Source organism: Macrobrachium nipponense, chromosome 3, assembly GCF_015104395.2.
Source record: "Macrobrachium nipponense isolate FS-2020 chromosome 3, ASM1510439v2, whole genome shotgun sequence".
NCBI lineage: Eukaryota > Metazoa > Arthropoda > Malacostraca > Decapoda > Palaemonidae > Macrobrachium > Macrobrachium nipponense.
In genome coordinates this window covers 131,075,873-131,186,985 of record NC_087202.1, presented here as the reverse complement: position 1 = coordinate 131,186,985, position 111,113 = coordinate 131,075,873, and the positions used below count along the sequence as shown (strand labels likewise).

The window sequence follows — 111,113 nt, the reverse complement described above, 5'->3', positions numbered from 1 at the left end:
TTTCATACATACTTACCTGGCAGATATATACTTAGCTAAGACTCCGTCGTCCCCAACAGAAATTCAAATTTCGCCCCACTCGCTACGGGTAGGTCAGGTGATCTACCGGCCTGCCCTGGGTGGCAGGACTAGGAACCATTCCCGTTTTCTATCATTTTCTCTCTTCCACCTGTCTCCTGCGGGGAGGCTGGGTGGGCCATTAATCGTATATATCTGCCAGGTAAGTATGTATGAAACTTTATTGTATCATAACTATCATTTTCATACAATCAACTTACCTGTCACATATATACTTAGCTGATTGGCACCCTTTGGTGGAGGGTCAGAGACAGCTAATATGGAATAGACAGGTAAACAACATATGCTGTAGGTATAAAAGAAAAACCTTGGTTCCTACCTGATAGGTGGTAGACTTCGTGGCTGTTGCCCGGGAGTCTGCATCACCTCAAGAAACTTTACCGAGATATGTGATCTATGGCCAAGAGTTCTTGTGGGTCTGCCGATGGGGTATGATCCGCTTACTCGGCAGAGCCTGAAAGGACTTTGTCAATGGGTACTGAACCACTTCTATGACAATACCCCTTATGAAGGAGCACACAACCAATCCCGACCACCTGATCCTAACCACCATGTTAGTAGAAAAGATTGTTCTGAGTTATCCCCAAACTCATCACAACCACCATAACTCGAAAACACAATACCCCCACACACAAATTAAAAAATTTTTTTTTACCATACTCTTCCAAAAAGATATCACAAGAGTTCCTTACTGAACAACAGTGACTGGCCGCCAGTGCAGCATCGAGCCCTCTTTGTCAGCAGAAAATCTAGAACATATCTAGTAGAAGGTTTGCACAAAGTTAAGGATTGGTGTTAGCTCCCGTATCCAGGATCGTATCCGCAGACACGAATGGACCCAGAGAAAAACATTTCTCGTAGGTCACGCGAACGTCTTTCAGGTAGTGAGATGCAAATACCGAGTTGCACCTCCAATATGTCGCTTCAAGAATTTTCTTTATCGACATTCTTTTGAAAAGCGAGAGACGTCGCCACTGCTCTTACCTCATGAGCTTTCACTCTTTAAAAGTCGAAAAGAGTCGTCAGGACAGATCTTGTGAGCATCTGTAATGACTTTTCTTACAAAGAAAGCTAGCGCATTCTTTGACATAGGTCTTGTGGGGTCTTTAATCGAGCACCAAAGACCTTGTCTAGAGCCTCCCATTTGTTTCTTCCTCTGTAAGTAGAATTTTAGCGCTCTTACAGGGCAAAGAGACCTTTCTGCTTCTCTACCAACGAGACTCGATAAGCCTTTAACCTCGAAACTCTTGGGCCAGGGATTCGAGGGGTTTTCGTTTTTGGCTAGAAATAGTGTTCTAAACGAGCAGATGGCCGAGTCTCTGTTGAATCCGACTTCATCTTCTGGGGCATGAAGCTCACTAATTCTTTTGGCTGTAGCTAGTGATAAGAGAAACAAGCATTTCCTTGTTAAATCTCGAAACGAAGCTAAATGAGGAGGCTCGAATCTCTCAGATGAAAGGAACTTGAGGACCACATCCAGGTTCCAGCTAGGAGGAGCTGGTTCTCTAGACTTTGTAGTCTCAAAAGATCTTAAAAGATCGTGTAGATCTTTATTATCCGCAAGCTCTAGGCCTCTATTTCTGAAGACTGCCGACAGCATGCTTCTGTATCCTTTTATTGTAGATACAGACAAGTGAGAGTTCTCTCTCAGGAACAAAAGGAAATCAGCGATTTCGGTCACAGAGGTACTGGAGGACAACTTCTTCGACTTACACCACCTTCTAAAAATCTCCCACTTAGACTGATAGACTCGTCTAGTGGAAGCTCTGCGGGCTCTAGCGATCGCACTTGCAGCCTTGCGAGAAAAACCTCTCACTCTGACAAGTCTTTCAATAGTCAAAAGGCAGTCAGAGCGAGAGCGGGGAGGTTTTGATGATACCTCTCGAAGTGTGGCTGTCTGAGAAGATCCATCCTTCTTGGAAGGGATCTGGGGAAGTCTACTGTCCACTCCACCACCTCTGTGAACCAATCCTGTGCTGGCCAAAAGGGGGCTATCAATGTCATTCTTGTTCCATTCGACGCTACGAAATTTTTCAGTACTTATCCCAGAATCTTGAAAGGGGGAAAAGCGTATACGTCTACATGAGACCAATCTAGCAGGAAGGCGTCGACGACGAGAGCTCTTGGGTCTTCTACCACTGAGCAAAAGACTTCCAGTCTTAGATAGGAATGTGGCGAACAGGTCCACATGAGGAGTGCCCCAAAGAGACCAGAGACTCTTGACACACTTCTGAGTGTAGGGTCCACTCTGTGTGAAGGACCTGGCTTCTCCTGCTCAGCCTGTCTGCCCTGACGTTCCTTGTTCCCTGAACAAATCTCGTTAGGAGGGAGATGTTCCTTTGGGAGGTCCAAAGTAGCAGATCTCTTGCTATTTCGTAAAGGAAAAAGGAGTGTGTCCCTCCTTGTTTCCGAATGTAGGAAAGAGCGGTAGTGTTGTCCACGTTCACTTGGACTACACTATTCGTCACAAACGGTTCGAAGAACTTTTAGAGCCAAGTGTACTGCTAAAAGTTCTTTGCAATTTGTGTGCCAGGACACCTGAGCTGCCTTCCAGGTGCCTGACACTTCTCTCGCTCCTAGCATTGCTCCCCAACCCTTCTCCGATGCGTCGGAATACAACACTCGGCTTGGGTTCGGAACCTCCAGAGAGATTCCCTTGTTCTCTTTCAAGAAGAAGGGTGAATCGGGACGTGAAAATAAGCGTCCTGGAGATCCAGAGAAACCAGCCAATCTCCTTGTCGCAAAGCCGCAAGGACTGAGACCGAAGTCTCCATAGAGAACTTCTCCTTCTGAACAAACTTGTTCAGAGCGCTGACGTCTAATACTGGTCTCCAGCCCCCCCAAGGCTTTTGCAACCAGAAAAAGACGATTATAAAACCCCGGGGAGTTTTGATCCATTACTAATTCTATCCCTCTTTTGTCCCACATTTGATCCACCATCAGACAGAGTATCCCTCAGTACAGGGTCCCTGAATCTGGCTGACAGTTCCCGCGGAATAGTCATTAGGGGAGGACTGTCCTGGAAGGGGATAAGATATCCCTTCCTGATTACAGACATCGAAGAGGCGTCCGTGTTGATGAGTGTCCAGGCCTCTGCAAATCCGAGTAGCCTGGCACCTACTGGTGTTTGGAGGATCGCTGTCTCATTTCCCTTTCTTAAAGGGACGGAAAGCAGGTCTACCTCTCCTCTCAGGGCCTCTCCTTTTTGAGGGAGGGCCTCCTCGAAAGGGCTGAAGCGACGTACTTGGTCCTTTCTTCTCAACCACTACCGGCAGTCTCTTCTTCCTTGAAGACTGAAGGAGAAGATCTTGCGTCGCCTTCTCAGTTAGTGAGCGAGAAATGTCCTTCACTAACTGAGAAGGAAACAAAAAGTCCGACATGGGAGCGTAAACCAGGGCTGCTCTCTCTGAGTGGGAAACAGCCTTGGTTAGGGCCTTGTCAATGCATGACAAGATACAAAGCAGGACTTCAGGGTCTAGACCTTCCGAGTCATGGGCTTTCTTGGACATCACCCCAAGGGACCAGTCCAGGAAATTAAAGACTTCTAATATATGGAAGAGTCCCTTGAGGAGATGATCTATCTCGGAAATACCCCAAGTCACACAAGCTGAGTTCAATCCATGTCTACGTGATGCATCAACTAGTCGAAAAATCAGCTTCAGCCGAGGCTGGGAGAGAAAGGCCCATGTTCTCCCCAGTTCGGTACCATATACCTCTTTTGCCAGAAAGTCTCGCCAGGGGCATACAGAAGGTAGTTCTGACAAGTTCCTTCTTCGTATTCATCCAGTTGTTAAGAGACTGGAGAGCCCTCTTCATAGAGATGGTAGGTCTCATCTTCAGAACCGACGAAGACTTAGGCACATTCGAACTCGAAAACAGCGATCGAGGAGAAGGAGCAGCAGCAGGAGTCAATGAATCCCCATACTCTTGCAAAAGAAGGGCTGTCAGAACTTTATAGTTCGAGAAACCCTCTCTACCACAAGCCTCGTCTTCCGAATCGTCGTCCATACCGGGAGAAGAATCCGCCTTATATTCAGGAGGATCTTCCCAAACCTCTCTCTCTGTGGGAGACAAACTCCTACTAGGAGGACTAAGCGAATGAACAGTCTCTCTTTTAAGTCGAGTTGGCGCCTCTCGCCTGGCTGGCTCCTCGCGCTTGGCTGGCGCCTCGCGCCTGGCTGACTCTTCGCGCCTGGCTGGCGTCTCGCGCCTGGCTGGATCCTTGGCTGGCGCCTCGCGCCTGTAAGACGCCTCCCGCCTGGAAGGCTCTTCATGCCTGGTTGGTTTCTCACGCCTGGCTGGCTCCTCATGCCTGGTAGGCTGTTCGTGCCTAGAAGGTTGTTCGCACCTGTAAGACTTTAGTCTGTCTGGTGCCTCGCGCCTGGCCAACGCTTCGTGCCTGGAAGAAGAGGCCTCACGTCTGGCTGGAGTCTCGCGCCTGACAGGAGAAAGGAGACGAGACTTCTTAATAGGGAGCCTAGCATCCTTTCTGTGAGGAGGATCTCTAGAAAGTACTCTGACTAAAGAGGCTAACTGCTCTTGCATAGCTAACAGGATCCTCTTCGAAGCTACTCCAGCGTCCTCTTCAATGGGAGAAGAAGGAGACCTCGAAGGTGTACGATCCTCTATATCAGAACGTGGAGACGTTGAGACCATCTTTGCCTTCTTGATAGATGAGGGGGCTTCATCAGAGAAGCGTTCCGGGCTCAAGTCAAAAGCGGGTTCTTTCCAATGCCTTTTCAGTGGCCTAGACAGGTCCGAGTCCTTCCACCCTCGTTTAGGTGAAGGAGAACCGGACGAAGAGAAACACTCTCGCAGGACGCTCCTCTTGAAGCGGTCCTGAGCAATCTGTTGCGAGACAGAGCCTGCTGAAGGGACGCCTGACCGGTGGGGATTCTCCACGACCTCCGTAAGGCTTTCGACTTTCCTTCTCCTCTGGGTATGTGAGCTTGGAAGAGGTCTAGGCCTGGGAGCATCGCAGAGACGGTCAGACGCCCCCTCCAGAACACTGGGAGCACTCACTTCACTCTGCATGTCACTATCACTTCCCTTACCTTGCATGGCCGCCATTTTGGTCCTTTCGACTTTCCTTCTCCTCTGGGTATGTGAGCTTGGAAGAGGTCTAGGCCTGGGAACATCGCAGAGACGGTCAGACGCCCCCTCCAGAACACTGGGAGCACTCACTTCACTCTGCATGTCACTATCACTTCCCTTACCTTGCATGGCCGCCATTTTGGTCCTCATCTTATGAAGAGTAGCCTTCAGATCGGCGATTTCAGAAGCCGAATCTGAATGCAAAGCCTGTGAGGGTTCAGATACAGAGGGAGAATCAAATACATTATTTAAAGGAGAGTTAGACTCAGGAAAAGGCTCAATAGGCCTTGTACTCACACCCTTTTGTGCAGCCCGTCTAAATCTATCCCTCTCTAACTTCTTCAAGTAAGAAGTTAGTCTTCCATTCATTAGCATTCAACCTTTCACACTCATGAGAGGTGTTAGCCAAAGAACATTCAAACCCTCTACACTTACGACATACAGTGTGAGGATCAACCGAAGCCTTCGGTATCCTCACCTTGCAGCCTACAATCACACACACTCTCACACTAACACTTGAATCAGACAATCTAGTAGAAAAATCAAAAGCAAGTCCAAATCCAGTCCACAGTAGCGAATGCCAAAACAACGATCCAGGTACGTCACCAAAAAGTCCAATAAAGATGATCAATTGCCTTGAAAAGCGAATTCCAGTCAGGAGGTAGTAACAACAATGTGATACACCGGCGACAGAGAAAATATGATAGAAAACGGGAATGGTTCCTAGTCCTACCACCCAGGGCAGGCCGGTAGATCACCTGACCTACCTGTAGCGAGTGGCGCGAAATTTGAATTTCTGTCGGGGACGACGGAGTCTTAGCTAAGTATATATCTGACAGGTAAGTTGATATTATGAAAATCCAATATAAATTTGAAACAATCCTAATCATATGCCTATATTATCATAAAGGGGATTATAATGGTCCAGGAAAATTTACAAACAGTGTGAACCTCTCTGCACCTAGCATATACATTATATATATAATATATATATATATATATATATATATATATATATATATATATATATATATATATACACACACATATAATATATATATTATTCACACACACACACACACACACACACATATATATATATAATATATATATATATATATATATATATATATATATATATATATATATATATATATTCACACACACACACACACACACACACACACACACACACACACACACACACACACACACACACACATATATATATATATATATATATATATATATATATATATATATATATACATATACATATACACACACACACACACATATATACATATATATATATATACACACACACATATATAGATATATACACACACAGTAGTGACTCAGGATACGAGATTAATCTGTTCCGAAGCGGCTTTCGTAACCTGATTTTTTCATATCTGGAACCATGTTTTACATGTAAATTGCCTAATTCGTTCCAAGCCCTACAAAAACACGACAGTAAATTTTATAATAAGCTAAATTGACCAATAAACAATGAAATACAACAATTTGGACCATTCAATACCTAACAAACTATACTATACCTGTAAATAAAGTATTAGCGAACATGGTACAAGAAATACTGTACGTACAAATGTAGTAAAATATGGAACCTTACCTTTCAAGTGAGGCGATCTCCAAAAGTGGTGACAGAGAAGGAGGACAAATGGCAGAAAACATAACACTTAACTTTACGAACCACATTAAAAAATGGCAGAAAACATCAACACTAAACTTTACAAAACACATCAACAAATGGCAGAAAACATTAACATTTAAATTTACAAAAAACTTGAAATAAATTTTTTTTTTTTTTTTACTTTTTTAAACTAAGACTTTTTACAAAATTTCAATTTCTTCACCACTTTCAACTTTCTATATTTTTGTATCACTTGGATCTTCCCGTTTGCTTACTACTACTAAAGGCATCTTTAAAAAAATAACTATCCAAGGAAGATTGCTTCTGCCTGCTTTTCACAATGCTCCTGAAACGGCTCAGGCAAACGTCATCGAGCTGAGCAAGCATACGACCTGTATAAGCCTTTTCAGGGTGTCTCTTTCTTACAAATGATTGCACTTTATGAAAAACAGCTAGAGCATCCTTAATTTCTGCTGTTGTCATAGGGTCCTCCTCCTCCTCGCCGCTGCTAGAGAACTCTTCTTGAACGACGTTATGTTGCATGGCCTCCAACTCCTTCAGGTCATCCATCATAAGCTCCTCTTGGCGCTCATCGAGGTCATTGATGTCATCCTCGTTGACAACCAACCCCATGGACTTGCCGAGTCCAACGATCTCGTCAAGATAATGGTTGCGAAACAGTTTCAGGATCATCAACTGTTTCTGAATCTGCATCAGCTTCACCCACATTGAATCCCTCAAAGTCTCTGGCGGATGATAAAGCATCATGCCAGTGTTTCCTCCACGAAGAATTCAAGGTTCGCCTCGAAACCTCCTGCTAAGCTTGATCAATAAGTCGGATGCATATCACAACATTGAAAAGCTCCTTCCAAATTCACACAAGGTGAGGTTTGTGGTATCGGTGATGTCGAAACATCTCTTGGAAAGATGTTTTGTATAAAGCTTCTTGAAGTTCGATATCACTTGCTGGTCCAAGGGCTGGAGGAGAGGGGTGGTGTTAGGCGGAAGATAAAGAACCTTGATGAAAGAATACTCCGCTAGGATGTCTTCCTCAAGGCCAGGAGGGTGAGCAGGGGGCATTGTCCAACAACAGCAGACATTTCAGAAGGAGGCACTTCTCTTCCAAGAATTTCTTCACTGTCGGGCCAAAACAGATTTACCCACTCGGTGAACAACAGTCTTGTTACCCAGGTTTTCGCATTAGCCCTCCACATCACTGGAAGGTTCTCCTTTAGCACTTTGTGGGCCTTGAAGGCTCGAGGAGTCTCCGAATGATACACAAGTAGGGGCTTAACTTTACAATCCCCACTGGCGTTGGAACATAGTGCGAGCGTAAGCCTGTCTTTCATAGGCTTATGACCAAAAAAAGCCAGTCTCGTCACAGTTGAAGACTTGCTGAGAACTGTAGCCTTCCTTGATCGTCATCTCGTTGAACGTCTTAATAAAGGCTTCGGCCGCTTTCGTGTCCGAGCTGGCAGCCTCCCCATGCCGCACCACCAAATGGATGCCAGTCCACTTACGGAATTTATCAAACCACCCACGAGAAGCCTTGAAGTCTGGGGTTGCTGTTGATGTCCCTTCTCCTCCGTCATCTTCGGCCCGGGTAATCAGATCACCAAAAATAGTGCTGGCCTTCTGGCAGATTGCCGTCTCGGTTATCATATCCCAGCGATTTCTTTGTCTTTTATCATACAAGAAGCAGCCTCTCCATCTGATCATGCAGGTGGCTCCTCTTGTTGGACAAAACAGTAACGCCCTTGGAAGGTGTAGCTGCTTTGATGGCTCCTTCTGCTTAAGGATGGTGCCTATCGTCGACGGATTTCAGCCGTATTCCTTAGCGATCTCACTCAACCGCATGCCAGCTTCATACTTTTTAATGATCTCCATCTTTTCTCCAAAGAAAGCATCCTCTTCTTTCCGTGAACTTCAGCAACATTCTTAGGACCCATGGCTATAATAAGTTAACTAAGTTCACACACAACACGATAAAAGTATACATACCCGTAGAAGGCGAAATCACTATCACCAATTTACGTTAACTAACGAAATAAGTATATGTGTACGAACTAATTCCGTGTGCATACGATAACGCTGGTGCAACGAAGTGGCTGAACGACGCCTTTACTTAGAGGCATGATGGGATAGATGCCGACCAATAGGAGAGCAGGATCTTACGGCGGTGAAACAATGGGAGTGGGAGGATGGTGGCGAGTCTACAGAGTTAGAGGCGCGCGAGTTTCAAATTTTTCTTGCCGGTCTGGGCGAATCTTCGACTTTACAGTACACCCTTTCATAACATGAATTATTTTCGTATGCAGAAGCAAAAAATTTTTGTCTTTGCTTTCGTAACTTGGATTTTTCATAAGTAGGGACTTTCATATGTCGAGGTTCCACTGTATATATGAGCCTTGATAAAAGGATTTATTTCTGTAAGATTAGAAATAATTTATTAGTAATTTACTAATCGGCATCTTTCTGAAGTACGGGGAGGAAATGTTTTCGACTTCATCTCGTCATTGAACGCAGCTACCTTATAGCATGCGGACTGATTTTTAAAAAACTTTTTAGAAATATTGACTACGGTGAAAATACTGTTCGTCAGAGACAGAAAATTATATATCGGATCTGAGGGAAGAGAACCAATTACTTCTTAATAAAATTTAAGGAGATAGCGCGACTTGGCAACAGTGTTACAAACACTTGAGTGGAAACGAAGCCAGTTAGGTAGGGAGAGGACACTTTCACCTGGGAAACTTGCGGGTGAAATGCGGTAGTCTCACCAGAAGCAAGCTGAGTTTTTGGTGTAGATTTGAATATCATTTTCAGGGCCATATTGTGGATTGATTGGTGGGGAAAAGCTTTTCTTTAATTTACAGGTGTCAAGTAGAGAAAACACACTATGGAATGGATAAATTTTGGGGACACTATATCGAGTTATTACAAAGACATGCACGGTTTTAGGCCGGGCTTCTCTATACCAAGTATGAGAGACTGATGGCTTCTCCCAGAAGCCCCAAGACCGGAAAGGGTTAAGAGTTTGGTTTGGTGGAATTAGGTGGGGTTGTCTTCAGCTGCCTCTTCCAAGTTGTGTTATCTTCTTTATTAATTTAGTATGATTTTAATTCATCTTCTTCCTCTATGTCATTATTCATTTCTATTTCCGGTGAAGAGGTAAATCAATTGCCCACCGTGAGAAATGTCACTGATGTCTGAAATTTCCTTAGAAGTTATTTTCTTCTTGTATTTTTTGTGGTGGTATTTCTTTATTTCTGGTATCATTCATTTCAATTCTGGTATTTTTAAAAATTTTGAAGTACAGTTGCAACCGCTTTTCCCGGACTCCAAATTCGCAGATTTCTCTACGAACCTTATAGACCCATTATTCGTAGGAACCTGGCATATTTGCGGAATTTTTCTATGAACATATCCACAAATTACTGTATTTTCATAAAATTTCCTGATTAAATACTTTTTGTGATAAAACTACTAAAAAAAGCATGTATAAGCATTTCCAGTGAGATTTTCTTGAGTTTGGAGGAGAGAGAGAGAGAGAGAGAGAGAGAGAGAGAGAGAGAGAGAGAGAGAGAGAGAGAGAGAGAGAGAAAGCAGCAGCAGCAGTTTTAAGGTTTTTTAGAGGGGTTCTAAGTATTCATGGAATCTAGCTATTTGCAGGGGGTTCTGGTAGGCATCCCGCACGAACACGGGGTCCACGGTACAGGCAGACCTCAATTTCTTAGTTGGGTCATTCAATCCTGTCACTTTTGTTCTAACTTTGCTTCTCTGATCGACATTCCAGTTTGTTATGGTAGTCATTCAAGATTCAGAGCCTTTGAGCCTTTGTCCCAGTGTTTCTCTGGAATAACTTTTTTCTGTGCATCTGACTAAGATATTACTTAGCCATAGTATACTTTACATCCATCCCTAATTTTCAGCAACATTCTCTATTACTTACATTAGAAGAAAGTATATTCATAAGAGTAAAATAAAGCAGCCGAAGCCAGTGGCGGAACTCTAATGTATGGGTTCAAAGTTAAATGGGACAAACATATGACGTCATGAATCCTCCCACAAGGTGAAGACGACAAACAGCTGTCTCTGAAATTCTGAATGAATATTTGTACCTTCTCAAGGCTTCTAGAATGGCAGCTATGATAAGTCATTCTCCCCGTGGTTGCAGAACAGCTTTTGTGATTTGACCTGCACAAATGTTTAGAATGGCAAAACCTATGTAAGCTTGAACAGCTAAATGAATAATAGGGCCCTTTTTTGGGTAAGGAGTACACCCGGGCATCCAAGGCTACCAAGTTTTCGTCATTTGTTGATTTCCATAAGGGGCAGAAAGATAAATTATATATGCTCTATAAAGCAATAGTTGTTGATTGATTGATTGTATCTATTAAATCTGGTCTCACATGATCTGGGTAATTGATGTTGATTTCTTAGTAAAATATAACTACTTGCAGAACAGCATTAAAACTTCCTAGAGAGAGAGAGAGAGAGAGAGAGAGAGAGAGAGAGAGAGAGAGAGAGAGAGAGAGAGAGAGAGAGAGAGAGAGAGAGAGTCATGGGTTATGATACATCACTGAATGACCTTTGCTGTCCCAGTGCTTGGGGCTTGATGTCTAAATTCTATAATCTAATCTAATCATATGGAATTTTCTATTTATTAAAATGATCATCACTCTCATATTAGGAAAAATATGCAACTTTTGTAATACAGAATACAATAAAAAATTAGGTAAGGATGTAAGATACCCTGTGATAAAGTGTCACCTTTGTCAGGTACGATGATAAAATTTTATTCCAGAAAAACACCGGGACATCGACTGTGAATCTCAGTCAACAATTCATGCATTTTGGTTGGCCATAGTCCCAGTGTGTTTTTATGGCCCTTCGACCTGCAAAAGGCATACCTGGGAAAATTTTTGCATCTAATGACTGCATGGCCATTATTGCAGCAGTTCTTGCACTGCATGGCTTTAGGAACATAAGGTCTTGGTTTTGTTTTTGTTTTTGTTTGTATGGTGTTTTTACGTTGCATGGAACCAGTGGTTATTCAGCAACAGGACCAACGGCTTTACGTGACTTCCGAACCACGTCGAGAGTGAATTTCTATCACCAGAAATACACATCTCTCACTCATAAGGTCTTGGTTCCCTATTTAATCATAGTATTTTAATTTTCAAGGGCAAGGTTTGGCTTACTGAACTTTGTTTGTTTTTTTATTTTTTTTGCGTTTCTTTCCTGCTTGAGACCTCATATATTTCAGTCCTTGTTGTTGTACCTTTTCTTTCATGAGCCTAATAAAATTAATTTGTCTGTAATTTCATCATCTAGATTTGGCACTATTACTGCGCATTGTACACTGTTCATGGTACCATGCCTTTTAAAATCTATATTTTATCTATATTTTTCATATTCTGATTCTTTTTATTTTATTTTTTTTTTTTCAACCAACCATCCGCCCCCCCCCCCAACCACACTCATCTCTTGTGTTAGCATCATTTCAATGAGATGGTCATCAATTCAAAAAGTAATTTTCTAATTATGATTAAAATGTCTTTGAGAGACTGCTTGCCGATTCAAAAACCCTGACCAGTTTGACTCTCCAAAGGGAGAATCAAAGTGAGTCCAGGTTGGGTCATGAAGATACCAACTTCTTTTGGGCTTATGGATATGGTATTAAAAGTTTTAAAACCACCTTCATTTAAACTAATTGAGTTATTCTCTGAAAAGTTCACTGCCATGCCATAAGTTGTAGGAAGGTGGTTTGTTACACTAAACAACAATTATAAATTTTATCCAAGATGAGATTGGACCCAGCACCAAGAGCAAAGTTTGACAAAAAGTTTTGCCTTGCTTGATCACAACAGGTACTCCATCTAAGTTATAAAAGCAGCCTTTTCCATGTTTCAGTGTTATAAAAGCAATCTTTTCCAGGTTTCAGTGTTATAAAAGCAGACTTTTCCAGGTTTCAGTGTTATAAAAGCAGTATTTTCCAGGTTTTAGTGCCATGCAAATGTTGTCAATGATAAGAAAGAGAGAAACAGGAAAACTTAATAGAAGGAAGAGTTAAAAGGACAGAGGATTCCAAACATCTGGTTGAACCCACTGCAGAAATGGAACACACACCTAGGGCATTCTGCAGTGGGCCCCTAAGCTTCCCAAATATTGACAAGGGGTTGGAATCGGGGGGGGGGGGGGTGTGTGTGTGTGTGTGTGTGTGTGTGTGTGTGTGTGTGTGTGTGTGTGTGTGTGTGTGTGTGTGTGTGTGTGTGTGTGTGTCAGGAAACTGGTTGTTCACACAAATTTTCAATCAAATTTAAGAACTACAAATTTGTGGATTATATATTTTACACCACCACATAACCAAAACACCATAAACTGATTTTCCTATTTATTTACATAATACCTTAAAAAAAATCGATTTTTTGTACTCTACCAAGAACAAAAAATGTAAAATTATAAAATAATTTTTGGTTCAAATCTTACCTTTAATTTGAGAATCATCAGGAGCAATCCCTGGATAAGTGTCCCTCTTTTCCACACTGTAAAACAAACAAAAAAGTATTACTAAGAAAGTCAAATGACAATGTGAATTAAGTTCCATTCCGCAACCTATGACACAGAAGATATTGGTAAAATGCATCAGCCAATTATTAAAAGACTGTAAACAAAACCAGAATGCCAAATGGCACATCACTGCTCTGCTCATATATTTTGTAATATGTTAATGCATGCAAATGTTTAGATACAGTAACTAAAAGTTATATCTAATTGTCGTTATTCTTAACCCTTACTGGATGGGTAAATATATCGATATGCAGCTCCTCACACTGAGTAAACTTTGAGGTCGGCCAATTTGAGAAAAAACACATCAATGGAAAGAGGAAGATAAAATTTTTTCCTACTTTCCACGAGAAGTTGACTGACCATTTACAACCCCTTGTGGGGCCTCTTTTAAAAGACAATTGTAAATTTTACATAGTTATATATGTTTTTCCTAATAATTTTATTGTATATTGTAAAATTATAATTACTGCTCACACAACACCAAAACAAATAAAATCAGTAACAAATTCATAGCATATTTGTTAACCCTCTTACGCCGATTGGACGTATTAAACGTCGAGTCAAAATGTCTCCCGTATGCCGATTGGACGTATCATACGTCGGCTCAAAAAAGTTTTTTTTTTTAAAATTCGCGGAAAAAATACTTATAGGCTACCAGCCGAAAACTTTTGTATCACGCGCCTTGGGGGATGCTGATGGAGTTCACGGATCAAGGCGTTGTTTTGTTTACAATCGCTACGCAGGCGCGCAAGCGCGAATTTCTTTCTTATCGCACTAAAAGGTATCAGTGACACATCTCTGAAATTATTTCGTCACTTTGACATAATTTTTGCACCATTTTAAATTATCCTTTACATGAAGTATTATATATGAAAATGTGCACAATTTCATGTAAAATACAACAAAAAAATACTCATGATTGTAGCTTTTATCAATTTTGAAATATTTTCATATAAATAACGATAAGTGCAAAAATTTCAACCTTCGGTCAACTTTGACTCTACAGAAATGGTCGAGAAACGCAATTGTAAGCTAAAATTCTTATATTATAGTAATATTCAATCATTTGCCTTTATTTTGCAACAAATTGGACGTCTCTAGCACAATATTTCGATTTATGGTGAATTTATGAAAAAACTTTTTCCTTACGTTCGTGCGATAACTCTTCCGATAAATTTTTTCGTGCGATTGTCCTCATGTTTGCACCCTTTTAAATTTTGCCGTTACATAAAGTTTTATATATGGAAATGTGCGCAATTTCATGCAAAATACAACAAAAACAACCCATGGTTGTAGCTTTTATCAGTTTTGAAATATTTTCATATAAATAACGTTAAGTGCAAAAATTTCAACTTTCGGTCAACTTTGACTCTACCGAAATGGTCAAAAAACGCAATTCTAAGCTAAAACTCTTATATTCTAGTAATATTCAATCATTTACCTTCATTTTGCAACGACTTGGAAGTCTCTAGCACAATATTTCGATTTATGGTGAATTTATGAAAAAAAAAACATTACGTTCGCGCGGTAACTCTTCCGAAAAAATCAGAATTTTTTTGTGCGATTGTCGAAATGTTTGCACCATTTAAAATTAGCTGTTACATAAAGTTTTATATATGAAAATGTGCGCAATATCATGTAGAATACAACTGAAAATGATTGAAGGTTGTGTAGCTTTTCTCTTTTTCGAAATATTTGCATATAAATCACAATAAATAGAAAAAAAACCACGTTCGGTCAAATTTGACTCTACCGAAATAGTTGAAAAACGCAATTGTAAGCTAAAACTCTTACGGCCTAGTAATATTCCGTCATTTTTCTTCATTTTGAAACAAATTTGAAGTCTCTAAAACAATATTGAGATTTATCGTGAATTTTTGAAAAATATATTTACCTTCACTCCGCGCGCCGATTCGCGGCCGCAAGTCTCCGAAATACGTACATCGCATTATCCTAATATTTGCTCCTTTTCATATTAGCCTTTTTATAGAGTTTCATATATCAAAATGTGCGCAATTTCATGAAAAATACAATAAAAAATAATTAAAGGTTGTAGCTTTTTCCATCTTTGAAATATGTGCATATAAAAAAATATATATGTTAAAATTTCAACATTCGGTCAAATTTAACTCGTCCGAAATGGGGTCGAAATCTACAATTCTAATCTAAAAACTCTTACAGTATCGTAATATTAAATCATTTGTCTTAATTTTGAAACAAATTGGAAGTCTCTAGAACATTATTTAGAATTACGGTGAACTTTTGAAAATAACATTTTTTTACGTCCGTGCGTTACGAATTCGTACATCATTTTGTGATAATATTTTTCCGGTGTTGCTTTTATTGTTTTACTATGTATTATATATCAAAAGGATTGAAATTTAGTGTACAATACAACGAAAAAAAAAGTAACTCGTTAGCTTTGACCGTTTTTTGCACAGCGTGATTTGAGTACAATTATCTATGAATTTTTTTTTTTTCGTTACCATATATCGCATTATTTACATATGATAATGATATTATTTTTCATTTCTGATGATTGCATACTAAACTTCAAGCAATGAAAAAAAAATGAGCCAAAAATGAACTCTTAATCTTCAAAACTAAGCGCGCTGTGAATTTTTGAAAAAATTATTTTTTCCGGTTCCGCGCTCACTCCAAACCGGCGCCGGCATACAGGAGAGGTTTTGATTTTTAGGGCTTCGGCGTAAGAGGGTTAAAAAATAATTACGTAAATTGACCAAGAATGAAGATTCAGTATCTTTTTTTTTCTTTCTTTCTTTTTAACACCTTTTTCCTAATTTCTTTGCACTTTTCTCTACAATGTTATATTCACAACCGAAATACTATCGTAAAAGACAATAACAAAAAACAATAGCAACCCTTTAGTACATTTATGAGCAAATTTACAAAAAGACATCATGTGAGACAGATGTAATACATTCCCCCCCTTGAAGTCAGAAGGAGAACTGAAGTCCTGAGCCACCGAGTCTTTTTGATTTTAGCCACTGTAAAAGTTGCCATTGGTGAATTTATGGGTTATAAAAAAGTTATTTTCATGATAAAATAAATTTTTGAACATACTCACCTGGTAGTTATATATATATATAGCTTACGTCCCTGATATCACAGCAGAATTTCAACTTGCTGCAATCGCTGATTGGGTAGTCAGGTGCACCACCTGTGCGCCCTCTACCCAGGTACGTTAGAACCGTTCCAACTATTCCTCAGATCTTCCATGCCCATAGTCTCTAGAGGGGAGGAGGGTGGGAACTAAATTATATATAACTACCAAGTCAGTATGTTCAAAAATTTATTTTATCATGAAAATAACATTTTTAAACATCTAACTCGCCTGGTAGTTATATATATAGCTGATTGACACTTTGGTGGAGGGTCAGAGACAGCTATCATCGTTGGAATTGACATAAGTGTTAATTAAAAACCAACTTACGGGGTCGTACCTGTTAAGGAAGCTGACTTCAATGATATCCTGCCTCATTATGTCTGCTTTCCTTATGAGATCCAGCGATCCACCCAGGGGGCTGAAGACCTCTTGGAGACTGTCAACCGGTCAAACCTCTATGTGATTAGACTCCCTACAATACCCTTGTTCTGGGTGCTACCAAGGAACAAGTTGACCACCTGACTAAGGATCAATGATTGTGGAAGACTGCGTCCAGTCTCCACAAACAACCATAAAAATTCAATAGTTCCAAGGTAAGAAAAAGAGTATTGGTTTATGGGATTTCAGGGGGTAGTCCCTTCTCCCACTACTGAATGAGCTGCTACGAACTGTCCCAGCGTGTAGCAGTCTTCATACAGAGTTTGCACTTGCTTCAGGTAGTGCGACGCAAACTCTGATTTGCTTCTCCAGAAGGTTGCGCCCAGGATATTTTGAAGGGATCTATTCTGTTTAAAGGCTACAGAGGTTGCTACGGCCCTAACCTCGAGTATCTTGACTTTCAGTAGCCTGAGATCCACTTCATTACATTCCGAATGTGCTTCCCTTATTACATCCTTATAAAAAAGGATAGCGCATTCTATGACATTTGCAGAGAGGGCTTTTTGACTGAACACCAAAGCGCCTCTGAATTGCCACGTAAATGTTTCGTTCTTTCCAAGTAATGCCTCAAGAGCTCTTACCGGACACAGAACTCTCTCTACTTCCTCACCTGTGATATCCAACAGGTTTGGAATCTCGAACGCTTTGGGCCAGGGCTGAGAAGAGCGTTCGTTCTTAGCTAGAAATCCCCGCTGTAGAGAGCAGATAAGACTTGCCCTGTCTGAAACCTACAGCTTTGCTGAAGGCATGAATTTCACCGACACTTTTCGCTGTAGCTAGACTATCTAAGGAAAAGTTTTCATGGTGAGGTCCTTAAATGATGTCTCCTGTAAAGGCTCGAACCTATCACTCATGAGAAACTTCAGGACTACGTCCAGATTCCAAGTTGGCGAGGGCTGTAGTCTCTCCTTAGTAGTCCCGAAGGATCTGAGAAGGTCTTGGAGATCTTTATTGTCAGACAAGTCCAAGTTCCTGCGTCTGCAGACCGCTGCCTACATGCTTCTGTATCCCTTAATGGTCGAGGTCGAAAAGTTACAACTCCTCTTAACCCTTAAACGCCGAAGCGGTAAACAAAAAAATGTCTCCCGTGTGCCGGAGGTGTTTCAGAGTGAGCGCGGAAGCGGAAAAAATATTTTTTTCAAAATATCACAGCGCGCTTAGTTTTCAAGATTAAGAGTTCATTTTTGGCTCCTTTTTTTGTCATTGCCTGAAGTTTAGTATGCAACCATCAGAAATGAAAAAAATTATCATCATAATATATAAATAAGCGATATATGATAGCGCAAAAACAAAATTTCATATATAATTGTATTCAAATCGCGCTGTGCGCAAAACGGTTAAAGGTAACAAGTTACTTTCTTTTTCGTTGTAATGTACACTAAATTGCGATCATTTTGGTATATAACATATTGTAAAACGATAAAAGCAACACAGAGAAAATATTATCACAAAATAATGCATGAATTCGTAACGCGCATACGTAAACAAATATTTTTTTCAAAAATTCACCATAAATGTAAATATTGTCCTAGAGACTTCCAATTTCTTTCAGAATGAAGACAAATGATTGAATATTACTATACTATAAGAATATTAGCTTACAAATGCCGTTTTCGACCATATCTGATGAGTTACAGTTGACCGAATGTAGAATTTTTTTATATTTTTTTATATGCAATTATTTCGGAAATAAGAAAAGCTACAACTTTCAAATATTTTTTGTTTTATTCTACATGAAATTGCACACATTTTCATATATAAAACTATGAAATGCCTAATATGAAACTGAGCAAATATTCCGAGAATGGGACGTACACATTTCGGAGATTTGTGGCGGAGAATCTGTGCGCGGAGGGAAGGAAAGTTTTTTTTTTTAAATTCACCATAAATTTAAATATTGTGCTTGAGACTTCGAATTTGTTTCAAGATGAAGATAAATGACGGAATATTACTAGACTGTAAGAGTTTTAGCTTACAATTGCGTTTTTCGACCATTTCGGTAGAGTCAAAGTTGACCGAACGTGGTTTTTTTTCTATTTATTGTGATTTATATGCAAATATTTCAAAAGTGAGAAAAGCTACAACCTTCAATTATTTTTAGTTGTATTCTACATGAAATTGTGCACATTTTCATATATAAAACTTTATGTAACGGCTAATTTAAAATGCTGCAAACATTACCACAATCGCACGTATGATTTTTTCGGAAGAGTTACCGCGCGGACGTAAAGAAAAGGTTATTTTTTTCATAAATTCACCATAAATTGAAATATTGTGCTAGAGACTTCCAATTTGTTGCAAAATGAAGGTAAATGCTTGAATATTACTAGAATATAAGAGTTTTAGCTTACAATTGCGTTTTTCGACCATTTCGGTAGAGTCAAAGTTGACCAAAAGTTGAAAATTTGTCACTTATCATTTTTTTATATGAAAATATTTCAAAATTATAAAAGCTACAACCATGGGTTGTTTTTAGTTGTATTGTGCATGAAAATTGCGCACATTTTCATATATAAAACTTTATGTAAAAGCTAATTTAAAATGGTGCAAACATTACCACAATCGCATGTATGATTTTTTTCGGAGAGTTTACTGCGCGGACGCAAGGAAAAAGTTTTTTCATAAATTCACCATAAATCGAAATATTGTGCTAGAGACTTCCAATTAGTTGCAAAATTAAGGTAAATGATTGAATATTACTAAAATATAAGAGTTTTAGCTTGCAATTGCGTTTTTCGATCATTTCGGTAGAGTCAAAGTTGACTGAAGGTTGAAATTTTGCCACTTATCATTATTTATATGAAAATATCTCAAAACTGATAAAAGCTACAATCATGAGTATTTTTTTGTGTTTTACATAAAAATGCGCACATTTTCATATATAAAACTTTATGTAACGGCTAATTTAAAATGGTAAAAAAATTATGTCAAAGTGACGAAATAATTTCAGAGATGTGTCACAGATACTTTTTAGTGGGGCAAGAAAGAAATTCGCGCTTGCGCTCCTGTGTAACGATTGTAAACAAAACAACACCTTGATCCGTGAACTCCCAGCATCCCCCAAGGCGCGTGATTTAAGAGTTTTCGGCTGGTAGGCCTAAAAGTATTTTTCCGCGAATTTTTAAAAAGACTTTTGTATGTCGACGTAAAATACGTCCAGTCGGCGTTTAAGGGTTAAGGTACAGAAGGAAGTCAGCTATATGGGTTACAGAGGTACTGGAAGAGGAAAACAGAGTTGTCCTTGCACCATCCTCTAAATGTCTCCCACTTGCATTGGTGGATGACCTCCTTGCTCTTGTGATCGCTCTAGCTGCCTCCTTCAAAAAAACCTCTAGCTCTTGAGAGTTTTTCGATAGTCTGAAGGCAGTTACTTGAAGAGCTTGGAGGTTTTGGTGATACCTTTCCAAGTGGGGTGGAGTAGATCTACTCTCAAAGGGAGACTTCTGGGGGTCCACCATCCATTCCAGTACCTCTGTGAACCATTCTCTTGTCGTCCATACTGGTCTATCCGTCTCCAGCTAAGTGTCTCGCATTCTCCTATCCCATTGCAACGAAGTTTCTTCTTCTCGGTAGTGAATAGGACAGCGACACTCCATGGTGGGTGTCAATGGTATGGGTACTGGGAAAATCTATTAGGACGAAGTAATGATAGATCTGGAACAACCAAACTAAGTCCACAAGCGTAGATCGTAACTGACTCGAGCGCTCTGATGTTCAGTAGTGAGGCCAGTTGTCCAAGCATCTGGGCAAGTCACGTGACCTTCGCCTTTTAAAGGGTTATGCCGATAGACCATACAAATTGTGTATTTGCTTGTCACCGATGTCGAACGCCGGGGTGATGATTCTCTTAATGCATGTGCCCAACAGGCGAAAGTCAATTGCCTTCTAGAGACCGAGGCCCCTGATGGCAAGACATTCTCATAGTAGTTGAATCTCAGCTATGGAGAAACAACAATATGTTCCGTAACCTACGTCTTCACAGCCGAATCAAGAGAAGGATTCTCAAGATTCTGAACCTGTGCTTACAAAGGACTGAAAACGCTAACCGCTATCTCATTGCTGGCCGGTGAGGAGTCGTAGTTGCAATAAAAGCGGGGCGTTTTTCAGTAATGAAAAACACAGGGAGTACTGCTTCTCGTGGGCTGATCATTTGTAAGTAGAGCTGGCAGGTCGGGGAGCAGGCGATGTCTTCCGTATACATCTGTTAATTTGGGGTGAACAATGAATAATTGCACATCTACAAATATGAGATATTTTGAAGACAAACTCAGATGTCTGAAGAAATCATTCTGCATTATCTCAATGTGATGCAGCGGGAGACTAGTACAGACTTCCGTTACCTTGCGGTAAACAGAAAGATGAAAGAGTCCAAGATATATCTCTGTTGAAAATTCTCGCAATGTCCAAGGCGATGCAGTAGATGTCATTCATGTATGCGAGAATCCCCGTTAATCAGAGACCTAAGTCCGTGATTGTTGGACAGAGATACGGTTCGGTAGTCAATCATTGTAGGGGAGAGAGACATAAACCGACCGTGCATCTCGGAGAGCCAGCTGGTACTGGGCTGTCATGTGCAGTCCACTACACACACAGCTCTTGCTCACTTGTCATCCTGAGTTGCCAGGTAATCCATTCCACGAAGGAACGCGTTCGGCTAGAATCATCGAGCGTTAAAAAAAAATATGCTCGAGCAATTATATTTAAAAGAAACGGATTTCAGTAAATACAAAAACCTGAGGTGGTGTTGTCGTGACAATACCATAAGTATCTTAAAATCGAAACTGGTAACTCCTGGGAAGTTGCAGACAGTCCCGAGTTGCAGTTCAATTAGGAAACTAGTCGTCTCGGTGACAATCCGTAGAATTAACTACGGTATGCGCCTACACCCCGGACAATTCAACTGCTTAACAGAATCATGTCGCGAGGGTAATATACTTATTATGTTTGTAGGTTTCTGTACAACGACTTCCATCCTAAATTCTTTTCCCTTCAAGGAATGAGAATAAGGATTGGAAATCAATACCCTTCGTTCTCTAGTCAAGAGAGTGAAGGAAAAGTCTTCCCCGAAGTTGGAAAGTCTGGCTCCTACCGCTGTCTGAAGAGGATTGCTGTCAGACTTTGTTTCGCCCTTGTCTGAAGCCTTTTTTTCGAATTTCTTGCCACCGGTATTGTGTTCCCTCTATCGAGGGATCTTCCTCGAAAGGGGCGAGAAACTCGAGGCAGAGGAGTAGTTTCCTCGAGTTTCTGTGCTCCAAAACTTGTTGGTAGGACTTTCCTTGCTGCCTTTGTCATTAGATCCTGCGTAGCCTTTTGGGCTAAGGCAGAGGAGACTTCCTTCACTAAATCTTTTGGGAAAAGATGTGTGGAAAGGGGAGCAAACAGCAGTTCTGCTTTTTGAATGAGTGTGACCCCATTCGAAAGGAAAGAACACATTTGGGCCCTTTTCTTCAGGATTCCCACAGAGAAAAGAGCCGCTAGCTCGTTCGACCCGTCTCGAAGAGCTTTGTCAATGCAAGACATCAGGTGAACAAGCTCTTCCGTATCAGCAGACTTGAAGGTTTCTATTTTCCTCCTCAAAGCTCCCAGAGTCCAGTCTAAGAAATTAAATACCTCGAAGGCTCTAAAAATCCCTTTGAGGAGGTGGTCCATTTCAGAAGTAGACCAAAAAACCTTCGTCTTTCCCATGGCCATTCGACGAGAAGCGTCCACAAGACTTGAGAGGTCCCCTTGGGAAGAAGCGGGAACTCCCAGACCGAGAGCTTCTCAAGTATCATACCAGATGCTTGATCTGGACGCTAATCTGGCCGGAGGAAATGAGAAAGCTGTCTTTCCTTGGTCTCTCTTAGTGTCCATCCATTCCTTCATAATTTTCAACGCTCTCTTCGAAGAGCGTGATAACACCATCTTTGTAAAGTCTGACTTCTTAGTTGCCTTCCCTAGAGTGAACTCTGAAGGTGGGGAACGAGGGGCAGCTGGAACAAAGTTTTCCGGAAAAATTTCCGTGAAAACCTTCATAAGCCTTTTCAAGTCTGACAAAGGCTGTAGATCTTTTTTATTCTCTTCGTCGGAAAAGTCTTCCATCGGATCAAAAGGAGAAGGGGGGAGGTCATCATTCCCTACTTCCGATCGACCCATAACCGAAGTAGCGATGTCATGCTTCGTCGGTGCTTCCTAAGAATGTTCTTGACGCCTGGAGTCCTGGCGTCAAGAATCCTGACGCTCAGCTTCCTGGTGTCGAACTTCTTGACGTTTGGCGTCCTGATGTTCAAACACTTGACGCCCGGCGTCTTGGCGTCCACGTTCTTGACGCCTGGCGTCCTGCTTCTTGACTCCTGGTGCCCTGTCGTCGAGAATCTTGACGATTGGCGTTCTGGCTTCCAATTTCTTGACGCCTGGCGTCTTGGCATCCAGCCTCTCATTGCTCGGCGTCCTGAATTTTGACGCCTAGCGTCCAGAATGTTGACGTCTGTCGTCTAGGTGTTGAGAACCTTGACATATACTGTCTTTGCTTGTAGCAGGCTGATAAGACTGCATTAATGAGGAGAGTTTCTGCTGCAAATCTTGCAATAAAGAAATCTGCGGAGCTTCTTGCTGCTGGGGACAGACTGGGGAAGCCGCAACATCAACATCTCTCTCTTCATCCTGTTCGGTTTGAGACGAACGTCCTGAAGATGAAGGCCAATCTGAAGGAGGAGCTGGAGCATGCACTGAAGGCCTCCCATCGTCCAATATTTCCTTACCTCCTACCAAAGACGACGGCCGCCTGTGCGACATCTTGCATCTTAGCTTGGTAGGAGAGCAAGCATTGGAGCCGAAAGAGAAGCGCTCCGGAGTTGGGGCCTGCACCGAAGGCCTCCCATCGTCCGATATTTCCTTACCTCCTACCAAAGATGACGGCCGCCTGTGCGACATCTTGCATCTTAGCTTGGTAGGAGAGCAAACATCGGAGCTGGAAGGGAAGCGCTCCAGGCTGCTCCAATGACTACATCCTGGCAGATCTTGACGCTTGGCGTCCTGCTCTACTGGCTATTGTCTTTTTAGGGGTCTTGATTTCGAAGTCAGATGCCAGCCCCGTCTGGGGACTGCGTCGTCAGACGACTAAGAAAACACTTTAACCTCGCCTTTCCAATGGCAAGGGTGAGCGTCCTGGGGATCGTCAACAGGTACGCTCGAGGGGACGACCGCTCGGGAGCTAAAACCTCTCGCCTCCCTTCACCTGTCGACTTTCCTTCTCAAAGGGGTTGGTGAGCTTGGAAGAGGTCTAAGCCTAGGAGCACGACAGATCCGAGCGGCCACACCCTCCACTGCACTTGCACTTTTCGTATCACTTGACACTTTTAAGATCTCTCACATTAGACCACAATCTATCCCTATCTTCTGCAAGGGATTCTACCCGTTGACCAAGGGCTTGAATGGCCGTCATGATGTCCTGTAATGTTGGACTCTTACTACTGCAGAAGGTGGATCAATAGGTTCATTGAGGGATAGAGAACTGTCTATTCCTTGACTATCTTTGGAGGACCAAGACATAGTACTCTTCGCTCTCCTTATCCTATCCTTCTCTAATTTCCACACATAGCGGTAATACTCAATCCATTCAGTCTCAGGCAAGTCCACACATTCACCACACCTATCACCCAACTCACAAATCTTACCTCTACATTTATTGCAATAGAATGAGGGTCTATCGAGGCTTTAGCAAGCAGAGTCTTACAACCTCTCTCACACATTCTCACACTCGATGCAGAGTCAGTCATGTTGGGAATTTTCAAAAGAGTCAGTCATGTTGGGAATTTTCAAAAGAGATCAAAACAAGCAAGGGTCAAACCAACAAAATCCAAACAAAAGTCAAGAAAAATCCAAATCAAGAATCCAAATCAAGCAAAAGCCAAAGCCAAAGTTTACTTCACCAAATAACAGCAAAAAACCCGGGCTAAGCGAGCGAAGTTCCAACGACGTCAACAATGTGGCGGCAGGGAAGATCTGAGGAATAGTTGGAACGGTTCTACGTACCTGGGTAGAGGGCGCACAGGTGGTGCACCTGACTACCCAATCGGCGATTGCCACGAGTTTTGAAATTCTGCCGTGACGTCAGGGACGTAAGCTATATATATAACTACCAGGTGAGTTAGATGTTTGAAATTACAGTGGTACCTCATTTGTCGAATGTTTATGTCATTTCTTATGTCAAACTTTCCATTTGTCGAACAAATGCTTGTACTTCAAACTGACAGATTATCTATTCTACACTTGTATTTGACGGCCTACTGGGCCTTACAAGTCAAAATTTATTTGTTTTTAATTACAAAATATCATTTAATGATAACCATATTCGACAAAATAAATAAAATGATTAAGCATTTAATATACCAATTTAGCTTTCAATAACAACATTCAGCATAAAATATGTATAAAATCATATGTAACCGTGATGATGTCACGCCCAGCTGGCTTGAGACTGAACGAGGAGTGTTGATATGTTGAGAAGAGAAGGAGAGGAGAGTTAACATATTACTGTATGTATGTAAAAGCAATAACAATTCACATAAAAAAGGAATTTCCCATAAAATTTAACAAAATGATAAAATATGAAAATCAAATGCAATACAGGCCAGGAAAAAAAAATCTTAATTGCGCCAGTGTTCAGTGCACCGAGTGAGAGTCTAGTTGAACAATATTAACAAAATAGTACATGAAAGAAAGTTTATCACAATAAAATTAAGCATAAATGATTAACAAACTAATTCGTCATTGCAGTGATACACAGCTAACTTAAGGGAGAGGGAGGGAGCGTTTATACTTTAAAGGAAAAATGAATGAATGATTTTAAGTTATCGTGTGTCGTGGTATTGTTGGGGAGATAAGAGACAGTAAATTCTTTACTATGATATGTACCAATAGAGGAAGAAGATCTTTACTATGATATGTACCAATAGAAGAAGAAGAAGAAGAAGAAGAAGCAGCAGCAGCTTGCTCAAGTTGGTGTTTGGTGCGCAGAGAGAGAGAGAGAGAGAGAGAGAGAGAGAGAGAGAGAGAGAGAGAGAGAGAGAGAACAACCCTGCTTCCCACTGACTAATCAGCTGGACTAGGATGATTATTTGCTCATTTCTTTCGCTTACACTCGATCTGCCCAAATCACTTTTTTTTTTTTTTTTTTTTTTTTTGTTACTGTAAAATACCATTCTAGTGACAATTGCTTTTCATATTTTAATACTGCAAAAGTAACTCAGCTCTGTAATAAACAAACTAGCTCCGCTTTCAGCTTCTGCATGCATAAGATTGTTTGATGAAACGGTTTCCTTGTGCAAAGTTATTTTATCTCTTTCCTTTTCTTGCTTCTTAACATAAGCAGTTATATTAGATGAAGTGGAAAAGTCCAAACCAGTTACTGCCAAAAGTTTTGCAGGTGTTCCATCAAGATCCAGCCTTCAAAAGCATGAAGCCCACCCCCCTGGTAGGCACTGGCTGGCGATAGGGATATTAGGGCAAAGTCCCCTCCCCCCCTTGGTAGGACACAGCTGATGATTTATAGGATAGGTAGATAATGTTACGTTTGTGTCGTGGGACGAAACCGAAGCCAAAGCTGAAGTAAAGTCCCAACAGTCGGGTCCTATTAATTATAGGAGCTAGAATCAGAACTACCAACCATACCCAACTTCTCCGTAAAATCCAGGTACATTCATGGTTGATTATGTTTAATGTTATGGAGATTTTCACTTTATATTCTATTGATACTTGCATGGTTTTATGGATCTTCGCTAAAATAATTGGTAATACGCTATGATATTAAATATTTGTTTCCACTTTGCTCGAAATATACATACGTAATGTTGGTAATCCTGTGTTGAATAAAAACTTCAAATTGTTTAGTTTCTGTAGTTTTAAGTAATTACTATACTTTGAAATAATTACTATTACCGTAATTTTTCCTTACGAATGTCATAAATATCATAATTTTTTATTTGTGCATCATATGTTAGCTTTATTTTGCTTGATAGAGCTTTCAATATAGGAAAAAATAAGTTTTTCAGGTATGTGTTGTAGTTGCCAGTTAGTGAATTTCAAAAAATTCTCTGAAATTTGTAGCTTCACCTTTGGAACTTACTGTACAAGAGCAATGTTTTCAGTGATTCAATACCAACACAAATGTTGTCAGCAAAATAGGAAGAGAGGAAGGGGGAAATTTACAGGAGGAGGAGTACATAATACAGGTATGGGTCCCAATCCCAATGTTCTGTAGAATCCACAGCAGACCTGAAGCTCAATCCTCCACCAGTGATACCAGTCATAGCTGATTTCCAAATGTTCACTCCCCTACCTACCCTGGCTACTCCAAAGATCTGATATCAGCATGGTTAAGGGACCCCTCAACCACTGAATTTTGAGGACTTATTGAAATTTAGTCAATGTTTTCAACTGTTTTTATGTTTAAAAATATCCTGAAGCAATATTGCCAAATACAATTTTTTAAGGGGGCCGACCGGAACCCCTATATATGGTGGTATAGGGCGAATAATGCAAAGTCATGAAAAAATTCATGGAGCTTCATATGGCAATTGAGAATACGTATACAAAATATTTCGTCAAAATTCCTCTTACTTTCGTAGTTACAGGGTAATTAGTAAACATAACTCAATAAGCTTAAAACATTCATCCGTACAAGAAAATGCAATATTTCTTCTGTTATCGTAAATTTTGATAATTATTGGCAAAGAAATTGTGAGAAATGGCATCTGTAGAGATTCCGTGGCTTGCATAAGCGAGTATCTGGTTGAATCATGAATCAGTTGGACCATAGACTTCAAGTAGATTACACGTTCGAGTTTCACCTCGTGACATTCGCTTGCTTTTACGTATGTTTCGGCAAGAAATTCATCATGCCAACGAGGAAAAGACAAGGAAAACATCTCGCTAACATACAGACGAAGAAAAATCGCTCAAGTATTATTACAGAATATCATAATATACGCGTAGTTAGTGAAGAGAGAGGGAGGGTTGCTCAGTAAGCCCCTTCTTGCCTGAGCACACGTCACACTGTGCCAAGGCTACGATCTTTGAGCAAAGAGATCTTCATTTATGATAAATAACATAGTTTTGGTTTTTTAATACCCAAAATGGAATATGAAATTCATAATAATCATGATTTATCAAATTGTCTTTGTAAAAAGAGAGTACACCTTCGAGTCTCACCTCTGACATTCTCTTGCATTTACGTTTGTTTATCTTTGTTTCGGCAAGAATGTCATCATGCCAAAGAGGGAAATACAAGGAAAACATCTCGCTAACATACAAAAGAAGAAAATTCGCTGTAATAAGCAGAGTTAGTGAAGGTGCGAGAGGGGGTTAAGTAGGAAGGAGTGCCCCATCTTGCCTCAAGCAGTGCCCCAGGCTACGATATATGAGCAAAGGGATCATCATTTATGATTAAATTATGATAAATAAAATAGTATTGGTTTATTAATACACAAAAAAGAAATATACATTTATAATAATCATTATTTATTAACATTGTCTTTATAGAAATACGAAGGAAAACTTTGAACGCCCGTATCTCAAAACTATACTTATTGACCTTCAAAATCTATCTCCTCACTTAGTTTTAAAGCTATAACATTGGAATTTGGTATATAACTCAGAAAGACATTATAGAACAATCAAATAGAGCCCTTTTTTCCAATTTTTGTTTCGTCTTTTTTTTTTTTTTTTTTTTTTTGTAAATTTTCTTCTCGTGATTTATAGGGTTTATTTTTTTACCATATTGAAAAATTCATATCTAGCAAAAAAAATGACTTAGAAAAAAAACTCTCCATTTGATTGGAGGTCTACATCAGGTCTATATATGGTAGTAATCCCAGGTCTTAATATTAAATATCAAATGAGTAAATAGAATTTGAAAAATGGTTATTTTCGGGATAAATTGCCCTGGCGTCACAAAACCGAAGGCCAGAGGCGAAAATCATATGCGGTTTGGAGATGTTCCAAGTCACCTTAAGTGATATTTATGTCAAAGTCCTGTCGTTAAAAAATGGCATTAGCCGGCCGGCCCCCTTAAGACTGGTTTATTAACAGATTTGTTTGTTGTATGACACTGAACCACCAATTGAAAAAACAGGGGGGGGCACTTGTAAAAAAGTCTGTATGAATAAATCAGGATAGAAACAAGTAAGTTATGCATACTATACTGTTTTATGCGTAAATGTTATTGCTAAAAAAATAATGTTTGGATTGGTCTATGGACAATTTTGTTCATCAACTGTCTGGCACTGTAAAAGACAAACTGTTAAAAAAGGGTCTATCAATTTGAGTTGTACACTGTTTTGGACTGTTTTGTGTGTGCTTATGTTGATGCCTTTGCAATGCATAACATTCACTTAGTAATTGTATGTAATGTTGTAGTGTATAATATGATCAGATTCCATATTAAAGTTAAATTAAGAATTAATATATTTCAAAAATATATGTTCAGAATTTGCAAGTAGAGAGAGAGAGAGAGAGAGAGAGAGAGAGAGAGATCGAGAACGAGAGAGAGATGAGAGAGAGAGAGAGACCGGAGAGATGAGGGAGAGAGAGAGAGAGAGAGAGAGAGAGAGAAATATATTTCTTTGTGAAAGCGGATGCATCAGTCAGCACTTAACCCTTTCATGTCCAACTGACGTAATAGTACGTAAAAATACTCTATCCCCTATCTATCCAACTGACGTAGCGGTGCGTAAAATTTACCAAAATTTTTCGTACGTGGTAGGGGCATTTTTTTTTATTTTCGGACAAGTAGCGATTTCCATAGGCTAGATCATACCTTGGACCGTGTATCTCGGGTATCAATACGCCAGCAAAGTAGTTTCTGTACTGCGCATGCTCAAATCCCTGGCGTAGTAAAATTCTCACAATGAAATCAGCTGATCGCACCTACACTTCCCTCTCAGTGACCCCAAAGCCATTTTTCTTAACTCTCCCTTCATTCTTCAACTTTTCCCCTACATTTTTTGTATATTTACAAAGTAATTTCTATGAAAAATAACCGAGATAGGGCTCTTCAAAAAATTGTTATTCTAGCAATAAATGTTGACAACAGTAAAAATTTTTTTCGTTTCGATCAATTTATAACATCAAAATGAAACTGTTGCCGTGTCCAAAGCCATTTTTCTTGACCTTCCCTTTATTCTTCAACGTTTCCTCTACATTTTCGTATATTTACAAAGGAATTTCAATGAAAAATAACCGAGATAGGGCTCTTCAAACAAAACAAAACAAAAATTCTAGCAATAATTCTCACTCTGAGCCAGGCAGAGCATTATGTTTCTTATCCTCTTTTCTATCAATTTTTTCACAGGCTGGACTTATTCGTTTTCCATTAATTTATATGTCGATATTTAGGGAGTTTTATTGGCTTTCTCATAAAAAATAATTCATTCACCTGACTTTCATAGATTTGGGTTAGGAACGAAAATATAAAAAAAAAGTAAGTTTTTTTTTTTAGTTTTTTTTTAAATAACTCCCATTTTTTCGTATTTAGAGGGCTGGGACTCTTATTCCGACTATTCCACCATAAAATACTAACATTTAGAAAAAAAGGACAGCATTGTTGGCATAAAATTTATATTTTTGCTGAATTTTCAAAATAATAATTTTTTCGCACTGTCGAGCGCTCCCAGACACCTCAGATATCTGGGGACACCGTGCTCAAAACTAAGCGGATATGAAAGAGTTAAAGCTGAGTGATGCAATAACCATCGACATGCATGGAAAGATTCACAATATACAAACTGACAATAAAGGTAATAAAACCACTTTCACCCAATATACTATTGGCATATTGCGAACAAAATGTAAACATCAAGTTATACTGCAGCATTCATAGCAACATTTATTGTTCAGTAACCTTTCAGAAATTTTAAAAGTTGTTTAATTTCGGTAGTAATATCATAGATTTTTGTAATACAGGCGGCCCGCGGTTAACGGCGCAATCACTCAACGGCGAATCAGTTTTATGGCGGTCGTCAAAAATATTAATTACAAAAATAAGGCATTTTTAAAGGTATCTTTACGGCACAATTTTCAGTTAACAGCGCCGCTGGCGCCGTTGTCTAACGAGTTCATACATTTGAAGACGTGCCGTTCAGACCATAAAGGTTATGCAAATTATATTAACAAATTTTATGGAGAGTTATTACGTAGGTATTAGGGTAAAATATATGCCTCTGACGCTGTTCTATGCCGAAAATATCGAGTTACATAAGTGCAAATTTAGCTATAGATGTGTCGATTTATAAATGTTCATGCTTTTGTTTAAAATGTGTATGAAAATGTATTACGTGAAAGGTATTTTTATTTCTGTACAGAAATATGATACAAAGGCAGCTTTTGAAACTGCCCTTCACATTATCAAATACCATGTTTTTTCATGTTCTTTCTTGTGAGCCGCCGCCTGCCGCTCTTCCGAAAATATAGATTAAAAAAAAAAAAGTGCAAATTAGCGATCGATGTGTCGAATTTATAAATGTTTATGCTTTTATGTTTAAATGTGTATGAAAATGTATTACAAATAGGGTATTTTTATTTCTGTGCAGAAATATGATAAAAAGGCAGCTTTTGAAACTGCCCTTCAAGTTATCGACTACGATGTTTTTTCAAGTTCGTTCTTGTATGCCGCCGTCTGCCGCTCTTCCGAAAATATAGAGTTAAAAAGAGTCCAAATTTAGCGATCGATGTGTCGATTTTTCAAATGTTTATGCTTTTATGTTTAAAATGTGTATAAAAATATATTACGTAAAGGTATTTTCATTTTTGTACTGAAATAAGATACAAATTAAGGCAGCCTTTGTAACTGCACTCCACGTTGTCAGGGGATGGTTTTTCATGTTCGTTCTTGTCCGCCAGTACCGAAAAATGCATTGTGTTATTTTATTAATTATACATCTTTTCCATAAATCCTTTAAAAAGTTATACATTATTTCACTGTATCCAAGAATATTGTATGTATTCTCATATTATTGTATTTTAAAATACTACGGCAAATTTAAGCCAGTATTCCGCGGAGCGGCCAATGTTGTGGTTTGAAATCAGCTGATGAATACGCGTTTGTTTCACCATAACGCAATTCTGAGCGAATGCTCTTGCTTGTAGTTAGCATAAACGAATATATATATATATACTTGACTTATATGATAAAGTTATTTTTCCTTATACAGCGTGTTTTTAGGTGGAAATATTTATTGAATATGTCTCGTTGTGAATGTGAACTACTATTTTTTTCGTTAACAGATTGCGTAAAAAATTACGTGATTCCGTTCGCAATAATCCTTTATATCATCGTAATACAAACTTTACGTTATTTATCTTATATCGGCATGAAACCAACAGTAAAATGTGTTCTTTCAAGCACAGTAGTTTTGATTAAAATGATTTTATCCCAATTTTAACTACAGTTGTGTTTGATGGCAGACATTTACTGCAGTTTTATCCTTGTTGCCGATATACGATAATAGTCATTAGCAGCTTGAGCAGTTTTCTCAGCTTCAGTTATAACTAGGTTTAAATTTAACAGTATATTTCCCGATTGATCTTTAATCTATATTGATCTCTGATCTATAGCAAATAAAGTTATTACATTAAGATATCTCAGTTCTATTCTATACATAACGCCATTTATAACAAATACGGTAATGTTGTACTGTAGTACGATGATTGAAATACAAGCCAAACAGATGTTATCCAGTTCGGTTGTACTTAGAAAAAAAAGAAGCAGTTTCTCGTTCGGCTGTTCATGGCTGTACATGTTCACGCAACGAGTATAACGTTAAAACCATACTTTCATCATTCTCTTTTGCTGTTACTGAACTTATGTAACTAGAAGATGGATAAAGTTAGGCCACTGTAATTTGATCTCTCATAAAATTGGACTATCGTAAGACTAATGATGGTAACCTGAACACTACAGCTACCTGTACATTGTATAAACTTTATATCTTTACATACTCTAGACACCCACATGTACTGTACAGTAAATTCTATTGTACTATACTGCATAAATATAATTTTACTTATTGCGCCGTTGTGGGATTACGGCGCCTTTGACCGGGCTAGAGTTTCGAAAGAAGGTGTGCGGCGGCCGTAGGCTTTGAAATCGCTCAGCGTCGAAAATCGCTTGGCGTCGGTGGCCAGGAACGGAACCCCTGCCGCCAACCGAGGGCCGCCTGTAGTGTTCTTTGCAACTGGGACGAAGCGTAAACATAATAAAACTATTTTTTACCTCAAAAAGATAAAAGTACACTGCAAGTTTACAGTATGCATCGATTATTTTACTTTACTTTGATGTGATCACATTAACCCTTTAACGCCGAAGAAGCGGTATAATAAAAATCGTCTCCCGTATGCCGAGGGGGTCTCGGAGTGAGCGCCGAAGCAGAAAAAAAATATTTTTCAAAAAATCACAGCGCGCTTAGTTTTCAAGATTAAGAGTTCAATTTTGGCTCTTTTTTTTTTTTTTTTTTTTTTTTTTTTTTTTTTTTTTTTTTTTTGTTTTTTTTTTTTTTTTTTTTTTTTTTTTTTTTTTTTTTTTTTTTTTTTTTGTTTTTTTTTTTTTTTTTTTTTTTTTTTTTTTTGCCTGAAGTTTAGTATGCAATCATCAGAAATGAAAAAAAAAATCATCATATATAAATAATGCGATATATGATTGCGCAAAAACAAAATTTTGCATATATGTAATTGTATTCAAATCGCGCTGTGAGCTAAACGGTTAAAGCTAACGAGTTAATTTTTTTGGTTGTATTGTACACTAAATTGCGATCATTTTGGTATATAACACATTGTAAAACAATCAAAGCAACACAGAGAAAATATCACAAAATGCTGCATGATTTTGTAACGCGCAGACGTAAAATTTTTTTTCAAAAATTCACCATAAATCTAAATATTGTTCTAGAGACTTCCAATTTGTTTCAAAATGAAGATAAATGATTGAATATTACTATACTGTAAGAGTTTAAGCTTACAATTGCAGTATTCAACCATTTCGGAAGAGTTAAAGTTGACCAAATGTCAAATTTTATATATTTATTTTAATATGCAAATATTTCAAAAATGAGAAAGGCTAACGTTCAATTTTATTTTTTTTTTTTTGTATTCTACATGAAATTACGCACATTTTCATATATAAAACTCTATGAAATGCCTAATATGAAACGGAGCAAATATTACGAGAATGAGACGTACGCATTTCGGAGATTTGCAGCGGAGAATCAGCGCGCGGAGGGAAGGAATTTTTTTTTTTTTGTTTAATTAACCATAAATCTAAATATTGTGCTAGAGACTTCCAATTTGTTTCAAAATGAAGATAAATGACTGAATATTACTAGACCGTAAGAGTTTTAGCTTACAATTGCGTTTTTCAACCATTTCGGTAGAGTCAAAGTTGACCGAAAGTGGTTTTGTTTCTATTTATCGTGATTTATATGCAAATATTTCGAAAATGAGAAAAGCTACAACCTTCAATTATTTTTTGTTGTATTCTACATGAAGTTGCACACATTTTCATATATAAAACTTTATGTAACGGCTAATTATCTCCAAATAGTATCACGGAGAATTAACTAAATCGCGAATTTGTTCAGAGCAAAATTCACTAATTACTGTATTTTCATGACTAGATACATTATCATGATAAATAATTTGCCAATTTTCAAATACAGGGAGCCCTCATTTAACAACAAGGGTTCCGTTCCTGGCTGCCGACGCCGAGCGATCTTTGATGGTTTGCAATTTCAAAGTCTACAGCTGCCGGACACCTTTTGGAGCCCTAAACAGGTTAACAGCGGCCTAGACCAGTCAACAGCTCCAAAATCCCACAATGGCACAATAAGTAAAATTATATTTATGCAGTATAGTACTATAGAATTTAATGTACAGTACATAATAGTATTTAAATACTGTAAAGTGAAAAAAGCCTATCTTTAATCCTTTGGGTGTCTTGTGAGGTATAATCCTTGTACAGTGTTACCTTGACCTAGGAGTTTAATTCGTTCCATGGCTGAGCTCGTAGCTAAATTCGCTCGAACATCAAATCAATTTTCCCCATTGAAAATACTTAAAAGTGCCCTTAATTGGTTCCAACCCTCAAAATGCCACCCCATATTTTGATGTTCCATGTTCTTAAATAAGGGAAATAAATTTCTAAACAAATATTGTATAAAAACATAATAGAAAGAGTATGTAAAGATATAATAAGGTTTGATACAGAGTACAGGTACCTATGGTGTTCAAGTTACGATAATTCGTCCTAATATAATCCAATTTTACGAGAACGAATTACAATATCCTAACTTAACCCTTAATCGCCGAGCTGGTATTTTCGAAAGTGTCCCCCCTATGCCAGCGGTGTTCGCGAGTGAGCGCCGAAGCAGAAAAAGTTTATTTTTCAAATAATCACAGCACGCTTAATTTTCAAGATTTTTTTTTTTTTTTTTTTTTTTTTTTTTGTCATTGCCTGAAGTTTAGTATGCAACCATCAGAAATGAAAAAAAATATATATAAATATTGGAATATATGACAGCGTGAAAAAAATCTCATATATAATTATATACAAATCGCGCTGTGAGCAAAACGGTTAAAGCTAACGAGTTAATTACTTTTTTGTTGTATTGTACACTAAATTGCAATGATTTTGGTATATAACAAATTGTAAAACAATCAAAGCAACAGAGAAAATACTATAACAAATTGTAAAACAATATGATGCATGTATTCGAAACGCGCTGACGTAAAACAAAAAATAGTTTTCAAAAATTCACCATAAATCAAAATATTGTCCTAGACACTTACCGTTTGTTGCAAAATGAAGGTAATTGATTGAATATTACTAGGTCATAAGTGTTGTTGCTAACAATTGCAGTTTTCGACCATTTCGGTCGAGTTGCAGTTGACCAAAGGTCCATTTTTTTTTTTATCGTTATTTATATGAAAATATTTCAAAGCTGATAAAAGCTACAACCATGGGTTGTTTTTGTTGTATTCTAAATGAAATTGCACACATTTTCATATATAAAACTTTATGTAACTGCTCATATAAAAAGGTGCAAACATTACGACAATCGGTTGAAAAAATTTCAGATTTTCTTGGCAAGAGTTACTGCGCGGACATAAGGAAAAAGTTTTTTTTTCATAAATTCACCATAAATTGAAATATTGTGCTAGACTTCCAATTTGTTGAAAAATAAAGTTAAATGATTGAATATTAATGTAAGAATTTTAGCTTACAATTGCGGTTTTCAACCATTTCGGTCGAGTTAAAGTTGACCAAAGGTTGAAATTTTGGCACTTATCGTTATTTATATGAAAATATTTAAAAACTAATAAAAGCTACAACCACGGGTTGTTTTTTGTTGTATTCTACATGAAACTCTGCACATTTTTACATATAAAACTTTATGTAACGGCTAATATAAAACGGTGCAAACATTATGACAATCGGACAAAAAATTTCTGATTTTTTTCGGAAGAGTTACCACACGGATGAAAGGACAATGTTTTTTTTCAAAAATTCACCATAAATCGAAATATTGTGCTAGAGACTTCCAATGTGTTGCAATATAAAGGTAAATTATTGAATACTACTAGAATGTAAGAGTTTTCGCTTACAATTGCATTTTCCGACCATTTCGGTCAAGTCAAAGTTGACCAAAGGTTGATATTCTGGCACTTATCTTTATTTATATGAAAATATTTCAAAAACGATAAAAGCTACAACCATGGGTTGTTTAGTTATATTCTACATGAAATTACGCACATTTCCATATATAAAACTTTATGTAACGGCTAATATAAAACGGGGCAAACATTACGACAATCGAACGAAAAAATGTTTGATTTTTCCAGAAGAGTTACCGTACGGATGTAAGGAGTTTTTTTTTTCTAAAATTCACCATAAATTGAAATATTGTGCTAGAGACTTCCAATTTGTTGTAAAATGAAGATAAATGATTGAATATTACTAGAATATAAGAGGTTTAGCTTACAATTGCGTTTTTCGACCATTTCCGTCGAGTCAAAGTTGACTGAAGGTTGAAATTTTGGCACAGTTATTTATATGAAAATATTTCAAAACTGATAAAAGCTACAACCATGGGTTGTTTTTTGTTGTATTTTACATGAAATTGCACACATTTTCATATATAAAACTATGTAACAGCTAATGGTGTAAAAATTATGTCAGTGACAAAATAATTTCAGAGATGTGTCGCCAATGCTTTTTAGTGCGAGAAAGAAAGAAATTTGCTCTTGTGCGCCTGGGTAACGATTGTAAACAAAACAACAGTTGATCCATGAACTCCCAGCATCCATCAAGGTGCATGATACAAAAGTTTTCACCAAGTAGGCCTATAACTATTTTTCAGCAAATTTTTAAACAAAGATTTTTGTCGACGTTTCATACGTCAATTCGGCACCCAACAGACAATTTTCGTCATGTTTAATACGTCCAATCGGCGTTTAAGGGTTAATCCCATCTTGTTAAACAGGTTTAAAAACAGCAAAAGAGAATGAAAATACTATGGTTTTAATGTTATGCTTGTTGCGTAAACGTGTACAGCTATGAAAAACTGAACGAAACAACTTTTTTTCCTTAGCACAACCGAATTGGATAACAACATCCGTTTGGCTTGTATTTCAACCATCGTACCATAGTAAAAAATTGCCAGAGTTGTTATAAATGACATTAAGTAGAATAGGACTGAGTTATCTTAAAGGGGCCGGCCGGAACCCCTATATATGGTGGTGTAGGGCAAAAAATGATCATGAAAAAATTCGTGGAGCTTCATATGGCAATTGAGAATACATATACGAAATATTTCGTCAAAATTCCTCTTACTTTCGTAGTTACAGGGTAATTAGTTAACGTAACTCAATAAGCCTAAAACATTGATCGGTACAAGAAAATGCAATATTTCTTCTATTATCGTAAATTTTGATAATTATTGTCAAAGAAATTGGGAGAAATGGCATCTATAGACATTCCCCGAGTCGAGAAGGAGACTTCAGGCTCAGTACCAAGTCCAGTCCTGATTTAGTGCGATCACAGACTTCAAGTAGTCTACACGTTCCATTTCACCTCTGACATTCGCCTGCGTTTACGTATGTTTATGTATGTTTCGGCAAGAATTCCATCATGCCAATGAGGAAAAGACAAGGAAAACATCTCGCTAACATACAGACGAAGAAAAATCGCTCAAGTATATATTATTAAAGAATATCATAATATATGCGTAGTTAGTGAAGAGACAGGGGTGGGTTGCGAAGTAAGGGTTGCTTAGTAACGCCCCCGTCTTGCTTGACAGCACACGTCACACTGTGCCCAAGGCTACAATATTTGAGCAAAGAGATCTTCATTTATGATAAATAACAAAGTTTTGGTTTTTTAATACCCAAAATGGAATATGAAATTCATAATAATCATGATTTATTAAATTGTCTTTGTAAAAAAAGAGTACGCCTTCGAGTTTCACCTCTTGGCATTCTCTTGCATTTAGGCATTCTCTTGCATTTACGTTTATCTTTGTTCCGGGCAAGAATTTCATCATGCCAAAGAGGAAAATACAAAGAAAACATCTCGATAACATACAAAAGAAGAAAATTCGCTGTAATAAGCCGAGTTAGTGAAGGGGAGAGAGAGAATTGCGTAGGAAGGAGTGCCCTATCTTGCCTCAAGCAGTGCCCAAGGCTGCGATATATGAGCAAAGGGATCATCATTTATGATTAAATTATGATAAATAAAATAGTTTTGGTTTATTAATACACAAAAAAGAAATATACATTCATAATAATCATTATTTATTAACATTGTCTTTATAGAAATACGAAGGAAAACTTTGAACGCCCGTATCTCAAAACTATACTTATTGACCTTCAAAATCTATCTTCTCACTTAGTTTTAAAGCTATAACATTGGAATTTGGTATATAACTCAGAAAGACATTACAGAACAATCAAATAGAGCCCTTTTTCCAATTTTTGTTTCGTATTTTCTTTATAAATTTTTTTCTCCTGATTTATAGGGTTTATTTTTTTACCATATTGAAAAATTCATATCTAGCAAAAAAATGACTTTTAGAAAAAAAACTCTCCATTCGATTGGAGGTCTACATCAGGTCTATATATGGTAGTAATCCCAGGTCTTAATATTAAATATCAAGGGAGGAGATAGAATTTGAAAAATGGTATTATTTTTTCGGGATAAACTTGCCCTGGCGTCACAAAACCGAAGGTCAGAGGCGAAAATCATATGCGGTTTGGAGATGTCCCAAGTCACCTTATTAAGTGGTATGAATATCAAAGTCCTGTCCTTAAAAAAGGGCATTAGCCGGCCGGCCCCCTAATGTAATAAGTTTATTCGCTATAGATCAAAGATCAATGGGGAAATATACTGTTAAAATTAAACCTAGTTGCAGCTGAAGCTGAAAAAACTGTTCAAGCTGCTAATGACCATTACTGTGCATCAGCAACAAGGATAAAACTCCCGGAAATGTATGCCATCCAACACAACCGTAGATAAAATCATTTTAATCAAAACTACTATGCTTGAAAGAACACATTTTACTGTGGGTTTCACACCGATAAAAGATAAATAATGTAAAGTTCGTATTACGACGATATAAAAAAAAAATTGTGAACGGAATCATGTAATTGTTTTACTTAATAAACATGCCACCAACGTAATCTGTTATTGAAAAAAAAAAAAAATTGTTCACAATCACAACAAAGACTTATTCAATTCATATTTCCACCTAAAAATTGTTGTATAAGGAAAAATGACCTTGTCTCATTCAAGTCAAGTATCTAGATATTCGTTTATGCTAACTAGAAGCAAAACAAAATTTGCTCAGAATTGAGTTAAATATGGTGAAACATACTCGTATTTGCCATCAGCCGATTTCCAAATCAAAACATTGACCGCTATGTCAGTAGTATTTTATAATACAATAATATGAGAATACATACAATATTATTGGATACAGTGAAGTAATGCATAACTTTTTAATACAATATTATTGGATACAGTGAAGTAATGTATACCTTTTTAAAAGATTTATGGAAAAGATGCATTTTACTTCTTCCTTATCTTAATTTTTGTCACTACGCCATCTTCATAGTAGCGGCATCTCGCGCTCGTACGGTCGTACCTCAATTTTTTGCTTGTGTAACAAAGCAAAAAATACCAGAGTTGCAGTTATATTTTGTACTATTTCTATCCCATGGGAAAAACAACAAATTGCAGTGTTGCAAAGATGAATGTATATGCAAGTTTTGCCTTTTAAATTAATTCATGCAAAAATTTTGAATATACGTTGTCATAAAAATGAGATTATATAAATTAAAATTTCATTATTCGGGTGCGACTTAACAAGCTTTTCTCTTCATCATGTGAGGGGCTGTGACAAAGACTTCAAATGGACATGCATACTGCCAGTTTCATATTTATGTAAAATAAAAAATATCCTGCAATAAATTTTTCATATGCAGTTTAAACATAAAAGCATGAAAACTATGTATAACAAAGCTTTAGTTTCATTAACAAAATGAGTTATATTTTGCTCCCAAATAAATAAAATATAACCACGTGAAGTCCTTGTAAATGCACTTTTCGGAACAGCGGCAGACAAGAACAAACATGAAAAAAACATCCTCTGATAACGTAGAGGGCAGTTACAAAAGTTGCCTTTTTATCATAATTATGTAAAAAAAAATAAAAATACCCTATACATAATATATTTTCATACACATGTTAAACATAAAAGCATGAAACATTTATAAATCAACACATTGATCACTAAATTTGCACTTTTTTAACTTTTTGGAACAGCGTCATGGGCATATAGTTTACCCTCAGACCTATGTAATAACTAAAAAAAAATTTGTAATATCATTTGCATAACCTTTACTATGGATAATGAATGGTATTTCTACAAATGTATATATACTCTTAAGACATAATGGTGCTTGCGGCGCTGTTAACCGAAAATAGTGACATAAAAATATATTAAGACCTTATTTTCAAATCAATATTTTTGACGACCGCCATAAAACTGATTTGACACTAGGTGATTGCACTGCTAACTGCGGGTCGCCTGCACTAACATGAATAGGAAAATATAGATAAAATTCCAAATTCAAATCTGATAAAATCACAACAATGTTCTCTCTCTCTCTCTAAATGAAATAATACAGCAACATTTCAAAACCTTATTTCACTATAGCATAAACTATAATACTGATCTATTATTATCGTAATAAAAAATCAGATTGTCCCCGACATTTGCTGTAGGTATTTGTGTTGCTATATTTCTATTCTTTCCCTGATTTACTGAACTGCTTCAATATGAATTTTTTATAATAAAACTAATATTGTAATACTTACCCTGAATTAGCCCTGTTCCCTGACCAACCCGAAGCATATCCCCCCCACATACTTACCCAACATTTGGGTAAATTTTTAACTGCTGGTGTTACCAACATTGCAGGTATAAAAAAAGAAATCTACAGAGTCACCTGCACAAACCTTGGCAACACTGTCACCAGGACTGGCTGACAGCACGCTCCCCTTCCAATCATTACAGGCAGTCCCCGGGTTACGACAGGTTCAGGTTATGACGTTAAGGCGCTTCTTAATTGTAATCATCAGACATTATTTCCAGGGTTACAACACCTACAATGCTGTTCTGACAGATGAAATATGACACCAAAAATGCAAAATAATTAATATTTGAAGGTTTTTTTTATGAAAAGTGCAATAAGAATGCAGTTTACATAGTTTTCAATGCACCCAAAGCATTAAAAGTAAGGTTTTCTTAGGAATTTTTTATGATGTTCCGCTTACGACGATTTTCGGCTTACGACGCGTCTCAAGAACGGAACCCCCGTCATAAACCGGAGACTGCCTGTATAATCACTACTCATTGAAGAGGGGAGGAGGGTGGGAATCATTCATGTAAGCATTACAATATTAGTTTTATTATAAAAACTTCACATTGCAATACACCACCTGAACACCTGAATTAGCCTCATTAACATTTTATTGGAGGTGGGATCAGTCTATATCATCCCGACCCTTGCACTGTGTGTTTGCAGGCAACTTTTTTTCCCCTGTTATGTAAAAACCGCTTGTGTGCTCACCTAATCAATTCGTTTCATCAGTGAGGAGTCATCGGCGAGAGTACCTCAACGTCAGTCATGTCCGTTGAGTACTGTCTTTGTTTAGTAGACCTCCCATGTGGTAATCAAATACCTCGCAGGTATGAAGGGGCATGGAGCCTCCCATGTGGTAATCAAATACCTCGCATGTATGGAGGGGCATGAAGCCTGCCATGTGATAATCAAATAGTACCTCGCATGTATGGAGGGGCATGAAGCCTCCCATGTGATAATCAAATAGTACCTCGCATGTATGGAGGGGCATGAAGCCTCCCATGTGGCTAAGTAGCCTCTCATGTATGGAGGAAAAGTTGCACAAGTCCACTGGTTGCTGCCGCCAAATAATGTCCGGAGCCATTCACACTGTATCACCTACTGCCTGCCTATCTAAAAATGTAACCAAGTTCAGGAAAAACCTTTATAATAATAATAATAATAATAATAATAATAATAATAATAATAATAATAATAATAATAATAATAATAATAATAATAATAAAGAAACCGTACCCGATTTAAATTAATTCCCAAAACCCCATTTACTTACTACCCTTTACACACTATTACCGTAAGACTGCATTAGCCACTACGAATGGACCTAACGAAAAACCCTCTCCCAACTGAAACTGCACATCTTTCAGATAAAATGACATTAATACTGATACCGATTTCCAAGTAGCTGCTTATAGGGTTGCTGATACTGAATAATTCTTGAGAAAAGCTGACAAAGTAGCAATCCCTCTAATACTATGCGCTCTTGGGTTAGGCGCCGTACTGTTAGCGCTGTATGAAGAGTCCAGACTCGCTTGTGAAATTACCTTCCTTAAGAAAAAGCTAATCGCGTTTCTGGATATAGCTTTGGACGGGTTCCTAGGAGATACAAACAGTGACCGGGGATGTGGTAGCAGTTTTGCCATTCGGGCCAAATACAGTAGAGCCTCGCTTCTCGACGATAATTCATTCCAGAAGGAGCGTCGAAATTAGATTATTTCGAGAACTGAATCAAGTTTTCCCATATGAAATAACTGAAAATGGATTAATCCGTTCTTGACCATCAGTTATTACCCTAACCTTGCCTTTTTATACAATACATTACATGTAAATTACAACTAAATATGTTAAAAGTTAAATAAATATCATGTTAAACGTATATTTATAATTTTAAATGTATAATATACAGTATAAAAGAAAACTAGCCTGCGTCCAACCGATTGTTGACCAAGCGCCATAGGCTACCTAGGTAAATAGTAAGTAGAACGTAGTGTAGTGGGTAGGCATAAAACGTGTTACTTACATAATAAAAACATTGAAAAGCAAGTCTAATTATTACAGTAAATTAATAAACTATTAAAATTAAACCCAATTTATATTTATCAAAAACTTGCAAAAATTTGCCTACAGTAAGTCGGCATTTAAGGATGTAAACAAACCATAGCGCAGCCCTGGTGGTTTATATCGGGACTATGGTAGTAAACAAACCATATCTCCCTATAAGCCTAGAAACATTTACATTCGATATTAATTTATGGTAAATCTTTTACGGAGTTGACTGCAATACTGTATACAAAATCGCTTGAAAATTATCTTTCAGTAAATGTTATGATACTAACGATTTTGTTTCATAAATGTCCTTGTAAAAAAGGTGCGTCTTTAACGGCAAATTGTCCAATATCAGGGCTGGTTTAAAGCTTATTGGACTTCGACAATTATTATGGTACTGCATGGTACATCAGTAGTACCTCGAGATACGAAATTAAGCCGTTCCGAGGCGGCCTTCGTATTATTTGTTTTTCGTATCTTGGAACACATTTTACATGTAAAATGGCTAATCTGTTCCAAGCCCTCCAAAAACACCCCAGTAAATTATATTTCCAGGCCTAAAACACATGTTCTAGGGTTACAACGCCGATCCGACGGAAGAAATATGACTCCAAAAAGGCAAAATACTGTACATACTTGAGTAATATTCAACTGCATGTAATGTTCAACCCCATTTTTACTGCATATATTAGGACTTTAGCATATGTCCCTTAGCAATAAGCCTAGCCTATGTTAGGTTGCTACTATAGCCTAGTCTATGATTCTGACATCTAAACCTAAGAGCTAAAAGCTTAGAATATGCCAATAAAATGTATAAATAATCAGTATGTACTCATTTCAAATAAATATTAATTAATCATTAACTATAATACACAAACAAAAAACAAACCTTCCAATCGATTGTTTACATTCAGCTCTTACCCGTCTTACGAGTATCAAACGAGCGCCAAGCAATCATTTTTCCTATTCTTTATTCTATCTTTACCTAATGGAGATATCGAGTTACTGACAGCTATAATGAAACATACGTATACGTAACGTAATAATAAGAAAGAAGAAGAATTCTAAAAAATACGTATTTGTTGGCAGTCTGATTTATTTTATATTTTATGATATCTAATTCACAATATTCTTATTAAATGTATTGCATGTACTCATTTCAAATAATTATTAAGTAACCATTAACTATAACAAACAAACAAAAAAAAAAAAAAAGCTTCCAAACATCTGTTTACATCCAGCACTTACGAGTATCGAACGATCGACAAGCAATCACTTTACACAGTAAGCCATAAATTTTCATTCTCTCTCTTCAACTACTGAAACTACCAAACAGTACAATAACCATTCATTTCTATTCTTTATTCTATCTTTACCTAATGTTTTTTTTTTATTAAATGTATTGCATGAATAAGTTTTTCAATTTACAGCATCCTTTTACCAATAGAATACTTAAAGCACAAGGGGTAGATGCTGACCAATAGGAGAGCAGGACCTTAAGGGATGACTAGCATCAGGAACCAATGGGAGAGCGGGAGGATGGTGGCGAGTTTACTCAGTTGGCGGCGCGGGAGTTTTAAAATTGTTCTCGGTGGTCCGGGCGAATCTCGGGACTTTACAGCAACAACCTTTTGTATCTTGAAAACTTTTCGTATGTAGAGCAGTAAAATTTTTCGCATTGGCTTTCGTATCTCGAGTTTTTCGTAACTAGAGCCTTTAGTATCTCGAGGTACTACTGTATATACGCACGTATAAGTAAAAGAATCTTCTTAATGTCTTTAATTACTATACCATTACGTACCAGCATCTCGAGTTTAATGTCAAGCTAACCTCTTTTTTTTTTTTTTACACAAGGACGCTTATAAACGAAGCATACAGATTGCGTTCGTTACCGCACACGCGTTGCATATGTAAACTATGTCACTACCAGACCTCATACGTAAACATTGACGTCTTTTTACAGTAGACATAACAGAATCGTCTTAATTTCTATAATTATTCTATACCATAGCGGCTTCTCTGATTAAGCTAAGGCTAACCTCCTCTTTACCAGCAAGCTTAACAATGATTAAGATTGCGTTCGCTACCGAACGGCACACGTTACATATGTGACAGTGGTTTCACTACCAAATCTCACACGTAAACAATGACGTATTTTTACAGTAGACAAAAAAGAATCTACTTAATTTCTATAATTAATGTATACCGTAGCCGATTCTGAGTTAACCTAAGGCTAACCTCTTCTTTACCGGCACGCTTAAAAAGCTTAGATTGCGTTGCTACCGAACCGAACATGTTACGTATGTAACTGGTTTCACTACCAAATCTTACACGTAAACATTGACGTATTACAGTACGACATAAAAGATTCTTCTTAATTTCTTAATTACTACGCACTTAATATGGCATAGTGGCTTCTGATATAAGCTATGACTAATTTTCTTCTTTACCTGCAAGCTTAACAAAGCTTAAAGATTGCATTCGCTACCGAACCGCACATGTAACCTACGTACGTAACATTGCCTTCACTCCAAACCTAACACTTAAATACGTATTGCATTTGCTATTGAAACGCGCGCCTCAAGTGTGAGCATGGTTTTAGAATATGTCTACGCTTGAAAAAAAATCAAGCAAGGGTGCTTGATGAAATCTTTTTTTCGCTCATCACTTTCATGCAGAGGAGAGGATAGACGAAACTTAAGGTTTATTTTGGAGTTGGAAATGATGGAAACATTTTGAAGAAGGAAAACGCGACATGCCATGTAAACATTTTTCCATTATTTCAGAGATTAACAATAGCAAAAAGTTTTAATACATAGCCAGTAGTAATGTTGGGACCCATGATGAATCAAAAGGTAACTGCGTAGAGAGTTGATACCACCGAAAAAGCAAACGAAATGCGCGCAAGGTGTACAAGACACGACACGTTTGAATGTTTTTAAACATTAGTTGCGGACTTTAAACAATGCTGAGTGGCGTCACCAGTGTTACCAAACTTTTTGCCAAATTATGCTAGTCGGTCCAAGCAAGAATTTATGCCAAATATGGTGCAATTTTGTGCCAGAATTATGCTATTAATCTATCATTATCTCATTTCTCTAATAAATTTGAGCTAAAACAACGATGTAATGGAAATTTAAATCATTTATATATTAGGTGAAATGATACAAAGTGACGAACAGACAATATTATAACTAATAATTTGATGAACTTTACATGTTAGGAAACTCGTAATAAAACACCATTTTTCTTTAATAGATCACATACGCAATCACTAGTACACTATTTGATATGCAATCACTATTATACTATTTGACAAATGTGTGAAGATCACACATACAAATGTGAAGAAAAACAACAAATTTTACTTATTACTTATTACTGCATCATTATCATGCCACTCAAAACCATTTTCTTTAACAGGTCACATAAACAATTAATAAAATACTTGAAAATGTGTGAAAATTACTTCAAATATACATTTGTTATTTACTAATATTTACTGCAAAAATTAAAACTAAAAAAAAAAGGTAAAACAAACAAACCAAAGATCTCTACTCAAGAAGAAAAACATACGTACTTATTACTTGATCATTATCATGCCACTGAAACACCATTTTTCTTTAACAGATCACATACACAATGAATAAATACTTGAAAATTGTGTGAAAATCACTTCAGACTAATTAAAATTTTGATAACTACTGAAAAAAATAACTTAAAAAAGGAAAAAAAGTAATTCTTTACTCATGAAGAAAAAACATTAACACTTTACTGATCGTTTGTCATGCCACTGTGGGTATTTATTTATATTCACAAAATTTAACATTCATTAGTTCGGTTCAAACTTAGCAATTAACTCATTTGTTAGTGCTGCTTTTGAGGCAATTTCACTTGAAGATACATTCACTATAGCTGTGTATGAAATTGAGGAATTTTCTGCATTTTATTTAAAATTTTAGTGAAAATACATTCTAAAATTGTACTAGAACCTTAAGTGTGAAAGAAATTATGCTAAGCTCCAATTCTTGGGTCAAATTATGCTAAAAAAACATGAAATTATGCTACATTTGGTAGCACTGGATGATGCCAACTAGCGGCGGCTGGCGGAAACAGTTTTGTTTACAAACATCATATGGTCGGGGGTCGGAAACTGGTTTTTTGGTTGAAAACAGATACAAAAGTTTATTGGAAATTTAGTGGCAAAATCCGATTATGTAAAGTTCTAATACGGTCGTGAACCGGGTCTGTACTGTATGTCTTCAAAGCACAAACCAGGCACAGAAGCATTTCCAATTCTTCACCCCCAACGAACTCCTCTAGCGAGGAGACTTTGAAAGTTTTCGGTAGTGGGCTTTCTGACTCCGATTTCGCCATGAACTCCAGCAGGTAGGCAAGGTAAATCTACTTACCTGCTGAAGAGGCACGTAAATCTCCTTCCCTGCTGAAGATTTTTCTACTTACGGCTTGAATTTCTCCTACCCTTCTAGCTGTGTCCAGCGAAACGAGAAATAGAACCTTCTTAGTTAACACTCATAATGAGAGGTCTCCTAAAGGTTCAAAACCGGAGAGCTTAGAAACTGTAGAGCTGCCGCTAAATCCCATGAAGGGGGCCAAAGCGGAATTATCGGACGCTCAATCCTAAATGATCTAAGGAGATCATGTAACACCCTGTGCATCGACAGCTCCGGCAGGTGAAACCTAATGTACTGCTCAACATAGATTGGTATCCCGTAATCGTGGAGTATGCCAACTTTTTTTATTTTCTGAGAAACAGGAAGAAATCTGCAATCTTGGCAATGGTGGGGCGAGAGATACTGTGACCTTCTTTCAGACACCAATTGCGGTACATTGCCCATCTGGCCTGGTATAGGGTCCTGGTATAACACCTTAACCCTGAATAGGTGCGACAAGTCACGCACGACCCGAGGAGTGTTTAAAAAAACATGTTTTATTCCCATAGATCATCGTCTATCTCGAATCTGGGTGCGATTGACCCGCAAGAGGCCAGCAGAACACACACTACAATCGTGTCAAAACCTATGTTTGCCTTGCCTTTGTCCTTCCCCCTTTTCCGTGTAAATATTTTTGAACGTGTGGGATACAAAGGCAAAGTTATCAAGTAGTGATTTCCTGTCTAACACTATTGACACTGGTAGTTTTGTGTTGTTGGAAACTGTAGGTAGATGGCGTGTGTACATTATGCATACCATTGGTTGTGGCTGAGATGCCTTATATTGCCATTTAGTCCAACTTCCTTCAAATGCCAATTTTTCAGCTTCCTTTTATTTATTTATTTTTTTTGCATTTCTCATCAACAATGGTCAGCAGGCAGTATTCTCAGGGCATGGATGTCATCAACTTATTTCTAATGGAATTAGAAGGTGGTGGTGATGATAATTTAGAGGTTGCTGACACCTATATGGCAAAAAGCTTGAGTTTTTGTGTAACGAAGGATTGGGGGCAAAGTAGACATACTGGAGAGTAAATTACATCTTAGTGCAGATATTTTTACATAATTCCGTTCTAGGATAATATGATTTATTCTATAAAAAAAAAAAAAAAATTAACCACTCCCTATTTCATTTAGGTACCAAAAACAATGTGAAATTTTGACAATTTTTTTTTTGGCCAAAAAAACACCTTTTTTTTTCTCTTTTCTGATTTTGACCTTTATGGGTCTGACACCTTTTCTGGCAGTCACATATAGTAAATAGTAGTTTTAGGAAGGATTCCCTCTATTTTTTTTTTTTGTATATAGCATATTTTGTATTTTTTGTATATATTTTCATATATTATTGTTTTTGAGAGAGAGAGAGAGAGAGAGAGAGAGAGAGAGAGAGAGAGAAGAGAGAGAGAGAGAGAGAGAGAGAGAGAGAGCGAGAGAGAGAGAGAGAGAGGAGAGGAGAGAGAGAGAGAGAGAGAGAGAGAGAGAGAGAGAGAGAGAGAGAAATTTTTGATATAACAGTAAATTACATCTTAGTGCTGATCTTTTTACATAATTCCGTTCTAGGATAATACGAGTTTATTCTATAAAAAAAATTTAGCCACTTCCTATTTCATTTAGGTACCGAAAATGTGAAATTTTGGACTTTTTTTTGGCCAAAGAAACTTAAACCTTTTTTTCTTTTCAGATTTTGATCTCTAGGGACCTACACCTTTTCTGGCAGTCACATATTGTAAATATAGTTTTAGGAAGGATTCCCTCAATTTTTGTGTATATAGTGTTTTTTTTATTTTTGTAAATATTTTCGTAAATTATTTTTTTAACATATTTGAAATAAATATTAAATTTGTAGAGGGGTATGATTATCTTCTCAGTAGTGTTCAGCAATGGTGAAATTGATTTTAGAAATTAAAATGTACAGCATAGCTAGTTTTTTAATTTCCACATTTTTCTAGGCGCTCGGGTTGAGTTTGACCCCATGCACCTTTAAAGGGGTACCAAAATAGCGAAGCTTATCCAGGGTTAAGCAAAATGAAAGCCGTCTACCCACTGCCTTAGAGAGGCCTGTACTTCGTGCTGCTTGCTTGACAGTCTCCACGCAGCTAGCTTCAGCACTCCAAGAGGTTTTGGCGAAAGAGATGGAAGTGTGGCTGTCTGAGCAAATCCATCCTTTCTGGAAGGATTAATGGAGGCTCCGTCAACATTTCTAAGAGGTCCAGGAACCAGGGTCTCTCCGGCCAACAGGGAGCTATGAGAGCGTCTCCATGCTTAAGCTGTTCCTCAGCTTTAACAAAACCTGCTGAATCATGCCGAAAGGTGGGATTGCATACACCTGTAGGTTGTCCCACTAAAGTAGCATCGCGTCCGTTCCGCAGGACATGGGGTCCGCCACCGGTGAGAAGTATACCGGTACACAGAAGTTCACCCTTGTGGCGAACAAGTCTATTGTGGCAGGCCATTTCTTTAATAAGAGGAGAAATTCCTTTTGAACTAGTGTTCACTCTCCCCCGAGAACCTCCTGCGACCTGCTCAAAGCATCCGCCAAGACATTGAGCCCTCCTGCTACGAACTGGGGAAGGAGGGAGACCCCATCTCTCTAGCACCAACAGAGAACCCTCTGAGCCACTAGATTCAGAATCGAAGACTTTGTTCCTCCTTTCTTCAGGTACACCAATGCTGTGGTATTGCCCAAAAACAATGCTACTGTCTTTCCCTCTATCAATTCTGAAAACTGATCTAAGACCTCCTCTACCACTTAGTTCACGGAAGTTTATACTCTCCTACTGATCCGAATCCCTCCAAAGGCCCTTGGCCTGAGATTCCTCTAAGGTTGCACCCCACCCTTGATCGGAAACATCTGTGTACAGATGTACGTCCGATATCAGTGGTATAGACTTACTCCAGTTGTCAGATGTTGCTCTTCTGACCACCACCAAAGACCCTCTAGGCAGGGATCGTCACAGACCACCACTACGCTCTCTTCCCGAAAGTCCCAGCAATTCCCGAGACATGCCTGCAGAGAGCGCATCCAGAGACGAGACCGCGGCACCAGTAAGGAGAGGGATGACATTCTCTCCAGAAGACTGCCATTCGCTTCTGGTTGCGCCCTTTCCAACAAAAACCTTTCCAGGTGACTCGTGATTGCCTGCGCTCGCTCGAGTCGGGAAAGCCTTCAAAGGAACCGTCTAAATCCTCATACCAAGGTATGTTTTCTCCTGAGAGGGGTTCATGGAACTCTTCTTTATGTTTATTTGTATACCTAAGTTCTGGCAAAGATGTAGCAAAAACTCCCACGCTCTTTTCTTACTGCTTCTTTCAGCGACGACGCTTGAATGAGCCAATTGTCGAGGTACTGCCTCATCTGGAAACCTTGACTGTGCATAATTGCAGATAATGGAGACATTACCCTTAAAAACACCTGAGGTGGTGTGGTCAGTTCGAAGCAAAGGACTTTGAACTGTTAAGTTCCCGACAGACCTGAGAACCCAAGGAACCTCTGAGAATCCTGATGAATCGGAATCTAGAGGTAGATGTCCCTGAGGTCCACCGAAATCATCCAGTCGTCTCTTCAGACTGATCTCGGCACCTACCGAGTAGTTTCCAAGTGGAACTTGGCAGGAACCACCAAACGATTTAGACCCAACAGATCTCCAAGACCCTTCCGACTTGGCTGTGACAAAAATACTGCTGTAGAAACCCCAGGAGGGGGGAGTTAGTTCTGTCGCTCATTTTTCTAACAAGGACTGAATCTCCGCCGCCAGAGCTATTGCCCTGATGGAAGAGGGGGAATAACTGGGAAGGTGTAAAGGGGAATTGGACAGAGGAGGAACCGAAAGAAAAGGTATCTTGTAACCCTTCCCCAAAACCTCCACCACCCAACTCTCTGCACCCCTCTCTCCAGGTGTCTGAAGTGGGACAGACAACCCCCTACTGGCATTGACAAGGGTATTGTCTCCTATTTTCGAAAAACCTTCCTTGCTGTCGAAGGTTTACAAGAGCCTGAAGATGACACTTTCCATGCGAGAGTGTGAGCTGGAGCGCTTCCCCAGATTAGACATACAGGGTCCCTTAGGGGACCTAGCTCCTTGAGCAGCCATTCCGACCTTAGCCTGCTGTGGCTCCACCGTTGAAGCCAGACATGAAATTGACCATATTAGCCATGTCCTCCTCCTCAAATAGACTATCGCAGAGAGCAAGAGGTGCTCTCAATAGAACCCGTTTGTGGATATACCTTGGAAGAGTGGTGGAAGGTGGCTCAAGAAAAGATCCCTTCTCTTCTTACCTATGAAGGTAATGCAATCTGCCGATACGTTGGCCTGATGCGCTAACTCCATGGACACTGATATCACTAGATTGTCAAACATAACCGGATCGGACGGAATGAAACCATCCCTCTTCAGGAAACCCAAAAGTCCTGATAACATTCACATGGTGAGGGATATAGCATTCCGGTTGGTTATGGAATGTATCCTTCAACAACATTGTTTCGCGTAATGATATGCCCACCTGTCTAGAAACTGATGGGACCCTGGACAAAAGAGCCGTGACCGACTTGTTTAGTGGAACTCTAATACCTGCTGAAGGGTTACCAGCTACTCCGTAGAGATTCTTCCAGCCGGGAAGTAAGGAAATATCCTCTGACTGAACCTACCACCGCAGCTAACTTACTGTCTGCATCTTTCAGTGCTTGCTCTACCTGACCGAACCACGGTAACTTACAAGACGTCTGTGGAACCAACGGCTTCTTAGAGTAAAGTTCCTCGAACATTGCTTGATTGGGCTGGACCTGTTCCTCTGTAACCCTCGACTGAGGGTACAAGGAATGGATAAATTCCACCATCTGCTTATACTCGCTCTCTCCCGCAGGCGGAACCAATAACTCTGAAGGAGAATCTTCTTCATCCAACGTGGCCTCCCTTCCTAAGTCTACCGACTGAGAGGAAGAAGGAAATTCGACAGTGTCTACCAAAAGTACCCAACCCCAAAGAAGTGGAAGCTACTAAATTCGTACTATTCTGCAAATTGAGAAACAAATCCACAGTTATGTAAATGTACATATATTCAAGTTTAAAACAGAAAAGAGATAGCTTTCGGGAATCTGTACGGTTCCCCTTATCAATTCTGCAAATTACCTGGGGGTGGGGGGGGGGGGGGGGGGTGGGGGGGGGGGCCTTACCCTCCGGGTTTGTGGGCATCCAGTACCCCAGGCACCCGTTAAGGCTAATTCTGGAACTGGCAGGAGAGCTGAAAAAGAACATTTAGTTTCGACATTCCTATTACTATCTATTTCTTCATTAAGCTTAGACATGAAATTGGCAAAAAGGTTCGTCATGCTAGACGACAACCTATACTCTAGCTTTCTAAATAGAACACTTTCTAAATATTTTTCCCCTGCCATTTTAGGCTCAACTACCTAATTTGTTTTTAGATGCTAAAGCTTTCCTGTGTTTCAGATATACCTAAATCTGGTAAGACTACCACTCCCTACTTTCGTCACACCTTTAAGGTTGCACTGAATGCAAAGACTGTCCATGTCTGAGGGTATACATCCTTTTCCTGCAATTGGCGCAAGATCAATGTGCTCCTTGTCTCCACTGCAGGATTGTTCCTATGGGGGTGTAGACGTGGCAGGCTTCTGAATAAACCAAAGGCGTAATCCGAAAGTAATCCAGGTTATCAAAAGAAAAAACTATAAAAACTGTGGAGGTCGAGCAACACCAAAAAGTTCGGTTGCAGACGGATGTTTCCATGCTGTCGAGCGAACTAAGAACAATTGGAAGGGGAGCGCGCTAGTGACAGCATGAAGAACGATTGGAAGGGAAGCGCTCTGTCGGCCAGTCCTGGTGACAGTGTTGCCAAGGTTTGCGCAGGTAACTTGGTAGATTTCTTCTTTTACCTGCAATGTTGGTAACGCTGCCAGTTAAAAATTTACCCAAATGTTGGGTAAGCATGTAAGGATATTGTTCGGGCTGGTCAGAGACCAGGGCTAATTCAGGTGTGCAGGTGGTGTATTACAATACAAGTTTTAATAGTTGACTCAATGATTATCATCACACATACTATTATAGCAGTATAGAAGAGAATATTTTATCACTATTGATGCCTCATCTCTTACACCGTAAAAATATTTAAAATATAAATTTCATATGTAACGAACATAATTTTTTTTATTATTCTCTCTAAAATAATTCCAATAATAAATTCCTTTCTTTTAGCAAGTAAATTGTTTTCCTAAATAATTCTTTTGTAATAAACATCCATCAGATGATTTGCAACTAAAAGCACAAAATTAGACTTTTATTGCTGTATTTTGCTGTTTATACATTAATATTACACTACTGTAATTATTACAGTAAATAATTTTTTATCATAGATGTATTCATCGATAAAATAGTTTTGTGCAGCAGCTACATCATGAAAATAATTAAATTTGGCTGTGTGAAGTAACTGTGTGAAGTAACTGTATTTTGATTAGTATGTATAATGACCAGATACTTGGGTGTTTCGTTACTGTGTAAACAAACATATTGAAACATTATTGCTAAAAAAATGGTTGATTATTTCATGGACAATTTTGTTCATAGCTTGTACAGCCCTATGAAGGACAAATGGTAAAAAAACGCATGTAATAAGTTAAAAATATTTATTAAAAAATATGTAATAAGTTAAAAATATTTATTAAAAAATAATTGTCAGCACTAAAATATCCCATCCTCTCTATGGGAGGTTTCAGAGAAAACTGGTTGTAAAGATATGATTACTTGCTCTAGATGACCATATTCTCTTAGGATTATTGAAATTCAAAAAGATTTTATTTTGCTGTTTTCACAAAACTTATTTTTCTCAAAACTAAATGCTTATTTCTCTAAGACTGAACCAAATTCAGTTAACTTTTACAGTGTAGTATAACTATCTTTATTTTGTCATTAGGAAAATTGCTTTTCTCTGCAACTTTCAATTTTGCACATTAATTCTGAAAAGTATCATGATTGCTTTAAATGTAAAATAAAATAAATGAACTTCAGGTCAAATTTCCAGTTACCCAAGAGAGAATTTTCATTATTAGTTGCAGTGTAATTGGTAAAAATTTGGAAAGAGAGCATTACACAAAATAAATCAACCGCACACTAATCAAACTGTCAGGCAAACTGGACCGCAAGATCCCAGCAAAAGTGTGCATTCTTGTATGATATAGACTGAAAAGAAAGTAAAAAAAAAAAAGTTGGACAACCAAGTGGGAAAAAGCAGCTAATAAAATCTTGAGGTTGAAGTAATAATGAGAAAGAAGAGTAAAAATGTGTAGATGCTGAAACAGGGAGAAAGGAAATTCCACAAGTTTGACAGCCCTCTTCCCCATCACACACCTCCAATGATGAGCAACAAGTTCTGTGTAATCATGAGACTTCATCATGGCATTTTCTTTTAACAAGGGGAAAACACCTTGTGTATTCAAAATGCATATTAAAAAAAGCCACAGACAGTCCCATATTTCCATCCTCAAGGTATTATTGTCAAATTACATTAATTTTCCATCAAAACTCGCTTATGGTCCCCATTCCGATCACGCCAATGTCCAATCCATAAGATTCTTCATTATTCATGATGTTAATTAAAATTACAGGCGGTCCCCGGGTTACGACGGTTCCGGCTTACGACGTTCCGAGGTTACGACGCTTTTTCTTAAATATTCAATGGAAAAATCCGTCCTGGGTTACGACGCTTGTTCCGAGTTACGACGCTGACGCTTCCGACGCTCCGAGTTAAACGACGCTTTTAAAAAACGCATACTATGATAAAAATCCTTTATAGTTTAGCACAGTATATTAATAAAAATAAGTTTCTGGTTAGATTACAACAAAAATTTTGAGATTATGATGATTTTCGACACTTTTTATGTTGTATTTTTCTATGTTTTTTAGTGACGCCTCATATGCGGAACTAGTTTCCGAGCGAATGAATACATACTAGTTTACATATAACAGTCCAAAAGCGCAAATAATGAAAAAATCATTGCTTGTTTCCAGTAATAATAACAAAACGAAGTTTCTGGTTAGATTACAACGCAAATTCCAAGTATCCAAAGAGAGACATTATCCAGTAATTTGATCAGAGAGAGAAGAGAAGAGAGAGAGAGAGAGAGAGAGAGAGAGCGAGAGAGAGCGAGAGAGATAGAGAGAGAAGAGAGAGAGAGAGAGAGGGAGAGAGGCGTCTTCCGACGCTCCGAGTTAAGGACAGAGAAGTGTTCGTTTTTCGTTAAACGGCCTCTGACTCATGCCAGTAAATGTTTTGTTGAGACTAATAATATAAGCCTAATTTAAAGATACGTTTTACTTTAATTAGTCTATATGATACGTAAATAGTAATCAACTGTTCTTGTAGCCCTCAATATTTGGCATAATCGAAGTATCCAAAGAGAGACATTATCCAGTACGTAATTTGATCAGAGAGAGAGAGAGAAGAGGAGAGAGAGCGAGAGAGAGAGAGAGAGAGAGAGAGAGAGACGCTTTGGCAACAATGGTCTCGGGGGTTTTTATAGCTTCCTTCTGCTTGATGATCGTGGATATTGAAGAAGGATTTCGACCATACTCGTTTGCCAAATCGACGATACGAACGCCACGTTCATGCTTTGCTATAATTTCATGTTTTGCTTCCATCGAAATCATTTTCTTGGGTTTTTTCTTATCACCTGCTTTGTCTTTAGCTTTGAGACCCATGGTTAATAATAAAATAGACAAAATAATACGAAAAATAGGCGCAAATACAACGAACTAAACAACGACGTGTTAACATGCAGCACCAACAAACAAACAGACTGAACGCCATTTATCGGTCGCCTATACAACTAACACTCATCGCAAAATCGTATCTCAAATATTCGTTGTATATCAAAGCTTGTATTTCGCAAATTTTCTGTTATATCTCAAAACATTCGTATATTAGGGCAATCGTATGCAAGTTTCCCATGTAATTTGATCAGAGAGAGAGAGAGAGAGAGAGAGAGAGAGAGACGCTTTGGCAACAATGGTCTCGGGGATTGACGTAACGTTTATTTTCTGAACAGATAGGACAGAGAAGTGTTAGTTTCATTAAACGGCCTCTGACTCATGGCAGGAAATGTTTTGTTGATACTAATATATAAGCCTATTTAAAGATACATTTACTTTAATTAGTCTATATGATACGTAAATAGTAATCAGCTGTTCTTGTAGCCCTCAAGATTTTGCAAAATCACTCCAGGTTGTACATAAAACTTCAAGAATGTAGTGTCACCAGAGGATTACAATAGTTTTTACCTTCAAGAACCAGCATTCTTTTATGAAAATACTCCAGGTTTTACATAAAACTACAGGAAACAACATGTAGTGTAACCAAAGGATTACAAGTAAGGTTTTTATAACTTTTTATTAGTTTAAGACATATTTCCAAGCGTCGTTCCGGCTTACGACGATTTTCGGCTTACGACGCGTCTCAAGAACGGAACCCCCGTCGTAACCCGGGGACTGCCTGTAGTAAAAAAAAAAAAAAAAAATGTTGCCCTTCTAAATATGAAGGGCACTTTGACTAAAGTATGGAAATACATCCTTATGTTAAAGAATCTCCTTACTGGAACACAAAATCTTTTCTGAAGAGGCCTTTCATAAGCTAAACTTACCAAATTAAAAGACTAATCTAGTACGTACCTACAAATAAAGTTATGAGATAACCTAACTTGAAAACTACTAAAGAACTTACCTTGAAACAAGACCCACTTTGACCACCTCTACCACGACCTTGTCCTCTACCAAATCCACGACTTCTTCCTCGTCCTCGACCTCGTCCCCTACTGCTCATACCGTCATCCTTATTAAAGATAAAAATGTAACATCACATATAAAGTTTTCCAAGTTCTAAGCATGACTGACTGAAAATGCACCCAAGAAATTCAGTTCCATTACTGATTTCATAATCTTTCTGAGTGGATTCTTGCAAAATAGTATATGGAAAGTTTTCAACAATTTTCCCCAAGGGGAATCACTCAAATTTAACATTTAGAAACAAGAGGATAAAGAACACCAGTGAATGCCAAATAGGGATTATAGCAATAATGGTCAGCGATACTGAACATTTCTAATTAAATTCACTCTTTTACAATAAAAATGATCACCATTTTTACATAAAATATAAAATTAGACTAGTTTCTGTAACTTCAAATTACCAGTTACAAAAGCTACAAGTCACTGTCAGAGTTTTGACAGTTCATATTATAATATTTTGACTTAGCAATAACAATTAATACATATGCAGGCAGAAATCACATTCCTAATTGGAATTTCAGTTTTTTCCAGTGCCAAACTGTCACCAACAAATTAAAGAAGTTGAAACCTTTGGCATTAGTAAAAACTACTGCATTGTGAATAGAAACTGCTTTGTGAATAGAAAAAGTTAGTCACCTCTATGAGAAGGAGAAATTACTTGTTCTGTGAATGGAAGACAAACAGAGGATTATGCCACTTACGCTATGACAAGTCAAGCATTGACAGTCTTTCTATAACCCTTAAAAGAAAATCAATAACACAATATATAAACATCACTCATCTGAATAAATATTGCAACATTCCTAGGCTAAATAAGATCGTAAAAAACTACAATCTACATTTGTGCATATATATTTGGCACTGGCAAGCACTGAAGTGATAGGCATTGACTGGTTAATGACTACTAAACCTTTCTGATCAAAGGCCAGCTAACAGCCAGCTTTCCCAAATGATAGGTTCAGATCGAAGCCAGGCTCTGAGAGAGAGAGAGAGAGAGAGAGAGAGAGAGAGAGAGAGAGAGAGAGAGAGAGAGAGAGAGAGAGAGAGAATGGCAATTTTCCTTTTGGAAAAAACTGGCTAAATGAACAGCAGATATAACATTTATATAACAATTTTATATAAATTTGCGGTTTGTGGAGTCATTCAGGGTTGACAGTCCTCTCAGTCCTTGTAAGCAGCTATTCCTATTCCAATACCATACCCCAATAAAACCAGGGTACCCCAACACCCAGATGATCATACACTTGGCAGACTTCGTTAATCATGTCTGACACAAGAAGTTTCTTGAAACAGAGAGGAAATACTAAATTCAGATGTTGATTCAGGTGAAAATGATGAACTGTCTGCTGCTTCTTCCACATACAATGTCAATAATTTTATCATCATCTTGAATGAAGACCTGGAAGCAGAATCTCCTGACGAAGACAAAGACAAATGCACTGACGATATGGTTATGTCCCCTGAAGACGACAACGCAAATTATGAAAATTGGGCCGATAGAAATAACTGGGAAGTTTCGTGAAGAAATGCATTAATTACCCAGAGTTCCTTTCACAGGAAATGCAAAATTCAACTGTCCTGATCAAACTATCAATATTCCTTTGAAGTTTTCCATGCTCTTTTTTTACACATGAACTTTTCCAAATGATTGGAGGTGAAATGAATCGCTACATAGAAGAATGGATAAGTAGGGGAAAGGCTTCTGCAACAATATTCTAGGATAAAAAAACTGGCAAAAAATAATTGTAGTGAAAACTACTGCCTTTCATGCAACAATAATTAATTAGCATGGCATTACGATTTCTTACCCAAGCAATGGGTGGACAAGAGCTTGCTTTTTTTGGGGGGGTTTTTTTTTTGTTTTTTTTTTTTTTTTTTTTTTTTGGCAAATCAAAGAAAAAAAATGGTTCCAGATATTCTGGGGTCTTCATGTGCTCCCCCAGCATCCTGGATGTCAAAGATAAAGCAAGTTTATGAATACTTATCTGAGCGTTATCATCATCCCGGATGCCATCTAAGCAACAAGTCCACAGTGCTAAGGGCAGGACTGCTTTCAAATTGTACAATGGCAAAATACCAACAAAATGGGGAATCAAAATATTTATGATATTGCAGATGCGGTGACGGGATATATTCTAGGTTTCATTCCATATTATGGCAAAGCTACTATAGTGCGGCTAGGTTATGCTGGTCATCTCTTCACCACTCTTACCTTGACACAATGTAGTGGACATTGTTATAAATCCCACAGGAGAAACTGGATATCATGTTTATACAAACTGCATTTAAACAAACCTACCTCCATCTGCGGAACTTCTGAAGAAAAATATTTCACGTCACAGGAACAATATACAGGCAGTCCTGTGTTATCAGCAGTCTCGGTTAACGGTGATGTGGTTTTATGGCACTTGTCTAGTGAAAATCGGCAATCTATGGAGCCATTACAGGTTGAGTTTTGATGATCGGCATAGTCATGGCATCATAACATACCCAACAGAGGTGCCATTAACTGAAATTCGGCGCCATAAGTCCCATAAATTGGCGAGTTTTACTTGAAGGCGGATTTTGCTTACCAGCACCCTGCCAAGAATGGAACCCCCGCCAATAACTGGGGACTACTTGTATACGAATACGAAAGGCCTTCCCCCTTAAACAAATGGGAAAGGCCTTCCCCCTCAAACGATTGGGAAAGGCCTTCCCCCTCAAACGAATGAAAAAGGCCTTTCCCCTCAAACGAATGGGAAAGGCCTTCCCCCTCAAACGAATGGGAAAGGCCTTCCCCCTCAAGCGAATGGGAAAGGCCTTCCCCCTCAAGCGAATGGGAAAGGCCTTCCCCCTCAAGCGAATGGGAAAGGCCTTCCCCCTCAAATGAATGGGAAAGGCCTTCCTCCTCAAGTGAAGAGAAAAAGATTATCGCAAAGAACAATCAAGTTGTATGTGAAAACCAAGCGATGCCATATTGTATCTAGGTAAGCTAAGGACGTCACCATGTACTCTACATACCATACTGCAAGAACCACCCAACATTGCCATACTTCGGAAGGGAGTGTGGAACAAGTTATTAAAAACCCAATTATGGTTTCTGAATACATTTACAACATGGGAGGAGTGGATTGTGCAGATCATTTACACATCTTCATACTGCTTCCTACAAAAATCATAGAAGGGATGGAGAAAAAGTTATTTTTTCCTTTTAGAAGTTGTCATAGTGAATAGTTTCATTCCCCATCATATTCATATGAAGTCAAAAGAGTTAAATATTAACTCATCTTCAATTCAGGAATAAATTGGTAAAAGAATTGGTAAGGAATGTAAGGAATGCAGCTCAAAATGGAAGCAGCACACCTGATGAACAGGAAAGGTTATATGGAAAGTTGCATATAATTACCCAAGAAAGAAAAAAATAAAACAGTCGAATGCATTGTATGTAATTACAGACAAACCTGGTGGTCAGAAAGAAACAAAATATTATTGTAAAACTTGTACCAGGCAACCTGCAATGCACTACGAGTGCTTCCAAGCTTTACCATACAGAGAGAGATTACAAAAAGGAATACAGGTAACTGGTTATCGGCTGCTTCGTTCTGTGGCGGTTTTCGAAAATATTCATAAAAAAACAAGCCATAAGCATCAGGGGCGCCATAAAGAGAAAATCGTCATTAACCCCTTCAGCACTGGGACGTACACATGTACGTCTTTTACGGTACAATAATAATAGACTGCGACGTACGCGTGTACGTCTTCCATCCCTCCTCAAAAAGCAAAGTGTTTTCTTCAGCTTGGATGGTTTCCAGACACAGTATTGTGTATGAGAGGTGTGCTGAAGCTCCACCCACAATTCATTCTAACCAATGAGCGTCCGATGGACGTCGTGACGTCATTTTCATATGGGATATTAGGAGGGGTACTGGCCAACATATGCCAGTGCGCCTCAGGCTATTTATCTGAGAAGGATTACGATTTTGTCCGTAAACCATGTACATTTGAATTCTAAACCTTTTTCCCTTTTGATTGCAGTTATTTTATATGTTTTTTTTCAGTATCATGTCAGATGATAGTGTTTCAGAGTCAGGGTCTGAGTACCTGCCAAATCTATCAGATGATGATTGTGATAATTTCTTATAGGTTGACAGTGACAACGAGTGTTTGGAAGACATTGAACCTCTTGTCGATGAAGGTTGGCGGTCCATAACTGATCCATCTTGTGACTTGCGCCCAGACCCATAAGGTCTTTTGTTTTACAGTTTTTGTAGTATATTATAAGGTCCACGCCTTCTATAGTGGACCTTATAATATACTACAAAAACCGTAAAACAAAAGACCTTATCATGAAAAATAACCCCTCACCGCCATCAGGAGACCCCCTCAAGCAGACGAACGTAGTATACCATTACATATGCCCCGCCCGAGGATGTCCTGGGAAGTACATTGGAATGACTACCATGTGTCTTGCGAAGAGAATCTCCTGTCATGCCCAAGAAGGGGCTATCAAGAACCACGCCCTCACCGCCCACCGAGACACAATCTCCCGCGACTGTATTATCCGTAACACCAGGATAATAGGGAGAGCACCCGACCCTCGCCGTCTGCGCCTCCTGGAGGCGTTACTCATCCAGGAACAAAAGCCCTCCATGAACACGACACAGGAGGCCTTTTTGCTCCCGACCTGCATCCGAAGAAACACTCCAGTAACGGCAAACATCACCATATTGCCGACCGAAAACGCCCCAATCCAAGACGACATTAATACGATGAATAATACCAGCAGTGACATTAATACGATGAATAATACCAGCAGTGACGTCACGCGGCCTTTACCCAATCAAAATGAAGCCCGACATGATGATATGCAGCTGAGAAGATCGGCGTGCCTGCTGAGCATGCGATCGGGAGCTGGCTTGAGCCTGCAGCCAGGCAGCCAATGAAAAAGAAGCTCCCCACCCACGAGCCAATGAAAAGGCAGCGGCACGACGGCCCCCGCTGCGCCACCGCAATATAAGCAGCTGGATTCACCTTCTCACTTCAGTCCTTCACCCACCTCCGCCCAAGAGGATGTCTGAGGTTTATTCAGACGAAACATCAGGAAAGAATAGAAAAGAAATAGAATTTAACATCAAATCTATCTGTAATAAACTCTACGGGATATACCCAAAAATTTGACAACCGCAACTGAAATTTTTACCAATAAAATCCAATCGTTCTACCTAATTGAGATATGTCAACCTTCGGTGCGTTGCTCACCAGTTTAAGCAACGAGAAAGCAATAATTAGAAAAATAGAGAATAACCTGTATAAAATTAATGTAGTTTTATTATTATTATTACCAGTGCCGTAAACATTCATTGATGTATACGCTGTTTCTGTATAAAACCTAGGAATAACTGATTCAGTAAGAAAACTAGTACTGCTATTACCACTACTACTATTTTACTAATACTTTACTACTTTTTCTGCTACTTTATTTCTACTACTTTATAACAGTTCCTACTTCTGCAATTACTTTTTCCACTAAATATTCCTATTTTTTCCGATATTCTTACTATATTTTTTGTAATTTTTTGACAATGGGGTAAAAAATATTCATTGATGTCCGTACACACAATGTTTTCACATAAGAATATAAAGGAAAAATATGAATAACATGAAATTTAGTGGGAGCAAGTAATGATTGATACTCGCGGTCGACGGGGCTCATGCAGTATGCAAGCATTTGCAGCAATGCAGCAGGCCGGTGGCGAAGGGGTTAAGCAAAGCATGAAAATCTAAGGGAATAAAACATACTTTTGGCGACGAGATACTTATTTCGCCAATAACCGCTTATCGGTGCCATAAGTGTGGGCTTCAAGGCCCACAAAATAACTGACCATCAATAATACTGCTACCAAAAAAACTCTGACCACCACCAGCCCTGCTCCCAGACACACTCACTTCTCTTGCCACTGATGAGATATTTTCTCTCTCTCTCTCTCTCTCTCTCTCTCTGCCAGTAGAATTTGCAACATCTCCCTACACTTGCAACATCCACACTAGATCGCCTTTCGCATCAACCAAGGATCCTTGGATGCAGGCCCCCTGGATCTTGATTGAGGACCCTCATAAATTCTCTGTTACATCGCCATTCACTTCTTCCAAACCACTTTCATTCAAATTCCCATTATCTCCCTCACTACTATCCTCCCAAATCTAATTCACTCCTTCGACATCTTCTAGCTCTGGTCCCAATATCTCCCCATTTCTGTTTGTTACCAAACCACTCAGTTCATCCATACTTCTGTCAAACTCTTCCAAGATTCATCCACCCTATCAACTACCTCCTTACTACTCAGTTTCCTCCCCACTGAGGTCTCACCTATCTCAGGTAACACAAAAACCCACAAACTATAAGTATAATTCATTCCCTCAGTCATCCGTATTACATGCTGTAACAACCGTTCACACACTACCAATAACACCTTTACCATGCCATTCATGCTTCTTTCCATTTTCTTTCTCTACACTCTTCCACTTTCTTCCATACTCAACAAACACTGTCAATCTCCCAGACCCATTTGTTCACAGATGCTCGGCTCATACTTATTCACCCTCAACCATTCACTCATCGCATTCTCCCGAACATACTGTCGCACACTATAGGACTCGCCCAACTGAATCCCCTTAACACCTACTTTCCCAAATTCCCAGCCTGACTCATTCTCTTTCGCCTAAACACACTCGCTACATGACCTTCTATTCCACATTCAACACATTTAGCACACTGTTTTTTACACATCCTAACATAATGACTGTTCTTCCCGCAATTACCTTAAATCACATTCGCACAGGTACCCCAACATCCACTCCCTATGTGCCAAGCAGATCACCACCACATAATTATGGGTGGTAATCCTTTGCAATGAACTATCACTTCTTCCCAATTAACCCTCTAACGCCGATGGGGTATAATAAAAATTGTCTCCCGTATGCCGAGGGGGTCTCGGAGTGAGCGCCGAAGTGGAAAAAATATTTTTTTCAAAACATCACAGCGCGCTTAGTTTTCAAGATTAAGTGTTCATTTTGGCCCCTTTTTTTGTCATTGCCTGAAGGTTAGTATGCAACTATCAGAAATGAAAAAAAAGGTTTAAGCTAAAGAGTTAATTTTTTTTCGTTGTACTGTACACTAAATTGCAATCATTTTGTTATATAACACATTGAAAACGATCAAAGCAACACAGAGAAAATATTATCACAAAATGATGCATGAATTCGTAATGCGCGGACGTAACAAAATTTTTTTTTTCTTCAAAAATTCACCTTAAATCTAAATATTGTTCTAGAGACTTCCAATTTGTTTCAAAATGAAGATAAATGATTGAATATTACTACGTATACTGTAAGAGGTTTTGCTTGCAATTGCAGTTTTCGACCATTTCGGATGAGTTAAAGTTGACCGAATGTCAAATTTTTTTAGATATTTTTTTTATATGCAAATATTTCGAAAATACGAAAAGCTACAACCTTCAATTATTTTTTGTTGTATTTTACATGAAATTGTGCACATTTTCATATATAAAACTGTGAAACGCCTAATATGAAATTGAGCAAATATTACGAGAATGAGACGTACGCATTTCGGAGATTTGTGGCGGAGAATCGGCGCGCGGAGGGAAGGAAAGTTTTTTTTAAAATTCACCATAAATCTAAATTGTGCTAGAGACTTCAAATTTGTTTCAAAATGAAGACAAATGACTGAATATTACTAGACTGTAAGAGTTTTAGCTGACAATTGGTAGAGTCAAAGTTGATCGAACGTGGTTTTGTTTCTATTTATCGTGATTTATATGCAAATATTTCGAAAATGAGAAAAGCTACAACCTTCAATTATTTTTTGTTATATTCTACATGAAATTGCACACATTTTAATATATAAAACTTTGTTAAAATGGTGCAAACATTACGACAATCAGACAAAAAAATTTCAATTTTTTTCGGAAGTTACACCACGCGGACATAAGGAATTTTTTTTTCCCCCCCATAAATTCACCATAAATCGAAATATTGTGCTAGAGACTTCCAATTTGTTGCAAAATGAAGGTAAATGATTTAATATTACTAGAATATAAGAGTTTTAGCTTACAATTGCGTTTTTCGACCATTTCAGTAGAGTCATAGTTGACCAAAGGTTGAAATTTTGGCACTTCTCGTTATTTTTATGAAAATATTTCAAAACTGATAAAAGCTACAATCATGCGTATTTTTTATTGTACTCTACATAAAATTGCGCACATTTTCATATATAATACTCCATGTAACGGCCAATTTAAAATGGTGCAAAAATTATGTCAAAGTGACGAAATAATTTCCGAGATGTGTCACTGATACTTTTTAGTGCTATAAGAAAAAAATTCGCGCTTGCGCGCCTGCGTAACGATTTTAAACAAAACAACGCCTTGATCAGTGAGCTCCCAGCATCCCCCAAGGCGCGATTCAAAAGTTTTTGCCTGGTAGGCCCATAAGTATTTTTCCGCGAATTTTTTGAAAAACTTTTTTTATCGACGTACCATACGTCCAATCGGCACCCAACAGACAATTTATGTTGATGTTTAATACATCGAATCGGCTTTAAAGGGTTAACTGTAATCCTTCGAGGCTGAAGCTCCAAAAAGAATAAGTGGGATTCTGTGTCTGCTGTCCTACATGTTCGGACCTTAAGGTTAAAAGACACGAAGACTTGATCATTCACCCAGAAGGTGTTGGCATGCAGCACCATGCTCTGCACAAATGCAAACCAGACTGATGAGTAAACTCCTTTGTACTGGGCACACCTTATAATCCAAGCACTCACAATAGCGAGCACTCGAAGAGTGCTGGAATTCATAAGAATTCCCTTACTCAGTGAGATTCCCGAATCTTGCAAGCCTTGCCTTATCCCTGTGCTCAGACTCAGACCAAGGGATCCAGGCAGAAGGCAAGAGTCCTGATTCTTGTAATAATTATCAGGAATGTCTTTTTCACCCAAGTGTTTGGAAATCCTATAAAACCAAATCAATCTGAAAATACCAGAAGTCCCAATGAATCCCAGCACTCGGCGAGACCCCTGAATTAAGTCACATAATCATCGCTTTCTGTAAAAATTGTGGAGGAACAAGCATAACAACCAATACTATAAGCAGCATTTAAGAATGGATTAAGAGTGCAATTCAAGAGAATATGCAATCGAGGCTCCCAAAACACAAGACCCCAAAGGGGCTGCGAATTGGAATCCGTTCAAAGGACAGAAAGAGCTACGGAGAACATAGTCTCTGTGTGTTCAAATTCTAAGAGTTGGAACACCAGGTGTCGAGATGGAGAGAAGTCTCTCCATCATTGACAGAAGATCCTTCTCAACAACGTGGGCTTATGTCCACTGGGACCCTAAGACCCCTCCAGGAATGTAAGAACCGACGCGGATTCCTGCCGACAGCTCTCTGCCAGATTTCTCCCATTCACCTCGCCCCTCCCAGTGTTGCCCAAGGAAGTAGAGGGAATAAGAGAGGTGGTTCAGATGCAACGTGGTTCTATGAGAGCATGGTCTGTCTTGGCAAGACTTTCCCGAGGAGGATACCAAGGTTCTTGCCTTGCTGCAGCAGCACTACTGCTAGCAGTGCAATGGCTAGCGGCAATGCTGGTAGTAGACACGGCTAGCAGCTTGGCGAGAACATGCATCATCCTAACGAAACATCCCAGCCCTCTTCAAGGTTGAAACCTCTAGTGAGAGGACTGTACAGACGAATTCTTAGCTCTTCCAGATGTCCTATTCCAGGGAGCAGCGACATCAACCTGGGCTCCTGACGAAAAACCAGGCTTGATTTTCGTAGAATGGTCCGAGCCATGACTTGGTCCCTTCTCTCGCCCCATGCCACTGTCATGACGAAGACACTTCTCATCACTGACTGTGGATGTATGGCCAACCCTTGGGGGGTTGTACATTCAGAGAAACTTGCTGGTGAGTCTTAGACATGGACCCGGTTCCATGAGCAACACCCTTGGTACCAGACAAAGGATAATAAACCTTGGTTTGAACTCCTGAGGCTCCCGAAACACTAGGGCCTGAGGAAGTGTCATGATCCCACCCCCCCAACAAGGAGCAGGTGAGCCAACGAAAGAGCCAACTGCTTCCTCACAGGGGGCCGGCTGCAGACCCTTGGAAGTTTCGTGGAGAGACTTCTTAGGGGGAGGAGAAGCTGCCTTCGTCGTCTTAGGTCGGGAAGCCTTCGAAGAGGAAGGTGAAGAGGCGCGAGATGACGACGATGAAGATGACATCTGTAGGGACCTCGTCTTCCTTGACTTCTTCACCTACTTCTGCAGGACTACTTCTAAAGGATGAAGCACAGTCAGCCCAGGAGTAGAATTAACCACAGGGCAGTCGTGTAGACGCTGTCCACTGACGAAACTCCAGGACAACAGGAGCAAATCAATATGATTTCTTCAGCAGGGGAACCATTTACACACTCGAGGGCCAATGTTGCAGCATACTAATGAGTCACAAGTACAATTACAAGAGTTAGGATAGCCAACAAGAAGAGATATACAACCATCCACTGCTGTAATCTACTATCGCTCACTGTTAGCATGCAGATATAAGAAAATGATAAAAAAGGATACTCTCTTCACATTAAAGGGCACTGCAATCCAACAGGGAGCTCCCTCAATCATCAACAAACAGCCCCCTTGCTCTGATAAACTAGCAAAAATAGTGAAGGCGATGGGGAATACTGGGAGAGAAAAATACAAAGGGCAAACCTTCCAAGTTTCTTCGCAGTAAATCTCCAAAGCCAAACATGAATGTCACAATAAATATACCACTACGCCCTTGCATTAAAGGGCAAGAATAAGTGATAAGGGCGTAGATTCTCCCTTGCTGCCAACCCTTAACACAAAAGAGGAGACATGCAGTTAGGAAGGCTCTATAAAAAAAAAAAAAAAAAAAAAAAAAAAAAAAAAAAAAAAATTTGTATATCAATCAATGCCAATTACACAAATGCATCATCACTTGGAGACGGATGCAAGTAAATTGGAGTTTTTTCATCTGGGCAGGCAGGTCTCCCATGCCTACCGAACGGTAGTTACTGCCTAACCACCTTTTTTAAGGAATTTAACGGTCATACTTCAGCTACAACACAAGCAGTTCCTATTGTAGAGGATTGAGGGTTTATACAGTGTATGAACAACCAATGAGCCTTTTGAATTCCTGAGACTGAGCCATTATAATCCTTTCTGAGAGACAGTCATATAAAAATAATAGATATTTGGATTCAGGTAAACTTCAAATACATAATATTGTAGAACTCATTGAAACCTAAAACAAAGAACTTCATGGCACCTATACATTCAAAATTTTGAGACGATACATAGGTCATCCAGATTTAGTGTACTATATATACAGCCATAGCTTGTGCATGTGGAATGTTGCTACGATAACTAGTCAGGCCCATCAAACTCTGGCACTAAAAACTCAACCTTTAACTTAAAAGTCTCAAATGAAAACATCAAATCTGGAGATTAAGAAAATTTGACCTGATGACCAGAGTATTTGAGTATCTGTAATTTTTCTTACTCTGAGTAACATCCCAGGGGTTCAGCTCAATGTCTCCCAAAAGATGTAAAATTAACATAAAATCAGTAGCAAAACTAATATTTAACTCATAAGAAGAGTAACATTGCAAAAATCAACAGAACAATAAGCATCAACACTATCAACAGCAACAGTAATTACATTACATGTAGTCCTTAGTTCAAGTGGCAATGTTTCAAAGTTACAATGGCAATAGTAATGGTTAAGGGGAAATTTTTTTTAGTAATTTGTATTTTTCCTAGGTATACTTACCTCAAACTGCTTTTATAGGAGATAACTGGATTTGTCAAATCCAGAACCTACCAGAAAATTCCAGTTATTCACCCTACCCCACCAGGTCCATGGCCCAAGGGTCGAAGCTTGCCCGACCTCTGACCTTTCCTGCCAGTCTTTCCTCATAAGCCCAAAAAGCCCAGTCTCCTACCCTAAAGAAAGTGGGGATGGTAGGGAGGGCCTGCTTTCCAAGCAGTTCAAGGTAAGTATAGCTAGAAAAAATACAAATTACTAAGAATTTTTCATTTCTCCCAGAGCTGTATACTTTCCTTGAACTGCTTTTATCGGAGACCTAGTCTTTAGGAGGAGGGAGACTAAGGGAGGAGAGGCCCAGGTACTGTAAGGGGCTGTGACCCGAGAGGAGAAACCCGAAGGACCTGGCAAAGCCCTGGGCAGAACTGGAACAAGTCCTGTAAGGCAAGAGTTTGTACTGAAAACCATCAGGTAATCAACAAGGCTTACCTTGAATTCTCCTGGGGCCGAATCCCAGTCCAGAAGCCCATTGGTAAGGGAGGGGAAGGTAAGTATGGGGAAAGGGAAGGAACAGGGATCACACAGGGAACTGCCATTCATACCCACATCCACACCAATCCCGCCCCCTACTCTGTGCTGCACCACCACCACGGGGCCTATCTCGAAGGAGTTGAGAGACGACCTCGTGCAGTCCTTCTGGTAATGGGCTGTGAAAGTGGACTGTCTACTCCACACGCCCGCCCTTAGGACTTGGGAGACCATCATATTCTTCGAAAATGAGAGGGAGGTCCCAATACCTCTGATGTTGTGGGGCTTAGCGTTATTCGGTGCAGGGAGACCAGCCCCTCGTAAGCCCTCTTGATTGTCTCCCTCAACCAATACGAAACGGTGTTCTTGGAGACTTCTTTCTTATCTCGGCCCACGGTAACGAACAGGTTCTCGATTCCCGGCCCGAGGTGAGCCATCCTGCCCAAGTATTTCTTCACCGCTCGAACTGGACAGAAGAGGAGATCTTTGGGGTCCTTTGACTTCGCGAGAGCCGGAATCGAGAACTCCACGACCTGTCGTCCAGGGCTGATGGGTTCTGGGTCTAGGCCATGAGCGTGGGAACGTACCGGAAGGCGAGCTCTTTCCACCCCCTGGAGTGAGCCACTATGTACGAGAGGCTGTGTAGCTCCCCAACCCGCTTAGAGAAGGCCAGGGCAAGTAGGAACACTGTCTTGAGAGTCAGGTCCCTATCCAAGATGTCCTTAAGGGGCTCGAAGGGAGGCTTTCTCAGTGAGTCCAGGACCCTAGCTACATCCAACTGAGGAACCTTGACTGTCCAAGGTAAGGACTGTTCTTCGAAACTCATCAGGTCCTTGGAGCCAGCCAGGTCTGGACCATTCAGAGCCAGAACCAACAGAACGCTTGTCGAGTCTCAGGTGGGCTAGGAAGTCAGCTATGTGGGTGATCTTGGCCTCCAAGGGCTTGAGGCCCTGGCCCTTGCACCAGTCCATGAAGGTCTTCCATTTGGCCCGGTACACTGCCACCAATGACTTTCACAGGTAGCCCAACATATGAGAGAGTCCTCCGAGAGCATCCTTTCCTCACTAGCAGTCGCTTGACAACCTCCACCCGTGAAGGCACAGTGTTTGAAGGCCTTTGTGGAGCCTTTCAAAGTGGGGCTGCCTTTGGAAGTCCCACCTTCATGGTAGTTCCCAAGGATCTTGAACTGCAGGTCCAGAAACAACTCCCTGTCTGCCCAAAGAGGAGCCACTAGGGTCATGAATGTTCCCCTCGAGATCATTACATGGTTTAGGACCTGCCTGATCAGACCGAATGGAGGGAACACGTAGAGGTCTAGGCCATCCCTCCCATGGGTGTTGAAAGGCATCCTCCCATACTGCTGCCGGATCGGGCACCGGGGAGCAAAACAACGGGATCTTGTTGTTCAGACTGGTGGCGAACAGGTCCAGAGAGGGGACCCCCACCTTCCTATCAGCTCTTATGCCCTTTCTGACTGCAGGGACCATTCCGAACCAATTACCTGGCCCTGTCTGCTGAGGCCACCTGCTATGACGTTCTTTTTCCCGGGGATGAACCTTGCCGTCAGGGAGGAGCCAACATTCGAGGTCCACTCTAAGATCTCCTCCGTCAGGTCGCACAGCAACCGGGACGTCAGGCCTCCTTGCCTCTTCACATACACCACGTGGCGTTGTCGTACATCAGCGCAACTGACAGTCTTGGATCTGGGGCTCAAAGGGTAAGAAGGCCCTCTTCACTGCCAGAAGTGTTATTCATTCATTCAAAAGCGTAAATTGTAAATAATTTGTTTTTTACAAGGCGTAAATAAATTCTTAGCCATGAAGGACACGAGTCATGGCAGCAGGTAAGGGTAAATCATCATTACTATTACCTTATCATTATTATAACCATTGTTTGCATTACGGTACGTTAAGAAGTAATTGAAGTGTTTAATGAAATAAATGTTTTAGAAGGGATATTAAAAGTTGTGACATCACAGTCGTAACAGCGAAAGCACCAAAGGCTTTAAAGTTAGCAGCACACAAATTAATGCCGCACATTGTATGAAGACGACCAAGTGTTTGTTAGATGCCAGAAAGTGCTAGTTAGAATTAGGGAATGCTCTGCCAAGGTCACAGCATGTATTAGCAACATTAGCTGGCTAGAAGGGTTTTCTGCTAATAGTTATGGCAAAGGAAGTGTACAATTCCTTTCTGTTAAGTGTTAGAAGAAATTTATATTCAAATTAGTTTTCAAATTTTTCCGTGTTGGCAACTTGTAGGTTGTAGCTAGCTCTCCCCCTCTCTGCTCAGGTGCGAATCTTGTATCGCCAGGCAGAGACTCAGTAAGCCTAAATCCACCACTTAACCTTTTATCGTAAAGATTTAAGTCAAATAAAGCAATTTTAGATTTTTTCACTTAAATAATTTCAATCTTCATACTAGCATCTAGCATTTCGCAAGAAAATTTAATGTTGTTTTGCTTTGAACAATAAATTAGAATTTTTGTCAAGTTATAAACGGCATGTTTTTTTTCTCCAACATCATCTGTTTTCCATCGCATGTTCATGTTGCCTCACCTCACCCATCTATCACGTTCCACTTGCATTGTTCACATGCTCGCTGAACGAAAGTTCGATCTCACTTCGTTTCACCCTAACGTAACCTCATTAACAAATACTTTGCTAATTTCTTTTAAAATCTTTACTGCCATTTTTCAATTGTCACTAAGGGAGCTAGGTAACTATGGACAGTAACAGTAAATCGCGATCAATTACATTAAAAGAATTAACGTAAACGTGTCGTAACTCATAAATAGTCTAGTGCAAACCTTTTACAGTAATGTAAGTAAATCATTCATCGGTAGTGCGTTCTATTCACCTAAAAATTATTCCAAGCGATTCTTCTTCCAAACTTTATGTAAGGAAATCATTCCACGCTACGGCGTCACATTAAATTAAAGTCAATATTCAAAATAAACGTAAAGGAGTTAGTCAAATTTTTTTACACTCAGAGAGAGAGAGAGAGAGAGAGAGAGAGAGAGAGAGAGAGAGAGAGAGAGAGAGAGAGAGAGAGAGAGAGAGTTTAAAAAAAGCCAAGATAACTACATTTATTAACATATTCAGGGATCATTATTTTAATTTCTTGTCTTTAATTTACACATAGTGCACACAAACTTCTGCACAGAGAGAGAGAGAGAGAGAGAGAGAGAGAGAGGAAATGTTATTGTTACTGTTTCATCTCATTAGCTTAACCTCTTACGCTGATTGGATATATTAAACGTCGAGATAAACTGTCTCCCAGGTGCCGATTGGACATATTAAATGTCGACATACAATTTTTTTTTTTTTTTTTTAAATTCGCAGAAAAATACTCATAGGCCTACCAGCCGAAAACTTCATAATAAAAAGCCTCTTCAAGGAATAATTCCTTGGGGAATCCATTTTTCAAAAGACAAAAATACACTTTACATGTTTACAGTATACAATGAGCAATGATTACTTTATTCTGATGTGATTACATTAATATTACAGTGTGGTACTCTAAGCAGTACAGTAACTATTTTTTATCATAAATGTATGTTCATTCACGAAAAAAATACATATGACCACCGTGACGTCACCGTTCTACAAAGTACCAATGTATTTTTACGTAAGTACATATCCTCTAAACTCTGTCATAAATCACTTTACTTACTTTTTTTGTGAAGCCCAAATGCTACGTATATTCCGGAAAATTAACGAAATCACAGAGCAAGATTCGCTAATTACTGTTTTCTTCTTCTTTTCATGACTAAATGCATTTTTAGAATAAAACTCAATCACAATTTTTCAAATACTATGAATGTAAATAGCAAAAACCTCTATCTCTCTCTCTCTCTCATCACTTACAGAAAAAAACTATAATACTGATCTATTATTATCGTAATAAAAGAACAAGATGGTCCCCGAAAGAATAAAAATATGTGTTGCCATATTTTTATTCTTTCTGTGATTTACGAAACTGCTTCAATACAACTTTTATAGTTGACTCAATGATTATCACATATAACAGTATACAAAAGAATATTATAACAGTATACTAGAGAATACCTTAACTTTGTACATAATAGTTTATGATATTATGATACAGTAATTCATACTTCATTGAGAGAGAGAGAGAGAGAGAGAGAGAGAGAGAGAGAGAGAGAGAGCAGCTTGTGACAAGAGTAACTTGAATAGCTTGAGATAGCAGCTTAGGACGAGAATAGCTTGAGAGCAGCAGCTTGGGACGAGTACTGTTGACTATCTTAGGTCGAGAATAATGAAATTTGTATTTTAAATATTTTATGATAAGAAATGAAACATGTTTCATTTCTTATCATATATATATATAAATGAAACATGTTTCATTTCTTATCATCATAAAATATTTAAAATACAAATTTCATTATTCTCGAGCTAAGATAGTCAACAGTACTCGTCCCAAGCTGCTCTCTCAAGCTATTCTCGTCCTAAGCTGCTATCTCAAGCTATTCAACAGTTACTCTCGTCACAAGCTGCTCTCTCTCTCTCTCTCTCAATGAAGTATGAATTACTTTATCATAATATCATAAACTATTAGGTACAAAGTTAACAATAATAATAATTCCATTAATAAATTAGTTTCTTTTAGCAACTTAAATTGTTTTCCTAAATAATTCTTTCGGTAATAAACGTCCATCAGCTGATTCTAAACATAAACAAAAGACAAAACTAGATTTTTATTGCTGTATTTTGCTGTTTATACATTAATATTATAGTTGGGTGCTGTAATCATTACAGTAAATCATATTTTTTTTTATCATAAATATGTTCATTCATGAAATAGATATACTATGTACTTTTAGTTTGGTGCAGCAGCCAAATCGTGAAAATAGAAGGAATTGTTAGGTAATTATAATTTTGTTTGCTGATCTGATGCAGGGGAAATTGAAGATAGGCAAGAATAACTTTGAAACTGTCTTGAATTTAGTTTAAGGTGATAGTTGAAGAAATATTTGGTGCTTGAACTAAAGTAGGCAGTTATAAACATTGAAATAGTGGTCTTGGGTGGGTTAATTATTAAAGCAAGCAGTTTAAAGCAATTTTCAGGGGGGGTACCACGATAACACGGGTATTTACTTATCACGGGGGGTTCTGGGCCCTATCCCCCATGATTAACGAGGCCCTACTGTATAGCTTTTATCAGTTTTGAAATATTTTCATATAAATAACGATAAGTGCAAAAATTTCAACCTTCGAAAAATGCAATTGTAAGCTAAAACTCTTATATTCTAGTAATATTCAATCATTTACCTTCATTTTGCAACAAATTGGACATCTCTAGCACAATATTTCGATTTATGGTGAATTTATGAAAAAAACTTTCCTTACGTCCGCTTGGGAACTCTTCCGATAAATTTTTTCGTGCGATTGTCGTAATGTTTGCTCCATTTTAAATTAGCCGTTACATAAGTTTTATATATGGAAATGTGCGCAATTTCATGCACAATACAACTAAAAACAACCCATGGTTATAGCTTTTATCAGTTTTGAAATATTTTCATATAAATAATGATGTGCCAAAATTTCAACCATTCGGTCAACTTGGACTTCTACGAAATGGTCGAAAAACGCAATTGTAAGCTAAAACTCTTATATTCTAGTAATACTCAATCATTTACCTTTATTTTGCAACAAATTGGAAGTCTCCTGCACAATATTTCGAATTATGGTGAATTTATGAAAGAAAAAAAAAAAAAACATCAAATGATTGAAGGTTGTAGCTTTTCTCATTTTCGAAATATTTGCATATAAATCACAATTAGTAGAAAAAAAACCACGTTCGGTCAACTTTGCCTCTACCGAAATATAGTCGAAAAACACAATTGTAAGCTAAAACTCTTACAGTCTAGTAATATTCTGCCATGTACCTTCATTTTGAAACAAATTCAAAGTCTCTAGCACAATATTTAGATTTATGGTGAATAAAAAAAAAAAAACTTTTCTTCCCTCCACGCACGGATTCTCCGCCGCAAATCTCCGAAATGCGTACGTCACATTATCCGTTATATATTTATTTGCCTTCGTTTGCATATTGAGGCGTTTCATAGTTTTATATATGAAAAACTTGTGGCGCCATTTCATGTTAAGAATACAACAAAAAATAATTGAAAGGTTCTGAGCTTTCCATCATTTTCAAAATATTTGCATAAAAAAATATTTTAAAAATTTGACATTCGGTCAACTTTAATTCGTCTGAAATGGTCGAAAACTGCAATTTGAAGCAAAAACTCTTATAGCATAGTAATATTCAATCATTTATCTTCCTTTTGAAACAAATTGGAAGTCTCAAGAACAATATTTAGATTTATGGTGAATTTTTGAAAAAAACAATTTTTTACGTCGTGTTACGAATTCATGCATCATTTTGTGATAATATTTTCTGTGTTGCTTTGATCGTTTTACAATGTGTTATATACCAAAATGATCACAATTTAGAGTACAATACAACGAAAAAAATAAACTCGTTAGCTTTAACCGCTTTGCTCACAGCGCGATTTGAATACAATTATATATAAAATTTTGTTTTCGCGCTATCATATATCGCATTATTTATATATGATAAGATTATTTTTTTTCATTTCTGATGGTTGCATATTAAACTTCAGGCAATGACAAAAAAAGAAGAAGCCAAAAATGAACTCTTCATCTTGATAACTAAGCGCGCTGAGATTTTTTGAAAAAAATATTTTTTCCGCTTCGGCGCTCACTGCGAGACCCCCTCGGCATACGGGAGACGATTTTTATTATACCCCTTCGGCGTAAGAGGGTTAATATTATTTGTAAACTAGTACTGTACATTATTAGTTTACTATAAAATGTGGTAATGTCCTTAAAGATATATTTATACATACACTTCCAGCCCAAACAGAGGGAGTGTTACCACTAAGACATACGTATCTTGTGCCTCATGGAGAGAGAGGAGAGAGAGAGAGAGAGAGAGAGAGAGAGAGGAGAGAGAGACCTGACCTTATCTTACCTTACAGACCTTACATCTTGTTCAGGTTGCCCCAGGTCCCTCAGTGTGAGGCACCTCTAATGTCTAACAGAGTTGCTGGTGCATCTTCCGGTATATTTTGCATCTTCCAATCTTGGATGGTCTGGGATGCAGCTCAGATATTTGTCGAGCTTATTCTTAAACACATCTACGCTCACTCCTGATATATTCCTCAGATAGCTGGCAGCGCACTGAATAGACGCTGCATTGTCAATACTGGTGCGTAGTGGATTAATATCCTGTGTGCTTTCCTTATTTTTCCTGGTATAGTTTTAGGCACTATTAATCTACCTCTGCTTACTCTGATATTTTTTAGCTCCATGATGTTTTCGGCAATGCCTTCTATCTGTTTCCATGCCTGAATTATTATGTAGCATTCTCTTCTCCTTTCTAGACTATATAATTTTAAAAGATTGCAGTCTTTCCCAGTAGTCAAGATCCTCAAGTTCTTCTATTCTAGCTGTAAAGGACCTTTGTACACTATTTGTGCAATATCCTTTTGATAGTGTGGGTAACATATCATATTGCAATATTCAAGTGGACTACAAACATAGGTTTTATAAAGCATAATCATGTGTTCAGATTTTCTTGTTTTGAAGTACCGTAACATAATTCCCATTTTTGCTTTACATTTTGCCAACAGAATTGCTATTTGATCATAGCATAACATGTTCCTATTCATCATCACACCAAGGTCTTTAACAGTTTCCTTATTAGTGATTGTCTCGTAATGAGGTCACCTATATGCATATAGCGTTCCTTCTCTATCTCCGTAATTTATTGATTCAAATTTATCAGAGTTAAATACCATCCTATTTACTTCTGCCAATTCATAATACTTTGTTAAGGTCACTTTGTAGCGAGTTAATATCTTCATCAAGTAATTTCTCTACTTATTCCTTGTGTCATCGACGAAACTACTCACTACCAAGTCCTTAACATTACTGTCTATGTCTGCAATCATAACAATAAACAGTAATGCAGCTAACACCATACCTTGTGGCACACCGGATATTACCTTAGCTTCATCCGATTTCTCATCGTTTGCAATAACTATCAGTTTTCTGGTGTAAAAATTCTTTTGACCATCTTCCTAATTTGTCCACTATGTTATTTTTCCTAATTTTTTTGCTAATATATTATGATCTACCTTGTCGAAAGCTTTTGCAAAGTCTAGATAAACCCCATCTGTTTCATTTTCGAATTTCATATTTTTGGTTAATATATTATGATCTACCTTGTCAAAAGCTTTTGCAAAGTCTAGATAAACCCCATCTGTTTCATTTTCGAATTTCATATTTTTGTATATCTTCTCACGGTGGACTACAGTTGGGTTTGTGTACTTTTTTCCGGGTACAAAACCATGTTGTCCTATATTAAACAGATTATTTTTTATCAAATGTTTCATAATATTTTTCTTCATTACCCTTTCATACACGTTCATATGTGATGTTAAGACTCACAGGCCTATAATTACTTGCCTCTCGTCTTGATCCACCTTTGAAAGTAGGGGTAATATATGCTCATTTTTGCACATCATAAATCTTGCCTGTATCTACACTTTATCTTAATAATATTGCAAGTGGCTTTCCGATAGAATGAACTACTTTCTTTAACAAAATAGCAGGGACACCATCAGGCCCAGCTGCAGCTCCATTTTTAATTTCATTAATAGCCTGCACAATATCAGCTTCATTAATATCTGTCTGATAAATATTCACTATTTTCATCCCTTATTTCTGTATCATCTTCATTATCAATTCTAGGGGTGAATTCTCTCTCATATCTTTCAGCCAATATGTTGGATATTTCCTTTTTTCCATTTGTTAATCTCCCTTCAATTCTTCTTAGAGGGCCTATTTTTCTTCTTCTTTTATTCATCTTTTTTTGCATACAAGTAAAATAGTTTGGGGTTTTGCTTGATATTTACTGGGGGTTTTTTCTTCGAAGTCCCATTTTTCATTTTCTTTTGATTGTATAATCTTTTGTTCTGCATTTTCTATAATATTTTTTGTTTCATCACTTTCCATGCACTTTTTTCTTTTGCAAGACCTTTTTTCCACTTTCTGATTTTCTGGAACAAGATCCTTCTGTCTCTTGGTATGCATGACTGATGTTTACTTTTCTTCTTCGGTATATATTTATCTACTATTTTCTCTAATATTTTATATAATATACTATTTTCTTTAATATTTTATATGATATCTCCGTATTTACCTGTATCATCACTTACAAAAATGTCATCCCAATCTTTGTTTAATTCATTTATTTCTGACCATTTTACATTTTTACTGTAGAAATTGTACTTTCCATATCCTTCCCACTTTTTCATTTCTTGCTTATCTCTGTTTTCACTTGCTTTAGAATGGAATGTTAATTCTATGACATTATGGTCTGAAATACTCGCATTGTAAACTATTATTTCTTTAACATAATTCATCTCGTTCACAAATGCTAGGTCTAAAGTATTTTCCTTTCTTGTTGGCAGGTGAATTATTTGTTGAATGTTGTATTCTAGTAGCATATCTAATAGCTTTTCAAATTGCCTCTTATCTTCTGCACTACTATTACTCTCTTTTTTATATGTACAAATACAACCACAATATCCTATTCTTTCTTTCCAGTCTACGAAAGGAAAGTTAGTCTCCGGATAGGAGAATAGTCCAGTCCTTGTGACTTCTACATATATCATCCAATTTTTAGAGAGAGAGAGAGAGAGAGAGAGAGAGAGAGAGAGAGAGAGAGAGAGAGAGAGAGAGAGAGAGAGAGAGTCCTTATTTAAAAGTGAAATGGATAGATTGATGTATTTCTTTAAAATACTATCACAAATGAATTTTGAAATAGTTATTACTTCGTATTATGCAAAAATATTATTAAACATACACATGTACCATAGAAATTCTCTCATCTCAGCAGAGAGAGAGAGAGAGAGAGAGAGAGAGAGAGAGAGAGAGAGAGAGAGAGAGAGAGAGAGAGAGAATTTACATGATCCTGAGTGGGCAACACACAACCCCTCCTGTCACATTACTTTATATATTTGACAGCTGTTGGACCCCAGCCATCTCAGCTTGACTACCCGAGTTCAAAGACAAGATGCGGGGTAAAATGGATTTTTTCATTCTTGCGTAATTTTTTTAATTATAAACTAAACTCTTGCTAATTCACTTTAGTGTTTTCTTTTATTAATTGATATTATTGCTGTTTACATTAAAATTGATACTTGAAAATTAGTAAATAATTTCTTTATACAAAAATCATACATCTCTGTGAGAGAGAGAGAGAGAAATGGAAAGACTATCGCAGTATTTCTGTAACATACTTTAACATATGATTTTTGTAATTACAGTTATTATTATTATTTGAAAATATTAATAAACATACATACTGTACCATAAAAATCCTCATCTCAAGAGAGAGAGAGAGAGAGAGAGAGAGAGAGAGAGAGAGAGAGAGAGAGAGAGAGCACATTCCCTTCCCTCCTGTCACATTACTTCATATATTTGACAGCTGTTGGATCTCAGCTTGGACCTGGAGTTTGAAAGAAAGATGCATGAAGACTGGGATTTCTTTCATTCTTACATAATTTTTAAATTTATAAACTAAAATCTTACTAATTCACTGAAGTATTTTCTTTAATGAACTGATTGCTCTTCACATTAATATTTGAAAATTTTTAAATCATTTATTTATCATACAAAAACCACATCTCTGTAAGAGATAGAATTATTATTGTTATTATGTGATATCATTTAATCTGATTAAACTTACTAATACAGAATTGATCAATATTAATATTTTAAAATTAGTAAATCATTTTTGTATCAAAAAATGTATTTAGGCATGAAAATAACATCAACATACACTAGTTAGTGATGATTTATCGTCGGGAACCCCCCTTGAATAGGCAAATCCCCTGCAAATAATGGGCCAGAAAGAAAGCAGTGAATCAGTGAGTCCATAAATCAGGAGAACGTGAATACGGGGGGGGGCCACTGTAGACGGAAACGGGGCTCATCCGGAAGAAGGAGGAGGAGGAGGAGGAGGAGGAGGAGGAGGAGGAGGAGGAGGAGGAGGAGGAGGAGGAGGAGAGAGAGAGAGAGAGAGAGAGAGAGAGAGAGAGAGGATATCTATAAGATTTCAAACTTGAGGAAAGGCAGAAACAGAGACAGATGTTGGTAAACTGGGTGTCATGGAGGAACGATCTGTTAGTTGCATTTGACAATGTCTGAGAGAGAGAGAGAGAGAGAGAGAGAGAGAGAGAGAGAGAGAGAGAGAGAGAGAGAGAGAGAGAGAGAGAGAGAGGCCATAATTGGTGGGTGGATGGATGGTTAGAGATTGAATTGCTTGTTGGTAAGTTTTGGGTTGTCTGCTGGTGCACTTGCTGTGTCAGTCAGTCAGTAAAGGTAGTCAGAGGAGTCAGTATTGAAGACATTGATGGTCAGTTATTTATATATATTTTTAAATTATTGTTGATATTGTGGTCTAGAGTTGCTGTGCCTGTGTTACTGAAGTAGTTGTGCTTGTGTGTTGGAAGGTTGTTAAAGCTCGAGTTCTGTTGTAGATGAGTTGTTGGATTTGTGAGTAGTTGTGGTTCCTTGACATTGTAGTTGGTTGTATTGGCTTGTCATGTTATTTTATGTTATTTAGTGAGTTTGTTCAGTGGTCTTTTGTTGTATTGGTGTTGAATTAATGTATAGTTGGGGTCCTTGTTAGTTGTTTGTGTATTGTGTTATGACGGGCATATCCAGCGGACAGTACAGCTCCTCACCGTGTGTGTGTCAAGTATGTGGCGAGTACAAGTGTGGTTTTAAGGGGTCGGCCGGCTAATGCCATTTTTTAAGGACAGGACTTTGACATTCATTCCACTTAAGAAAAGACTAAACAAAAATTGGAAAAAAGGGTTCTATTTGATTCTTCTATAATGTCTTTCTGAGTTATATACCAAATTCCAATGTTATAGCTTTAAAACTAAGTGAGAAGATAGATTTTGAAGGTCAATAAGTATAGTTTTGAGATACGGGCGTTCAAAATTTTTCTTCGTATTTTTATAACGACAATGTTAATAAATAATGATTATTATGAATGCATATTTATTTTTTGTGTATTAATAAACCCAAACTATTTTATTTATCATAATTTAATCATAAATGGTGATCTCTTTGCTCATATATCGTAGCTTGGGGCACTGCGTCAGGCAAGACGGGACACTCATTCCTAAGCAACTCTCTCTCTCCTTCACTAACTCTGCTTATTACAGCAATTTTCTTCTTCTGTATGTTACCTAGATGTTTTCCTAGTATTTTCCGTTTTGGCATGATGAAATTCTTGCCGAAACAAAAATAAAAAAACGTAAATGCAAGAGAATGTCAAGAGGTGAAATTCGAAGTTGTACTCTCTTTTTACAAAGACAATGTTAATAAATCAAGATTATTATGAATTTCATATTCCTTTTTGGGTATTAATAAACCAAAACTATGTTATTTATCATAAATTAAGATCCCTTTGCTCAAAGATCGTAGCCTTGGGGACAGTGTGACGTGTGCTTCAGGCAACACGGGCGCGTTTACTTACTACGTAACTATGAAATGCCTAATATGAAACGGAGCAAATATTCCGAGAATGCGACATACGCATTTTGGAGATTTGCGGCGGAGAATCCGCGCGCGGAGGGAAGGCAAGTTTTTTTTTAATTTACCATAAATCTAAATATTGTGCTAGAAACTTCCAATTTGTTTCAAAATTAACCCTTAAACGCCGACTGGACGTATTTTACGTCGACATACAAAAGTTTTTTTAAAAATTCGGGGAAAAATACTTTTAGGCCTACCAGCCGAAAATTCTTGAATCACGCGCCTTGGGGGATGCTGGGAGTTCACGGATCAAGGTGTTGTTTTGTTTAAAATCGTTACGCAGGCGCGCAAGCGCGAATTTCTTTCTTGCCGCACTAAAAAGTATCTGTGACACATCTCGGAAATTATTTCGTCACTTTGACATAATTTTTTTACCATTTTAAATTAGTCGTTACAGGAGTATTATATATGAAAATGTTGCATTTTTATGTAGAATACAACAATAAAATACTCATGATTGTTGCGTTTATCAGTTTTGAGATATTTTCATATAAATAACGATAAGTGCCAAATTTTCAACCTTCAGTCAACTTTGACTCTACCGAAATGGTCGAAAAACGCAATTGTAAGCTAAAACTCTTATATTTTAGTAATATTCAATCATTTACCTTAATTTTGCAACTAATTGGAAGTCTCTAGCACAATATTTCAATTTATGGTGAATTTATGAAAAAACTTTTTCCTTACGTCCGCGCTGTAACTCTTCCGAAAAAAATCATACATGCGATTGTGGTAATGTTTGCACCATTTTAAATTTGCCGTTACATAAAGTTTTATATATGAAAATGTGTGCAATTTCATGCACAATACAATTAAAAACAACCCATGGTTGTAGCTTTTATCAATTTTGAAATATTTTCATATAAAAAATGATAAGTGACAAATTTTCAATCTTCGGTCAACTTTGACTCTACCGAAGTGGTCGAAAAACGCAATTGTAAGCTAAAACGCTTATATTCTAGTAATATTCAAGCATTCAACTTCGTTTTGCAAGAAATTGGAAGTCTAGCACAATATTTCGATTTATGGTGAATTTATAAAAAAAATTACATTTTCTTTACGTCCGCGCGGTAACTCTTCCGAAAAAATCATACGTGCGATTGTGGTAATGTTTGCACCATTTTAAATTATTGCCGTTACATAAAGTTTTATATAGAAAATGTGCGCAATTTCATAAATAAAAATACAACAAAAAATAATTGAAGGTTGTAGCTTTTCTCATTTTTGAAATATTTGCATATAAATAACGATAAATTGAAAAAAAACTACGTTCGGTCAAATTTGACTACCGTAATGGTCGAAAAACGCAATTGTAAGCTAAAACTCTTACAGTCTAGTAATATTCAGTCATTTATCTTCATCTTGAAACAAATTCGAAGTCTCTAGCACAATATTTAAATTTATGGTGAATTAAAAAAAAAAAAAAAAAAAAAACTTTCCTTCCATCCGCACGCGGATTCTCCGCCACAAATCTCCGAAATGTATACGTCCCATTCTCAGAATATTTGCTCCGTTTCATATTAGGCATTTCATAGAGTTTTATATATAAAAATGTGCGCAATTTCATGTAAAATAAAACTAAAAATATTTGAAAGTTGTAGCTTTTCTTATTTCCGAAATAAATGCATATAAAAATATATTTATAAAAAATTCGACATTCGGTCAACTTTAACTCGTCAGATATGGTCAAAAAAAGCATTTGTAAGCTAATATTCTTATAGTATAGTAATATTCAATCAATTTGTTCATTCATTTTTTTCAAAGAAATTGGAACTTCTCTAGGACAATATTTAGCCATTTTAGGTGGCAATTTGAATTTTTTGAAAAAAAGATTTGTTTTACGTATGCGTGTTACGAATTCATGTATTATTTTGTGATAATATTTTCTCTGTGTTGCTTTTATCGTTTTACAATGTGTTATATAACAAAATGATCGCAATTTAGTGTATATTACAACGAAAAATAAAGTAACTTGTTACCTTTAACCGTTTTGCGCACAGCACGATTTGAATACAATTATATGTGAAATTTCGTTTTTGCGTTATCATATATCGCATTATTTATATATGATAATGATAATTTTTTTCATTTCTGATGGTTGCATACTAAACTTCAGGCAATGACAAAAAAAGGAGCCAGAAAAGAACTCTTAATCTTGAAAACTAAGCGCGCTGTGATTTTTTGAAAAAAATATTTTTTCCGCTTCCGCGCTCACTCTGAAACACCTCCGGCACACGGGAGACTTTTTTTTTTACCGCTTCGGCGTTTAAGGGTTAAGATAAATGACTGAATATTTCTAAACTGTAAGAGTTTTAGCTTACAATTGCGTTTTTCGACCATTTCGGTAGAGTCAAAGTTGACCGAACATGTTTTTTCTTCTATTTATCGTGATTTATATCCAAATATTTCAAAAATAAGAAAAGCTACAACCTTCAATTATTTTTTGTTGTATTCTACATGAAATTGCGCACATTTTCATATATAAAACTTTATGTAACGGCTAATTTAAAATGGTGCAAACATTACCACAATCGCACGTGTGATTTTTTCGGAAGAGTTACCGCGCGGACGTAAAGAAAAAGTTATTTTTTTCATAAATTCACCACAAATCAAAATATTGTGCTAGAGACTTCCAATTTGTTGCAAAATGAAGGTAAATGATTGAATATTACTAAAATATAACAGTTTTAGCTTACAATTGCGTTTTTCGACCATTTCGGTAGAGTCAAAGTTGATCGAAGGTTGAAATTTTGGCACTTATCGTTATTTACATGAAAATATCTCAAAACTAATAAAAACAACAATCGTATTTTTTTTTTATTCTCCACAAAATTGCGCACATTTTCATATGTAATATTTCATGTAACGGCTAATTTAAAATGGTACAAAAATTTTGTCAAAGTGACGAAATAATTTCAGAGATGTGTCACCGATACTTTTTAGTGCGGCAAGAAAGAAATTTGCGTTTGCGCGCCTGCGTAATGATTGTAAACAAAACACCACCTTGATCCGTGAACTCCCAGCATCCCCCTAGGCGCGTGATTCAAGAGTTTTCGGCTGGTAGGCCTATAAGTATTTTTCCGTGGATTTTTAAAAAAACTTTTTTATGTTGACGTAAAATACGTCCAGTCGGCACCCGAGAGACAAAAAATGTCGACGTAAAGTACGTCCACTGAGCGTTTAAGGGTTAAGAGTGTTTTTTGGCTTTAGCTTGTGATCCCGCCCACATTATTTATTGGCGCCCAGCGTGGGACTGCTGGTGTGACAGCTGCAGGACAGTTGGTGTGGTGGGTTGTGATATTGGTGAAGGAAAATGAATATGGAAGGGGTAACTAAAGTGGAGAGGAAGGAGAAGTTGAGGTTGTCAGAAGAGGCAAAAGAGCATTTGGAAGTACAGAATAAGAAGTTGAAGGTAGTGTGTGAGGAGCTGAAGAGCAAGTTAGAGGAGTTGGGAGGGATGCTGAGGAGTGCAAAAGTGGAAATGAAAGAATCTGAGAAGAGAATGGTTGGGAAGATTGATGAAAAGTTCAGAGTGATGATGAATGATGTACAAGAGATAAGGGAGATGATGAAAGGTTTTTTTGGAGGAGTGGTCGGAAGGGGGGCATCCTGGTTCTTGTGACGGGCCAGGAGCGATTAAGAAAGTGAAAGAACAAGTAGATGAAAGTGTGAGGAAAGTGATATGGTTGTGATAAATGAGAAGAAAGAGAAGGTACAGAATAGGGATAAATCAGAGCAGAAGGGAAAGAAAGGAATTGAGAGTAAGGGAAGGGCTAAAGGGAAGATTAGTTAAGGATGGTGGGCAAAATAAGAAGAGAATGATTGAATATGAGAAGAAAAGTGAAGAGTAAGGTGCAGGATGAGAGTGATTTAGATAGTCATAAGAGTGAATTGGTAAGTAGGAAGAGTAAGGGTAAGAAAGGTATGACTAAAAGTATGGATGCGAGTATGGAAGTAGATTCGTTATGTTTGGAAGAGGGTACGAAAGGTCAGAATGGAAGCAGTGAGAGTGAGCAGGAAGTGCGAAAGGCAGTGTATATAAGATAGGTTGAGATGGGTATCCCGATGTGAGAAGGATGAGGAATATGGTAGTAGTGACATAGGGAACATTTTTAGAGTATGAGAAGTATTGTGTGGCCAAGTATGGAGATAACAAAGTGTGTTTGGGCACAAGAATTAGGTAACTTCTTAGCTGGATTTTTGTTGAGTATGTATGGGTAATGATGTGTGTAAGGAATGTGCCGTATGAGAGTATGAAAGCCAGGATTGTGGAAGAGGCAAAGAGGATAAGAGTAGCATTCAAAATAGGAGAAAGCATGATTTTGAAGAGGCAAGAATGAATGTTGGAGAGTTGTTGTCAATGTGTGTGTGCAGGTTGGAAATGTTAGCTAGGAAAAAGTTTGGGACAAAGGGATATAGGATTGTAAGGAGTTACTGCAAAGTTAATGGCAACTGTACCAGAGAGCATATACGAGTTTATGAATTCAAAACGTAAGGAGAAAACGAGATGGACGAATGAAAGCTTGAAGTGCAACAACATGTTAGAAATAGTACAGGATTATGAGTTAGATAGGTGTATGAAAGAGAGTAGAAGTGATAGTGTTAGGACTGAAGCAGCTGAGGGTATACACAGTTCAAGAGCTATAGGGAGGCAGTTTTAGAAGGGCCGAGGTGAATGGCAGAGTGGTTGATAGGAGCATTAGAGCAGGTTATTTAAGTACAGTAGTACCCCAGGATACGAAATTATCCCGAGTTTTCTTGTATCTTGAACCGCATTTTACATGTAAATTGCCTAATTCGTTCAAAGCCCTACAAAAACACCCCAGTAAATTTTATTATAAAGCTAAATTGACCAATAAACAATGAAATACAACAATTTGGACCATTCAATACCTAACCTAATTGTGATAACCTGTAAATAAAAGTTTATTAGTGTATAGGGTACAAGAAATACTGTACGTACATGTAGTAAAATGTGGATCCTTACCTTTCGAGTGAGGCGATCTCCGAAAGTGGCGACAGAGGAGGAGGACAAATGGCAGAAAACATTAACACTTAACGTTACAAAATACTTGACACTACAAAAAAAAATTTTTTTCCTTTTTTTTTTTTTTTTTTTTTTTTTTTTTTTTACTTTTTTATATTTAACTTTTTTTTTTTTTTTTTTTTTTTTTTTTTTTTTTTTTTTTTTTTTTAATCTCAATTTCTTCACCACCGAATGTTTGCCAGTCTGTTTACAGAATTTATCAAACCACTCCCAAGAAGCCTTGAAGTCTGCGGTTGCCGTCTATGTCCCTTCTCCTCCATCGTCTTCGGCCTGGGCATTCAGATCAGCGAAAATAGCGCTGGCCTTTTGGCAGATTGCCGTCTCGGTTATAGTATCGCCAGCGATTTCTTTGTCCTCAATCCATAGAAGCAGCAGCCTCTCCATCTCAGCATGCACGTGGTTCCTCTTGTTGGACAAAATAGTCACGTCCTTGGAAGGTGTAGCTGCTTTGATGGCTTCCCTCTGCTTAGGAATGGTGCCTATCGTCGACGGATTTCGGCCGTATTCATTAGCGATCACACTCAACCGCATGCCAGCCTTATACTTCTTGATAATCTCCATCTTTGTCTCCATTGAAAGCATCCTCTTTTTCTAGGAACTTAGGCAACTTTCTTGGGACCCATGACTATACGTACGTAATGAAGTTATGCAATAAAGTTCTCACACAACACGATAAAGTACAAAGCGAAATCACTAACACGAATTTACGTTTACAAACTAAATCGTATATGAACGAATGAATTCGGTGTGCTTACAATAATGAGTGGCCAAAGAACGCCTTTATGTAGAGTATGATGGGAGAGATGCTGACCAATAGGAGAGCAGGATCTTACGGCAGTGACTAGCATCAGGAACCAATGGGAGAGCGGGAGGATGGTGGCGAGTCTACTGAGTTGGCGGCGCGCGAGTTTTAAAATTGTTCTCGGTGGTCCAGGCGAATCTCGGGACTTTACAGTAACACCCTTTCGTAACCTGAATTTTTTTTGTATGTAGAGGCAAAAAAATCATGTTTGCTTTCGTAACTTGAATTTGTCATAAGTTGGGACTTTTGTATGTCGAGGTTCCACTGTATTACTCACAATACTTCAATAATTCCCTTTTGCTTTTTTAACTTATGTACTAAACTAGAAGATATGCTAAAATAAAATAAATAAATAAATAAAAAGATAAAAAAAAAAAAAAAAAAATATAGAGATGGAGGAAATGTTAGTATTCTGAAAAAGTTTTTTTTTTTTTCTTCTCATTATAGGCCAAGATTTACCTGGAAGTTCATTGAATACGACATTAATAATTTGTAGAACTCCCATGCAGACCATAGTAAATGATTAGGCAAATTAACCCTCTTACGCCGAAGTCCTAAAAATCAAAACCTCTCCCGTATGCCGGCGCCGGTTTGGAGCGAGCGTGGAAGCGGAAAAAATAATTTTTTCAAAAAATCACAGCGCACTTAGTTTAAAGTAAATTAAGAGTTCTTTTTTGGCTGCCATTTTTTTGTTTCATTGCCTGAAGTTTAGTATGCAATCATCAGAAATGAAAAATAATATCATTATCATATGTAAATAGTGCGACATATGGTAGCAAAAAAAATAAATTCATAGATAATTGTATTCAAATCATGCTGTGCAAAAAACGGTCAAAGCTAACGAGTTACTTTTTTTTTTTGTATTTTACGCTAAATTGAAATAATTTTGATATATAATACATAGTAAAACAATAAAAGCAACACCGGAAAAATATTATCACAAAATGATGCACGAATTCATAACGCGCGGACGTAAAAAAATTTTATTTTCAAAAATTCACCGTAATTCTAAACATTGTTCTAAAGACTTCCAATTTGTTTCAAAATTAAGACAAATGATTGAATATTACGATACTGTAAGAGTTTTAGATTAGATTTGCAGATTTCGACCATTTCGGACGAGTTAAATTTGACCGAATGTCGAAATTTTTATATATATTTTTTTTATATGCACATATTTCGGAGATGGAAAAATGAAAAACTACAACACCTTCAATATTTTTATTGTATTCTTCATGAATTTGCGCACATTTTGATATATGAAACTCTATAAAAAGGCTAATATGAAAAGTAGCAAATATTAGGATAATGCGATGTACGTATTTCGAGACTTGCGGCCGCGAATCGGCGCGCGGAGTGAAGGTAAATATATTTTTCAAAAATTCACCATAAATCTCAATAGTTTTAAGAGACTTCCAATTTGTTTCAAAATGAAGAAAAATGATGGAATATTACTAGGCCGTAAGAGTTTTAGTTTACAATTGCGTTTTTCGACTATTTCGGTAGAGTCAAATTTGACTGAACGTGGTTTTTTTTCTATTTATCGTGATTTATATGCAAATATTTCGAAAAAAGAGAAAAGCTACAACCTTCAATCATTTTTAGTTGTATTCTACATGAAATTGCGCACATTTTCATATATAAAACTTTATGTAACAGCTAATTTTAAATGGTGCAAACATTTCGACAATCGCACAAAAAAATTCAGATTTTTTCGGAAGAGTTACCGCGCGAACGTAAGGGAAATTTTTTTTTTTTTTTTTCATAAATTCACCATAAATCGAAATATTGTGCTAGAGACTTCCAAGTCGTTACAAAATGAAGGTAAATGATTGAATATTACTAGAATATAAGAGTTTTAGCTTACAATTGCGTTTTTTGACCATTTCGGTAGAGTCAAAGTTGACCGAAAGTTGAAATTTTTGCACTTAACGTTATTTATATGAAAATATTTCGAAACTGATAAAAGCTACAACCATGGGTTGTTTTTAGTTGTATTGTGCATGAAATTGCGCACATTTTCATATATAAAACTTTATGTAACGGCAAATTTAAAAGGGTGCAAACATTAGGACAATCGCACGAAAAAATTTATCGGAAGAGTTATCGCACGAACGTAAGGAAAAAGTTTTTTCATAAATTCACCATAAATCAAAATATTGTGCTAGAGACGTCCAATTTGTTGCAAAATGAAGACAAATGATTGAATATTACTATAATATAAGAATTTTAGCTTACAATTGCGTTTCTAGACCATTTCGGTAGAGTCAAATTTGACCGAAGGTTGAAATTTTTGCACTTATCGTTATTTATATGAAAATATTTCAAAACTGATAAAAGCTACAATCATGAGTATTTTTTTTTTTTTGTAATTTAGATGAAATTGCGCACATTTTCATATATAATACTTCATGTAAAGGATAATTTAAAATGGTGCAAAAATTATGTCAAAGTGACGAAATAATTTCCGAGATGTGTCACTGATACTTTTTAGTGCGATAAGAAAGAAATTCGCGCTTGCGCACCTGCGTAACGATTGTAAACAAAACAACGCCTTGATCCGTGAACTCCAAGCATCCCCCAAGGCGCATGATTCAAAAGTTTTCGGCTGGTAGGCCTATAAGTATTTTTCCGCGAATTTTAAAAAAAACTTTTTTGAGCGGACGTATGATACGTCCAATCGGCATACGGGAGACATTTTGACTCGACGTTTAATACGTCCAATCGGCGTATGAGGGTTAAATTCCACATTCTCATCAAAGTTATTACATATTAGGACAAAATATCTGGCCATAACACTAAGGCACTGTTAACCAGCCTATGGCACCATAAGGTGGATTGTGGCGCCAGTAGACATTTGAATTTCGGTTAGCGATGATTTTCAGTTATCACGAAGCTCCCAGGAACGCAAAACCTGTTGGTGACTGGGGGCTGCCTGTCTTTGTACATTTTCAGAAATGTGTTAGGATAGGGCTTCATGATATCATTAACAGTATTGATAAAATCTGTGGCAGTTTCTTCATTTTTTCCCTATGCCTTTACCATTGTCTGTTATCTGCAGTGTTTTCTTGATCAATTTGTACAGAACAAGAAATTCTTCAAAATCCTGGTCAGTTGGTGGGCTGGTAAAGAGGGCAACAAGATCTCTCCATGAATGACCACCTTGAGTATTTTCCCTCTTCATGCTCTTTTTCAATGGATGTGGAGGCAATTTCAGTCACGCCATAAAGGGGTGCTACTTCTCCATGACTTTTGCCCTCTCTTAAGATAACAACCACGCCTACTTTCTTCTCATTTGTCGTAACTAATGGGGCCTCTGATGTTTAGGCTCTTTGCGAGAAGCAAAGCATTTAAGAAGGCATTTTAGTGGGCGATTCCAAGGAATATTTCTAGTCCATAATAGTATATATCTTGCACACAAAACACGCACAAACGAGAGAATATTGAACTGTGTTTGGTCAATAGGATATAAAATGCACATTGATATTCTGCATCTACTGTACATTTTATGAAATGTTTTAAGATGATTTTTAAATATCATACATATATACATAGTGTTCTAGGATGATACTAAAAGTATGCAGAGCATATCTAAAATATTCAAGACAACAGGAATAGCGGGATATGTATGCTTCTGTCTGCGGTTTGTATTTTCATGCATATGTACTAAGTATATTTTCATGACTACGTAAATGATTTTCTCATGATGAAAAAAGATTTAACCTATTTTCAAATATTACAATTCTGTAATATGTTAAATTATGCAGCAAATTTCAATTAGTACATGATTTGCTTTTCTTAAGTGTTCTACCCAAGCCAGCAGCTTCCTTCTCACGGATAAACATCATATTCAGTTCTATTCTTTATTCTATCTTTACCTAATGGAGATGCCAACAGTTACAATGAAACATATAATGACAATATGGCAGAAGAAGAATTCTAGAAAATATTTGCTGGCTTCGATAATAGCAGTCTTTGATTAGTTTTATATTTTATATTTAATTCAAAATGTTTTATTTCATTAAATGTATTGCATGACTAAGTTTTTAAATTTACAGCATCCTTTTACCAACAGAATAAAAAAATTACACGATTCTTTGTGTATCATGAATGAAGTTATCAGCTGATGAAATATAAATGGCGGCGGCCAGTGGATACTTTTGTTCACGTTCTGGAAATGAAGGTAGGCTGCAGTTGCTATAGCATGGAACATCCGTAAATTAACAACAACATAACAAAAATAAAGAGATTCTCAGATGATTAAAACATTTATATTAATTGTTGTGGTTATTATACAAATATATAGTTTGTCGACTTCTGTGGAAATAAATGCTACTTTGTGACTTTGTTGTCAAGAAATCCAAAGAATGTGGTAGGCTTAGCCTAGTCCCTAAAGTTTGCACTTTTTCAAATAAGAAACACACATTAAAAGTTTCTCAAATAAGTAAAACAACAATTGCATTGTCTGTTATTGGGAAATTTAAAGCTTAGGCTTAGCCTAGTGTCAAACTCTTACACATTTCTAAAACTAGCCTATACCACATGTAATGTTGTTCCCAAAATTTTAGGCCATAAAATTGGTCTGTAAATATCAAACCTTACATGAGTATATACATTAAACAATATTTTAAGTTTTTTTTATGAAAAGCACAATAAAAATGCAGTTAATATAGTTTTCAATAGACACTCAAAGCATTCAAAGTAAGGTTTTGTTAGGATTTTTGTATGATTTTCGACAATTTCTCGGCTTTCGCCAATTTTTGGCATGACCTATCTAAAAAATGGAATCCCGTCGTAAATAGGGGACTGCCTGTAATGAGTTTTTTCTTTGTAATTGGAAATCCATTGACCAATATAGTTCAAACTTCTTTGAAGGTAGTACAGGTTCTCCTTCCTTGCATTCTTTAGTGCTTTGCATTTCTTCCATCACCATTAAATCTTCATTTGTTACTTCTTCTGAATGGACTAACAACTCTTCAAAGCCCTCTCTCTTCCTCCAAACCAAGATGTAGCTTTTGACCACAATAAAGGAAGGGCTGAACATTTTACAATAAAATCACAGGAATAGTTTGGAGCACAACCGTGTGTCCTACTACAGGCACAGGTACAAAAGACTGGGGTCTTGGGCTGGCATACACTAGTGGGAAGTGGCATGTGTCATGGCAAAAATTCTTATTAGGCTGGGTGTGGAAAGCAAAATTTGAACTGATGGGTGACAGAGGGGTGCTCCGAAAACAAGTTTAACTAGTGGCCATCTGTCTGTATATCTAATGTTCATAACAAATGTTCATTAATAGGGTGGTGACTGTACACACTATCTAGTGACACAGGGGAAATAAGGGTAAAATTACCATTTTATTCCCATAGGGTTTTTTTACCATATCTGAAAATTTCTAATATCCACAAGGGCCTTGGCTGTGTTAATGCAGATGGAACCTGATAGGCTCAACAGTAACAGTCACAATTGTTTACTTTTTTCCTTCTGAGTGGAAAGTGCAAAAAATGACAAATGATAAGCTGAATAATCATGTGATGGCAGGAAAACTGCCGATTCCCCACACATCCCAAACATGGAAATGGGTCAGCAACTTTTTTTCTTTTAATTCTTAGCTTAAGCCTTAGGAGGCTACCACCTTTAGAGAAAAAATTTTAAATGCACTAACCTCTAAATGTGTATTTTCTGGAAGCTCATCTTCAGTTCCCATGCTTCCAAATTCCCAGTTTGTCTTATTTGCTGTACTTTGAATAAGTTCATGTTGCTGACAAGAACCAAGATCATCTGTTGAAAAAAAAAATATGCTGATGATTATCACATATCTTACTAATTTTAAATTCATAGTATCTGATAAAAACTGACTATACTGCACCATTTAAATATATACTATTTTTGACAGAAAACTATAATAATACTTCATTCAAAACAAACAAACTTTTTTATTATGTACGTATATCATTTATAGTTTAAGCTGATATCAAAATCATCTTATTACATGAAAACTGACATCACCAGATGATGGATGCCAAAACTAGTCTACTAGCCAGCATGAAAAATTCTATGTAAAAAACCACCTGCCAGCCAGCACAAAAATTTTTATGAAAAAAAAAAAAAAAAAAAACTAATCTATGAAAAAAACTACTGTATAATCATAACAGGGTGTTCATAATCACAGACAGAAAACAGCAAATACTAACAGAATAGTATACAGATGGTAAAATAAATAGCATTATCCTCTTAAAACCTTTAGTGTTATATTGATGCAAAAGGTCAAGCTTCAGCAATAAATGTTATATCTAAACAAGTTATATTTTCCTACTTTTAAATATTTCCCTACTTCAACAAATTTAAAAAACATATAATTCACATACCATCCAAGTACCTCAGCAAGGTTGTACCTACCATCCCAACAGAAATGAATTAATGAATGGAATCTTGTTACTTTGCCCAATGTTGGAGGTGGGGATGCTTTTCAAAAGTCATATTTATGGACACATGAATTATTTCCTTAAACAGTTATTTGAAAGTCAAACAAGACAAGAACATGCTAATGCATAAAACTCAAGGATATAATTCAATTCAAAGGCCATAAGGGGCTAACAAAATAGTCGACATCCATGATTCGCAGATTTGCCTATTCAAAGATTTTTCTATGGACCATATATATCAATTGTTTGCAGAAAATTCACCTATTCGCAACATTTTTCACTGAAAAATATTCACAAATTACTGTATTTTCACATTTCCGTGACCAAATGCACTTTTTGTTTATTAAAAACTCAGGTAAGAGTATTTTCATTTTTTTCCCCCCAACTTTTAAAATAGGCAGTTTTAAGCATTTTAAGAGGAGCTGAGAGAAGAGAGAGAGAGAAGAGAGAGAGAGAGTAGAGAGAGAGAGAGAGAGAGAGAGAGAGAGAGAGAGAGAGAGAGAGTCACTATGTTCAAGTAGTTTTCATATTAAAAGTTTCAAAGCAAATTCGCCACTTATAAAAGAATACTTACAAATAACCGATTACTAAAAAAAGAAATTAGTAGACTTATCAGGAATTCAAAGTAATGGAAATCAGTAATGATTACATGCCACGCCAGTCTGCCAAGCCGAGCTGGAAAATAGTAGCCAAGATGTGGAACATTCACAATTGCCTGACACCAGGAAAATATCTCTGTACACCAACACTATCCAAGCCTTCTTGGTAATGTTCCAAAGCACGGCTGTAGCAAAAAACCTCACGTTAATACTCAACTAACTAAAGCATATCCATAATCACTCAAGGGCCCCTGTAGCCAAACATTAAAACCATTCTCTCCTTACTACTTTTCTACCTCCACATTTTGTCTCTGAAGCAATGAGTATCAAAGGCATGGTAAACAAAACAAAATGTGATGGCCTAATTGCAAATGTTTGGCTTAACCCCTTCGGGACCATGACGTTTCTACGTTGTCATGGAGGGTGCAGTGACGCTCCGTGATGTATATACGTCGTCATAACTCCATAGCGCAATAGGGAAGCTCATAGTGTTGGGTTACGTCTCCTATTGGTTTTTGCAGGTGTGGGTAGGCTGTACTATAGTCAAACTCAGCCTTTTTGGCCACTAAGGCATTGGCTGCACAGTTGCCACAGTTCTCTAAACACGCCACGACGGTGATGAAGAAATGTCTGATATTTTTTTGTCCTAACTAAATATTTGGTACTCTGTTTCATTATAAAACTTCTTATGTTTAAGAATGACTAAGTTTTTGATGGGAAAATAAATGTTACTAAAAATGTTTTCCTGAGATTTGACATCACCTCTGTGCTGGGTTAGTGCTCCGTTGCCACCATGTAAACATCTCCTGCTTCTTGCTGCCCACGCATGCACGATCAGACTACGGAGATAACTTATAAAGTTAATCGGTCCTTTTTAGATGAAAAGGCCAACGGCGGACACAGCCAGCTGCCAAAGTAAGCAAAAGGACAGTTAGAAGATTTGCTACAAAGCAAATCAAGAATGGTCGTCAGAGGCTGAACACAAGAGAGAGAGGGAGTTCAGTATATCTTAAGTTTTACCAGACCACTGAGCTGATTAACAGCTCTCCTAGGGCTGGCCTGAAGGATTAGATATTATTACGTGTCTAGGAACCAACCAATTGGTTACCTAGCAAAGGGACCTACAGCTTATTGTGGGATCTGAACCACATTGTATCGAGAAATGAATTTTTATCACCAGAAATAAATGTCGGACCACCGGATTGGTAGCCGAGCTCGAAATGCACTTGGCCAGAGAGAGAGAGAGAGAGAGAGAGAGAGAGAGAGAGAGAGAGAGAGAGAGAGAGAGAGAGTGGGGCGGAAGTACCTACCTTGGGAGAAGTGGCAACGGTGTGGAAAATCCAGGGTAAACATGACCAACACCTTAGTAAGCCAAATGCTGAGTTTGACTTTTGGCTACAACATCACAGCCTCCTCATAAGTTGATGCACAGTCATGAATGTGTTCACACGTGTTTTTTCATGATTTTTTTTTTTTTTTTCTCTGATGATTTCTCAAGTTTTATTTGCCTTTTTACTGCAAAACCATGAGTGAAAACAGTGATATCTCTTCCGAGGAATATGTTCTTTCTGAGGAAGGGTATGATAGTGGTGACCAACTCTCAAGTGATGAAATAAGTGAAATAAGTGATAATGATGTGGAAGATCGATAAGTGGAAGGTGGGTTTACATATGTTACCAACATATTAGAGGATCATCGTCCAACGATGTTGGCAGACTTTCGCGACATTTTTGGGGGGGTTAAATAGTGTGCTTGGGGATGCACTTTCCCTTACGTTTGGGGATGCGTATATTTTTTATGATAAAGTGATGAAAAATGATATTGTTATGATACAAAGTTTCATACATACTTACTTGGCAGATATATACTTAGCTTTAGACTCTGTCGTCCCGACAGAAATTCAAATTTCGCGGCACATGCTACAGGTAGGTCAGGTGATCTACCGCCCTGCCACTGGGTGGCAGGAATAGGAACCATTCCCATTTTCTAATCAGATTTTCTCTCTTCCACCTGTCTCCTGCGGGGAGGCTGGGTGGGCCATTTATCGTATATATCTGCCAAGTAAGTATGTTATATATCTGCCAAGTAAGTATGTATAAAACTTTATTGTATCATAATATCATTTTTATACATTCAACTTCCCTGTCAGATATATACTTAGCTGATTGGCACCATTGTTGGTGGGTAAGAGACAGCTTTTTACTGAATAGACAGGTAAACAACATACGTTGTAGGTAATAAATAAAACCTTGGTTCCTACTTGTTTAGGCAGAAGACTTCATGGCTACTGCCTAGGAGTCTGCTTCGCCTCAAGAGCCTCAGCGAGGATGTGACCTATGGCTAAGAGTCCTTGTGGGTCTGTCGATGGGGTCTTATCCACTTACTCGACCGAGCCTGATGGCATTTGTCAATGGGATCTTATCCACTTACATGACAACACACCTTGCCTAGTGGCATAATTAAGGAGCATAACACCTGATCCTAACACGAGGGTTAGTACATAAATTGAAAAGTTATATCCTCAAACTCCTTTCAAACAACCCTAAAAACTAGACGTTAAATAAAATTTAACTCACTAGTTAAGGATCAGTATCAGCTCCCTATCCCAGCAACGTATAAACCAAGAGAGAAGGATCTCTCGCAGGTCATCTTGACATCCTTCGGTAATGGGAAGTCAACACAGAGTTGCATCTCCCGTATGTGACAGTTAACATGTCCTTTATTGACATATTCTTATGGAAAGAACAAGAATTCGCAAAAGCTCGCACTTCATGTGCTCTTAATTCTCAGCTGTTTGAAGGAATCATCAAGGCACTTATAAAGGGATTTTGGAGATCACAAATGTCTCAAAGAAGGCCAGGGCATTCTTTGATATGGATCTCTTCTGGATGAAGCCTGGCGCATGGCTGGCGCCTTGCGCCTGGCTGGAGCATCACTCTTGGCTGGTGCCTGGCGCTTGTCTGGCTGGCACTTCTGGCGCCTGGTGCCCGGCTGGCGCTTCGCGCCTAGCTGGCTCCTCCCCACTTGCTGGAGCTTCAAGCCTGGCTGGAGTCTCGAGGCTGGCTGGCGATGTCCACATCGGACACTCTCACCTGACCGATCTGTTCGCCTCTGCGCCAGATTGGAGGCCCGCTCCTTCTCCGCATCGGACAATAAACGCACTCATCCAAGTTGTCTGCCTCTGGCGTTTCCCGCCTGTTTGGCACTTCGTTGCCCGAGGATCCAGAACAAACCACAATAGTTTGTCAGGAGACTGGAGAACGGTGGAAGGAACTCTTCTACCTGGAGCCTCTGGCCTAGGATGAGGGGAGGCGCTTGTAGCCAGTTACATCTAGTAGACGATAGGATATCTTAACAGGACGAGAGAGAAGAGTCTTCCTCCGAGGAGGATCCTTCGTGAGTACTTCCGTTGCTAACGAGATCTATTCCTGCATGTTGAGGAGGTTTCTCGTTGCAGAATCTTCCCTCTCCTTGCCCGAAGGAGGGGAAGGAGCCTGGAAGTCGAAGATGACTCCGAGCCGAAAGTGGGCAAACCCAGGCCTTTCTAGGCTCTTATCGTGTCCCTCTGAGTACCTTCTGGGAAGCGCTTCGAGCCCTCATCGCACCCCAAAGACTCTGTAGGCAAACGTTAAGCCATTTCTTCTGCTGAAGATAAAACTTACGTACCCTGCCTGGGCAGACACACCCTTCTATCTCTTCCCCTATCAATTGGGAAAGTCCCTTGACTTCAAAGCTCTGAGCCGGGATTAGAAGGGTTTTAGTTCTTTGCCAGACATACTATGCTGGCAAGAACCAATCGCAGAGTCTCTATTGAATCCGATGTGAGATTCCAATACATAAAAATTCACTTGTCATCTTGGTAGTTCGTAGGGCCAAGAGAAAAAATGAATTTCCTCATAAAATTTCTAAAAGAAGCTTGATGAGGAGAGGTTCCAACTTGTCAGAACACGGAATCTGCGGGCCACGAAAAGATCCCAACTCGAAGTACATGATGTCCTACTCTTGGTCGTATTGAGGTATCGTATAAGATCCCGAAGATCTTAGTCCTCTGCTATCTCTAAGTCCCTTTGTAGAGACAGAGTATAGCCTGCTACTGTATTCTTTGACAGCAGATATATACAAGGTGATTCTTCTCTCAGAAAGGGAAGAAAACCGCCATGTGGGTCACAGAGGTGTTGGAAGAGGACAGTTTCCTCATTCAACCCAGCACAATCTGCAGCACTTCTTTGTCTTGGCCATGACACTTGTCATTCACCTTGAAAAATCCTCTCATTCATGTCAACTTCTCGTCAATCTGCACGCAGACAGACTCAGAGTGGAGAGGTTTTTGAGGTCCCTTTCTAAGTGAGGCTGATAGAGTAGACCGACTCTCTTGGGAAAGCCTTAATAAAGTGCTGTCAGAAGGACGTGACCTCTGTGAATCCAGCCTCTGGAAGGCCAAAATGGGGCGAAAAAGCATCATCCTCTCTCCCTCTGACACCAGTAATTATCTTAATACATCTGTTAAGAATTTATATAGGGACTAATATTTATTCCCCTTTCAAACTAAAGGATGGCGTATATTGCTACCGCTCTTGGATCGAGAATAAGGAAGCAGTCTAGAGGAAGCCTCTTAGTCTTCAACATTGCGAAGAGATCTATGAAGAAGACGTCTCCCAGGTTTCCACAACTCTCTTTCCAACTAAGATTAGACAGACGTCAATAGTTATCATCATCGATCGAGACGGTTCTCACGGACGTGCAACATCGTGCAGCGAACCTCTTGAGGATCGTTACATTCCGTGTCTGTGTTCCAAACAGGTTCTCTCTTGTTAACGCGAACAGGGGCGAAAAAAGAGATTCTCGATGCTCCTTGAGATATGAGAGCTGTGGAATTGGCCTAATTGATTTAAAAAGTCATTTCGACCCTCCCTGGGATCAAACCCCCTTCCAGTTAGACGGGGAAGAAAATCAGGAACGAACCGTGACGTTACCGAGCCTGCTGTCAGAGAGGCTACTGAACCCTTCGGTTAACCACTCGTTATATCGAGAAATTATCAAGTCCACTAAATTGCTTGCAATTCTTTAGACTATGTGCCAGAACATCCGTACCTCTGTCATGGTACCCGGCACCGTCTCATATGTTATTTCAGTTTCTTGGTAGGAAAAACTTTATAGGTGTAATGTAGTCCATTCAGGGAAACAGACTTCTGCCACAAAGAAAATGGTTCCCATCAGACTCATCCATCTTCTCACTGAGCATGCTCCGTTCTCTAATAAGGCTATGCTTTCGGAAGCATGAGAGCATTATATAATATAGTGCTCTGTCGCGTTAGAATCGTCCATAATTCTGTTACACTGCGGTAAACAGCATTGAAAAGTTGCAAGAGATCTTTCTGTTGAAAGCTTATTAGCAAAACGCAGACAATGTTATTCATGTTTGCCTACAAATCTCCTCAATCCGAAGCCAAGTCCGTGATTGTAGGGGAGACATACGGTTAGCCAGTCAATCCTGTAGGAGAGAGAGATGTAACCGACCGCTCATGACCGAGAACTAGATGGTACTGTGTTGGTCTACAGTGACAGCAGTCTATGTTCGCTGTCTCGCCGAATTCTTCCTGAGTTGCCAGCTACTCCATTCAATGAAGGAATATGATAAAATTATTATCGAGCCTAAGGAAGCTCTCAATAATGCATATTTAAGCGAAACCACCTTCGTTAAATACAGAAGCTGAGTCGGTGTTGTCGTAACAATCCCTTTAAGAGTAGTCCTTACCTAGGAAACTCCTGGAAGGATACAGGGAATTCAGTTGCCAACCATAGAGGTAACTACGGTATGCACATATGACTTGACCATACAGTAGTCTTATACACCAAATTCTCTACTACATTCTTTCCTCACCGAGGCAGAGAGAATGGAAAATTTACTATCTTAGTTCTTTTCGTCAATAGAACGAATTAGTATTAGCCGAAGGAGATCCCAAGTGAGAACCGAGGATCGAAGAGAATCTCTCAAGCTTCCTATTCTCTTGGACATAAGACTTCAAGGACGTAGTCTACGCGTCTATTACCTGGAAGAGCCTCTTAATCAATGAATGAGAGCTCCTCCAAATCTTGTCCAAGAGAGCTTATATGCTTACGCGATAAGATGTATTGATATCTTTGCCAATGAGAACTAACCCTTTAAGATACAAAGAGCATACATTTTTTGTCAATTATGTGTTATGCACTTACTTGACAATATGTTTAATATCTCCCTAAGGAAGGAAGTTAATCCAGGAACTCGTTAAGTCTTCGTGATTTCCACAGAAATCGCGGAAGGGACAGGATTCCTGTTCAGATCTTGAGCTTACAGAAGGAAGGACCTTATTGTTCTCCTTCCGCAGTCATTCCCGAACGTCGAATAGACGAGATTCTTATTAAGAAATCTCCCGTAGCTCTTGCCTTGTCATAATGAGGGAAGAGTATGAATGAAGGAGAGAGTCCATGCTGAGAGGAACTGCCTGTTACAGCAGTCCTCTGTATATTGGAGAAGGGCTTCTCTCAGTATCAGAATCATCTCCTCACAAAAGCGCACGGGCCCCGCCATGTGGCGACCATTCTTGCGCCTTTGTCAGGAGAAGGTGGCTGATCCTGCTAAAAACTAATAAGAGGAGCCTCGCGGCTGACCTCTCTCTCATAAGGCGATTCGGGATATCCTGGCGCCTCGCGCCTGGATGGAGCCCCGCGCCTGATTGGCGCTTCTTGTCTGGATAGCGCCTCGCGCCTGGAAAGTTAATCTTGCCTGGAAGGCGCCTCTCGCCTGGCTGGCGCTTCTCGCCAAATAGGCTCTTCTAGATCTGAAGAAGATCACTCATCTTGAGGAGCTTCTTGTCTGCTTGAAAGCGGAACACTCCCAGGTGGAGGAGGAAAATCGGACACACCTTCACGCTTCTTGGAAGATTGCGGATCAGCAGACAGGAACTCTGGCGCCTCGCGCCTGGCTGCTGGAACGCGGCTCGCGCCTGGCTGGAGCCTCACGCCTGGCTGGCTCCTGGCTCATGGTTGGCTCCTGGCTCCTGGTTGGTGCCTCGCGCCTGGGGCTCTCTTAGTTTCTTTCAAAGTGGGAGTTTTCCAACTTCTTTCCAGAGAATGCGATAGATCATCCGAACTCCAAACATGTCCGAGGGGACGCCTGATCGGTGGGGATTCTCCGTAACCTCCGTAAGGCTTTCGACATTCCTTCTCCTCTGGGCCTGGGAGCTTGGAAGAGGTCTAGGCCTGGGAGTGAGAGAGCCGATCAGACGCACCCTCCACTGCATTGGGAACACTATATTCACTTCTTACCTTTTTAAGAGCTCGCCATTTATTCTTCAAATTTTGCACAAGATGAATTTGTAGTTTCTGTGAGGTAAGAAGGTGATGAGAATGCAACAACTAATAGTACTGTTAATACTCTAACTGCTCGTTAGCCTGAGACTTATAAAAGCTTCTAAAGGAAGCGTTTCTAGTCATATGCTTTTCTGACTTCCTTAAGTAGGAAGTTAGTGTGTTTATATTTCCTCAATCAAGTTTTAACACTCCTTACACGTATTAGTGAATAAATATTAATATTTCCCTTTATTGCAAAATATGTGTGTGTCTACCGAAAATTTTGGTAGTTTCACATAAAATTTTCTTTGAAAATTCGAAGCCAAATTAATTAACAAGTTAATAAAAGCGTATGCCAAAGCAAAATATGTGAGTGTCTACCGAAAAATTCGGTAGTTTCATGTAAAATTTTCTTTGAAAATTCGAAGCCAAATTAATTAACAAGTTAATAAAAGCGTAAGTACTTCCCTGCAAAAGACAGCCCAGAAGATCGATGGCAATGAAAAACGAAAATCAAGTTAGGAGGTACCAACAACGATGTTGACAGTACCGCGACAGAGAAAATCTGATTAGAAAACGGGAATGGTTCCTATTCCTGCCACCCAGCAGCAGGGCGGTAGATCACCTGACCTACCTGTAGCGTGTGCCGCGAAATTTAAATTTCTGTCGGGACGACGGAGTCTAAAGCTAAGTATATATCTGACAGGGAAGTTGAATGTATAAAACTCTGTTCATGGGCTAATGAAAGAGCTACATTATTTTTTCAAGAAAATCCCCAGAAAAAATGGGAAAATTCATGGGTTGATATAGCGAGATGTAAAAGTAAATGTTATATTTGTATATGTATAGTATATGTGTATACATATATATATATATATACACACACACACAGACGTGTGTATTATGACTTCACATTAATTCCCATTAATATATAAAGCAGAATAGATGTTAGTATAACCTTCACTTTCAGGGTTAAACACTCTAGATAATGCGGGATACAGCATCTAGCCGATTATGCGTCTGCGATACTGAAGGGGTTAAAAGAATGTCTTAACATAGCACAATTACTTCAAGGTAACTATATTTACTGACGAATTGTGACTATACGCCTATGGCTGGTAAACAAATTCCCAGAGCAAGGTTTAACCTAAGGGAATGATGCAACCTTCAAGAATTACTTTAAAGGTAATTATTAACCGGCGACTTGCACGTAGCCCAGACTCAGTAAATAATATATGGAAATGGTTGGGATAAAAGGATGGAATAACATAAAAGAATTATCTTGAGGTAATTATTCACTGGGGTCTTGCCAATAGCCTATGGCCAGTAAACAAAACCTAAAAACAGATTTTTGGCCTCAAGGATTGATGTAAAATCAAGATTACTTAAGGCAATGATTAACTGATGACCTGTGGATAGCATACCATAAGCCAGGTAAGTAAAAAAAAAAAATGTACAGTAATACCTCAATCTTACTCGATTCGAGTTGCTCACATGGATTCACATTAGTGTGAACTTTTCATGAGAAAATAACTAATTATCATACGAGAGTATTTCAAACGCGAACATAACATTTCTGAATCCTGGAGAAACCCTATAAAGGAGTTTGTTCAATTTTTTAAGTAATTTATAAGTTTTCAAGCTTTTATTTGAAAATTAAATAACATTAAATAACAAAAATAATAATTCTCTCTCTCTTTCTCTCTTTTACGGAGATGTGAGATTTATACATGTAATATGTACTATGTTTATTAATATTTTCCAATATTTTTTTACCAATCATTTTTTTTTTTTATAAGGGCAATATATAAAGTTCACTTTTAAATGAAATTACAGTAACTTTAATTTCATTTAAAAGTTAGCTTAATATTTAGGGAGCATGATTAGGGTTACATTTAGTGTTTGAACTCGAGAAGTAGGCATTTATTAGCATTTTTAGAGACTCTGCCAAACTTGGGCAAAAATCCCCCCTGCGCAAAAGGGGGTCTGGAACCTAACCTTGTGTTAAGTTCAGGGTAATACTGTATGCAAAAGCACTTGGTCTAATTGAATGGTGTTACATTCAAGAACTATTCCCAGAGAAATATCTGGCTTGACTATAATATGAATTAAATAAACAAAAGACAAGACTCGACCTGCTCGAAGGCAACAAATGCATTCCGGTGGTTGTAACACTACAGATATATGGTGGTATAACCAGAAAATATGAACAAGCTGTTGTAAAAACTCGATGCATAGTCAAGCACGGCAGAAAATGGAATGAAGTGCTTAGCTAAGTCGTTCTTCATATTGCTGTTGGGGGACGGCATTTTATACCTACACTGAGCAATTGACACAGTACCCACGAAATTTGAATTAGGCTACCGTAATTGGATACATGGAAACTCATAGCTTGTTAGAAATCAGAAAGGACTATTTGTGTCTGACTGTGGGGAATAGCCATTCGGTCACTAGCTTCACTCGAAGCTTTATTTTTCTTAATAAATTAAAAGTAAATAACTTAATGCTACTTAGTATAGTAACTATTAGTGTTAATGATAAGTAAAATGAATAATAAAATTAAACTTATGAATTAAATTACTTAAACTAGTAATTGCCTAATAGGCCTTAAGTTCGCGCATGCATAATATGTACCTGTCAAAGGTAAGAAGTAAATTACCTCAGAGGTTACCACAGCCACGGCGAACAGTTACAGTAAGAGTTACTCATTAGCAAGGCCAGCATCTACATTGTAATAGGAAATTAACCCTGAACAAAACTGAATGTTCTAACTCCAAGACAACGACAATTTTGGAATACGTCAACATCAACATTTGTGATAAGTGCTTTACATTATTATGTATCTTTGGCCATGTCTAGGGAAAAAGGTAATGTACAGCAATGTCACAAAGTTTTATTAGTGGATCTACTCTTTAATGTAAGTCGTTTTGGTTGTTAAATAATTGTTTTGTTTATTAAAGATAAGTAAGATTGAAATTAAAATAAATTCCAAAGTTGTCTTATTCCATATAATATTTCGGAGGTAAATATGTGTTTATCGTTCGGTGAAGTGAGTGATTTTTTAGAAACGGCTAACTGGCTAACTGTCGCTCGGTATTTCAAATGGTAACCAATAAGGAACTCAAGTGCAACGTTATTAGTAACATATGTATTATAATCTATTTCATGTTCATATATAATGTAGTCTGTAACCCGTAAGCATCGATAACTTTAGGTGGGGTGTTATCTTTTAAATATTTGTAGGCTATTGATACTAAATCTATTAAGTATAATTAGTTAATCATGTCTGATAAAGAGGAAGAGTTTGTTAACCCTATGAATATTAAATCATCCTTGAGGAGGATGCGGGTAATACACAAACGGAAGGTAACTATTTACTTAAAGAAGCTAACGGAGCTTCATGGTGATAATAGATTAACTTCTTCCTTTTGTAAGACTCAAATAACTGAAATCGAAAAAGAGATCAAGCAGGTTAAACACTTTGATGAAAAAATTAATAATGTTTTGGAGACACATGAAATAATGAACAGTAATGAACAATATTATAATGAGGAGTTAGATAGTCAGGCAGAATATAGCATTCAGGTTAGTATATAGCTCGACCAATATGAACAATACATAAGTGAGTTAAGTGGGGCTTCTAGCAACTTAACTGCCGATAAAGTTTTAGAAATGTCTAGAATGAATATGTCTGATGGGAAACCCCCTCCTTTAGAATGTGGAATCTTTAGTGGAGAGGAGAAAGATAAATTTGCTTTTAATTAATTTCTTAATCAATTTAATGTCATTGGGTCCAGAAAAAATCTGTCCGATTCTGCCAAACAAATATATTTACATGGGTACCTTAGGGGCTATGCCTTGAAGGTAGTTAAGCATTTGACAATTTTTGACCGTAACTACCACTTGGCAATTGAAATGTTAAAAGAAGAATTTCTTGACGTAAATTATATTGTTGACGAGACTTTTAAGAACATTTTGAGTGCTGCACCAAGTACTGAATATGATCAAGAATTCTCGTCGGTGAAAGTTTACCTCAACGAAATCAAATCCTATCTGCATGAATTGAAAGCACATAATATTGATTTATTGGAAGTGGGGTCCTCTGGGCATAAATTTATGAGTCATATAGTATTTAATAAACTCCCCATACCAGTAAAGAGAGTTGGTTCACAAATTAAATACCAATGATCCTAATTTTCTCATTTTTATGAAATTATCAAAACTTTATCTAAAACTGTTTCAAATAGAAAGAAAACCTTCACTAAAACCTCTAGTAAACCTAGTCCTAGCAGTTCATTTAAACAAAGAAAATAAGGTAGGTGTAAGTATGATTCAAAATTTTAAATTTGCAAATAAAGTAACTAAATTAATTTGTAAATTGTGTGCAGCTGAAGGCCATACTTTGGGAAAATGTGTTAACTTTAATAATTATAATGATAAATTGGCCAGACTGAGGGAACTTTCACTATGCACTAGATGCGCTGGTTCAGGGCACAAAGACAATGAATGTTACGGGAAACAAAATAAGTTAAGGTTTGAATGTCTGTTGTGTAGAAAGAGGGAACACATAACTCCTTTGTGCCCTTCTTTGAATAAAGCCGAACTAACTACTAAAACTAACGTAAGCTTATGTTTTGCTCGAAGAAGTTTTGATGCGTCTCACATTTTATCTACTATGACTTTGTATTTAACAAATGGCAAAAAGGCTAGGAAAGACAGATGTCTGTTTGACACTGGCAGTCAGCAGTCATATACTTCCGAATCTGCCGCTAAAGATCTTTGTCAGGATGTAGAGGCGTTGTATGCTTTGGAATGTGATATAAGCACATATATAGGGCAAGAAACTAAAGGCTTCAAGCAAATGTCCACTGGAATAAATATAAACAATAATTTAATATTCATACCTTTATTAGTTGACAAATGGCTCAATATAAACTTTGAAGTGCCCAGCATGAATCAAATAATAAATAAATTTAAAGAAAATAATATTGCTTTATTGGATGAGACTTTTTGTGACCATAGAAACCATGAAAGTATGAAGGTTGACATGTTGTTAGGAATAGATATCATTCAGTTTTTACCTTCGGAAACTTGGACTAAAATGTTGGGTGGAGCTTGTTTAGTCGTAAATAATAGAGTAGCTCCTGTAGGTAATGTGTTCAACTTTTTGGATGAGACAGCAAGTAGAGCTGTTATGGACTCCATAGTTAATAAGAAAACACTGAATGTTAAAACAAAAAGCATGGTAAATTTAGTAATGGATCCTCTAAAATCTTATTTCAATCAATCAGAGCATATATTAGAAGACAGTGAGGTAGACAATGGACTTGAACACCTTTTTAGTCTTGAATCCTTGGGAATAAAAAAAGTGTGAAAAAGAATTGGCCTCCTTTGATAAAGAACAAATTGACAGATTTAGAGAGGGGATCTCTTTGGATAATGGATTTTATCATGTAGAATTGCCCTGGTATACTGATAAAATTGACAGCGTCCCATCTAATCATTTTGTTTCACTTAAGGTATTAGACAGAACAGTAGAGTATCTTGGTAAAAAGGGTCTCATTGACAAATACCAGGAAGTTTTTGATAAACAACTCAAGGATGGTATAATCGAGGAAATTAAAGTAAGTCCTTCTGACTATCATAAGTATATATGGATTCCCCATAGACCAGTTTTAAAAGTTATAAAATTAGAAGAGCAAGTTACCACAAAAATCAGGCCAGTATTTAACTGTTCTTTAAAAACTTACAGGGAATTACCTTCACTTAATGAAGTAGCTTATCCTGGGATAGATTTAATGGGCTTAATACTGAAATTGCTCTTTTACTTTAGAACTAATAAATATGTAATGTTGAGCGACGTCAAACAAGCTTTTTTGAAGATTAAATTAAAAAATTAAGTGGACAAAAATAGATTTTGCTTCTTTTGGAAACGGGGAAATAAATTAGTATCTTATTGCTACAAAACAATAGTTTTTGGTTACACCTCTTCACCTTTTATATTAAATTTTGTTATGAAACATCACACAGAAAGTTATCCCGATGATAAGTGTAAAGAAATAATAACTAATAACTTTTATGTAGACAATCTTCTTATAACTGGTAAACGCAGAAAGTTATCCCGATGATAAGTGTAAAGAAATAATAACTAATAACTTTTATGTAGACAATCTTCTTATAACTGGTAACAACATTGATAAAATGAAAAATTTGTATAAGCAAGCTAATGATAGGATGGAACAAGGGGGCTTTATTTTAAGGTCTTGGAATTCCAATTGTGTAGAGTTGAGAGAAGAAATGGCGTCTGACAATAGACTTGTTGAACATTCTTGTGAAGAGGATAAAGTATTGGGTTATAGATTCAACGTAAATAATGATTCTTTTAGTCTTGCGCCTTGTAAAATAGACCCAGAAGCAGACACAAAAAGAAAAGTATTGTCACAAACTTCTAAAATATTTGATCCTTTGAATATAGTCCTTCCTGTAACAATAAGAGGCAAAATTTTAATGAGAAAAATATGGAATTAGATGTTGGTTGGGATCAAAATTTACCTAAAAGACCATTTGTGGGGAAATGAAAATTATTAGTAGAGATTTTGAAATATCTGAACTTAAATTTCCTAGAGAGTCCCTTAATGAACTAGACTCGTATGGTCTTCACATTTTTTGTGATAGCTCTGTAGAGGCCTATGCGGTTAATCAAAATGATAAAAGTTCTATTTGTTCTCCAAATCTAAATTGGCTCCACTGAATAAGAGAAATGAGCAGTGTCCCCCCACTTTGGAACTAATGGGAGTAATTCTAGCTTTTAAATATTTACCTTCCTTACTAGAAGCCTACAATAATATAAATTTTCAATTCATTAATATTTGTGTTGATGCTCAAGTGGTTTTAAATTGGCTATTGACCAGAAAAACTAAAATAAAATCTAAATTTGTTAGAAATAGAGTACCTTGAGGCAGATGGTCTTAAAGTTGAAATATCTAAGCTATTTAAACTACCTGTCTTATATCACTATGTAAATACAGAAGAAAATCCTGCTGACATGATCACCAGAGGTTTATCCTATACTAAATATTCAAGTAAATCAACTTATTGGCTAGAAGGTCCAGAATGGTTGAGTAATGATTTTGACAAGTGGCCTCTTTACCCTTTATTGAGCATATCGCCTTACTGTAAGCATCAAATAAGTACAGTATGCACTATGCAAATAAATAAAGTAAACGCTGGTATTCTCAATATAAATAAAATGTCAAATTATGAACAACTGTTAAGAATTACCAGTTACTTGTTCAAATTTTGTAGTAGATTAAAGGGTGGTGATCCTAAAAAGAAAGCCTTAGAGTATTGGGTGAAAATTGCACAGAAAGAATACTTTACAGTAGAATTAGATTTTTTACAAAGTAGTGCCAATATTACTAATAATATACCTCCTCTAGTGTCCAATTTAAATTTATTTTTAGATTCAAAGGGTATAATTAGGTCTAGGGGAAGAATATCAAGTGTTTATACTTTGACTTTGATGTTCATAACCCAGTATTGCTTCCTAAAGAGCATAGGTTCACCTCATTGTTAATAAAGCATTGTCATTTGAAGGTACAGCATTTAGGAATAGGCACTACATTAAACTACCTTAGGGAACAGGGATTTTGGATTCCAAAGGGTAGGTCAGCAGTAAAGACTGAGCTGAGTAGTTGTAATATATGTAGGAAATATAATGCCTTAGCTTACAGATACCCGAAGTTTACAGATATGCCTAAACACCACATGAATTTAGTCAAGCCTTTTCAGCATGTAGGTACTGATTTCACCGGACACCTTTGGGTTAGGGACGAGTTGAGTGGGTAAGACCACAAAAATGTTCATATTGGTTTTCAATTGTCTTAACGTGCATGCTGTGCACTTTGAATTGTTACCAGACGTCCACTAAAAATTTTGTTCTCACTTTCCAAAGATTTAGTAATATGTACACAATACCTGTACAGTGACAACGCTAAGTCTTTTCTCAAGGGTGGAAGTATCCTTGAAAGGTCTTTGGAGTCGCAGGAATTTCAGTCTGAATTAAGTAAATGTAATATCAAACACATTAACCCTTAAACGCCGACTGGACGTATTTTACGTCAACATTTTTTGTCTCTCGGGTGCCGACTGGACGTATTTTACGTCGACATACAAAAG

The 111,113-nt window shown here is 37.9% G+C and overlaps 1 long non-coding RNA gene across 1 annotated transcript; it reads right to left on the bottom strand.

Moving 5' to 3' along the window:
* Positions 1 to 13,315: 13,315 nt before the first annotated feature.
* Positions 13,316 to 94,371, bottom strand: LOC135222291 (uncharacterized). Its single transcript, XR_010316266.1, has 3 exons — positions 94,248 to 94,371; positions 57,643 to 57,750; positions 13,316 to 13,377 (listed from the first exon to the last, which is right to left on the bottom strand). It is a non-coding gene; the product is annotated as an uncharacterized LOC135222291 (long non-coding RNA).
* Positions 94,372 to 111,113: the final 16,742 nt, after the last annotated feature.